Consider the following 144,179-nt stretch of genomic DNA (forward strand, 5'->3'; position numbering starts at 1 on the left):
GATGTCCTACCCGCAGACAGTGCTTTCAAGGAGCAAGAAGCTTCAGTCACTCCCTTAATCGGGAAATTGAGGCTTCATGTTCAAAGACAAAGAGGACTTCTTTATCTCTCCTCTCAAGCATGAGGATGTAATCCTAGGGGCACCATGGTTTGACCGCCTAGCTGCCAATGTTAATTCCCTGAAAGGAGAATCTCCTTTAAGTTCAGGGAAAAAGACATGTATATAGATGCTAAGGAAATGGGTAACACTATCCCCATTGCACATACACCAGCTTTCAACAAGTCAATAAAGAGCTCTATTTCCGTGTACATGATTTTTGTTAAAGATTCTCAAAATGAACCTAATGCTTTAGCAAAAGAAAATAAAAGCAACCAAAAGGAATTAGAGTTATCCAATTTTCTCAAGGGGTTTCAAGATGTTTTTATTGACGACATCCCTTGTGAGCTACCTCCTAAACGAGGTAATGATGACCATGCAATTGAACTTCTTCCAGGAAGTTCACCGCCTAACAAACCTCCTTATAGAGGTCCTCAAGCTCAACAAGAGGAGATTATGCGGCAAGTGCATGAGTTAGTTGAGAAGGGCATGGTTAGGCCTAGCTCATCTCCATTTTGCTCACCTGTGCTATTAGTGCAAAAGAAAGACGGCACATATCGTATGTGTGTCGACTATAGAGCACTAAATAGGATCACTATCAAGAATAGGTTTCCCGTCCCACGGGTAGAAGACCTATTTGATAATCTACAAGGATCGACCTACTTTAGTAGGATTGACCTAAAAAGTGGCTATCATCAAATAAGGATAGTTGATCAAGACATTGTAAAGAACGCATTTCGCACCGCATTTGGTCTTTACGAATACATTGTCATGCCTTTTGGCTTGACCAATGCACCAGCCACATTCAACTGCTTGATGGAGAAGCTGTTCAGGCCTCATCGAACCTTCACTGGAGTGTTCTTTGATGATATTATCATCTACTCTAGTTCATTAGACGAACACAAGCAACACCTCCAGGTAATATTTCAAGTTTTGAGAGAGAATAAACTTTATGTTAATCGAAAGAAAAGTGAATTTTTCTTGCAAGAGATTCAATATTTAGGTCACATTATCTCTCAAGATGGCATCCAAATAGATCCATCAAAGTTAGAGGTAATAAAAGGATGGCCTAAACCAAGGAATCTTCATGAACTAAGAAGCTTTATAGGTATGTGTGCATACTATAGACGCTTCATAGAAAAGTTCTCACAAATTGCGGGACCATTACATGACCTAACAAAGAAAAGTGTTAGGAATACATGGTCTGCTAAGGAGAACAATGCTTTCGAAAAGCTTAAAGAAAAGCTTATCTCTCAACACTACCGGATCTCTCAAAAACATTTGAGGTCCAATGTGATGCTTGTGGTGATTGCCTTGGAGCTGTTTTGCTCCAAGAAGGGCACACCATAGGCTATGAGAGTCGAAGGCTCGACCCTGTTGAGCAAGCTCTAGGCATATATGAAAAGGAACTCCTTGCAGTTCTACATGCCTTAGACTCATGGAAGCACTATTTATTGGGGACTCCTTTCATTCTGCGAACGGATCACCAAAGTCTTAAGTACTTCATGACGCAGACCAAGCTCTCCCACAAACAAATGAGGTGGGAAAATTTCCTTTCGCAATTTCATTTTCATATTGCTCACATTGCTGGCAAGCATAATCAAGTAGCTGATGCACTCTCAAGACGGCCGAGAGTGAATGCGGTTTCCATAGCAAATCACAATGATCTATCTTCAATGATAGATGAGTATGCTATTGATCCCGATTTTAGAGATGTGATTTCAGCCCTTGCATTAGGGAAGAAAGAAGAACCATTTACTTTACAAGATGGTTATCTTCTCTACGGTAATAGACTATGTGTTACTAACTCACTACGTGAGAAAGTAATGTATGAATCACATGCTCCACCTTATGCGGGGCATAGAGGGAATGTCATAATAATCAATATCTAATTCTCCTAAATGATTTTCTCATGTTAAACTGATAATTTAATATGGGGAAGTGCCAGGGGAGAAAAAGCTAGAATATTGGTTAAGCTAGCAGACTGCCATAGTAGGGATCCAAAGGAGGGAAGATAGGGATCCAAAGGGGGGGCCATCTGCAAAAGATCCATGTGCAACAATGGGCTAAAAAGACCCTAAGGTTCAGCCCATTAAGACTTCCAAAATGCTAAGGTTCCAAAATTCAAAGGTTGTGTCCAAAGGTCAACCTTAAGGGAATTGGATGCTTTGTGTGTGTACAAAAAAGTCTTTGCAATCCCTACTTGGGAGGGGGCGAGCCTTGCATGTAGGGGATGAGAGAGAAAGCCACACACACACACACACACACAAGCTCCCTTTACACAAAGGGAATGAGGGACACATGTCAGCTCCCTAGCCCAGATGCCCACAAGCTGTACCCAATTTCTATTGGATGGCCTTGGAGGTGGACCAATGAGAATTAGGCTAGAGTAAATCTAGTTTAATTAATTTAAAAACACTTAATAAAAGAACCAATGAGAATTAAGTCCTCTAGAAGACTATTGGACAGTCTCCCAAGGGGTCCAATGAGCATTCAGTAGCCCAATGGCTTGCCTGATTCCTATTGGCCAGGAGGCAAAGGGGTCCAATGAGCATTCAGCAGCCCAATGGCTTGCCTGATTCCTATTGGCCAGGAGGCAAAGGGGTCCAATGAGAGTTTAGTTGAATTATTAATTTACCTAAAGCTCTCACAAAAGGGGAAAGGGGGACACATGTTAGAAGGCTATCACTTATACTGCTTAATTACCATTGGCTAGGCTTGGGGAGGTCCAATGAGGGTAGAGGAAGATCAAATAGCAAGAGGGCTCGCCCAAGAGAGAGAGGGGGATGATTCTTGCAAGGCATTATCACACACACACTCTCACACAGTCTATGTGAGAAGTAAAGAAGACTATCTCTTCCCAAGCTTTAATGGAGAGCTCATCACCTACTCCAAGCTTGTGAGATAGAAGCTTACATCGACACACTCTTGGCATGTGGATGCAAATCCAACCAAGAGCCAAGCTTCAATGCATGCTCATCTCCTCTACCATGCTAATTACTAAGCTAATCTATGCTAATATGAGTGATTATGTGAGGAGATGTACATCTTTCTCGTAAGATACTCCTTCTTCCTCTCAATCTACTCTCATACCCTGCTAGCTCTCACCATCTTCGAAGGTGTGTGAGGTCTTGGGTCTGAGACCGGGGATAATTGATGTTGTGTTTGCTAAGTGTTTTGCTTAGTGCATGAAGCTTTCATCTTCATTGCACTAGCTAGTCTTGAAGGAACACAAAGAATTGTATTGTACAATGTCTCTCTTGATGGGAGAAACCATAATACAAAGCCTTTTGGAGGGGGCACCGGCTCCATGCAAATCCGGTCCTCAACTGTTGTCAATAGCTTAATTTCTCTCTCTTTTGAAAGTATTGTTCATGCTATCTAACTAGGTGTTATGCTTTTTGTTGCTCTCTCCACCCAAGCACTCTTGTAATTCTCATTAGGAATCTATTCTAATGAAATGCCCACTATGTTCATGCTAATTTCCGCTACACACAAGTTTTTAGGCCATTAAATGTTACACCCTCAGCAACATCTTGTATCGCAGAAGGATTCTGTACTTGTTGTCTGACATTAGGCACTTCAGCCCTATTATGGACAATTCCATCTTCTTGGAAGATAACTCTCCTGACCTCCACTGTATGCACATGCTTCTTATGCATCTTTTCTTCATTGAAGTATACGTCATTACTGCGAACTTTCTTTTTAGCTTCAGGATCCCATAACCGAAATCCCATCTCGCCAGGATTGCCATAGCCAAGAAATATTCATTCTTTGACTTAGGAGCCAACTTGCTTGAAAACTCCTTTGGAACATGGCAATATGCTTCACATCCAAAGACTCTAAGATGCTTGTAAGAAGGTGGCTTCCCAGACCAAAGCTCTTCAGGTACCTTCTCATCTAAAGCCTTGTTAGGAGATCTATTAATAAGATGGATAGCAGTTGCTAACGCTTCCGCCCAAAATCCATTAGGCAACTCTGCATTAGACAACATGCTATGTAACTTCTCTTGTATGGTACGGTTCATCCTCTCAGCAACACCATTTTGTGGAGGGTTATATGGAGCGGTCAACTCTCTTTTGATGCCTTTGGAGTCACAAAATTTTTGAAAGGCTTTAGTGACATACTCACCACCATTGTCTAACCTTAAGCACTTTACTTTCTTGCCAGACTGATTCTCCACTAATGCCACAAAATTCTGAAATTTTGAAAGAACTTCATCCTTCTTCCTGAGAGGATATACCCACACTTTCCTTGGGAAGTCATCAATGAATGTAACAAAGTACAATGAACCTCCCATGGATACGTTAGGCATAGGTCCACAGACATCACTATGCACTAATTCTAATGGCTCACTTTTTCTAGTGCTTCCCCTTTTGTGTGGTGACTGTGTTTGTTTACCATAAAGACAATGCTCATAAACTGAAAAGTTTGAGAAATTGAAGCCAGGCACATAACCAAAACGAGATAAAATTTTCATTCCCTATTGAGACATATGTCCTAAGCGGCAATGCCACAAAGAAACACTTGGTTGCTCGGTTACACAAAATTACATGGTTTTTAACATCGGATACATGTAGCATGTACAAAGTCCTAGACTTGGAACCATGTGCTACCACTAAAGAACTTTTGGTGATCTTCCACGAACTATCACCAAATGTACAGTAATATCTTGCGTCATCCAATTGTCCTGTACTAATCAAGCTTTTCGTAAGCTTCGGTACATGTCTCACATTCTTGAGCATGAATGAAGAACCATTCTGAAATTTCAACTGCACATCGCTGACACCAACTATGTCGCAAGCAAAATCAATGCCAACACGAACACGTCCTTTACGGGCTGCATCATATGTACTGAACCACTCTCTGTGAGGAGTCACATGAAACAATGCACCTGAGTCAATAACCCAATCTTGTAAAGCATAGTCATCAATGGCAACCAAAAATGCTGAATCCATGGCAGATGTGAGATAAATATCTCCATCAGAATCTTCAACAAACTTCAATCTTTATACTGCTTTCCTTAGTCTTGCTTTCTTGCGACTTCTTGTTTTTACCTTTCTCTTGTTTCCACTTTCGACAGTCTTTCTTCATATGACCCTTTTTGTGACAATGATAGCACTCAATGTCTTTTCAGCAACGTGATTTTCTACGAGATTTTCCTCTCTGATTCTGCTTGCCCTTTTCTTGTGATCGACCACGAACAACGAGAGCATTGCTAGTACCACGAGAAGTATCAAGATTCTTCCTGCTAACCTCTTCAGTAAGCAAACTACCCTCAACATCAGCACATGTTAAACCATCAGGAGGTGTTGAGTTACTTATGGCTGTGCGAAAAGTATCCCAAGTTTTGGCAACATAACTAGCAAGAACATTGCTTTGACCGAATTGTCAAAATTGACTCCCTGCGCGGAAAGCTGATTGAAAATTGTGTTGATCTCATTGAGATGGTTGCACATGGGCATCTTCAAATCAACTAACTTTTTCAGTCAGTAAACCTGTGATGCTGCACTTTGCTTCTCATACAGGTCACATAACTTCTTCCACAGCTCATAACTAGTCTTTTCCATGTTCACATTGAAGTACACATTCTTTGACAAAGTCAGCATGATGGTGGACCTGGCAAGCTCATCCAACTCCTGCCAATCATACTCATCCATATCCTCAGGCTTTATCCCTTTCATCTTTATCGGTTGGATCTGCTTCTTATGTACTAAGACATTGTAACTTTGTTCCTTCCAAAATGGGAAGTTAGTGCCATCTAACTTCTCAATGTTGAACAAAGAGTTCTCCTATGATGAAGCCATCATTCAACAAGGAACAAAAGTGATAGATCCGCTCCACTAAAGAAGATGATAGAAAACCTGAAAAATTTCGGCAGAGTCTCCCCTGCAAAACTGACTTTTGCACCCAAAACGAATGTGTACAATGACTAAAATACTGATCAAAGTGGCTAAACCGGCAAGATAAAATCTCGAAGAACTGTCATTGTCAATGTCAATGTCTCCAACTGTAGAAGAGTGTCTTTGACCAACTGAACACTGTCAAACGCATACGCATAAAGATGACAACAATGCCAACAATGGCGGGTCAGCAGATGCACACCAATACTGCACTAACCGCATAAACATACATCCTATGTCGATGCAGAGAATATGGGGATGTCGGGGGCTCGCTCCAAAACCTGTATCACCAAAAGGATCTCCACATTTGAGAATCCCCCAGCTCAATAAAACCTTACCACGACCCTCAACAATAGGCTTTTCATATTTCCAGCACAATACATAAATCGCATAACATCTTACATCAACCACAGAAACCCTTTGCTGTAACCGCTGTGGTGGTTTGTCTGATATAGTAGACCCTCAAGACCTTACATCAAATATGCATGTGACAGACATTGCAGAAAGAGTCTGCAACGAAAACCTGTACGTAGAAGAACCGACGAGGGTAGACCACCCTGCTGTCTTAACTGAATATCTGTCAAACTGTGCAAAATTTACAGAAACTACCTTCTGTAAAGTTGTAGACCACGCAAAAACGGCCGGGATTCGTGATAATGGACTTGAAATAAGATGTTTTTACAGATCAAAACAGATCTGTAAAAATCTGCAGCTTCTACTTCACGATTCACAGGCAGTCTGAGTGACGTATCTCAAAATTGGTGAAGATTTTGAGAAAACTTTCTTCTGCAAAGTTGAAGAGGACGAAAAACCGGTCCAGCTATCAAAGAACCGGCTTAAATGAAGACGTTTTGGTAGGCCAATATAGATCTACAAAAACGTGCTGCAGTTTTTGCTGCTTCTCCGCTTGCCTCCCCGCTGAGCTCCAATAGTGCTCCAAATCCTTGAGCTCTGATACCAATTGAAGAGCGCGTGCGAGAGCGTGTGTGTGTGTGAGCAATGGAGAAGAGAGGAGACACAGGTTTGGGTGGACTCCAAACACAATAGTGTTAGGGTTATGAGTCCTTATTCTTTTAGGTAGAATGAATGGTCAATGTTAGTCTCCCGGTAGTTGAAGAGGACGAAAAACCGGTCCAGCTATCAAAGAACCGGCTTAAATGAAGACGTTTTGGTAGGCCAATATAGATCTACAAAAACGTGCTGCAGTTTTTGCTGCTTCTCCGCTTGCCTCCCCGCTGAGCTCCAATAGTGCTCCAAATCCTTGAGCTCTGATACCAATTGAAGAGCGCGTGCGAGAGCGTGTGTGTGTGTGAGCAATGGAGAAGAGAGGAGACACAGGTTTGGGTGGACTCCAAACACAATAGTGTTAGGGTTATGAGTCCTTATTCTTTTAGGTAGAATGAATGGTCAATGTTAGTTCCCGGTAGTCTCCGGCCGCCCAACACTTAGACGCGGCACATTGGGCTTTACCACCCCAAAATTCCTCATAGCCAAACACACGTAGTTTTTTATAAACTAGGCTTCTTGCCTATCCACATCATCTTTGCGAAATCTTGTAGTTCAATGGTATACTAGGCAATCTATTGATTATATGCACCACTATCAAAACAACCTCTCTCAAAAACTCTGGAGGTAAATTTTTCATAGATAGCATGGAAGTGAATCTCTCATGAATAGTCCTATTCATGCACACAACAACTCCATTATGAGCAAGTGTGCACGACATAGTTAACTGCATCCAAATGCCTTGTTTGCTATAGAAGTCCTTAAATTCAGTGGAGATGTACTCTTCCCCGTTTGTCAATGCACAAAGCCTTCAACTTCTTGCCTGATTGGTACAAACTTCTGGAAGATGTTAGGAAATAAGACGTAGCTAAATAGATATTTGAGTAGATTACTTAATGGAGAGAGATAGATTTCACACACAAGAGATTATAGAGTAGAGAGAGAGAGAGGGTACACACGAGATAGTGGTTCACCCAATGTGGGCTACGTCCACGGGAAAGCAGCCACTCAATGGCTTTAGTACTTCAAAACAAGAAGTAGGTTACAAAGGGATTATACCCTTTTGGATCTCCTGCCTTGCTTCACTCTCACCCACCTCACACCCACCTTGTATCTTACCCAAAATACAGCCTTCACAAACATGTTTGACAGGTGCTTCGAGAGGCGGCAAAGAAGCAACCATATCAAATTTCTGCAAATGCAGCAAAGTGGCAAAATTCAGATGACCAAAACATGCATGCCAAAGTTTTGCATTTGAAATAGCCTTTGAATCCACAACTGCATTTGCAAAATTTTTCCCACACTTGTCATACAAAGTGAGCTTATACAACCCACAACATAAAATGTCAGATGCAACAATTTCATCACCAAATTAATGTCATGTACTGTATATTTGTCATCCACAAATTTTACTACAAGACCATGTCTAGCAAGTGCAGATACAGAAAAAAGATTCTTCTTGATCACAGGTACATAAAGTGCATCAACAAGTGTGAAAGAATTTTCATTTACAGCAGTTTGCACAATCTTTCCAACTCCTTGAACCGAATAAGAGGCATTGTTGGTACAAGTAACTGAATTCCCACGAGGGACAAACTCAAGAGAGGTGAACAAATCACGATGTGAGGTAATGTGCTTTGTAGCACCACTGTCAAAATACCACACATGTTTATCTGCAATAGCTGACGTGCATGCATCATGGACAACAGGATTATAGGTACACTCTGCACTAAAAGCCCATTCTGCATCAACATCAGCATCACAATCTCCTTTCACAGAAGACTCAACAATAGTTGCATCTGTAGTGGATCCAGCATTTGCAGTGGAATCACCCTCTTTCTTCTTAGCCTCTTTGGCCTTCAACTTAGGGCACTGGTTGATCAACTGATCATTAGTGCATCTTCTTTTTGCCCTTATCACCAAAACTTCGAGACGAATTGCTGTCAGCAAAAGAAATAGGAACATGTGATTTTTCGCTCGCAAAAGAACCATAAGAAGTGGCTGCATTGTTGTTAACACCCTTTCTTTGAGCAACAATAAAAGCTTGTTCAACTGCACGTTGTCTAGTCCTTTTTTTTCTGGAAAGCGACTCTTGCAATAGCAATGTGCATAATGCATCAAACTTGACAACTCCAAGATTTCCTTGGGTCATAAGTCTCCAAGTACTAGCAAAAGTCCGGTAAGAATCTGGGAAGGCATCAAGAATAGTCTGCACAAGGGAACTGTCTAAAATGAACTGTGCGCTTCACAGACAATGCAATCAATGCATGAGCCTGCGCATCTTTTACACCCCAATGAGCTTGATCATCTGTAGGCAAAACATCTCTAACAACATCAATCCTTGCAGCAAGACGTACAACATCCTCAACATCGCCTATATCCTCAACAACAATCCTTGCAGCAAGACCTACAACATCCTCAATATCCCCTAAATCCTCAGAACCAGGATATCCATCAATGCCCTACACAATATTCTAGACGCCCTTCGACACAAGAACATGTTGCATCATATAAGCCCACATAGGATAATTGTCCCCATCCAATCTCTCCTCAGCAGCAAACATCTTGAACACATATGTGTTGTTGTCAGCCATGGTAAATGCTGCACCTGATGTGAAAATTGCCTGAAAAGAGGAGAAGCAAAGTGGGAACAACATGGGCTATATAGCACAAACCGTAGAAGACTATAAGGGACCTGTTATGCAAAAAACGGCACTGACAAAAATTCTGCACAAAATGACAAAATAGCCTATGCAGTACTACCTGTAGTGAAAACGGAGACTGAAACGAGCCCAAATTAGAAATATGAGCAGATTGAGATCTTAGAGTTCTCCCAAAAATTTTGTCAAACTTTGAACGCTTGCCAAAGCTCATTGAAATCAAAGAAAGTGAGTAGGCGTGTGTTGGAGCTACTGGCAACTAAGTTTGGGAGGACGCAAACTGGTCTGATAACAATTGTCAAAATTAGGGTTGCAGGAAAACACATACACAACGTTAACTTAGAGAAGATGAAGGAAGCTCAAGGCACACAACAGAAAGTGTATTACTTGGTGTGCAATGGAAAGATAGATAGCCTTATAATGATGCGCATATGTACAATGCACGGGGGAAAAAACCTCCTAGTGAGGGAAAAAATGCCCCGGCGGTCCTAAGTGTGTTCACACACATCACTACCACATGTATATGGTAACAGGTTAGTGGTAAATGATACTTTTTAAGCCTACGTCCACTAATCCAATTAAGCATTTCTTCCCCATTGAATGTAGCAAGCTTGAAAGCCCCACTCGGTGAAAGATCTTTGATCACAAAGGGTCCCATCCCTCGCTTTTTAAGTTTTTTGGCATGTTGTTTTAATGTATAAGCCAGGAAATAATCACCAGATTTAAATTCTTTGGACAATGCATGCTTATCAAAAAATTCCTTTTGCCTTCTTTTCTGAGCATAGATGGAAGCTAGAACTTTTAGGCGGAGCTCATCTAGCTTTTCAAGTTCATCTAGTCTTGAAGAAAATTCATGGCTAGTCCATTCGAGGTGTTTAGCTACCCTTAGTGTTGGGATCAAGAACTCCATAGGCAAGATAGCATTAAGACCAAACACCACAATGGTATTGTTCCAATAGATGTTTTATAAGCTACCCTATAAGCCCACAATGTAGAGTGTAACTGTTGGTCCCAATCTGTCCTTGAATCAGATACTATTTTTGTCAAAACAATGCATAGAGTCTTATTTGTAGCTTCAGCCTGTCCATTAGCATGTGGATGGTATGGAGCAGACTTACTGTGAACTACCATGAATTCATCTAGATGATTTTTAGTAACTTCATTAATAAAGTGTGTGCCACTATCACTGACAAGTTCTATTGGTAGACCATATCTAACAAATACATTTTCATTTAGAAACTGTGCAATGGTCCTTGTATTGACTTTCTGTGTGGATTTAGCTTCAACCCATTTAGTGAGATAGTCCGTAGCCACAATGATAGATTGGGCTTGAGTTCTATAATAAGAGGGGGGTGAAAACGATCCGACAAAATCTATACCCCACTTAGAAAATGCTTTGGCTCCCATCATTGGCCTTAAGAGAATCACATCCCTCTTTATTGGGACCTCGATATGCTAGCAAGAATCACATCTCTTAACATATTCATCAGTTCTCACTGTTAAGACAATTTTTGTTGTCTTATCCCCTAAGAAATGGCCTTCTCTTATTCCTCACGTGCATGCTCTAGGATCGGCAAATACATGCTTTCTGTTTCACATATCTTGAGTTGATGATATTTTCCTCTCTTATAGAGCCGATTTTCAATCACTGTGTGAAGTTTTGAGCCTCTATCTCTATAGATCTTTGACGTGCTCTAGGAGTATTTTTAGAAAATGTTCTCGTTGTCAAATTGTCAGATAATCAATTATATGTTGAATCCATTTTGGTGCAATTATCACTTGAAACAGCGTTGCATCTTCTATTGGTGGTGTACATTGGCATGTAGCACAGTTAGTAACATACTCATGAACATCAACACACATATTTGGCTAATTGACTCCTAATTGTTTTAAGCGTTGATATGTTTTTTATTTGCGAGCAATGAAATGCTACGTCTTGAACATGTGCTTCTGAAAGATAGCAACCGTACTCTTCGGGACTTATGCATAATCATAATATGTTGTCTGAACCTAAATGATAAAAACACCCGTTGATTAACTAAAAATTCTTGGATTGCCAAACCGTCTGTCGTTTAAGCTCTTGTTCATTCCTATCAAATTATCCTCCATAGCACAGAAAGTGGCTATCTCCTGAGACCACTTGGGTATCATTTCAACATTGAAAAGATATGCATTAGGGATGTCATCATCTATGCCTTCTAGACCTTCTCCATTCGGCAATCTGAACAGATGTCTTATATTGATCTTCAAGAGCGATTGCAAGCTGGTTATAGCCAGAGAATCCACATAAGAAAGAATATGCTTGCTTGCATGCCACTCGTTCCAAGACATGGTTAGTGATAGGCAAGGGATAATTATCCCTTTATTGTGGCTGCATTAACCTTCTTTATATTGGTACACACTTAAAGTTTACAATTCTTCTTGGGAACTACCACAATTGGAGATACCTAGTCGGTGTGTTCTATCTCGTAGATGAACTGAACTTCCTTTACTTTGTCAATCTCTTCCTTGATGCGCTTAGAAACGTATCATTGTATGTGTACAATCTCTGTCAGCTAGGCTTCACATCAGGTTTCAATGGGATCGTGTGTAGTATTGGCATATTGTCGGATCTCCCCCTTCAAGTTTTTGTATGACCATGTGAACACGTCCTTGTACCCCTTGAGAAGGTTTATGAGCTTCTCCTCTTCTTTCGGACTCACATCAGTTGCTATGTAGACTGGCCTTGGCTCTTCTCCTAGCTCTACCAAGTCTATCTTCTTCGAGTCTATTGGCCCATCATAAGACTCCTTCTCCTTTCGTTCTCGTAGGGGTTGTGTCATTAGTACTTTTCAGTCTTGGGATAGCTGTAAAGGGAAGGCACACTCATTTTGTCGTCATTTTTCTCACCTCTTCTTCACCACTCTCTATTTTTGTTGTCCACACTTCCCTCAGAGTTTTCTTGAGCTCTCTTTATATCTTCTTTCTCTCAACTTTAGTCCATTTAGTTTCTTTGAGCTCGTCAAGTCCTGGTTCTTTTGTCTTCTTTGGTTTTGTTTCAGTTTCAGACTTTTGAGTTTGTTTTCTCGGGTTTTTTTTGTTGTCTCGTGTTTTTGGTTCCTGAGCTCTAGAGAATCTCCCTGAAACTTGGTCCTTAACAAAATCTTCAGCTTTTGTAAAACTAAAATATTGTGTTTTGCCCCTTATTCTAGGCATCGGATTCTCTCTAACTCTGTGTTCAGCTCTCTTGCGCTTATAGTGTTGTTGACGTCTAGGTTTTTGGTTTGGAAAGTTATAGAACCTAACATCTACTATTGTTTCCTCTGGTTCAATTGGGTTGTCAGAGCATTCGTTATCTGCTTCCTCATCCCACTCAAGATGTTCCGGTGAGTTGTAGAACAACTCCCTTTTGTCCATTTCCACCAGTTTGTCTTTTCTCGGTTGTTCCAAGACCGTTTCCAACTCTTTCCCTTTTACCACTCTCACCATATAGTATGGAACCACGTTGTAGCCATCTTTGTCACAAAACTTTGTCGTGGGACCATCCAAAATAGCACAAACATGTAGGGTAGCTAGGATATGCGTCCATTCTAAAGGTTCTAGAATTTCTTCAGGGAAGGGTTCAGGAATGTATTCTTTATCTTCAATCGCCCTTTCCATAATACACTCTTCTCGTGTTAAGCTTCTGCATTGAGATGATCCACACATCCATAGCTCCCTTGGCTTACCTAACCAAGCTGGAAGCTCAGATCCTGCCAATGTACCTAAATCAAACTCCTCAAATGGGGTTCGGTTCACATCTTTGTAACTATGGTCTTTAAGGTTTATGCGCGTTGTGGCTTCCATGTGCCTGAGGTATGTATGATCATAACCCCAATCTTGGATTATAGATGTCGTCCAGTATTATGTTGTAGTTGTTCTTCCGGCCAAAATCCACTATAGCAAAGGTATGCTCATACTCAATGCCGCAAGAAGTAACAATCACCTTCTTTTAAAGTCCTAAGGGTTTCTCCATATACATGTCTGCTAATTGCAATTTCATCTTGTGGCTCTCAAGGAAGGTTTCCCCCATTTCATGGCCACACCCGCCCCGCTGTTAGCCTATTTCCATGGCTGTAATACCTTGGAAAGCAACCACAAGTGTAGTATTGCCATCCTTGCCTTCACAATACTCCCGTACCTTATTTAAAGGTATTGGTCACATGTTTATGTGAGGCTTTTCCAACTTCTTGATACCTTCGTGTATCTGTGATGTTGGATCTTTTACCCCAAACTTCTCTAAGCATTTTCCAAATATTGCCCACATGTTTGATCGTATTTAAAGAATCTCAGCTGGTGTAATGGTGCAAGTCGTAGGTGTAGACAATATGTCTATCAACCCTTTAGATTCCATCACCTTTTCCAAAGAGAGTCTTTGTGATGGCACTGCCTTCACATCCGACTTCGCTTCATACTCTCCCATGTAAGAGGGTAAGGTTCTCAAAGACTGAGGTTGGCTCTCTAAAGATCTTACAGATACTCTATTCCCCCAATATGACTAAATTTATAGGTCTGCTTGAGATCCTGCCTCGAATTCCTCAATAGGTGGAAGAAAGACATCCCTTCCCTTATTGGTTTGGTTAACTCTCTAGCTCAACTCATTTTCCTTGTTTTCTTCTTGTATTTGTCTCCAAAGCTCGTCTAAGCCCCCGTCTTCTCTGTAGGCCTCATGTATGATAGGATGGAAATCCTCAGATGACTGATCTATGGTATTCATCACTACCCTTGACTTTTTTATTAACCTCGAGGGTTCTAACTCAGCTGAGGGAATTTCAGTGGTCCTTTTGGGCTCGTGTCTTGGTGGGACCACTGATGTTGAAGTTGGAATCTCTTTCCAACCCTTTAGTTTTCTTGCCAATGGTTCTAACAAAGCTTGGGCTGTTTGGATCATCTTCTGACGCATCTTCAGCCTTTGCTTTTCCAACTTAGTGTATGGGTATGTCATCCATATTTGTTCTTGGGCCTGGTTATTTTTAAGCCATGCCTCATATGCTTCCAGAATTGCATCTAGAGGTTCATCCACTCTCTCAACTAGTACAGATCCTCCCGAGCTTGCACCTTTTGGTTCCCCATTTTTCTCCGACTCTACCTTAGTGGTATCCTTTCCTTTGTTTACTTCACCATCTAGTTTTCTCACTTTCTCCTTGGTTTGTTTCAGCTCTTCTGCTAAGGAAGTTTGTTCTTGTTCCTTCCTAGATTTCATGCGTGCTTTCCTAGCCTTCCAAGTGTTGCGATGACTTCTTCGTTCAAGAATGGGTGCATCTGTTCTTGGTTCCTCAATTCGTTGATTCTTCCATTGCTTTTTGAGTTCACGCTCTTGTGACAACTTGTATAGGTATCACCGTTTCATTTTCTGAACCACTATAGAACACACAACACACATTCACTCTAATGATATGAGGACAGTCTTTCATTAGGTGGTTGCCGCCACACTTGTAGCAAGGTTCTAATGGTTGTCGAGGTGTTCTTGGAGCCGCTCTCTGTTGATAGGCAAACCTTTGTCCTGCTAAGACATCGTTGGCTATGAACAACAATGTGTGTCCGTCCAAACTGTATCTACCTTATCCTGCAGCGTGAACTGCTATTGGCGGTCCAACATTTCCAATCATGCTCCAAGGTTCTAGTGCTTTTGGCTCTTTGGGTGAGTAGTATGCTGAAGCAATCATATATCCACTTGGATCTTTGAAATATGCAGGCACATGTACTAAGGCTTGCTCCTCCGATTCTTCTACAGTTGGTGCATACCTAACACCCACCGGTCTTGCTCTTGGCAGAGGTGGTTGTTGCTCCAAAACTGGCTGTGGACATTCAACCCCTATTGGTCCTGACAAATTCCCTGCTGTATACCTAGGCATTGGTGGTACTTGAGGGAGGAGGTACTACCTTGGCTGGCAGGACATACTATTGCTCTCTCACATATCCCTCATTGTAGTAACACTCTTCTATCCCATGATCAATCCATTGTAATTTGATGGCACACCACTTTGGCTGCTTAGCCTGAGCCTTAGCAAATGGGCTTATCCTTTTGAACACTTCTTCAATAAGCTGCTCCTGACTTACAACTGCTTCTCTCTTTTGTGCTGATTTTGTGGACTTTCATTCACTTTGTTGTGATGAGGAATCATCATCTAAATTCTTATAGTCTCCTTTCTTGTAGACATCACAATTTTCTACTAAGTATAGAGCCTCTTTCTCGTTATGCGTTGTGCATGGCAAAATTTTACGAAGCGTTTCAGCCTTAAGGCTGCTCTTTATGATCGATTCTCCTTCTTTTTGCTTGAATTTGTGGATTTGCAAGATCGTATTATGAGCTATCCCTCTTTGAGAGAATTCCTCGATAAACTCGTCAAATACCTTCTCCATGGACTCAAAATCTCTACGTTCAACGAAATCAAACCAGGTGGCGGCATCCTCCTCTAGAGTTAACCCAAATCCTACGAACTGTGTGGGAAAGTCTAGGGCTTTCTCGACTCTAATGACACGCACAAATGCTGCCACAGAATCATACAAAAACAAGTTCAAGATTTTGTCTATGCTTAGTTCATTCACATGGGGTTCCATGCACCGGTAGTGTTATATGACTCTTCCAAGGCCATATATTGTGAAAAATTTCTCATACAAAAACTGTGTTATTGTTATGGCATTGTTATTTTGTGTTGCCTTAAGGGGCCTCCACCCATTTGATCAAATAATATGTGACCACTATAATGTATTGAGCATGCGTTCGATATGTTAGTGGTGAGATAGGCCCATTAAAGTCTATTCCTCATTTGGCAAAAGCTCGTGCTTCCATCATTGGTATGAGCGGCATTCTATCACGTCACATCGATACTTTAGTGCGTTGGTAAGCATCATGTCATTTGACAAAATGCTTTGCATCCATTAGAAGAGTAGTACACCAGATCCCTACAAGGAGTATCGCTTTTGTGGTTTGATCGACCAAAAAGTGGATTCCTACTTTACCAGCATGTGCTTGCTCAAGAATTGGTAGGTACTCATACTTCCACATCGTTTTCTAAATCCTTGCTCCATGAATCATGATATTCATCCTCATCATCATGAGGAATATCCTATACAAAAACTTTGTCCACTATTCGTTCAGAATCTCTTATCTCTACCGTTTCAATCATTTCAAATATGTTTTTGATTTTCTGGACAATAGATACTGTTAGAAAGGGTCTTATGTGGTAACCATCTTTGTCACAAAACGTCGTATTGGTTACCTCATGTACATAGACATCAAGAGTCGCTAGTATTTTCTCCCATCCAAAGGGTTCAAATAACTCCTCTGGAAATGGTTCCTTCATGTAGTAACCGTTTTCTACTGAACGCTCTAGGATGCAATCCTCCTTTCTAAGACTCTCAAATTTGATGCTCCGCACGTCCAAATATGAGCATCAATTTTAGGAATTGGTGTTGATTGTAATGTGGCACTTTCGTCTTTTTTGTTTCTAATTGTTTCTCACAATGATTTTGGCCACGGTTTGTCTACTTGAGGAATTGGCTGCATCTCCAAGGATTCAACCTCATTCGTGGTGTTTGCAACAATGCCTACAGTCCATGATTCCCCCTTACCCTCTTTCACATGTTTGATTTTGTTGTCAAGATTTTTAGCACAATGTATGAGCAGGTGATCCCTCCCACAATGGTCACAGAATCCTTGGATCTTAGGTTGTTCCCATGTGTTAGTTTCTTCACCAGCCCCCGTTTTTACCTATTTGACTCATGCCTTATTGGCTCATGAGTTTTTAAACTTTTTGACTGTAACAGAGCTTGAGCAGCTTCTATGAGTTTTTTGCACATCTCCATCCGTTTAGTTTTGAATTTAGGAAGGGAAAGGTCAGAAGTATTTTCTTCAACGTTTGGTTTATCTTCAACCTCACCTTGTAGGCTTGTAGTATGGCATCTAAATGCTCGTTCACCTTTTCCACTAAGACTGATTCGCCAGAGTCAATCTTCAACTCTTCAAACCCTTCTACGTTTTTCTTGCTCTCTTGCTCACGTCTAAGCTGATATTTTGTTTGATTCAGTTTCGTCTCTAAAGCTGTTTTTTTCTTCAATCTCTTTGTTTGGCTTTTCAAGATTTTCTTTGAGAGCTAATTGTCCCGTTTTCAAAATCGGTTTGTTTGAGAAGTTTCAAATCGTCTCCTACAGGATGATTTTTTGCTGCTTCTTGAGCCTGAGCTCTAGTCACCACTTTGATTGGAACTGTTGGATCAGACTTAGATCCACTCGTGCATGGTAGAATTCCAATGACATTGACATTGCGACCTTTCTTAGATTGTCAGGGTTCTTCACACAGTTTTGAATCAAGTGATCTCTTCCACATGCATTGCAAAATCCAATTTTTTTTGTTTGTTGACCTTGGTCACCTCCACATTTATAAAATGGGCCCTCGGGTTGGGCTACTGGTGGTGCCCCCCGTTGGTTGGCCTGCCCTAGGCGGATATCCCCTGGGCTTGTAGTTCTAGTTTGCTATGAACATGAGTATGTTTTCACCATTGTGAATTGATTTCTAGTTGTTTGAGCCACATATGAAGGTTCAATAGCTTCATCAGCGCTAGCCCAAAATGGACTTTCTTCAAGGGCATAAACTACACCCTCTATTGTGTGTGGAAGTCCACTACTTGTTCCGCTCTTAAGACTTGCTTAAAAATGGAAACATGCATGCATGGATCTCCCAATCCATTGTACTTATGTTGCACATACTTAGCCGCTTGAGAAGGTCACATCCTTTGAGTTTCTGCAACCATTCTCCACATTCTAGGTTCTCCTACGATTACATCTCTCGTCTCATAACTAGTGACAGATGCTCTGGAAGGGGTGCAGTCAGTCGCTCTTCCCTCGGGTCTTACATCTCGGCGTTTGGTTTTGATATCTAGCACCCTCGTGCTGAAAATTGTGTCTGCGATATCACTACCTTGATGTGTAGACATAGGAACCCGGGAATCCAGGGATCCCATTTGTCTCGGCTCAGAAAGGATGCGCTCAACTAAATGAATCCCCCACATGAGATTTTAGAGGACTCACTCTTGAACTTTTTGGTCGTGTTTTTTTGAGACAGTAGGTCTGTGCATGCTGGGGGTGACATAGTATTGATGGAGTGGTCCCCCAAAGTACGTATATCCCTTGAGCTCGTTACGGCTCACTGGAAAATACTTTCGACCGTACTTGTCTAACATTATTATGTGTGTATCTCTCTCAACTTTAAACGTAAATACGTACAAGCATTTTTTCTCTATTAACTCCCTTGCATTGGGATATTCACACCTATAATAGAGAATTTTCTCGCCGTTATCATACTTATATAAGTCCATATGTGTATTATCGATGTTGATGGGAGTAGCTACATTTACTCGTCTAAGGTTGGCATTAGGAATGTCCAGCCTCAGTGGCTTCTCCTTAGGCTCTAGTTCAACCTTCTTCTTCGTGCTTGTTAATCCCCACTTGTCCACAATAAAAGGGCTAGGCACAACTACATACATGTTTCCCTCTTCATCGAAATATCGATGGCCACTATAATCTACGGGCACTACGAGCTTAAGCTTGCTAGGCCTCTCTTCAATTTTAACACAGTAACGATCCATATCATCTTTAAAAATTTGAGCACCCTGCTCATTTTCAAACGGATATTGCAGGTGAAAAAGTTTCAAGTTTGGTGTAGGCTACGATGGTCCCGCTCCCATTTTGGTTTTTTTCTTGAAACTCACACTTTTGGATCCCTCAGCCATATAGGCATATGATCTCTCCGAAGAAGTATCAGAAAGACTTTCCTCCACGATCGGCTCTAAGGTAGGTATGGTCCCTTGATTGACACTACCCTTAGTTCAAATATGGCTTGATTGGTCTTTAATGCTAGGGTTTCTACTTTGATAAAGTTTGTCTGATCGCAAATATATCAGAAAATGGAAGCTTGCAAAACCCTGACGTGTTACCTTTAATGGTGCATTCAATCCTCCAATCAAAAGCAACTTGCTGCACTCTAATCCACAGAACCTGTACAAAACTCACTTGGTAGCCATAGCTTTACAGTTTTTGGGTTAGTCAAAATCTAATGAAATAAAAAATTTATCGAACTTTTGACACAAATTCCTATTTTGCTTCTAATATGCACATTCCAACTCCAAATTGAATTTTGAAAACACCACTATGCTCTCAAGGACTAGTGCTAACTTTGGCATCACTTTGGATAATTTTTGTGAGAGGGGTCATGGATCGCGATCCATGTACCCCAATGTCAGAATCACTTGGCACACAGATCTCTCACGGTCTCTTTATAGCTAATAAGTGAACTTTAGATGGTTTGATTCCCCTTAGGTCTCCCAAAAGGCACTTTGTCAGTCTGTTTTGTGGTTTTTGGTCTCGATTGACTCTGGCCTTGTTTGAGCTTCTTCTTAAAGTTTTTGGGAATCCATGCTTTTGGATAAGTTGTTAGTGTTGGACTCTATTAAAAATCTGTAAGGTCATAGTCCCAAAATCTAGCAGGGGGCCATGGATCACGATCCATGTTCCACCATGTATGAACCCCAAACTTGGTTAGATGGTTACTTGAAGTCTATGGAGTCTACCTATTCAAGATTTGAACACCTTTCTCCTTGCCAAAAGCAAAATTTTGTGGCTAATTGTAGCTTTTGACTTGCAGCTTGTATCTTGGTGTTTTGGCCACTTTTTGTTGTTTTTTGCTATGATGATCTTCATAAAAGTTGCTCCAAATGATGTCAGTTAGTCAACTGCCCAAATCTCAACCCCAAATGCTTCAAGGGGTCATTGATCGCGGTCCCTGTTCCACTTCATCTGGTCATGAAATTTGGTCAGCTGTATGCATAGACCATGTAGAGGTCATATTTTCACTTAATTTTTAGTTTGGACACCAAAAAGTCAAAAAAGTCTCAATATTTGTCTATTTCTAAGGTTTTTGTATGTTTTGCTCAATTTTCTGATTTAAGTGAGGCTTTAGTGTCTATTTTTCACCAAAAGTGTGTATTTAGAGATTTGGAACCCCACAGAACCCTCTAATATCAGTTTCTGCTCAATCTGTCTCAAGGGGTCATGGATCGCGATTCATGTTCCTTCACTTTTTGGCCTAAAACTTTCCAGATCAGCTCTATGTAGATTGATCAACCTCTTTACCCACTTATTTTCGGGTTTGAGTTTGATTTTAAGTTCAAACCATCAGATTTCTAAAATTTCAGAGTACAACCAAAATAAGGTTTTGACAGTTTTTTCCCTGATCCTTTCTACTCAATTTGATGGTTATAGATGTTACTGACCTGCTACTCAACAGAGAATTGAATCCAAGGACTAAACATCAACAAATGGTGCAAAATTGGAAGAAGAATGAAATATGGAACAGGACTTCAAAGCATCAGAGATTATGCAAAAGAAAATGCTTTCGTATATCACTCACATTCCCTAACACCTCTCAAGAGTAGACCTAGCAAGTTGTTGACTTCTAACCTCTACCAAGCACTAAACCCCGTGTCTAGCTGCCTGACTGCTAAAGTGTAAATGAAGGGAAATTAAAATCAAACATCTAAAAGTAAAAAGCTACTATCAGGTCACTCACCACCTAAGGATCGCTAACCCCGACAACGATGCCAATGTTAGCGAGCTACTGCAATAGACGTCTATAGCATTGCTTTTTGGCACTAACATAATGTCAATCCTCAGAGAAGAAATTTGGATGGGGCATGGAGACTCTTTGAGGGCGTCAACCTCAAGAAGTGAACCTACAAAAATGACAACATCTTTAGCACCTGCAAATCTATCAGTTTCCAATCTGGCAACATCCCTATTTCCTATTTCAAATTTGCAAAATATTCGAACTAATTTCTAGTATATTTTATTGCGTTTTTTCTCCTTTTCCATCCTTTGCAACCGGCTAATCTCGATTTTCAAACATCTTTCTCAAACATTGAGGTATTGATAAACGATTCTCTCATTTGAGGGTTTAAAAAAAAACAACACTTCACTAAATTGTTTAATTATTTTCTATGCTTATTTGAAAGCATTAAAATATTCTTTTATTTTGATTTTTAATGTGTCTTTTTATTTTACTTCCTTTTTTATTTTATTTTGTTTCAAAATACTGATGTGCAATGTGCACCATTTACCTTATTATTGGGGTCCCTTTATAATATATAAGCCATCTGCGAGTAGCAGGTATCAACTAGAAGAAAATAAAAAAATGGCCTGATTGAGACTTACCTTAAACGTTATTTAAATTTTATAATATTAAATGGATCTTTTTATTTCAATTGTATATGGACAATACAATTTTATATTAAAACAATACAACTGCAACACTGATTAAGACCTACTTTCAATAAATTTTTCCTCCCCTCTTACCTTCAAAAGGCCATCGTGAGTCCTCACCTTGTTTTATTATTGATTGGACCTATCTTCTAATGTGAATAGTTGAAATCTTCTTTTGTCAATTGGTAGTCTTTTAATTTCACACTCTAGATGATTTGACTTTCTTTCATTTTATATTTGGCTTTCTAAAACAAACCATTGTAATTTATTGATTGATTGATTTTTTATATTTTAATTTAGTAAAAATTCCTTTCATATAAGAGCTTTGTACGGATCCATTTCATTCTATTGTTTTATTATTTCCTTTGACGATTGGACTTACATCTACACTATATATAATGCAACATAAAACTTTCAAGGCCAAAGAACCCCTCCATCTGTCACTCATTGTTCACTCAGAGAAAGCCTTACATAGTGTCTAATCTAAAACACAAGAAGGGTTAGATTTAAAATACAAAAGTGAAGAGTAAGATTGTAGAAAATAAAACCTTTCAATTCAAGGGAAAAGGTTGTCTACTTTATACAAGGTAATCTAAAATACAGGAAGAGTTAGATTTAAAATACAAAAATGAAAGGTAAGATTCTAGAAACCGAAAACCTTTTTGGCAATTGAAGTCAAAAGACTCTCTAGTTTTACATAAGGTAAATGTACAAATCTAAGTGCACCTAACAAAAAAAGATAATTTTGATGGAGATTTTGTTTTTTGTTTTTGATAATTTATATTTGGTTTTATCTTTTCACCAATTTTTTTAAAGGATCAATATTAATCTTTTTCAAATTCTATTTAATTTTTTATTTCAAAATATTGAAAATAAATCTAAACATGCACTTCAATATGCTTTCTTAAAGTGCTAAAAAAATTGTTGAATACTAGGTACCTTTGTTGTTGCTACCCTTCCTCCCCTAAATATTGGTTATTGGGTGAGAGTGTGTAAGCACATACACATGTACAAGAGAGACACTAACAAGAACTTAAACGTTATGTTTCTATGAAGAGAGAGGGGCTCACCTGCTTACAACAAAGATGGACCATCCATGTATCGGCTCTAAATATAGTTCAAGTTTTTTGTGGAGAGAGAGAGAGAGAGAGAGAGAGAGAGAGAGAGAGAGAGTTGGCAAAGAGAGGAGGCTCATGGACAACCCACTGCTAGATTTGATTGGAGTATATTTGCTTGTGTGAATTGCCTTTTGAGATTGTGGAGAGGCTACTACCAGAGAGAGAGAGAGAGAGAGAGAGAGAGAGAGAGAGAGAGAGAGTAGAGGGACACTGATCAACAAGAAGAAGAGTAGAGAGATGTTGTATGTGTATGCATATGTGCATGCACAAGAGAGACACGAACAAAAACTTGAACATTGAGTATGTTTTTATGAAGGGAGAGGGGCTCGCCTACTTACAACACAGCTGGGATGTCCTTAGGGGGTTCACTTTATGGCTATCAAGTATAGCAAGGGCATTCAAGAGGTATTTATAAAACCCCTTATTTTACATTCTCTTATGTATATATGAGCCCCTTATGTACCACCTTTCTTGATAAGAAGATCCCTTATATACCAAAATTTTCACTTTTTAAATTTAAAATACCCTTATGTATGTATCTTTTCTGTAGATTTGTACGAGAAATAGAACCCTTCGTTGAGCTCATGTGCTATCATACTTATTTTGGAGTGACCCCGCGAGAGGCTATCCATGTACCAGCTCTAGATGCACTCAAGTTTGTCGTTTGTCGTTTGTCGTTTGTCATTCGGAGAGAGAGAGAGAGAGAGAGAGAGAGAGAGAGAGAGAGAGAGAGAGAGAGAGATGCCAAAGAGATGAGGTTTGTGGGTAGGCCATTGTCAGATTTGGCTAGAGTGCATTTGCTTTTTTGAATATCCTTTTGGGATCGTGGCTCAAGGGGTTATCCATAAATATATTAATATACCACATGAGTTCAACATAAAGGGGTTTTTTAACCAAATATTTTACCCTTATTTAACATACAGAAGGGTACCAAACCAAGGATTTTAACACAGATGAAATGGGAAAGGATGTGTTCTATTCATGGAAAATCTACAAGGGGTTTTGAAAATAAGCCTTGAATGCACATGGTATGGAGGTTTTACATATAGTGAACCCCTGAGGATTGTGGAGAGGTTACTATCAATGTGGGAGTGTGTATATGTGCACGCACACACACACACACACACACACGTGTGTGTGTGTGTGTGTGTGTGTGTGTGTGTGAGAGAGAGAGAGAGAGAGAGAGAGAGAGAGAGAGAGAGAGAGGTAAGGGTACCAAACAAAGGAGATTACACATATTAAATGGGAAAAGGGTGTGTTCTATTTCTGCAAAATCTACAAGGGGTTTTGAAAATAAGACTTGAACGCACATGATATGGAGGATTTACATATATTGACTCCCCTGAGGATCATAGAGAGGTTGCTATCAATGTAGGAGTGTGTATATGTGTGTGTGTGTGTGTGTGTGTGTGTGTGTGTGTGTGTGAGAGAGAGAGAGAGAGAGAGAGAGAGAGAGATTAGAGGGGTACTGATCAATAAGAAGAAGAGAGTAGAGAGAGTTTGTGTGCGTGAGAGAGAGATTAGGGGGGTTAATTTTTGACAAATGCTCATGTTGAAGAATCCTCACTTTTTGGTAAAAGATGATTAACGGGGTTTTCATAGAGAGAAGAAGAAGAAGATAATTTCTACCTCAAATAAATCTTGGACTCTCTACCTTTTCCTCTAAAGGGTATCCTTGGATCACCATTCTACTACATCTAAGCAATAAACGAAATTTTTAATTGCTCCACTCTCTCTCTCTCTCTCCCCCCCCTCCTCCCCCCAAAAGGTTGATTTGTGTTGGTTGCACAAATCTCTAAGAACGCCCAAATGGTGATGATTTTGAGGGCACTGAGCACCCAAAGTAGAACTATGAGAGCTAAGAACAACTAGCCACAGGGGGAAATTGGAAAAACCAAAAGCCACATGAAAAACCTCTCCTAAAGAGAATAAAATTTGCTCATGGTATGCTAAATGGAGAGAGGATGTCAATAACCTCTGAAAGATATGCACTTAAAAGCACACTTTGCACACTCTCTCTCTCTCTCTCTCTCTCTCTCTCTCTCTCTCTCTCACACACACACACACACACACACACACACACACACACACACACACACACACACATGTATACCTATCTAGCAGTTAAATTATATATATAGAGCAAATTTTTTCCCCTTTTTTCACAACGATCCTTATCTACCTTGTTCATAGCTCTTAGGTTGAAACCTAAACTATCGTACGGGTCGGGTTTTTTTAATAAAAAAAGGGGGGGGGGCAACCCTCTTCCTTCTATCGTCTCATGGGTACCCACCCCTAAGGATATTATGTGAAGATCGTGGCTTTCATTACCCTAAACTTCACGCCCGTGCTCTCTCCGTACTACAACACACAGTAGCCTAGTGCTAACTCCTACAGACACTCTCTCTCCCTCTCAACTCCAGTAAGCGAGTAGGGGTGGCCATAGTGGTGGCTTGGTAACCTGTAGCCACTGAAAACTCAGATCGTGGGGTGTCTTCTCACCTTGAGCAAACTGGATGCGCAATAAAAGGTGAGGGTGCTTTGGCCCCTCACTTAGTTTGTGGGAGTATCTCTCTTTGTGTGCGTATTTCAAAGCAAGGTGTGAGGGCTTTGACACTGTGTAGCTATGGAGGTGGTTGAACTACCGTCGCAGGTTGGTATTCTCCTTGTTAATGGTACCTTGATGACTTAAAATAATGTTGTTGTACATACTGCATGAAAACTTCATGTTACTGCGATGAGCTTAGTTTATTTTCTACATATCGCACAGGTACTACCTACCTTGACCTGGTTTTTTTGTTGGGTATTCTACAGCGACTGCATACTGTGCCTAAACTAGTTCTTTAAGGGATGGATGGTGAAACACTATGGTTTGCAGTACCCGTTTTTTCTGATAAAACTAGAGATGAGTATTGAGGGGATTACTAATTTTCTAACCCATACTAATCACATTGATTGTTCGGTTTTTTTTGGCTTTTTTATGGTAGGATGTTGGTTTTTCATACAATGGGTTATGAACCAAAAGAAAGCAATTGATAACTTGTATATTGCCTTAAAAAAATTATGCTTGAGTTTTTTGGAAACCCATGCATAATCATAGTCATGGTACTTGTGTTTGGACAGAAAAATAATGGAGGATCTTTGGGTACTTGGTACTGACATATGTTTGGGTCCGTCATGATAATAAACAACCTAATGTTTGGGTTTTTTCTATGTATAAAAAGAGGTACATAACTCTGATTCCAATGCGTGGAAAAATATGCATACTATGCGTGGTATAATAGGGTTTTTCTTCCTTATACCATTTTTGGGATTATTATACTTGCTAAAGATCTCGCTTATTGTCTTATATAGCATGACGCTGACATAACTATAAGAAAATATGGGGTTTTTTTATAGACAAGTTGTAAAAAGGTTCTTTTTGCACTAACATCTTGGTTTTGGCTCATTTAGTATCTTTTCTTCTCATTTGGCATACAAACCGAGGTAAGATGGAGCCGTATGCCCAAATGGGCATGAGAAATTTGAGTTTGCTTGATAACATAGCAGAGTTTGATACCTCTAAATGGAATATTTTGTTGTTGAGAGATATCTGAAGCCATTGATTTGGATACTTTATGGCTTCATGGTACTTAAAAAAGCTAGAGAAGTTGGAGCCTGACAAATTTGGCAAAGTAATTCTGATATTGAAAGACTGATTTATGAGATGATATGGGGATTAAGACACTTGGATCAGAAGGGGTGGTGGCCTTTTGATCAGAATGATATGTATGCTAATATCTATTTAAGGTATAAATAAAAAATGGGGATATATAGATAATGATACTTATAAGTAATTTTTCTCTTAAATCTTTAAGGTAACAAAAACCAAAGAATTGAAATACATGAACACTTTGGACAATGGTTTTAAGTTTTGTTTTAGTAAAAAAAAGCTGTAAGTTGGACATGGATAACAACTGATATAGTTCATTGACACCTGTAAAACACATCCAAGGCTAACGTATTTGTTGTATTGTTTGGATGGATGCAGGTGAGGACTCTATCCTTTCTTGGGTTTTTTTTTTTTGGCTTAAAGCTATTGTCTATCTGAGAGTACACTTGCTCCTACCACTTGGGAAGTAATTCTTTATTGGATCATCATCATTTATACTAGAATGTGGCTTCATTCTCATATGCCATGTACAAAGATAATTCTAAAACTGAGTTATTTTTGTACTAATTTTTGCCTTTTCTCTAAAGCCGACTGTATTTTGAATGTACAAGTTCATTAATGTCTTATTATATAAGGTATATAAGTTAAAACAACTACACACACACACACACACACACACATATATATATATATATATATACATACATACATACATACATATATATATATATATATATATATATATATATATATTTGGATACTTTATGGCTTCATGGTACTTAAAAAAGCTAGAGAAGTTGGAGCCTGACAAATTTGGCAAAGTAATTCTGATATTGAAAGACTGATTTATGAGATGATATGGGGATTAAGACACTTGGATCAGAAGGGGTGGTGGCCTTTTGATCAGAATGATATGTATGCTAATATCTATTTAAGGTATAAATAAAAAATGGGGATATATAGATAATGATACTTATAAGTAATTTTTCTCTTAAATCTTTAAGGTAACAAAAACCAAAGAATTGAAATACATGAACACTTTGGACAATGGTTTTAAGTTTTGTTTTAGTAAAAGAAAGCTGTAAGTTGGACATGGATAACAACTGATATAGTTCATTGACACCTGTAAAACACATCCAAGGCTAACGTATTTGTTGTATTGTTTGGATGGATGCAGGTGAGGACTCTATCCTTTCTTGGGTTTTTTTTTTTGGCTTAAAGCTATTGTCTATCTGAGAGTACACTTGCTCCTACCACTTGGGAAGTAATTCTTTATTGGATCATCATCATTTATACTAGAATGTGGCTTCATTCTCATATGCCATGTACAAAGATAATTCTAAAACTGAGTTATTTTTGTACTAATTTTTGCCTTTTCTCTAAAGCCGACTGTATTTTGAATGTACAAGTTCATTAATGTCTTATTATATAAGGTATATAAGTTAAAACAACTACACACACACACACACACACACACATATATATATATACATACATACATACATACATACATACATATATATATATATATATATATATCTGTGTACATATTTATACATATATACATATATATATATGTGTCTCTCTCTCTCTCTCTCTCTCTCTCTCTCTCTCTCACACACACACACACACACACACACACACACACACACACACACACATGAGGAGAATTTTTAGTATACCTCAAAGATCGATTTGACAAGTCAAACACAGTATCTATCTTTTAAATGGGAGAAAGACGAGAGAGATCGATTTGACAAGTCGAACTTAAGATCTGTTACTCAAAACATGAGAGAGAGAGAGAGAGAGAGAGAGAGAGAGAGGGGGGGGGGGGGGGGGGGGCGGGGGGGGGGGTCAAATATGTGCACTACCTAGCCCAACACATAGGTGAACAAAGAGTTAGGTTAGCATGCATCTTCACAGCCAATTACTTTAAAATTGTCAGAGAAAATTTCCATTGGCACTTTATATAGCTATATGTTTTTGTTTGTAAAGAACAATGTAGTATGTGAACATCCCCTTTTAGTTGAGAGAGAGAGAGAGAGAGATGTATCAGCTTTTTGCAAAAAGAAAAGGCATTTTCTTGGCTAATCGAATAGCAAAATTTTAGAAATTATGATTGGAATATTATGTGATTTGCAAGTCTACAAAACGTCATAGAATATTTATTACAACACATATGCCAGAGTTATACTTCTTCTCCATAGTCTAAAGATTCTTTAAAAATTATGATTGGAATATTATGTGATATGCAAGTCTACAAATCATCAAAGATGGTCACTAGAACAATATAGCAACTTAATGCAACCAACAATTAATTTTAAGAAGGTTATATATAAGGGTAAACACATTGATGTGGGTGGATTTTCATTGGATTATCTTTTGAGAGTTTAAAATGTCATCTCCTCCATTTTAAAATGTTATCTTTTGAGATTTTAAAAGTCATCTCCTCCATTTTTCCATACTAGATGTCCCTATTGATAATTAGCTGCATAGAGAATGTTTGCATATGTTTCCACCTTGGGGGGAAGGCGACGGAGGAGACCATCACAAAGTTGAGCCTTGCTTCTGATTAGCCATAGCAATGTGCGGGTCACATACTATTTTTCATAAGAAAGCTTCAAAGTATTCTTGTGTTCTAAGTTTTCAATTGTTCCTTTGCTTTAAGAGAGTATTCTCTTAGTCTTGTTCTCTATGATTCTTACATTTGTCATTCATCATGCTTATTAGTTTGTTCTTCATGCGTAGAATGTTATTCATTCTCTTGCAAATCCTAATTAGGATTTGCTTACTCTTCCTAGGGATCTAGGAGTTAAGATAAAGTGGACAAAGCAATATATCACCAGCATCAACATATATGGACCTTGCTTGGCAAAGTAAAGAGCTAAACTTTGGGAGTAGCTAAAAGGCATCATGTTGAAGGGGAATGGATTCTAGTGGGAGAAATCAATATGGTGGAGAAGAGAAGAGACAAAACTAGTGTATCCAACTTGTTGGCTAGATTTGAAAGATCCAAATGGCTAAGTCTTTGTGAGAAATGGGCATTTCCTCGGTTCATCTACATCAGCCTGCAATATGTTGGTACGACTTCTCGGTTGGACCGTTGCTACTATTGTCATAAAAGTTGATTGGCTATCCCCATGGTTTGAAATGAAGGCGGTTACTTCACAGTGTTTGTCGGATCACATGCCATTAAGCATAAAATTTAAAAGAACCAAAGACGAATATCATCACCCCACCAAGGATGTAAGAGGTTGCTCTTGTCACGAGATGCAAAAGCCAACTCCACTATTTGCTAACACTCAAATATTTGTACTTCACCATAGTAGGTGAAGCTACTGCTAAAGGCTTATGGGACAAGCTATGCAATACATATGAGAGAAAAAGTGCAAGTAACAAGGTGTAATGATGACAAAGATTTTTGAGCTTTGTAAGAAAGAAGGTGACACAAATTTTTAGCACTTAAATTTGTTCAATGCACCTTTTTATCAATTGGCATCATAGGAATTGGATTTTGACGACAACAAAGTATGATCCATCTTCTATTTGTGCTCTTTACCCTCTTCATGGAACATATGTTGCACAACAATTAGAAACTATGTGTATGAGAGAAACCCGGCCTATGATGTTGTAGTTTCCAATGAAGAGGTACACAGGAAGTCTATGGGGCCTGCAAAGCAAGGTGATGCATATATTGCCAATGGCAAAGGTTAGAGAGGTCGCACTATAACCATGCCAACAGTAAGGAACATGTAAATTCTTGAAGCAAATGTAGAGGTTCCTATCTCAAGTATTATCATTGTTATAAGAAAGGGTATTTAAAGAAAGATTTTTGTGCATGGCAAAGAGACAAGAAATGTCTCAAGACAGTAAGAAGTCTAACAATGGCACCAAGGGCAAAGCTAAGATCGAGGAGCTCAATGTGTTAGAGTCTCCTAAGATTGAAAATGTTCTTGAGGTTCAAACTACCTCATATGTTCTAATCTTTACAAGACATCTTATTCTAGATGCTCTTCTTGCACAAGACACTAGCTTGGATCATAATTGCGTTACAGATTCTAAAGTCAGTTTCCATGTGACACCTCATAGAGAATACTTCTCTATGTATTCATACACACTCGTGGTAAAATGAAGTGCGGTGATGCCTATGATCTTGAGATACAAGGTGTTGAAGACATCAAGTTAGTTATGCATAATGGCACATAATTCATTGTCAAGAATGTCAGACATGTCCCCAAGTTAGTGAACAGTTTGATATGTGTTGGCCATCTTGATGACTTGGGTTACATAACCATCTTTGGGAATGGTTCATGGTCAATCAACAAAGAACATATAGTGATTCTTATATATCAAAAGCATGGAAGGCTTTAATCTATGTTTGTCTTGTGTGTAAAGGAGGATTGTATATCCATAGCTGAGCTACCATCTACTGAGTCGTGCCATAGTTGACTAATCTATATGAGCCAAAACAAAATGAAAACACTATCTTGTTTTGGTTGCTTGCCTAGGTTAAGATATTCCAATTTTTCTATGTGTGAGCATTGCATCTATGGTAAACAAACTAGGAACACCTCATCGCCATTGAAAAAGAAACATTTGCAGCCATTAGAACTTTTCCATAGCAATGTTTGTAGTTCTACGCCGACCAAGTCTCTAAGGGAAGCTAGTTATTTTGTGACTTTCATAAGAAGGTGTGGGCTTATCCTTTGTGATGCAAGGATCAAGTCTTCCTTACTTTCTAGAAATTCTTAGCACTAGTAGAGAATCGGTTTGGTGAGAAGTTTAAAATTTGAAGGATTGATAATGGTGGAGAATACGTCTCCAAGGAGTTTGAAAATTTCTATAGCAAGAGAGGTATTAAGAGGCAGGTTACTGCACCTACACACCTTATTATAATAGAGTTGTAGAAAGGATGGATCAAACAAATCAATAGCAAGTCACATCTGTGCTTTCTATGGACAATCTGACTCAAGGTTTTTGGGCAAAGTCAGTACTAACAGTGGTACATATCATCAACAGGTCACCTAGTATGCCATTGAATTACCAATTCCAAAGGAGTTGTGGTCCGCAAGAAGCCACATTATGAGATGTGAGGCATATGCACCTGTTCCCAAAGAGCTTCGAAAAAAGCTAGACCCTAAGTCACACAAGTGCATTTTTGTGATATATCCTATTGTGAGGGACACGTGCAGGCTACACTGTGAGCTACAATGTCATGGCCTTGTGTGAGCCTCATGTTAAAGATTTAAAGAAAAAAAGAGAGAGGGTAAGAAGGCCAAGTGTCAACTAAGGGCGCACTAGCCAGGATGGAGGACGGGGCCTTCACAAGCCCATGAGGGGGAAGTGGTGGAATAGCTGTGTGTGTGTGTGTGTGTGTGTGTGTGTGTGTGTGTGAGAGAGAGAGAGAGAGAGAGAGAGAGAGAGAGAGAGAGAGAGCTAAGGGAAGCCTGCATTTGCATTTCTAGAGTGCACACCCTATTGGTTAATTATTCATGCTATTTGCATGAGACAACATTCCATTCCTCTTCATTTTTCCCAATCTGTATCTCCTTCCTATGGAGATCCTCTTCATTTACTATTGTCTCAAGGAGATCCTCATCTTTTCCTTCCATTTTTCTCACTTTTCTTTCTTTCTTTTTTTTCTTTTTTTTCTTTTTTTTCTTTTTTTCTTTTTTTTCTTTTTTTCTTTTTTTGTTCTAAGAGTTATTTCAATCTACTAAAACTTTTAAAAAATAATGTAAACCTAAACTTTTAAAGATGTACAAAATGTACAAGACCTCCTTGATTTTGCATGGAATGGAAAAGTTGTAAACCGATTGAAGAACGTCGTCCTTGGTGTCCCTTGCTTAATTGAGTAAGCTTGCTCAATTTATTGAGAAGAGAAAAATAATTCAAGAATCACTAAGGCGAGACACTCCATCCACATCTAGGGATGTTGCCATAGTGCACAAATAAGCAGATTATCCCTTCACAAGATCGTGCTGCTAGGCTAGAGAAAACCTGTTCTAAAGGATATGAAACCCTCCAGTTTAGTGGTGAGAAAAAAGATAGCAACAAAAACTCTATCCGCACTTACCTCTAGAAATGGCAAGACTTACATAGGCTTAAAAACACCCCTTCAGAGTACCAAGTTCTTGAGGCAAGTCTCACCTTAGGCCCCAAATCCTATAAATGATGTGTGAGCCGCAAAGAAATGCATAAATTTCTAGAAGACTAGGCCCAATTGGAAAAGGTCTTTTTGAAAGATTTTCTACCCAAAAAATGAACTAGAAAGAAACTGGGAAGATTAGGATAAGGATTTGCAAAGGGGCATGTCACTCCTCACTTAATGTTGGTAGCCAAACCGACCAAATGGGCACCCTTCGAGTCAGCCCCTTCATTCATGAGCCCTAAATTTTGATGTACCTTCATTATTTTTCCACAAAGCCTTTTTATTAATTAAGAGTCTATGATTGTAGCTGGACAATCTCTAAGTATGTTCATGCAAAAGATGAGTTGTTAAGTATGTAATTGAGTCTGAGTCTTGTAAAGTCGGCCATTGGCCAAGAGAGCCCTAGGTATAAAGTTCATTTTGTAAAGTGGGAAAAGGAACCTTATCATTATCAAAGTTTTGAGTTTTGAAGCATACGACTTAGAGCGGCTACTCTCATGCGCCTTGTAATTCTTGGATCTTGAGCTTTGGTAACCACATTTTGATTCTGAATTTTGCAATGTGTTCCTTGTCCATTGCTCTTTCGTTCAAGTATATTCATTGTTGATTTTGCTGTGATTTTTGAATACATGTTAATAGGATAAATCTGTTGTTTTGAGTGTCTTAATGACTGTTTTTTGACATTCTGACCATAGGAGAGTGTTCCTAGGCCCTAGGGCAACCTTTCTAGTATGTTTTGTTGCAGTTTTTAGGACCTTGATCGTGGTGAATCAAGATTTTTGTACCTCCTCAGATTGCGACCAAACTTGGTAGGTTAGTGTCCATAAGTGTCTTAGACATCCTCCCAGAGTTTCGTAGCATTTGTACTTCGTTCAAGTGCCAAAATGGGTTGTTGATTGAGTGTAGTGATTTTGTATTTGTATAAGGAGGAAACTTGCCGCTTAGACAAAAAGACTTTCTCGAAGACTGCATCATAAGATCAAACTATGAATATTTTGTTTAATGTTTTGATCTCTAAAGTAATTTTCAAGTATGCAGACAAAGTAAATGCTGCGTTGGAGGATAGCTTTCTATTCCAAAGTTTTAGCTTTCTATTCACAAGACTTTTGAATCCCTTAGGGACAGTTGTCTCTCAAAGAAAGTGATGTAAGGAAACAAAAGGGACAACAAAGTTATTTTACAAAGACCCTTGCCATGTGGCTCTCATCCAAACAAATACCAACAGCTTCAGTGTTGCAACAACCTTGCACAACGAACCCTGTGGCCTTCCATAGTCCAAAAGCCAAGGGAAAGAGGCACGAAGGTCTCTTAAGTTAAGGGGGAATGAGATTTTTGGAAAGTAACTTTAAATAAGTGCCTCCAATCACATGAATTTTTTGTTGTATTTTAATATAAATTTATATTATCTATTATACCTATATAGTCATAAATGATTTATATATTAGGAAAGGCCTCACTTAAATAATAAAGTGAAAGATACACATTGTACATTATCATTTGAAAATAAAATAAAATAAAAATATACATTATATTATTCATTATACATACACTATGTAGACATATCTACTTTTCAGCACAATACGCGGATCAACGTGATTAAACTGAATTCATCAGCTATATGCTCAACAACACTACCACAATACTACAGCTCATTGGATGTCAAAATCGTGCATAATAAATTTTATAGAGCTACCTCTATCCCTTGTGAATGAAGGGAGAGGTGGAGGAAAGAGTGTGAAGTTTTTGCCACTAGATCTTGTGAATCTAGCTTGGTGGAATTACTCTTCTGAGGGGGGAAGGCTCACAATTTTTTTTTTTTGTGGATCCAATTTCCTTTTGTGCCAATAGAAAACCTCCATGATGGAAGCACGCTCCATGATGGAGGCACGCTCCTTTTTTAATGTCTTTTGTCGACTCTTGTGAACCCAACCATAATCACGAATGGTTTATATATTAGGAAATGTTCCACTTAAATAATAAGGTGAACGGTGTAAAACAAAATAAAATGAAAAAAGAAAGAAAATAAAAGGAATAAAATAAAAAGGCACATTAAAAAACTAAAACAAAAGAATATATTAATGCCTTCATAAAAAAAGATAGATTTAATAAACATAGAGAATAATAGAACATTTAAACAAATTTAATGAAATAAATCTTTGCGAAGTCCTTAAATAAAAGGACTCTTTACGAGTGAAAATAGAAAAAAATAATATTAAATCAGTACTTCACTTCATGGATCAAACTCCTTTAAATACTCATTAATCGTTTGTTCTCTAAAGTCTTTTTAAGCATGCCAAACAAGGTGAAGATTCACAAAGGCCTACCAAAGATAAGACCCATTATCAAGGGGGATGAGAGTTATGGGGAGTGGGTATGAATGGGTGCTTACAACATGTCATTTTTTGTATATTAATAAAAAAAATTATTGTCCATTATACGCACATAATCACAAATGGCTTATATATGTTACGGAGGGCCCCACTTAACCAACAAAGTGAAAGGCTCACATTGGCATTTCTAAAACAAAATAAAATGAAAAGGAAGTAAAATAAATAGAGGGACTCGTTGCCATTTAAAAAAATAAAAATAAAATATTTTCATAGATAAAGGTAGGTCTAATTAAAAGGGTCCCATTGCCAAATTAAAATAAAAGAAAACTTTAACATTTTCAAAGGAAAAGGTAGATCTAATAGGCATAGGATATGATAAAATTAAAAAAATTGGTAAGCCTCACATTTTGTGAAAAAACTATATGTAATAAAAATAATAAAATAGAAAAAAATTTAAATAAAAGAATATTTTAATGTTTTTAATGAAAAAAGATAGATTTAACAGGCACAAAAAATAATAAATAAGATGATTTTTTTTTTTAAAGCCCTTAAATAAAAGGACCCTTATCAATTCCTCACATCACCACAAGAAAATGCCTAAAAATTTGACTTTTCTAACACTCTAAAGGTTGCAAATTGGTAACCAATCTCTGTTCACAGTTGGTAAACATTGAGGAAAATGAAATTGTGATAATGAAATTGGCTTGTCCAAGTGATCTTTATGATCCAAAAGAAAAAAAAAATGTACACTTTTAGTGCATTTTAGTGTATTCTCTAATGTTATAACTCATTTGTAGCATAATTTCATTTCAAGTGGAAAAATATCCATAACACAACAGCTTTCTTTGACAAAACAACACAAAGAAACCCATTTGTTAACAATTTAGTATTGCTACTCTATAAATTTTGTAACTTAGATTGAGCCTCTATAGTTAGTATGCAAAAAACCTACTAATTATGGAGTACTTGCATAATATCTAAAGCATGGATTGATCGATCATTTTGAGGACTGGTTTGCATAGCTTCATTCCTCACAATGAGAGGAATTCTTGGGCTTCACCGCTCCTCCGTGCATCCTTCCATCATTTGATCTCACCCTATTTGGTTCCATCTTAGAGCTTCAAATTACTAGACAATGAGGGATCACAAAATTGTGTCCATAGCATATCCTTATAGAGATCAAGAAGAGAAATTGAATACATTCTCCAACATGCCTTATCATATTGTGGATGTGCAAAATCCATGGACCCCACATAGTAGCCACAAAAATGCCATTGAATTTAAAAAATTTGAATGCAAAATCCATGGATAAGGTCCAACCTTATGCTATTCCACATAGTTACCTTAGGGATTGTTTGTGATATGGATGCCTTTGTGCAAATTTTTTTCCATATTAGTTGGCCCCCACCCAAATACATATCAAAATTATTTCCTTGAATTTGGTCGAGCTACCGAAGAACAATTGGAGGCTTAGAAAATTCCTATCAAAACAATCACAATAAGCTTTGAATCATTTTCTTTTTGGCATGGAAAGATGCTTAAAAGACATGTTTGTGATCACTGACATTGTAGCTATTTAAGTTACCCAAGTTCTCTACCATCTCTTCAACATCACACACTAATGGTAGGTGACGTGGTGTTTTGGTGACATTCATGCCTTGATACAAAGAATAATAAGAAAATGTGAAAGTATTAATGCTATCATTATTAACAAACAAGTATACAATATAAAACTGTGAAAAAGGCGTTCAAAATCTCTCACTTAAAACCCTCCTCCTACATGTGCTCTGTGTATACTTTGCTTGCGGCATGCCTATGAGAAGAGTCCACCTCAACATGTGATTAAGAGTCATGGTGAGACTACTCTTTGCTCTCCTCCCAATCTGCCTCTTCCTTGGTTTCCTCCGGCTCCACCTGAGCTCTTCGCTTCTTGGTTCCACATGCTTTTTTTCCTTTTTGATCATAGGTATCTCTACATGCTTTGGCATCTGTGACCCTCCATTGCAAGCTTTTCCCTTTCTTTCTTTTTGTTGCAGCACCACTTCCTTCTCCCTCCACTACTTTTTCTTTGGCCCGTAATCTTGATTTTATTTGTGATAATGAAGAGCTAGTACTTTTTTGAGCCAATAGAGTAGAAACATATATAACTCAAAGAAAAATACCTCTCTTTATGCTAATCTCATTTGGTGGACACTTTTCTTTGGAATAGTCAATGAACCTAGGGCAAAACATTTACCAATATTTGATTTATTTGGTTGTGTATATGTCGGCCTCCTCTTGCTTGCGATGGATCCATGTTTCCCTAGGATGCTCATGGTACCATTAGGGCACCTTGAGACCATTACCCCCACCACATGCAAATCATTAGTCCAAATGCTTTAGGCAATCAATAACCATACATAATTAAGCACTACCCCTAGCAACCATAACCTAATTTTTATCTCGTTTATCTATATGCAATTGGTGTGCCATGCAGTCTATGTAAAGTTGCTCTTTTGTAGTCTTGTTGCTTTCCATTTTAGCTACCCCATGATGAATGCATCCTCGAAGTGATCAACATGAGATCGAGCAAAAACCTCCTCCAACTCACATCATCTTTACCCACCCTCTCATGGACATTTACCCAAGTTGAATTGCTACTCTCAATGTCTATCTTAATCGATATTCAAAAGACAATAACCCCTACATATGATCTCCAATTTGAGAGGACTTTATAGATCTACAATATATGCATTGAGCTCTTTTCATAGATATGCTACATGATATGGTTTTACCTGCTACATTTTAAATTCAATTTTGAGGGGGAAATTTGAATTCAAATAAACTAGCCATTTTGCTTGTTTAAATTCAAAAGCGGTCCTTTGATTACTTTTTAATTACTAAAGGCTAGACTCCTTTAAACTACCAAAAAAAGAGGCCCTCCTAGACCCCATTCTCTTCCTAATGCATTGTGAATACTCTTACTTTCTAATCTCTTCTCATTAAGCCTAATTGCTTCTTGTGGCACCATGTGCTAGCACGTGGTGGTACACATAGCATTGGGGGAGCTTTTTCTCCCATGTATTATTGCTCCTTGTAGCGCCACATGCAGAGCTTCTCCTTATAAATTGAAGCCGCCATGGAATTGCTTCTTGTAGCACCACATGACAACACATGGTGTTACAAGTAGCTTCAAAGGAGCTTATTTTTTCCACTTCTCTAGAGGACCCCTCACCACGTGACAATGCTTGGTCATTTTTTGTACTCTTACATCCTAAACTCTCCCCATGGAATATGTACCTCATCCTTGATATATATTTTCGTACTCTTACTTGCTAAGCTCTCCCCATGGAATATGTACCTAGTCCTTGAAAACTTTTCAAGGCCCTAAAATCCTCTTCTTTGAAGCATCTTAACCATGGCGGCAACCGAATGCACATGACATAGTTTTGGCATTTAAAATGAAGACAAGTGTGACTCAATTTTTCTTTCCATGCAAATGTTTACTTTTCCACGTAATACAATTTTCAAGAATCTCTCATTTAGATAAACGATGTAATGTTACGTTTAGGCTACGATAAGACTTATAGAGTAAAATGCTGCATTGAATTTCTACTTAGTTCTAAGTTAATAAGCAAGGCATCATATGGCTTATAAATTCATGAAGCACAAAACAAGGAATTGCAATCTGCCAAGGGATACAAAAAAATTGCTCATTGTACTCTATTCTTCACCATGGGCTTTTATCATTCTATTGGTAAGTCAAAGGAGAAAAATCAAACCATGTGTAGATGATATTTATGATGCAAAATCATCACTTAATACATTGATTATTTGACCTTGATGGAGAAAAATATTTTCAAAATAGCTCACATTAAGGCATCATCAAGTAATGATAAATTTTGTGATATGAGGTTTCTAAGACTTCTTTCAAGGAGTGATTCTAAACATTACCAGTTCATAAGGTTAATTAATGTGTCCAAAGGGTTGGGAACAGAGGGGTGATGGGGAGCAGAAGACCAAGGGTAAGAGGGACAGAGTCAACACATATTTGCATGCAAAAGACCAAGAGTAAGAGGGAGAGACTTAACAAAGACTTGCATGCTCAAACAAAGAGTTGTATTAGAAGAACATTCCATGTATAAACATTTTCATGCTTGGGTTCGAAGATGCATGCAAATGTAACCTAAGCAAGAAGTATTAATCCTAACATTCCCCCCCTTAAGACCAAGTCTCACAAGCCATCTAAAACAAGAATAGGAGCCTCGCTTTGGCAACAACATTGTGTGTGTGTGTGTGTGTGTGTGTGTGTGTGTGTTTTCTTTGTGTAGGCAATCAAAATAGGACAACAGACAACAACTCAACCACAAACATAGACAACCGCATTGGGCTTACCTTATGCACATGAGTAGTGTTTACACTCTTTCCAACATGAAGACAAAATATTTTTGACTTTTTCATAAAGTTGGACAAACATTATTGCTTACTGAGGCTAATCCATCGTAATTCTCTAGCTTTCTTTATGGTCCACTTCTTGGTGCAAGTATTAACTTGGCTATATGCTCTTAATGAATATGAGAATCCAAACATTTTCTAGAATTATTGTCATGTATAACAATAACTATGATTGAATTTTTTATACCTTGAAAATCATTGATGTCAATTTTATGAGATAAAAATTTCAAACTATTCAATTGTGTACTAAAATTGGATCACATGAAAATTTGGACATTTGATAAAGTTTATAACTTGAACTACGAGAACTTGGATGTGAAACGGTTCTAAGCTAATGCCAAATGTCAAAAATATGGAGGCAAAAGCTAAAAGTAATATGAACTTTAAAAAAAAACTTTGAAACACTGAGTAGATGATCTGCACCATGTCAAATGGAACGTGTGCGGACTGTAGAAGTAGAAATGGAGTTTGATGTAGTGTTGCATGCCCACATTGGTAATAGCTTTGTGAGGTTTCATGCAGGTTGATTTCTTCCCCTTCCCCTTCACAAGAAGCTATTCCCACAACCTCCTCCAATTTAAACCAAGTGTGTCAAAGATATGGAGGGTGAAATACAGAAGGCTTTGGTACCATGTTGGGAATAGAGGGGAGATGGGAGGATAAGAACACGAGCAAGAGGAAGAGACTTGCATGCTCACAAGGAGAGATTTATGGAAAAATTACATATATAAATCTTTGAATGCTTTGGTTCTTATGCATTAAAACTCAACCTACCTCTAAAGCAAAATCACAAGCAAGAAGAATTAATTCTACCACAATGTGCCAAAAACATTATGATGACTATAGATAACATCTTACATCCATCTTAAGGAGAAGTTTTAATATTTTTCTTTAACAAAAAATTCTTTACTATAGCGTCACAAAATCCACACCGTGGCACATGCAATTAGCATTGAGAATAGTTGTGTATGCATACTATTTTTGAGCAGGCAAAGTGTGATTTTCTTGTCATGAAAGAAGTTTGCTATTTGGAACAGAGTATACTAATGAAGCCAATTTGGATGGAACACGAGAAAGTGTAGCTTACTTTGAAAGAACTTGGGCTAAAAAATTGAAGAAACTCCATGTTGTCAAGGTTTTGTTGGCAATGCATTATGAACCACACAAACATTGTAAAGACTTTAATGTTGGTAGTATAGTAAATCTAATGGCCATTAGATGTCCCTACAAAGAGAAATAAAGATAACACATAGAGAATATGATATATTAAGTTGAATATGGCATCAAATTGGGTATTGTTTAAGGGAGAAAATAAGTAGGTGTTAATGTAAAAGCATATTGCACACTTGGAAATGGAAGCTAGTAATCAAGGAAAGGTATTATGTATTAGCTAGGGCTACCAAATTGAATTGCAATATATATCAGTTGCCCACATACTTATATATGCTTCTCCTCAGCCACAGATCTAACACACACCAACCCCTCCTCCAAAATCACAACATACTACTTTTATTTTTGACATGCAAGATTCTAACTACAAATACCTTATTACTGAGGGCTCAAGCTAACCTTAACCCCTCCACTCTCATCTTCCCAACAACTATGGAGTTCACAACATTATTGCAATGATTATTCTAGAGAGCTCTCCCCATACTACCTATACCCCTGACTATTGGTATCGGGAATATGCAATAATATTTGTGGTGTGATGAGGAGTGTTGACATCTATATAGGTGTTTTGATACAAAAAATATGGGGATCAGTTTCACACCATCCAGCTAGAAGAGTATTGTGAGAAATCATACGAGGAGGCACAATGGATATTGCTTGCATGATTATGAGCAGCGATGTATTTGTATCCCGACACAATCTTTGAGAACACAAAGCCCTCTCTCACCCAACCACAATTGCATGGTTTGGCATGACCATATCACATACTAGACCAACTACCCATAACACACCCCACAATGTGCCATGAACTACTCCCCAAATCTTTGTAGAGGAGCTACTGCAAGGGGATCAAACCTTCAATCCTCATATTTTTGACAAACCTATGATAAAGGGTTTTCCTCACTTGTGAATTTTGAAAATATAGTGGCACTTTAGAGATTGGGGATTGGATGGAGCCGACTAACTTTAGGACTATCATGATTGACCACATGTTGACCAAGACGTATGAGTTAATTCTAAAGTGGTTGTTGAGCCCCTATGTAAAGAGTGAGGGCCTCATAGCTCCAAGAAATGCAGATTGTAGATGTGACTTCTTTATGCTTTTACACAGGGTTGCATCATAGAGTAGGCAAAGGGTAGAGGTTGGCACCTTTGTTTTTGCATTTTCGACTACTACAAATAATTTCCCTTGGGGTGCTATGAGAGGCTATAGGGAAGATACATGCTTTGTATGAGATAGCTACATGTGACATTCTTTGCCAAAGTAGATTATTGACAACATTGTATAAGTGGGAGATTATGGCCAAAGTAGAGGGGGATCTAGGCTTGAGATCTCTTGCACACATGTACACAATATGATTTATGTTGTGATTTAATTTTGATTATTAGTCATTGGAGCCCCCCATCAACACTTATATGTGCTAGAGCTCCTCTGTAAGAGCAAGAGTTTGGGTTTGGGGATGGTCTGTCTTCACTTCTTAAAACAACCCGATAAAAGTATCCAATTCATATGTACATGGATATCACTTTCACAAGCCAACCAAGGACATGTTGCATGTTCTCATCGTGACCATGTGACATGAGCATATGCCATATTAACAAGGCTAGAGAGACTATGTCATGAGGCACACTTTCTAGAGAGCCACTTTCACTTCTATAGAGGGGAGTATCACTCAAAAGCACTTCTTTAATGGAGAGGAGAATCACATTTTCCTCCTTTTTCAACATGAAATTTCTTAAAATCTAATTTTGATAGCCCATGGCCCTTGAGACTCGCATTGTACTGCACTAGGCTATAATACCAAAATTGTATTTGCACCTTTACAATTGGGCTATGCCATAAAAATACAGGGACTAATGGTTACCACCTAATTGCAAAAGGCTAAAATGAAAGCATAATAAGAATGAAAATGGCCACATGTAGAAGAGGCTCTACAGATTTGTATTGGTGTACATAGGGAGAACAAGAACAAGGATTTTCTAATTTCACATTGATCTTAGTACTAGCTTGAAACCCATAAGAAGTGAAGAGCATAACTTTGTGATAACAAGCCAATATTTGATTGGACAATCTAGCCTTGGAGGAAAATTGTGAAGTTTTGTTGGATATAAAGTAACAAGTGAATGTCATATTTTATCGTGCAATATTTTATGGCAAAATTCCTCTAAATAAAGCCTTTGTTTTATCTATAATTTTATTTTTCCAACACTTTTGAATTCATGTTATATAAATTGGGTCTATTACTAAAATCTCAATTTAATTGTTCTTAGCGACATTATTGTTGTGGATAGTTTTTTTGTGAGCCACCCTTTTGGTAGGAGGCCAAAAAATGAATGTTAGGTACCATATGCAATATTGAACTAGTCAATTGCTATAAATAACAGTAGGTTGTGTGGGCCACTTGCTTTTTTAGGCAAAATTCCCAAAAGTTTGGGTGATGTGTAATGTCATAATTATTTTCTTCTATCATAGCTTTCGTTTCTATTGACTTATCATTCTTAAGTCATGTTATTTTGTAAGCTTGTGATCAAATTCTATTGTTGCTATAGAAGGACCTCTTAATATAAATGGCATCTTGATCCATCACTATCTGATATGTAAAATGAAACAGGAAGGATATGGAAATTTTGATACAATATAAAACTTCCTCCTAGTTGTTGTATCATCGATGTTCCTTTATCTTGGTCCATTCTTTCCTTAATGAGGGTGATTCTTAAACACTAGCAAAAGAAGGAAACCTTTATGTTCCTTTATCCTGGTCCATTCTTTCCTTAATGAGGGTGATTCTTAAACACTGGAAAAAGAAGGCAACCTTTATGTTTTACAAGTTATTGTAGTGGCGTTCATTAAGGAATTTTCAACAAATGATCCTATGCGTTACCGATAGTGGATATGGTTTGTGTACTCTTTTGTGCCTTTTTAATGCTTTCTCTCCTTTGTTTGTTTATAGCTTGTTCAAAGTTATGACCACATGAATGGTATTTGTTGGGTATGTTTCATCACATGATACCAACTACCATTTTTGAACCCTACCTTCTCTCTTGTGAGACTCTTCATGTGTGAAATTTTGTGTCCATCCAAATCCTATGTGGAAACAAGTCATGTGAGAGCCATGTGTGGTTGATGCATTGTATGTGGATCAAAATAAGTGTACATCATGCCCAAGGATCATCCTACCTTCATGGGTCAACCCCTCTTTGTAGGTATACATTTGGGAGGTACATTGTATCCTTTTGTAGTTGTACTATCTAGTTACTAGCCCATCTGAGCTCTAGTTAAGGGTGGTTCTTGTAACAACTTTCAATTTATCATGTGTTAATAGAGTAGTTTTGCATTATTTTTGTATGCCGTTTCCCTCATTTGTTGTTTTTTTGCATTAAACATTATTCTCTCCTCTAATAACCTTTTGATCACATTGGTCATGTGAATGAAGAGCTCTCTCCATGAGATTTTAGAGGTGCCCCTTAAGCCTAGGCTTTGGAGAGAATTAGGCTTGCTCATTAATCTCCTAATCTTCACTATTGTTCAGTGTTTTTTAGTGTACCTAGCATACAGAATGATATCCTTTTCTTTTTGTCACCTCACACATTGAGCCCACGAGGGTGACTTGGATAGTGGGTGTATCCGAAATTTGGCAAAAGAGGTCATCAACTCAGCCTCACATCCTACTTTTCAGCAGGGAGTGTGGACGGACGTCAATCAGGTTGTAAATTGTGGCTTTTTGGGTCCATAATGGAATGTGCCCACACACACGGTGAATCTAACCCATTGGCCAAATCTACATTAGCTACTGTTGCCCTTGAGGAAATACGAAGCCAAAAGTCCTTTTGAGGGGGGTTGACCGCATGAAATTCATTGGGTGCGGGTAGATAATTAAAATCTAACCTATTGGTTGAATCGGGTCCGTAAGAAGGAAATGTCCATCAATTAAAAAGCGCTAGAGCACTCATTTGGCTAGGGACGCTTCCCACTCTCATTTGGTGTCAACTTTGTGTCTGTAGAAGAGAGCAGTCATGCATACAAGTAGTGTGGTGTCTTTGCTTGGTATGAGTTCTTTCTCACAATTGAGAGCTAAAAATATGTCCATCAATTAAAAAGCGCTAGAGCACTCATTTGGCTAGGGACGCTTCCCACTCTCATTTGGTGTCAACTTTGTGTCTGTAGAAGAGAGCAGTCATGCATACAAGTAGTGTGGTGTCTTTGCTTGGTATGAGTTCTTTCTCACAATTGAGAGCTAAAAATTCCCACAATTTGAAGGAAGTTAAGATACCAAGGTATTAAAGGAGCGAAGTTTTTTAAGGCCTTGAGTAGCTACCAAAGGGAAATCTATCTCTCTCTCTCTCTCTCTCTCTCTCTCTCTCTCTCCCCCCCCCCCCTCCCGGCCCAAAAGTTTGCCTTGAAAGTAATCCATTCAAGCACAACATCTTATGGTTGGCATGCAATATTTTTCGTGCTATTGTGAGGAGCTAGACACTAGCCTTGGAGAGTCTCCAAGTGCCAAGACTACTCCATAGGCACAATGGAAGAGAAGAGGAACACACCGTCAAGCGACGAAGAAAAAACCATTTCATCTAACCATACAATTGCATCCAATAAAGCTCTAAAGAAGTGCTAGGAATGTAGGAAACATGGGTAGTAGCTAAGGACTGGTGGAATATCAGACATGTACACATTGTGGCAAAAACGACATCCCTCTTCAAATGTCAAAGGGACAAAAACACCAAGAAAGCAACCCACAAGAGAGAAGGATGAAGAGAAAGAAAGATGACGGTAACTTGATGGTAACAATGATAGCTTCTAAACAATATGGGTGATTGTCGGTCTCATTATTGGCGCCTTTTTGGGATAGCCCGGATGGCTTTGTCCTATGGAATTCTTTTGTTTGACGGGAGGGATCCTCACCCTATCAAGCACTATAGTCCATTGAGACACTTGTGTGTCATGTATGGTATGTGTGACTTGATTAGCATGTGTGGCAACATTGTCTCTATGCTATTGGTCATTGGTCCAAACCCAAAGAATAGGTTTGGGTATGTGGACTTTGTTCCATGACACGAACTACTCTATGAGAACCCTATCTTGTACCTCGTCTCTTTATGGGCAACACCTCTTTTCAAATGAGATCCTATGTGGCAACGAGTCATTTGGTACTCATGTGTACTTGATCGAATAAGAACCCTATCTTGTATCTTGTGTCTTTATGGGTAGCACCTCTTGCCCGATGAGATCCTATGTGGTAGCTAGTCATTTGGTAGTCATGTGTACTTGATCTCTACCTTCCGTTCTTGATCCAAGTCTTTCTATTTAGAATGTGAGCTTTGAATTGAGCAACTTGATACAATTCAATGGGCAAGTATGCAAGTAGGTGCCACGATTTATTTTTTTAAAAGAAAGAGGAGAATCAAGCGAGATTCTCTTAAGTCAACAGTTGATCGACAATTCAACGAGGGAACCTCTTGAGTCAGGAGAGGCAGTGCGCATGCGGCGCATGCACTCTGCAGTTGATCGGCACTTGCACGAATGGAGGTGTTCTCTGCATGCATGTACCCACCAAGGTTTTCGGCTACGACACATACGCACGCATGTGCAACATCTAGGCAACGGCGGCTCTTGCAAATGTTGATGAGGCGAATCGGCACAGATGTGTGTGTGTGTGTGTGTGAGAGAGAGAGAGAGAGAGAGAGAGAGGGATTTGTTTGTCATGTGTGGGCTAGGAGCCGGGGGGACGTGCGTGCACAGGTGGCACGAGAACGAAGGGGGAGGGGTGGGTGTTTGATTCAAAGTGAGTGTGAAAGATGTGAGTGTTTTTTTGGGTGGAGCTCAGCTCAGCACAGTATCATCGAGGGACAAAAGCTGCCGCGGTCATCGCGATAGCAAGACCAGGGGTGGTGTGTAGCATCAGTAGCGTCCAGACCCCGGATGCAGCAGTACAGTCCTCTCTCTCTCTCTCTCTCTCTCTCTCTCTCCCTCTACAGGCAGGGCACCCATAAGCAACCGAGATGGGATGGAGCCTAACACGGACGCAACGCCAGCATTTGCAATGTCTTTCTTGGTGAGGTCCAGGTTGTCACATGCGCCGCAGACGAAAAGCTGGAGACAAAGCAAGTAAAGAAGGAAATCCATGAGAGCTGGAATGTGGGTATTTGTGATGGTGCTAGCGACCAGAGCTTGATCTTTTTGGCCTTGTTCTCTGAGTCGACAGGCAATGCGAAGCGCTGTGGGGTGGATTCCCCTGCACCATCGTTGCTCACAGTGAAGGAAAAGGTGGGCTCATGGCCAATCACACCATGTAATGAGTTGCTGGCTGTGCCAACAAAGTCGGTACCGATGTTAGATTGCCATGGCCAGGAATAAGCTAGGGTTAATGTGCATTCCGACAGGAGAGAGCAAGGGAGGATTGATGTGCTCTGTAACTAGAGCAAAACTCTTAGGTTTAGATAATGTCTCTCGTTGAATCAAGAACATTTCCCTACAAAATGAGCTTCATTTCACACTGAGGATCTTCCATAACCCTGGTTCCAATTCTTTAGCTGTATTTAATGAACCCTTACCATTCATTGTTGGCAAGATCAGAAACGCGCAATTGAACATATTCAATATTCCCTCATATGGTGAAACAACCTTAAAACCTGTCCTTGAAGTAAAATCAAACGTAGACAAGCTACGTGGTTGCACAGAGTTTTGATCCATTGCGTGGCTAGAGGTGGTGCCCTGAATTCACATCATCTGGAACTTTCTCCTACCCTAATTTCCAACGCATCGTTTATCAATAATGTCAATAGATTTTATGAGTGCTTTGCATGGTTAAAAACATTCATTCCTTTATGAAAGAGGCTTTTGGGCAATCTATATATAGGTGTACAACATAAAATTAGAAACTAGATGCTATAAGAGAAGACAGGCATGAGCCCTCCGTAAATTTTTTCTCAATGTAAGAACAACTTGAATCTCTAGAACCTGAATTGTCCAATCAGATTACAGTGAAACTGTTGGTGTTGACTCAATTGAGGGAAAGAATGGATAATTTGTGCATCTGCCATATTTGTAATTGCAGGTGACACAACATTAAGTAAAATACAAGAGACAGAAGCCAGGTGGTGTGTACAACGCAGACCAAGCTTTGTTGCTTGAGGCCATTTCCTTCATGCCGGGTGCCTCACATTCCGCTTTCTCACTTGGCCATGGCAGACTTTCTCTGGAAGACTTGTACAGCAATCCCTTTCCTCACAATGAACCAGCTGAAGTAAAGACTGGAGCAATGCCAGAGTCCTTGAATAGGTATAGGATTGGTCTCATACCAAATAGCTTCCATATAAACTTTTTTCACTTATTTCCAATAGTTTCACATAGTGCTTTCCAGATTGGAATCAACATTCTGAGAGGGGGCCGCACTTCCTGCATGAAGCTAAGGCAAGTTTAGTCCAAGTCCAAACAAACCCACCAAACTGGCTAGTCACACCACTTACCTTGAAAGCAAGAACAAGCTTTGAGTCATCTCGCAGCAACAAAGCCAAATAATAATAGCAAGATGTCGGAGTCACGGCCTCATTAATGACTGCTGCCAGAATACGTTTCAATGGCACAAATTGACGATGCACTTGTCCGCTGATTTCAAAATTTACCAATACAAAGACTAAAGATTGTTATCAAAAAAAAAAAACTTATTGCACATGCACATGATTAGATCACATATAATTTCAAGAAAATAAGAGCATGGTCACACCTAGTCTCAAAAAACAATTCCTTGTATTAAAATATAATCCCCACATCACCAGTACATTTACTGCATCCTCTCTATAGGAACTCTCTGTTCAATTTCCAAGAAGGATGTAGCTCTCCTGGATTTTATCAATAAAAATGTGGAAGAAGAAGACACTCCAATCATCCTCAAAAAGAAAAACCATATGCACATGCAAAGCCTTTGACCGCACTAGCCTCCCCATCGCATCATCAAACTTTTATGTCTATGTAGTTGATATGTATAAGGTACTCATCTCGAGTAAGGAGCCCAATGTAAATCCAAATCTGGTGCCGCAAGGCCTTCACAACCATGGAGACCTCCTTGAGTCATGTGCTCTCTCAGACACAAAACTATGCACGGGGCCCAGCTCACACGATGGAATACCGGATCATGCCTCTGAGAATAAGACATGAAGAAACAATAAATCTGCAGGAGGCCATCTCTGGGCTGCACCGCTAGATATCTCCATGGGCCAGGTAAAACATTGAGCAGAGGCAGGCAATATGGAACATCCACAAAAAGCGAAGCGCTTGGAAACTCCCTCTCCTCTTCCTTTCCACAAGCTAAAGTATCCACTCCTGGAAGTGGGACATGTGAGCCTGTACACACATGGACAGAATGGGAGATAAGTGTCTGATTGTGTGGAACCATAAATTGTCGTATGAGGCATAGCTAATCTTGAAAGAAAGTAATCGTCCGCAATTACGGCATATCCGCAAAACAACTCCAAGTTAGCCCAAAAGTTTTCGAAGGTCATTCCGAGGGACAATCAGTTTTCTCATTCCAAATCGAAGCTCTTGATTTCCTCGGTCATTGGCTTCCCAGAAGAATCTCATCCAATAAGGAGTCTCATTCCAAATTGGAGCTCTTGATATCCTGGGTCGTTGGTTTCCCAGAAGTATCTCATCCAATAAGGAGTCTCATTCCAGATCGGAACTGTTGATATCATGGGTCGTTGGTTTCTAGAAGTATCTCATCCAATAAGGAATATTCAGTGATTGGCACATCACAATTGAACACGAATGCTCACATATGCATGTTACAATACATAGAAACATAAAGCCACTGATAAACACTCCCCCCCGTAAATAACCATCCAGATCCAGGCCATGAGCTGTTCAACGACTCCCTCATCACTCCCCCCGCATAACCTAAAAAGGTCCAGGTCGGGAGATATAGAGGCCTTCTACAACCAAACGCTTGCGTATATAGGTCGTAATCAAAAATTAGACAAGATGTCACAAAGTGATGACGTGGCGGACAGCAAAAACCCTAATTTGTAGCAAACCCTAATTTCTGCTGGGATGCCACGTGGTAGCAGCTGGTACCGATTTCCGTGATTTGCGGCAAGAATTGCAGGCTGCTTTTCTGGGCGACGCCATTTGCTAATGCTTTCTCTACGCAATAAGAAAGAGAGAGAGAGGAGCTGCTTTTGCTTTTTTTTGGTTGACTCTCTGTGAGAGAGAGAAAAGCTTTTAGGCTTTTGATTTTGAAGCTTTTGGGCATCCCTTGTAAACATTTAAATACGTGGTTTGGGCCTTCACTTCTCAGAGCATCTGGACGCAGAGTCTGAGAGTGAACCCCGAGTCACTCCCTTGTACTCTGAACTGATTAATATAAAACGAAATACCGAAAGGGGCGCCAGTCTTTGGGGCCAATATCTCTAGGCACGGAGCTCCGCCGGGCCAGTGCAAATTTATGGTGATCTGTGAATTGTTTGAAGTGGTTATTTGGTGTTGTCGCGATTGATTCTTGACTTGAGTGTCCAAGTCTGTTACAATGGTATCAGAGCACGGCCGATTTCTCTTCTACGAGAAATCCGATCCCCAATTTTTTTTTCCACGGCACCTATGGCTTCACACAAGGATCAGTCGACTCCCTCTGCATCTGGAGATGCGCGCAGGGATCACAACAAAGATTTCGGCAGAGAGTATGGCCCGCCTCGGCCTACTCAGGCGGAGCGGCGAGAAATGGAGCGTCGCCAGTTGATCGGCGATGCAACAAAGATGATACTCAATTTTGCGAAGGACCCAAAATTTGCAAAATATATGAGCGAGACTTCTTTTCAAGAGAGCTCTCAACAAAATCACCATCAAGAACAAATTTCCGATTCCTAGGATCGATGATATACTCGACAGGTTATAGGGATCCTCGTGCTTTAGCAGGATTGACTTGAAGAGTGGATATCATCAGATCCGAATCGCACTGCGAGACGTCTACAAGACAGCCTTTCGGACTACTTTTGGGTTATTCGAGTTTTTGGTGATGCCTTTTGGCTTAACCAATGCTCCTGCGACATTTAACCATATGATGGACATGATTTTTCGAGAGTACAGACTATTTGTTGGCACTTTCTTTGACGACATTATTGTTTTCTCCAAGAATGAGGCAGAGCACAGAGATCATCTGCTTAAGGTCTTTCAAGCATTACGAGATCACAAGTTAGTGATTAATGCAAAGAAAAGCGAATTTTTCCTACCAGAGATACACTCTTTGGGACACATTGTCTCAGCAGCTGGAGTGCAAATGGACCCGGCCAAGATAGAGACTATCCGTGATTGGCCCGATTTGAAGAAGGTCCATGAAGTTAGAAGCTTCTTAGGACTGTGTTCGTACTACAGGCGGTTCATACGGAAGTTTGCAGAGGTTACTTCCCTTTGCATATCTTGACACAGAAAGGAGTCCCTTTCTCGTGGGGATCCACAAAGGTGACTGCCTTTCGGATCTTGAAAGAGAAATTGACTACGGGACCAGTTTTGACTTTGCCGGACTTGCAGAAGTCATTTGAAGTATATTGTGATGCTTGTGGTTGTACTCTCGGTGCGGTCTTGATGCAAGAAGGCCATGTCATTGCTTACGAGAGCTGATTGTTCTCTAGGCCGGAGATGACAACACAGATATATGAGAAAGAGCTTTTGGCGGTTATCCATGCTCTTACTCAGTGGCGGCATTACCTACTCGGAGCGGATTTTACTGTCTTTACAGACCATCAAAGTTTGCGCTATTTCTTGTCACAAAAGCAGCTTTCGGAAAAGCAGATGCGGTGGGCAAACATCTTGTCACACTTTCACTTCCAGACTGTCCATGTGCAGGGACAGAAGACTGTGGTGGCAGATGCTTTGTCTCGGAAGCCGTTAGCATAGTTACATGGGACGGCGGGTCGGGGTCAGGAACGGGAACGGGGACGGGACGGCAAAACTCAGGAAACGGGGACGGGGGTCGGGACGGCAAAAAAAAAAAAAGAGTTTTTTTGGCATTTTTTGACCTATACACATGCCACACACATAGAGCATCACTTTGACCACAAATTTACACTAAATAGACCAAAGAACATGAGTCATATAGACGCAAATGTGCTAATAAAACATCGAGAAATAAGGACCCAAAGGGTGGCTTTTATAGCCATTGGGGTGCTTCAAAGTTCAAACATGTCTATTAGAGAGAAACTAGCCTCTAGAAATGATCAGTTTTATAAATTTTTTAAAAAGTCCCCTCTCATCCTCTGCCGTCCCTTGCCGTCCCCTCCGTCCCCTGCCGTCCCCGGGACGTTTTGCCTGCGTTCCCACTTGGCAACCATTTTTCCGTTCGTCCCCTGCCGTCCCCATCCGTCCCCGTCCCAGAAATGGGCGTCCCCCGTCCCTAGGGTCCGTCCCCTCCGTCCCCTATAACTATGGCCGTTAGTTCTGGCTATTTCCGCGATACATCATAGGAGCTTCGAGGATATGGTCGATCAGTATGCCACAGATACAGATTTTACAGATATTTTCACACGGATACAGGATGGGGAGACAGTAGCTGGATACTCCCTTCGGGAAGGCTACTTGATGAAAAAGACTATGTTGTGCGTTACACAGCCGTTGAGGGAAAAGGTTATGACTGAATGCTACTGTCCACCTTTTACGGGTCACCGTGGCATTGCTACCACCATGAAAGGGGTAGAGAGATACTTCTTGTGCCGAGACTCAAAAAGGATGTGGAAGAGTTTATGCGCAGTTGCTTAGTATGCCAGAAGGTCAAGTTTGACAGGCATAAGGCACAGGGATTGTTACAGCCTTTACCCATACCCACCCACCCCTGGGAAAGTATTGCGATGGATTTCATTTTTGATCTCTTGAGGACACAAAGTGGTCACGATGGTATCTAAACTGTTATTGACAGATTTAGCAAACAGGCTCATTTCATTCCAGTGAAGAAAACAGTCAAGCCGGATCACTTAGCGAGACTGTTTGAGGCCCAGATCTTCAGATTACATAGCATGCCTGAGACGATTGTCTCCGACAGAGACCCCAGATTTACAAGTTTGTTTTGGAAGGCAATTTGAGAGAACATTGGCACGCGGTTGCAGTTCTCGTCATCGTTCCACCCGCAGACTGATGGGCAATTTGAGATTGCAAATTCAGTGGTTCTAGATTTACTGAAGTCTTATATCTCATATTAGAAGACTCAATGGAAAAGATACTTACCTTTGGTGGAATTTGCCTACAATAACACGATACACTCTTCGACGGGGAAGGCGCCATTTGAGATTGTTGAAGGTGCTACGAAGGTTCCACCCTTCCTGAGCACGAAAGATAAGATCTTTGAAGCGGATGAATGTACGCGAGATTTGGATACGGCTTTTGCCAAGGTTCGCGAGACTTTGCAAAAGTCTCAAGAACGACAGAAAAAGGCAACGGATCGCCATCGTCGTGACATGAAATTGAAGGAGGATGATTGGGTGCTCTTACGTTTTGAGAAGGCACGCCTACGAAAGAAAAAGGGAAAGGAGAGGCTTTTTCCAAAGCTTAGTATGAGATACTACGGACTTTTCCAGATTACTGAAAAGATAAATGATGTCTCCTTCCGATTGAAACTGCCAGATACTTGGAGGATTCACAATGCATTCCATGTGAGTCTCTTGAAACCTTTTAAAGGTGATGTGCCTGATGATGGGGAGCCTAATGAGCAACCCAAAGTGGAAGAAAACGAGGAGATCCTTGTTCATGAACAGATTTTGGCACATAAAGATACGAAGACAAAAGGTAAAGTCCGAAGGTGGTTCTTGGTTAAGTTCAAGAACTATCCTGCACTAGATTGGAAGTGGATGGAGGAGGAGGACCTAGCAGATACTCCTCAGATTGTGAAACTTTACCTAGATGCTTTTGTTTTAGCATAGTCTACTCCAAATGGAACCCAGAATTCAGCTTGGCCGGAGATCTGGTGCAGTGGGATGCACAAGAGGGGAGTCGCTCCGCTCCTTTGTCAACAGATGCTTTGATTTAGATACTAGAGTCACTGATGTCTCTTTGAGCTTCAGGGATACTGAGAGCTGACAGTATTCTGCTATATGACTTTATGAAATGGAATTCCTGATAATGATACTGATTTGTTTCTTCACTTCTTTTGAGTGTAGGAACTGATAGACGAAATGACTGCAGCATTTTGGTCTAAGTGATCTCGAATAGACATGGTTGCAATAGGGGTTAGTCAATCGGACATAGATGAGGTTCCAATTGGACCTAGACGTGATTGCTAGCTACATTGCCGATAAATCATGCTCTAAGATCCGAATGAATGTTGAATGTCATGTGGTGTGACTGTTGATTTGGTACATGTGCTAGATGTGTGTTCCTATTACGTAGGTATTAAAAGTCAATGTCTGCTAAGACGGTTTATGGCTTTTGTCGGTTTTGCAGGCGTAATCGCGGTCGATTAAAATGCTTTCAAGAGGGGGGTATGTCACAAAGCGATGACATAGCGGACAGCAAAAACCCTAATTTGCAGCAAACCCTAATTTCTGGCGCCATGTCACGTGGCAGCAGCTGGTACGGATTTTCGTGATTTGCGGCGGGAATTGCGGGCTGCTTTTCTGGGCGACGCCATTTGCTGATGCTTTCTCTACGCAATGAGAAAGAGAGAGAGAGAGGAGATGCTTTTGCTTTTTTTTTGTTGACTCTCCGTGAGAGAGAGAGAAACGCTTTTAGGCTTTTGATTTTGAAGCTTTTGGGGCTCTGCTTTTGGGCATCCCTTGTAAACATTGAAATACGTGGTTTGGGCCTTCACTTCTCAGAGCATTTGGATGCAGAGTCCGAGAGTGAACCCCGAGTCACTCCCTTGTACTCTTTACTAATTAATATAAAAAGAAATACCGAAAGGGGCGCCAGTCTTTGGGGCCAATATCTCTAGGCACGGAACTCCGTCGGGCCAATGCAAATCTATTGTGATATGTGAATTGTTTGAAGTGGTTATTTGGTGCTGTCGCGATTGATTCTTGACTTGGAGTGTCCAAGTCTGTTACACAAGCAGAGTAAGAGATATAAGAGGCGACGATATCGAGCAAATGTGCGTGCTAGGATAAATGAAAAGAAATCTACCGCAGAATGGCTTAATTATATAGGGGAATGTGATGCTCATCGGAAGCTGGTAGATAACTGGGGTGAATACCTTCAAAGCGTTATGTGTTGCAGTCCACAACCCATTGACATTGCACAGTTAGAGTCTACAGAGAAGCTAAAGTTGAGCCGTACTATGAGGAGACGACAAAATCGCGAGTTAGCTCAACAACAAAAGGAAGCGGAAGACAAATCACAGTCCACAAAACAACAAGACCCCACAGACTTACACCCTGCACCTGATCATTTCAAATCCTACACCACAAAGGAACGTAAGGTTATGAAACCGGCCCGTGGAGCGGTAGGATTTAGCTTTCACCCGAAATTCTTTACTTTAGACACACACAGAGAGAACGAGCAAAGGAAACCTGCAACGGGAATTAACACTTAAGCACACACAGCTCAGAAGCTAGAATGCTCCGAGCAGACGCCGACAACATGTAGGCCCCAAAATTGGCGCCCCTTTCGGTATTTCTTTATACTTTGAGAGGGTAAATTACAAAGTAGAGTCCCAAGAATTCTTTACCTGTATCCAGCTAGATACCACCTGTTTTGGCCAAATTTCGACAGCATTACAACCCCAAAACTTGCGCGAAACCTATTCCCCTGATAGAACTCACTTCTACTGGCATAAACCCTCTGATTCCTGCCCAAAAACAGTAAATACAGCACGCTGTATTTACTAGTTTTTGACCTGCTTTCAACCCTAAACAGTCCCCGAACTGTCCTTTGTCAATGGGGCACTGTTCCCAATGGATCTGGCGTCCGTATGGCTGAAAAACAGTCAATATACAGCGCATAACCAGCGCTGAAAATGCACCTATTCGGTGAGGTTATGACCCTCGCTGGTGCCTGCTTTGAAGTAGCAATTAGCGACGTTCCTGCTCAAGGAGACTCTTGCCTCAGCACAAAGGCATGAAACCACACAACTGTACATCAGTCAAATGAAGAGCCCTCTTGTGGGGCATCACATAACTACACATAGGGGAGAGAGAGAGAGAGAGAGCAGTGTGTAGTGTGTAGTGGGACGCCCTTTTTTGGGCTTCCCATCCCCACTTGCCGTTCCACCCACTTTTTTACACTAAAAATCCATTTGAGCCCCGTCCCCTGTTCCCCATCCCGGAATGCGTCCCTTGTGATATGGTGTGCAGGTCATCACTCCTAGCACTACACTGTACATAGAGTGGAAAGGAAGCACTCCATAGCTCTTAACCTGTGACAGATTCTCAATGAAGCATCCCCCTAGCATAAATCGAGCGCCCCCTCTTCTGCGCTTGACCTGTAATGCATCTGTGAACAAATAGATGCAAAAGGGGAAGATTTGCATGGCTGCCAAAACCTGCGTATCACTGAAAACGTAGCAAAACAACCCTGTAAACACGCATCTGATGCCTTCCCATGCTGAAAATGAGCTCCTTGGTCCTGGGTAAAGTCATGGGAAGCTCAAAAATGGCTGAAAATTAGAGTTATCAACCTCCAAAACTGCTCCAAAAAGGCAGTTACGAGTTTTGTCCTCCCAAACTTGGTAAATTGGCCCAAAAGTGCCACTTGGTACTTATGCATGCAATTTCCCCGCATTGGACTTCCTGCTTAAAAATCTCTCAACTGGTGCATCATTTGACTTTGAAGCAGAGTAATAAAATGTTCCCCTTGTCATTTTGAAGCTAATGACGCAAAACAGATTTCGTGGCCCAAAATAGCAGTTCCCTAAATTTTAGGAGATGCTTCCATTGGACTGTCACTGGTCATCCGACCATCAATCCCCACTAGGACCGCATTCAAAAATGCAATGTAGCCCAGCTGTCGAGTACTTTCCTTTGGTGACCCCACCTTGACATTGTGCCTTTATTGAGTTCACTTCCTAGTATCCACCAATTTGCTAAGTGCGACGGGGGGAGCTACATGATCTTGAACTGAGTCTAGACATCCTCTTACTATACAAATTCCAATGCTGACCAACTTCTCGTCTGCGGGTATAACTACCGTTCACATTGGCCAAACAATGTCCGACCATTTGCAACTTCAAAAAGAGGGTCTCAAAAATTAAACAAAAATCATTGGAAGGAAACCAACAACTAAGGTTAGCAGTTGCCACGTCCTCGTGACATACCCCCTCTTAAAATCGCAAACGTCCTCGATACATACCATAAATACATGCCACTGATGATCTTGTGTTGTTAGCACTCTTTTATCATCGCATGTATCCGCAAGAAAGGTCATAACACATAGATACAAATGACTTAATGATACCTTCATACTTTTGTGATTTCCATATATTACACTGAATTCATATGTACATATGATGTGCTAGCTCTAACATTATCTCTCCTTCGCACACGTTGGGTTGGGACATAAGTAGGCTGTAACCCAAAGACCTCAAGGTAAAGCTGCAATACATTTGGTGACTGTGACACTTCATGCTCTGCCATTCACTTTCCATCCATAGGTGGATAGTTCTTGAACCTCACCACATAGCATCTTGCAACCTGTCCCTTAGCTTTTTACCTATGCAAGAGGCTCTTGCCTCTGCAAACGAGCATAATTCCACAACACTATAGCGTACTACCACCAAGTAAGCTCAAATTTCAAGATGATTTACCAATGCGTCAAAGAATCCAAGCAATCGCCTCAGAGAATCGGCGAACAGCGTGCCACTTGGCAAACCCCCATCACTCCTGTAGGAGATCAAGTGGCCAATCTACCACCATGAGACCTCTCCCTATCTCATCTTGGTTCATACTTGCAAACCCTAAAAACGCAGCAGAAGACCAATCCTAATTTGACCACTTTTTGGCTGGGCGAACATGCGGAATTTCCAATCTGTACTGTGAAGAGGAGCCCTCTTCCATAATGCCCTTCCCTTTGTCGGCCATAGTGTAATCCCGTGTTCCTGTACTCTGTGTCTTTACCCAAAACAATCGAGGCTCACTTCTTCTGAAAAAAGTGATTGATGTCCCGGCAACGAAACGTTGAAACCGGCCTGTGGCGTGGTAGGCTCTGGCTTTCACCCAAAATTCTTTACTTTAGACACACACAGAGAGAACGAGCAAAGGAAACTTGCAACGGGAATTAACACTTAAGCACACACACGGCTCGGAAGCTAGAATGCTCCGAGCAGACGCCGACAACCTGTAGGCCCCAAAATTGGCGCCCCTTCCGGTATTTCTTTATACTTTGAGAGGGTAAATTACAGAGTAGAGTCCCAAAATTCTTCACCTGTATCCAGCTAGATACCACCTGTTTTGGCCAAATTTCGGCAACATTATAACCCCAAAACTTGCGCGAAACCTATTCCCCTGCTGGAACTCGCTTCTACTGGCATAAACCCTTTGATTCCTGCCCAAAACCAGTAAATTCAGCACGCTGTATTTACTGGTTTTTGCCCTGTTTTCAGCCCTAAACAGTCCACGAACTGTCCTCTGTCAGTGGGACATTGTTCCCAATGGATCTGGAGTCTGTATGGCTGAAAAACAGTCAATATACAGTGCATAACCAGTGCTGAAAATGCACCTCTTTGGTGAGGTTATGACCCTCGCCGGTGCCTGCTTTGAAGTAGCAATTAACTACTCCCGTTCCTGCTCAAGGAGGCTCTTGCCTCAACACAAAAGCATAAAACCACACAATTGTACATCAGTCAAATGAAGAGCCCTCTTGTGGGGCATCACATAACTACACGTAGGGGGGAGAGAGAGCAGTGTGTAGTGTGCAGGTCATCACTCGTAGCACCACTGTACACGGAGTGGAAAGGAAGCACTCCATAGCTCTTAACCTGTGACAGGTTCTCAATGAAGCATCCCTCCAGCATAAATCCAACGCCCCCTCTTCTGCGCTTGACCTGTAATGCATCTGTGAACAAATAGATGCAAAAGGGGAAGATTGGCCAAACAATGTCCGACCATTTGCAACTTCAAAAAGAGGGTCTCAAAAACTAAAGAAAAATCATTGGAAAGAAACCAACAACTAAGGTTAGCAGTTGCCACGTCCTCGTGACAGGTTGTATATACAAAGGCCCAAAGAAAACCTATCAATGGAAGTAATGGAGTCTATAATGGTCTAGTGATAGTTAAGGAAATAGTAGCAGACCTTGGTGAGGAGTCGAAACCTGTTTTCATTGCCCAAGATCTGACAGAGGCTGAGGAACATGTACTCAAAGAGCTTATCAAGGAATTCAAGGATATATTTGCTTGGACATATCATGATATGAAAGGTGTTCCACCTTCTGTGGTGCAACACACGATTCCCATGAATAGCATGGCTAAACCTATCCAGCAACGACCCTATCCAATGAATCCTAAGTATGCAAAGATTGTTCAAGAAGAGATGGAAAAGCTTGTCAAATGTGGATTCATATACCCTATTGAGCACTCAAAATGGGTCTCTCCAATAGTTGTTTTGCCGAAAAAGAATGAGGAACTCAAAGTGTGCGTGAATCTTAAGAAGGTCAATGTCGCCACTAGGAGGGACCATTATCCCTTGCCATATTCACAACATGTGCTTGAAAGGGTTGCAGAAAAGAAAGCTTATAGCTTTTGAGATGGGTACTCTGGATACAATCAAATCACAATTGCACTAGAGGACCAAGCTAAAACGGCTTTCATAACCGAATTCGGAGTGTTCGCATTTCGTGTTATAGCTTTTGGTTTTACAAATGCTCCTGCTACCTTCCAAAGATTAATAAATACTACTTTTAGAGAATATTTGAGGAAGTTTTGCGAAGCTTTCTTAGATGATCTTCTTCTTGGAAAGAACATCTATCATGTTTACGAAAAGTGTTTGAGAAGTGCAGATTGTATCGCATCTCCTTAAACCCTTTCAAAGGCCAATTTTGGGTTAAACATGGAGTCATTTTAGGGCATTTAGTGTCCAAAAATGGGATTTCCACAGATGAGAGCAAAATTAAAGCCATTGCTGAATTACCACCACCTACAAATTCTAAAGGAGTTCAAAGGTTCATAGGCCATGTTGGTTATTATCGGCGGTTTATTTTAAACTTTGCCGAGATAGCTCGTCCGTTGTACAAACTTCTTATTAAATTCCACTGGACCGCGAGGTGTGACCATGCTTATGAGTCATTGAAAAAGACCTTGACAAGCGCTCCCTTTCTACGAGTGCCCGATTGGAATGTAATTTTCCATGTACATATTGATGCATCGAACTTTGCTATTGGGTGTGTTCTAGCTCAACCAGGAGAACATAAATTGGACTACCCCATTAGCTTTGCAAGTCGTCAATAAAATGATACTAAGAGAAACTACACTACAGAGAGGAAAGGTTTAGCTATGATTTACACAGTGAAGAAATTTCACTACTCCCTTCTTGCCACCAAGTTTGTTTTCTATGTTGATCATCAAGCATTGTTGTATCTAGTAAATAAACCTTGTTCCACACGAAGAATTACACGATGGTTGTTAATTCTTCTTAAGTTTGATTTTACCGTTGTGGTGAGACCCTGTAAAAGACATGTCATGGCAGATCATTTGTCTCGCATGCCCAATGGTGAAGCCCCTATTGGAGTTGATGGTGAATTACCTGGTACTTCTCTATTCCTAGTCGAGACCATGCCTGAATGGAGTGAGAAGATTGTGAGTTAATAGTTTCCACCCAAGGAGCTTCGTAAGGATATAGCTCGAAAATTGTTAAAAGAATGTGAACATTATTCACTAATTGCAAAAACTCTCTACAAGCTAGGGAAGGACAATATTCTTAGACGTTGTGCTCGTGAGGATGAGTATTTATACATACTGCAAGAAGCCCACATGGGTATAGCCGGAGGACATTTCTCAAGGAAACTAACTGCTAGAACAGTGTTGCAATCAGGCTATTGATAGCCTACCTTATTCAAAGATGTATCACTTTTTGCAAAAGGGTGTGATGAATCCCAACATTACAAGATCACACAACGAAAGGATAAGATGCCCTTACATACTATTAAAGTGACTCAAACCATTTGAAAAATGGGGTTTAGACTTTGTAGGCCCAATTAATCCGACAGCTCGTAACACTCAATCTCGATATATTATTGTTGCCACTGACTATGTGACAGTGGACGGAAGCCAGGGCGACACGCAAGGCTGATGCAAGGTCAGCGGCCAAGTTTCTCTTTGAAAACATTATTACGCGATTTGGTTGTCTCTTTGAGATTCTGAGTGACAATGGTACTCATTTTATAAATGGAGTGATAAAGGAACTCACGACAAACTTCATGATAGCCCACCATAAGTCCACGCTTTATTATCCACAAGCAAATGGCCAAGTTGAGAGCACTAACAAGACCTTAATTTCTATCTTGACCAAAACAGTGGAAGCTCATCGCACACATTGGGATTTGAAGCTGACATCAGCTCTATGGGCTTATTATATTTCTTACAAAGTGGCTATTAATTGTACACCATTCAAAATGATATATGGCCAAGAAGCAGTTATGCCATGGGAGTTTGTAATTCCTAGTATGTGCGTCGCTTCTCAAGAAGGTTGGGATGGTAACCCTTTAGTTGAGCGTTTATATATCCTTCAGAGGTTAGACAAAGAAAGACAATTGGCTGTGCAAAATGCACTTGTGGAGAAAGATAGGAGAAAGAAATGGTTTGACCGTCATCTAAAGGACAAAGATATCAAGGTTGAGAATAAAGCCCTTATGTATAGAGTACGTAACGAAAAAAAAAGTTGAAATATGCGAAAAAAGGACCATATAGAGTATGTGAAATCATCCCACAAGGTACTATTCGTGTGGAAACTCTTGATGGTGTTGAAACCATTGGATTCCTCAATGGGAGCAAATTTAAAAGATATTATGATCCTTTAAATCAAGAGGAGCTACGTCTCATTTAACAAAAAAAGATAGCCAAGGCTCAAGCAGAATTAAAGAAGATACAAGCTCAAGCTGAGGCTAAAGAGCGACGACAACGCATAAGATGCCAACGAGAGGCCAACCTTGGAGTTACACATGCATTTCACGTTGAAACAGAGGATGATTCGTTGGACTTTGACACACCTCTGCGATACCCTATTGAGCTAAGTAGCGTCTATGAGAAAGTGTCATATGGAGTGTGATGTCAGTTGAGAAAGCAGTCTCTATCTGAGAGCACTATCCAAGTCAAGGATGTCAACAAGAAACAAACTACGGTTTTTGGAATCTAGCAGACTTCTGTCAGTTATGACAACGGGGTTATAGCTCAAGACTTTTTGGTCATGCCTGCTAGAACTATGTAAGGCAATATAAACCTAGGACGCACGTGGATGATAGCGACCAAATACACTATTCATTGGGAGACTTGGAGTGTCACAACGCAGAAACCAACTATTAGCCCTACCACTCAAGCCATAGTCCCTGAAAATATAAAACCCATTACAGTGCATGTCCACAAGGTTGAACCATATGTCCCTATAGCCCAACTCTCTAGAGCTTCAACTTCTGTGGTTGAAACAAAGCTTGAGACACACAAGACCCATCCTAATATATCGAAGAAAACGTATAAATGGGTCCATAAATCTTCTTTAGCGTCAATTTTTTATGCTAAAAAACAGGAACCTTGTAAGAAACACCCCGCTCGCTCCAAAAAATGTAAGAAAACGTTGCGTTGGATTCCTAAATGACTATCGGAAGCCCAAGGCTACTATCAAGAAAATGATCAAATCTGGGTGTCAAAACGTAAATTGTGTTCTTACATGTCACGTGACCCATGTGAGACAAATCTTGTAACGATAAAGCCGATTGAAGATCGTGGAAAGAGAAAGATCACAGAACACTGTACACCTAATCTGGAGCTAGTTTGGGTACCCAAGCGAAAAAGGCTTCTTTCGCTCAGCTCAAAAATAGAAAAAACGAATGAAGCTTCTTGCTCTTCATGTAGTTCATATACAGAAATAGAAGCTTCGACACAACCTCCACCTACCATTGTATATATCCATACAAACAAGAAAGAATTTGCATCTCCCATTGTAAATTCACCACCTACAACAATGTTGCAAATAAAATCATGAGAGAGTACCTTATCACCCTTGCAACTAGATGAAACGCCTAGGGCAGTCAAAAACCATTGGTCAAAGTCTTCATCTATAACAACTTGGAACAATTGGTTTCAAAGGGTGACGACATCGTTCCAAAAGGTATGATCTATCAAAGGAAGGGGGGAGTGTTTGCTAACATCCATCATTCACTTGCTCCCCTCTTAATCTTTCTCCCTGACCTCTCAATCTTCCAATCTTAGAAAATGTATATATATAGCCCTATACTCCAAAAAAACAAAAAGTAAAAGAGTAAGAGCCACCAAACAAAATCTACAAACCTAAAAATTCATAAAAACACATTATGCACAAGGACACAACCTTTTAACATGACCCTTATACTATTTGAACTCTAATTATCATCTATCTGTGTATACAAATATGGCTAGTACGCTAGAGTCATCCACTCTTACCTTGGGTGACATTCAATCTTGGATGCTCTTCCACCTCGACGAACGGGCTTCATCTCCATAGCTTTCGAGAACGGAATATACATCAGGAAGGGAGGCATGTTAACCCTGACGGATACCCTATCACCTTTGACAGACGCCTTATTATTTATTTAATTGAGTCATTGACTGGTTTGGTCGGTCCAATAGGTGTGTAGGTGATCGCAAATAAGAGACGCACCACTTCCTCACGGATACCCTATCACCTTCGACGGACGCCTTATTATTTATTTAATTAAATCATGGACCGGGTTTGTCGGTCCAATAGGTGTGTAGGTGTCGCAAATAAGAGGCGCACCACTTATCTTATTTTTAAGTAGTTTTGCAACGAGCGGCCACTATGGACGCCCATGTGTGAATGGGTCAAACTCTTATAAAAAGTCCATTTGACCTAAAAACCCTCATTCTTGGAGCTGCAAGCTTAGAAATGCTCTTGCTCCATCTCTGTCTTCTTCTTCTTCGTGTGCTCATGTGTGTATGCGAGTGTGTATGTTTAAGAGAGAGAGAGAGAGAGAGAGAGAGAGAGAGAGAGAGAGAGAATGTGTGTGGTCAAGCATTGCAACGACATCGACGGCGGTGAGGCGGTTGAGCGCGGAATCACGGCAGCTTCTTCTTTTTCGCAGCACAGGATCCTTCACAATGGAAGCATTGAGCAATGAGTGACACACCATTGTTTCTTTGAGCTTGCTAGGATTGTCTAGTTGTGTGCTTACAGCCTTTCGAAGCTCGCACACAGTGCATAGGCAAGTTCCTAGCCTCCGACACGTGCGCAAAGCACACACTTGAAGCTATGATACCACTGTCACGAGACAAGCACCACGTGCCAACGGAAAAGAACAGACTAAGCAACTTTAAGCACTTCAAATAACAATTGAACTAAAGGAGATAGACGACACGAGACGAGGAGTGACGGAGTTCCACGCCAAGAGAACACTTCAACACTGGCTACAAAGGTTGGCGCCCCTTTCGGTATTTCTTTATATTGCTTGAACTCAGTACAACGCTGGTACTCCAAACTCTACACCTTCTCCCGGAAGCATGTCAAAGAATGAGCCCTTGGCTCATATTTAAAGGCCCTTGGCCATGAAAAGCTGCAAACTCAAAAGCATCAGGCCCGAAAAAGCGTATGCAGCTGAAAATGAGGAAATCCGTACACCTGCCATGTCATCAACAACAGCACAAAACGTGGAAGTCCGTACATACTACCACGTGCCACTGTCAGCTCAATATGCAAAATTCGGTACAGGTCTGCCACATCGTCAACAGTAGCACAAAACGCGAAAGTCCGTACATCCTGCCACGTGGCACTGCCAACGCAATATGCGAAATTTTGTACATGCCGGCCACGTCATCAAGCCTTTACGCAAGGGATTTTGGTGTGGGTCCTGCTTTATTTAGATCACATGGGCCCCATCGAACACGGTTCCATGAGTTGGTGGAAACTCTTCTTTAAAGATAGGCCACTCGGTAAGACTTTGCAAGTTGGTAAAATTTCTTCTACTGCTTCTAGGGTTCAAGTTCCTCGGCCAGGATCTGCATGTTGGCTCCCTTCTTCAGTGGCTTAACACGTCAAGACTTGGGACACTTGTCCACTCTTTTTGACCATTGAAAGAACAAATTGTGGCAAAGCTTTGGGACACTTGTCCTCCCTTTTTGACACGTGGTTGAACAATTATCACAAGGCTCTTCTTTTCTCTTTTTCTCTTGAGGCCACTTCACCTATAAAGACAATCCCTTTTCCCTCACTTGTGCATGATCCCCTCTGCTGAATTTTTTTGTCCAACATCATCCCAGGAAGCCTCTACACCACTCCTACCATTTCCCACTACATCTCCCTTCCCTCTTTCTTGAAGGAACCCATTCCCTCTCTCTTGACCTTGCTGGTTTTACTACAACAAACCCAAAAATCTGAATTTTCAGCCCTAGTTTTTAAGTTACAAGCTCTTCCCTTCGCCATGGATGCAACCAAGAAAATGCCCTACTACCTTCTCCTCAAATGAGCTAAAATTCCCTCGTGTATATATGTATATGTTGGCAAGTTTCCTCTTATGTTTGGTTTATGTTTATGCATGTGCACACATGACATATGACATCTTGCATGATCTACGATTGTGAGTTACTTTAACTCACTATCGGATTGAGTGTGATTGACTTCAATCCTAAGGTACTTGGATTGATCATAAATACATTTTCCTTCGCAGGTTCTCGCTCTACTCGCTCTCTCTCTCTCTCTTTGGTATATGTAGTATATGTGTGTGTGTGTGTGTGTGTGTGTGTTTTATGGCACCTTTGTGAGCCAAGCACTATAGATTAGTCGCATATCCTCTGATTGCACATGAGCACCGCCAGTGGCTACTAGGTGTAGGCACCGGGGACTAGCGGGGAGTGTTCCCATTACAGTTTATAGTACCCGGCTTATGTACTTATCTACATACGAAGCACCTCTTATGTCACGAGACTGTGACAAACACTAACTTTATTTGTTAATTTCCTTCCTTTGATTTTCATTTGATTTTTGGTAACCTCTTGTTGAGATCACAAATGTCACCAGTAGGAGTCAAGGCCAGGCAGCCACGAGATGGTTTGGCCGAGTAGCACTGGAATCCGACTAGTAAAGATGTGGCTAGGCTCAGTTAAAGTCATTTAGGCCTCTCGACAAGACTTCATAAGACGGTGGGTACTAGGAAATAAACCAAAAGGAGCAAAGTGGACACATAGTAGTAGGAGAGCAACCTGCAAGCCAACACACTCTCCAAAAACTCTCATCCCAAGAGGGGGCGCCCAAATTTGAGGGAAGGGCTGATTTTTACTCATTGTGCTCTACAGTGTGTGTGTGTGAATAGCGACTGCAGGTGATAACAGCTTTAATAGAAAGCTTGCCTTCTCTCTTGTCTCATATAGCACGCTGATCTGCACTCGTACATCTCTCTCCCCCCTTCGCACATATCGTGATGCCCCTTTAGTTGGGCTTCTCAGATGACCATGTACAGTTCTATGGGTTATATGTGTGTGGGCCAAGGCAAAAGCCTTTTGAACAAGAACAAATCTCCCTCAGGTACGCAAAGTTCCATCGCAAAGAATTGCAAAAACAGAGAGTTTTCTCACGTGAAAACTCGTCCAATTCAAATGGGAACTGTCCCATGCATGCAGAAGCTCTTGAGACACACGCAGACGTATTTGCTCCGCTCAAAACGATCCAAAACAGAATATAACCGCTTGCTGTGTTTATTTGCAAGTTTAGGATTTTGCACCTAAACTGCAAGATAACACCAAGGGAGGCTCAGATAAGCCTTGGGGTGCTTGTACAAAGCTTTAGGCACTTAACAGTGACCAAAACAGAAAATTACAGCATGCTGGAATTGACCTGCAGCTCACCGGAAAGCTTCTAAAGTGCAAGGGAAACCATTCTAGACGTGTACTTTTGACCTACAGAGGTTGTGGCGTTGTTATGCTGCTGACAATAGGTTTGGACAGCTTAGTGAGAGTTAGGTGAAAGTGTTCTGGTCGTCTACTTGCAATTGAATAAAGAAATACCAAAAGGAGGGCCAGTCTTTGGGGCCTACAGGATGTCACTGTCTACTTGGGAGCGCTCTAACTACCAAGTCGTGGATTGTTTTGAAGTGGTGAATTTGTCTAGTTACTTTCTGTCGTACAGTACAGGGAAAGACGGTTTAATTCAGGTGAAAGCTAAAGTTTACCGCGCTTAAGTAAGGCTACAGGCCAGTTTTGTGGTTCCATCGTCGGGACGGTGTCACTTTTTCCTAAAGAATTGAGTCTTGGTCTGTTTTGCACGAAGACACACAGCACAAGTAATTGGAATTCCACTATGGCAGAAAGGACAAATGACACTAGAGAAGAGGGTTCCTCTTCACAAGACAAACAGGCTATTCTTCAGTGCATGAGGTTGGCGCGTGCTCACAGCCACCACTGTTTGTACCTTTTATTGATGTGAATGCGCCACAAGCTCAAGGGAAAATGATTGGGCAACTAGACGAGGATGTGTTCAGGACAGTTGGTTGCTGATGTGAATGTGTTTACCTCATTGATGAAGAATCTGAACTTTATTGAGTTTTTGCAAGCTCCACCAGTGCCACACCAAGCAAGGCAACATTCTCATCCAGATGAGCATGTTGAGGCTCAAGGACAGGTCCCAAATGTGACCCAACAGAACATGAAACATTCGCATGTTGCGGAGTCACTTGAGGCTCCAAGGCGAACTGTCATAAATATCTAATATCTAACCAACCCAAATGATTTTCTCATAATAAACTGATCACTTAATGTGGGAGAAGAAACGGGAACAAGGGTTAAGATATAGACATGTGCTTATAGATCTATCTCAACACGGGGCCAATGGTAAAGGGGCCCAAATGAGAGATGGTCTATCAAAGAGCAAGTCTCACCAATGGAGCATAAGACCTTAGGGTCAGCTTCATTGAAGACCTCCAATAATGTGTGTAAAAGTCCTTGACCTTAGGTAAGCTAGGGTTGAGCTTGAGGCGGGAACCCGACCTTGCTCGAGGTGCTTGTCCTGCTTGTCATGCTTGATGACTAAGGTGCTTGAGGTGCTTGATGATTGAGATGCTTGAGGTGCTTGATGATTGAGATGCTTGAGGTGCTTAACATGCTTGAGATGCTAGGGTTGCACTTGAGGTGAGAACCCAGCCCAAGCTTAAAGTGCTTAAGGGCCAAGTTTGTGGTGGGAACTGGACCTATACATGAGGGGCTTGAGGTGTCAAAAAGTCAAATATTCAATCCCTACAAGGAGGGGGTGAGCCCTACATGAGGGGGGATGAGAGAGAACACCCACACACTCACACAAGGCATGCATGGTACAACGAAAGCAGAAGGGACACTTGTCAAGTTCCTCCTCATGTTGCCCTCATGGTGTCTGAAGCCTATTGGTTGGCCACCCAAGGGGTCCAATGATAATTTAGGAGATTTATAAATTGATTTTGCATTTATCAAGTCCTCTCTCTCAAAGGGGAAAGGGGGACACCTGTCCGAAGGCTACCCTTGCTACTTGTAATGCCTCCTGCTTGTGATTGGCTAGGCCTGGAGGGGTCCAATGAGCTTCAAGCATGAGCTACAAGGGGGGGTCGACCCAAGCAAGCTAGGGGGTTGCTTAGGGGGTATACTCACCCACAAACACTCACAAACACTCTCATTGTGTGCTATGCAAAGTGCAAGAGCTCCCTCTCCTTCTCCAAGCAAGTAGAGGTTGAGAGCCTACACCAACACTCTTGGCTATGGAGTGCAAATCCAATCAAGAGCCATGCTTCAATGCTTAAGCTTGCCATCTCCTTCTTCTTCATTACTATGCTAATATGTATGCTAGCAAGAAGAGTTATGATAAGTGAGGAACTAATTCTTTCTCCTATGAAATGTTTCTTCTTCCTCTTCCCTACCCTCATTCCCTGCTAGCTTTCTCCACCTTCGAAGGTGTTTGAGGTCTTGGGATTGAGGCTTGGGATAGTTAAAGCTTTCTTCAAGTTTATGTTATGCTTGTGATGCATAAAGCTTTCCATCTTCATTGCATCACCTAGGTTACAAAGAACACAAAGATTGTATTGTAACAAGTCTCTCTTAATGGGAGAAATCATAATACAAATGCCTATTGGAGGGGGGGACCGGCTCCACATAAATCCGGTCCTCAATTGTTGTCATGTTCTCTAAATTCTCTCTCTTGCAAAAGTATTGTTCATGCCAAGTTAACTGATTGCTATGAATATGTTGCTATCTTCAATTATGTTCACCCGCTATGCTCACAAAGTCATTTCTCAAAAGTACTCTCATTAATTTCCGCTACTCTCAAGTTAAATAGGCCAATTTGATTACACGAACTCTTTCTGTCCATGAACAGGTGGATAGGACGCCAATTCCTCAAGCTATACCAATTCAGCCAGCCACCTTTGAGCGTCCAAGTGTTGGTCTAAATGGACAAGGAATGATGTAAACAGACCATTATTTGCAAGTTTAGCAAATAGGCCCATTTTATTTCTATCAAAAAAAAGATAAAATCAGATCAGATGGAACGATTTTTTATGTACAATGTGTTTAAGTACCATGGTATGCCACTATCAATTGTGAGTGATCGTGATCGTCGCATGATAAGTTTGTTTTGGAGAGGCTTGTTTGAAAACATGGGCACTACGCTTAAGTTTTCATCCTCATTTCATCCACAAACTGATGGACAATCAGAAGAGGCTAATTCTATTGTCTTAGATCTGCTTAAATGCTATATGTCAAACAATAAGGGCAAGTGAGAACATTATTTACCCATGCTTGAGTATGCATACAACAATACGGTGCATTCGTCAACAGGTAAGGCACCCTTTGAGGTTGTTGAGGGTGGCAAAAAGGTTATCCCATTTTGCACACAAAAGATAAGATTTTGGAAGTAGATCGATATATACAGAATATGTATAGGAAAATTAAGCTTGCCTTCGAGAAGACTTAGGCAAAGCAGAAAAAGGTTGTTGATCGTCACCGACATCAACTGTAACGAGAAGGGCACCACGTGCCAACAAAAAAGAACAGACTGAACAACTTTAAGCACTTCAAATAACAACTAAATTGAAAGAGATGCTGGACACACGAGACGGAGAGTGGCGGAGTTCAACCCCGAGAGAGCATTGGCCCCAAACCCAGACCACTCGATGAGACTTTGCAAGTTGGTAAAACTTCGTCTACTGCTTCTGCTTCTTCTACTGCTTTTGTTCCTTCTATTGCTTCTACTTCTTCTAGGGTTTAGGCTCCTCGGCTAGGATTTGCAAGTTGGCTCCGTTCTTCAGTGGCTTGACAAGTCAGCAATTTGTGACATCCCCCCTTCTTGAAAGAAAGTAATCATCCGTGATTATCATATATCTGCAAAACAACTCAAGTTACTCAAGTTACCTTAAAAATTTCCGAGGGTCATTCCGAGGGACAATTAGTTTTCTCATTCCAAATTGGAGCTCTTGATATCATGGGTCGTTGGCTTCCCACAAAAAGTCTCATCCAATAAGGAGCATATTCTCATTCCAGCTCGAAGCTCTTGATATTCTGGCGTAGTAAAATTAGCCATCACACCCAGACCACGCTAATCTCCAACAGGTGTCTTGATGCACTGAATTACATACCAATGCAATCTCACCCAATAAGGAATATTCAGTGGTTGGCACATCACAATGCAACACAAATGCTCACATATGCATGTTACAAAACACAACGAACAGCGCCGCTAAGGACTCTCCCAAGACAAACGGTCTGCGGTATGAAGCTACTCAATGACTACCTCGTTACTCTCCCTGCAAATAACCTAAAAATCTCCGGGCCATGAGCTCAGAGGACTGCTACAACCAAACGCTCCCCAGACCGCAGCCTGCGTCACTTGGAGGTTCAAGCATACAACCAAAAACTCCCTAGACATCCCATCTCCATCGTTCAAAGGTTTCCTAGCATACAAAGAAACGCTCGCCAGACATCCCGTTTGCGTCGTTCCAAGGTTTTAAAGAATACAACGAGATGCTCCCCAGACATCCCGTTTGCATCGTTCCGAGGTTCAGACAATACCAAAAGAGCATTTCTCACTACTACACCCGAGAGTTCACCAATCATTGAAACCAGTATGAAAACTGGAGTCAAACGATTCACCAAGACAGGTTCAAAACAGATACCATCCATTTCAAACAAATTCCAAACAGTATTTCAAACAATTTCCCAAACAGATTCTCATACAAAGTTTAATCTTAAAAAGCAATCTCGACATCAATCGAGCTCAAAAACACGATTGGCTTTCCATCCTGAAACCTGCACCAAAATTATGGTTAGATTTCTTCCATAAGGTTGTGGCCGACCACAGTATTATCCATAAGCTCTCGAATAGTCAAAAAAGGCCTAGACAGACAGTGTTCTTGTGGCAGTGATGGTAGCCCCAAGATATAGAAATCACCCTAGGCCTCCAAGGTTATCAGCTCGAGAAGAGACACCTATTGCGAGATGTCTAAGAATTTCAAGTCGTAATTTTCTAGGGTTTCGGTGGCAAGCAAAAGTTGCACTCCAAAGAAAAATGTCTAATGTCATGTAGCTTCATGCAAAAGTTTTCTTGAAAGCTTGCCAAGTCCTTGGAGTGAGCGGCTTGGTAGTTATAGACATCCACCACTACATAGCACTACCTCTAAGAAAAAAACAGCGACTCAAGAGATCTTTGATTCTTCTGAGTAATTGTCACGAGGCTGTGGCAACCGCTAACGTTAGTTGCTGTTTCTTTCTCTTGACTTTTATTTAATTTTTGGGACCCTCTTTTTGAAGTCACAAATGGCCAGACATTGTATGGCCAATGTGAAACGAACGACGACCGAGAGTTTCACCCGCAACAGTGTAGGACACGTCGCCACGAGATGGTCAGGCCAATCAGCATTGAAATCCGAGTAGTAAAAGTATGTCTAGGCTGAGTTCAAAGTTGTTTAGGCCCCTCGCGACACTTACAAGTTGGTGGGTAATAAGAAATTAACTCAAAAGAGGCATAAGGACACATGGCGGCTCCAGGTGAAATTGCCAGACTCATCCCAAGAGGAGGCGCCCAATTTGAGGGTGGAGGCTGATTTTTGGAATTCATTGTGACTACAGTGTGTGTGAGTAGTGAGTGCAGGTGATCACAACTCTAATGGAAAGCTTGCCTTCCCCCTTGTCTCAAATAGCACGATGATTTGCTCTAGTGCATCTCTCTCTCCCTTTGCACATATGGTAATTCCCCACTAGATGGGCTTCTCAAATGACCATGTACAATTCTGGGGGTTTTGTGCGCATTTGCCAAGGAAAGAGCCTTCTGTACAGGAATTGGATTAGCTAATTGCTAATCCCCCACAGGTACGCATAGTTCCATCTCAAAGGATTGCGAAATCGGAGAGTTTTCTCGCGTAAAAACTCGTCCGATTCAAAGGGGAACTGTCCCATTGCAGGCGGAAGCCCCTGAAACACATGTAGACGTGTTCGTTCCGCCCAAAACGACCCAAAACAGAAAATTACAGCCTGCTGTGTTTTTCTGCACGCTTAGGGTTTCGCACCTAAACAGCAGGACATCGCAGGGCAGCCTCGGGGAAGCCTTGGGATGCTTAAACAGGGCTTTGGGCACCTAACAGTGACAAAACAGGGAATTACAGCATGCTGAAATTGACCTGCAGCTCACTGGAAAGCTTCCAAATTGCAAGGGAAAGTGTCCTTGACATGTACTTTTGACGTGCGGGGGTTTTTGCGTCGTTATGCTGACAAAATTGTCAGGTGCAACGGAAGTGTTTAAGGATTTAGCTCGGATCTAGTACTCCACACAAACACAAGGTTACCTTACTTCACTTGAAAGAACTGAACTGAACTGAATGAAAGAGAGAAACACACACACACACAGAGGACACCGCATGTCGGGTCCCAACCACCCTCAAGCGCCCCCTTGCTCTATTGCCATAGCAAGTACTTGCTTCATTTCTTGCACAAAAATGCTGATACAATGACTAAATACTGAGATGCTAATGGGTACTTGATGGAAATGCTTGGTACTGTTGAGGAACTGAAGGGTATTGCGTAAATGCTTGATACTGCGAGGCTAAGGACTGGGTATTGCGGATATTTGGTGCTTGATACTACGAGTACTTGGTACTGCGGGTACTTGGGCATTGAAGGTACTTGGGTGCTAAGGGCACGGAGGTCGTGATGATCCCTACGCTGAGCTAGACAGAAGCCAAGCCAATACGCAAGGGATGCTACTCTCACTAATCCTCCCTAGCTAGTGATTATTACTCTCTCTACTTACTTGTGAACTAGTCTAGTTTGGATATGTTCTTGGTAGCCACTACCCTTCTTGACTAGCTAGCTAGTGATTAGAAGAGACTAGGATTGCATAAGTGCATTTAGGATTCTATCAGTCTCTTTCTTAATTCTCTCATTTCTTCTCTCCATAAGCTCTTTGATTAGAGCACTAGATTAGTGAATCTCACTATTGTGTGTAAAGAGCTTCTATACTTGCATTAAGAGATTGCATTGTGTAGTTAGGATTCAACAAATCTCTGGGTGCTGGTACCCTAATCAATAATCTTCTTGAACCTTTGGTCGGGAAAGATACCTAATTAGTGACATAGAAAGCTGAATAGAGGATTCAAATCTGCTTGCAATTTTGTTTGTGTATGTTGCTCTGTACAAGGCCCTTCAAGTTGAGCCTTTTCTCTTTTTGTTGTGTGTGTGAAACCCCACCTAAATAAGGCATTAATCATCTTGAAGAACCAACATCACAACCAATAGGCATACTGTTGGTGTACCACTTATTGCAGACAATCAGTGGAAGGTCCACGTACTTTCAATACTGCAGTCAGCTTGCATCCCTAGCAGAATCGGGAATATATTCAGGGGGAACTGAGTCCACAACCTCAAGCTTGACATCGTAGAAAGCTCCAGCCCACTTGGCAAGCACACCTTAAGAGCCATTAACTCATAGCTGCTGCTTGATCAGAACTCGGCAATAGCATAGCACACCGACAAAGCCACCTGGTACGAGCCTTAACGAGGCAATCAGTAGAAGACGTCTAGTCGGCCACCTACTATTCCTGGCTCAAGTAGCGTGCAGTAATCCAATAACCTCTTGGAAGCTGAATTTGACAGCACTCTCAATGCAACGAGCATATCTGTGCACTTGTTGGCGAAACAGGAAAATAGTTATTAATATATCACCTTGCTATTTTGGCTGCTTGCAGCATTAAAGTCGACCAATTCTACTGCTGCAAATTTTATCTTGGCGGCAAGTCACCAGTCTGGATATTTTTAATATCAACCGCACTCACTGGCAGCCAGCTCTTGGCACGTTGCAGACTTAGGGCAACCCTGACAGGTGCAACATCAGCTATTGACTCCATAAGTCTTTGGATTCCAAGCCGGAAAAGAATCGACACTTTCTTTTGAAAGGAAAGGAAACTTTTAAAGTTTCAATACATTATTATGTAAGAAGCCGTTCAAATCTTAGTTCAAATATTTTGGTGATTTAATATTTGGCCAGCCAAGGGTGTAACAAACTGCTGACGTGTCAACCCTAAAGAATGGAGCCAACTTGCAAATGCTGGCTGAGGGGCCTAAACGCTAAGAAGAACAAGTAACAAAAGAAGAAGTCCTACCAACCTACGGGACCCCGTCCGATGGAGCCCCAAGTGACATAAAGAATTAAAATAAAGCAGGATCCACACACAGGAAAAACTGATGACGTGGCAGATTTCCAAAAATTGCGCTGGCATGATGACGTGGCAGGCTATACGGATTTCCGCGTTTTGCATTGGCTGATGACGTGGCAACTGTACGGATTTCTGTAAATTACGCTGGCAGCTTTTTGGCATTGCTTTTGGACAAGAAGCTTTTGAGTTTTAAAGGCTTTTTATTGTAACTGCTTTTCAGGCCAAGGGTCTTTAAATATGAGGTTAGGGCTCATTCTCTGGCATGCTTCCTGGAGAAGGTGCAGAGTCTGGAGTACCGGCTTGTATTGTGTTGATGCAATATAAAGAATACCGAATGGGGCGCCAAGGTTTGGGGCCAATACTCTCTACGGTGGAATTCCGCCACTCCGTGTCGTCTCTCTCTCTCAGTTCATTTGTTATTGAAATGCTAAAAGTCTGTTCAGTCTGTTCTTTTCTACTGGCACGTGGTGCCCGTCTTGTGACTAAGGGCCTCTTCACACACAAGCACATTTTTGTCTTTAAGGGGAGGGGAGGCTTAACAGCAAAGCAAGAAATCATCGAACATCAATGTATTATTCATGTGTTATGGCGCTTTTATGCACACACATGAGCTCAATGTATAGAGGTGATACAAATCATCATCAAGGGGAGAAATTAAAGAAGCCAATGGCGGCGTATATTGTCGTGGCAAAGATCAAGAGTAGAAGAAGAAACAACAAATGTTAGCCACAACGACCATGTTTAGTGAGATAATGACAATGAAGTGACGTTTTCTATAGTACCCAAGGGGAGGTGTTTTGTAGTTGGTCTCTTGGATTAGAAATGTATAGATTTGTCTCTTGGATTTGTTATTGTCTTCTAAATTGCAAATGTGTAGCAGTGTCTCCCAAACCTAGCGCCCCTTTTGGTATTTCTTTATATTGCATCAACAAGGTACAACTCCCATGGCTCTACTCTGCATTTCCTGCAAGTAGACTGTCAGAGTGAGCCCATGGGTCATATTTAAAGGCCCTTGGCCTCTAAAAGCAGTTTACATGAAAAGCTTCAAGTTCTATAAGCATATGGTTCCAAACACTAACGCCCAAAGATGCCACCGCATTTCACTGAAATCCATACAGCTGCCATGTCATCAACGTAAAACACAAAATTCCGTACAGTATGCCACGTCAGCAAGTCAGTGCGTTTTGCGGCGTCCCTACAAAGTGTCAACGTAAATCTCAAAGAAAGTCCGTACAATCTTGCCACGTCAGCAATTGATTTCGCAAGTCCTTTGTGTGTGGAGGTGCTTTATTTTCATTAGCTCTAGACACTTGGGCCCCATTGGACAGGGTCCCATCAGTTGGCAAGACTTTACTAAGTTGCCCAAACTTCTCCTACCTCTACTGCTTCTAGGGTTTAGGCCCCTCAGCCGGGTATCTGCAGGTTGGCTCCCTTCTTCAATGGCTTGACACGTTAGCAATTGGTGACAAAGCGTGTGTTGTCAATTTGTCACTAGTTATAGGCCGAACTCCCAAGGGAAGATTGTCGCAACTTGTGGGACGTCCCATGTTTTGTGCCTTTTTTGTGTGTACCCTTCTCTAGGCTACTAGGATACCAATGTGGCATGAGTTATGTGATAGACCAAGTGATAGCATGTGCATTGCGACTACTTTCCACCTAGGATGTTGATGTGTATGGTGAGGTTTCACCCCATGATGTAACCTCTTACCCTCTTTGTATGCACATATAAGAGGCTTGGAATCTCTCTTTTCTAATGCATAATTGAGAGTTCTATTATAGTTTACATTCAGCTTTTGTATCAGCTCCTACACATTATATCCCCACACACCCACATTGTGTTGTATTAGCCCTCATTCACTACATCCACCCCCTACTCATATCCTACACAATTCCAATTAGCTGCTTAGTTCACATCTAGCAGTTTAGGATTCTAGAGTAGCCTTTTTTCAACACCTTTTTATTTTTGGTACTCAGACATTGTATCAGATTCGGCATGTTGTAACTCTTTGGTCTCATACGTCATTTTGGCCTTTTGAAGACGTTAACATAACATTTCATTTCATTTCCCCTCTCTCTCTCTCTCTCTCTCTCTCTCTCTCTCTCTCTCTCTCTCTCTCTCTCTCTCTCTCTCTCTCTCTCTCTCTCTCTCTCGGGTCTCTCACTATTTTTAGGGTGTCGTCACTTCTTCTTTGTTGTTTTGAGGGTTTCGAAATTGCTTTTTAACTGTTTTCGGAGTTCCGTCACTGTTTTTTGTTGTTTTTAGGGTTTCGAAACTGTTTTTTTACTATTTTTTAGGCTTGTGATTGTTTCTTGCTGTTTTTTAGGGTTTCAAATCTGCGTTTTGCTGTTCTTTAAGGTTTCACAAGCGTTTCTTGTTGTTTTCTAGGGTTTCTTGTATTAATTTGTTGTTTTAGACTCTCTATCTCTCTCTCTCTCATGGGAAGCATCGAAGAAGTGCCAACGGCTTCCCCCACGTGTAAGAGGACGCATCCCTCGCCGGCAGCCCACAAAGCCCTTTTCATGCGGACAGGGAAGAGGATGTCGGCAATAGAGAAGGAAATGAGAGAATGAAGAAACGAAGTGAAAGAGTGGAGGAAGGAGAGAAGCACTATTCTTCAAAGATGGACCGAAGAAAGAGATGGCATGCGTAGGAGGATCGCTTCGCTCGAGGAGAAAGTGGTCATCCAAGATTCCATCATCCGAAATCTACAAGTTGAGCTTCTTGAAGTCAAAAGTGGGCACTTGAAGAAGTGGAATTTCAGCATCTCATGATGGAGGAGTTGAACACAATCAAGAAACAAATGCGGGTCATCAAGGACGAGGAGGAAAAGAAGTCATCTTGGGTCGAGGTCATCACCAAGACACAAAAAAAAGTGGAGGCAGCAGAGAAATGGATCCAGGTCGCCCAGAAAGGGAAAGGTAAAGAGGCTTCTTCTACACCTACCATCATTAACATGACCCTCAAAGAACAGCAAAGAAGGCGGCTACGTGCCTTACATGTGAGGGTCACCGGCCTCAAGGATGTCAACAATGTTGAAAAAGAGGTCACAAGCCTCATGTCCATGATGGGAATGGAGAAGCCTTTACATACAAAGGCATGGAGGGTGGGCAAGAGGAGTGAAGGCCCGGGAGAGTCCTCAAAGCAAAGAGCACTCATACTACATTTCCCCTCCTTGGAGGAGGAGGAGTTCTTGAAGAAGAGGCCAACCCTCAAGAAGACCGGTATTTTTCTCGGTGATGATCTCACCCTCTCGCAACTAGCTCACACGAGAGAGGTGATGCCAGAGATTACAACAGCAAGGGAGAAGGGAAAGACTGCCTTCTAAAGAGATGGTCGGGTAGTGATTGTAGAGCGACGCTCTACATGACGGTGAAAGACCTATGGGACCATACTGAAGATGGCACCCTGGAATTGTAATGGATCTTAAAGGTTGGATGTGGGCGCCTTTGAGGATAGCTTTCGGGACAGGGACATTATATTCTTCTCAGAGACTCATCACGCCCCTGGACAGATGATGCCACATGTGATATGATATAGATGGGAGACAGCTTGCCGGACTGACACACGATCTAAGCATGGGAGCAAAGGATCGGGGGAAGTAGCAGTATTATTCAGAGAGGAGCTACAGCCACTCCTACACATTCTACGAAGAGACGATCATGCTAGATACATGTGGGTGAGGCTGAGGGCCAACACAGGCCGATTTTTATACATTGCCATATGCTACTTTCCCCCTAGTACATCAGTCTATGCTGGGCCTAGAGGTCAGTCACCTTTCTCAATCCTAGACAATGACATATGGGAGCTTTCCAAGGATGGTGACATCCTCCTCCTAGGGGACTTCAATGCCCGGACGGGCAATGCTCAGACAGTCTTCGATGACACTTCAGTGGAGATGCTTAGAGAACTCGATGTAGGAGATTTGGGGCTTGATAAACATTCACAAGATAGAGAGCAGACAGAGTATGGGAGACATCTCACGGAGATGGCGACTACACATGGTCTGGAGATACTTAATGGCCTACAACGTTTTCCTGGTTTCACATGCTTCCCACACAGACATGGGGCCAGCACAATGAATATGTCATGGCACATCAGAGCTTCATTCCCTGCATTCATCATTAGACAGTAGGACCAAGACAAGTGGGTGTAACAGTGGATCATGCTCTCGACACTTTCCATCTCCTTTCAATACGGTACAGCCCTGGTGTCAGGAGGGAGGACACATACCCGCTATACATGTACACAAGAGATTGATTGTGTTTATACACACAAGATCTATAGTCGTCTATGTACAGCAGCTAGGCCAAGACTTTCAATGGAGGAGATCACCACTTTACTGACTGAGACATTGCATAATGCAGCAGCATAGGCATACCCAGACACTCAGCCTAATCAGAGACGCCGTTCTAGGACCATGCCTCAGAACAGTTGGTATGACAAGGAGTGTAGAGAGACGAGAGCACAACTTCAGAGAGATCTTCTCCTAGGGGTCATCAATCACAGACAGTCTCGGATAGCCTTCAGGAGCCTTGTGCGACGGAAGAACCGAGTATTCCTAGCCCAAATGGAACGAGACTTATACGAGTTGTTCTTAAGTAGAGACTCAGGAGAGGCATGGCGTTTCTTTCATGAGCACTCCCCTCCCCCAGTGATTACTTCTCTTGATGTGTGGGGTCAGTATGCAACATCCTTATATACGGTCCCTCGACAGACACTCCTTCCAGATCCTCCTGAGCCATGCCCATCTACAAGTACTTTCTTTACCACTGAGATGGTAAAGACAGCCATTGACAGGATGAGTACCAAGAGGGCATATGATCATGATGGTCTAGTAGCAGAGCACTTTATACATGCTAGAGATATGCTGGCAGAGGTTCTTGCAGTTCCGTACAATCGTGTCATGTGCGAGGGTCTACCTGAGACTTGGAGACTATCTACTAATGTGCCTATCTTCAAGGCAGGTGATCCTATGGAGCTTGGAAACTACGTTACTATTATGATTGGACACACATTGGCACGGTTGTATGCATCTATCCTTGAGCAGCAGCAATTGAGCAGATGGGCAGAGAGCGAAGGCATACGAGCAGCAGGACAGGCCAGTTTTAGGAGAGGCTTCTCCACTCTTGACCATATTCTGACACTCAGAGCCATCATTGAGGAGGGTAGGGCACGTGGGAGACGGATTTATAGTAGCTTTGTGGATTTCCACAAAGCATTTGACATGGTGCCCAGAGCCAGATTGATGCACAAACTACAGGAGATGGGAGTGCCCATGAGTTGATTTTGGGGATCATGGCTCTATGCAAATCAGTGGTGGGACATGTACGCACTCCAGAGGGGATATCTAATTTAGTTCACTCCACTATTGGAGTGAAACAAGGCTGTCCATAGACTCCTACTCTATTTGGTATGTATATAGATGAGGTTTCTAACTACATTGACAGAGAGGGTGACAGAGGTGCCCAGCTGGCAAGGACATGGATTCCATTGTTGTTATATGCTGATGATATTGTGTTGATCTCTGACACACTGGAGGGTATGCAGCGACACTTGGATGCAGCTCAACATAAGCCAGTTTCTATACAACGGTGTAGTACAACAGATTGCCAGAGCCAAGTCCAAAAATCTGTTCAAGGCTTGGTATGTTTGGCAATTTGTATATTAGGCGGATTTAATTCCAGTTCATCCGACTGTTCAGATAATTTGGAATCGGGTCACTAAATCCAGGGCGCCCAATAGTCATTAATATTAAAGGTAGTTGATAGGGCATACACACCGCTGAACAGGGAAATAATTAACAAACTAGCTTCATAGTTTCCATAGACCTACGCACATGTAACAATGCCTTAACATGTACGAATGTGTCCATGATATTTAGATCCTACATTTACATGTATATAGACCTTAACTCCATTATCACACATTTGTACTTTTATTTTTGGTGTGGAGGTCTATGGAACAAAATCTGATGTAAGTGAGATTAAAAGGAAGGCAAAGAAGAAGAGAATGCCAAGAAAAGTCAAACTTAAGGTCCCTCTTCTATCCTTGAGAATCAACCACTCAGCTTGTTTCCACGATCGTGAACTTCAATAAACATAAGCTTCCTTGAATGCAACAAAACACCTACCAAGCAAAGACCTCCCAAATTTACTCACATAGCAAGCACTCAGGGTAGCTACTAACGTTTATAAAGTCTAGAATTTGAGCCTGTGACTAAGAACACATAAACAGAGTAGACATTAATTAAGAAAAAGATAAACTCTTGAAAAGAGGCAAACCTGAAATACGACGTCTCTAACTGTATTCCAAATGTTGGCATTATAACCACCACCTCTACACACATCCCATGTACAATAACAGAGATATTAATGACAGAATATAGTTTAGCACAAAAGCTACTGCAAAAAAAAAAAACTCACAGAACATAGTCCATATTATGGGAATGTTTACTAACGTGCTTAGGTCTAACTACGCATTTCTTCTCTAGAGGAGCAATAAAATATAAACAGGGGTTTATTAAAGGTATTATGTTGGCAGCTTATATATTCCTCAATGAACCCAGCATATGCCCCTATTCCTCCTCTAACAAACCTCATAAATAATAAATTAACAAAAAGCTTCAAATTGCTGTTGATAAGAAAACTCCAAAATGGATAAAAAGATACAACATGTACATGCTGCAGGCATGCAAATGTATCATTGTAGTCTCACAAATTTAGTTCCTTAATTGAGCTATCTGCATGCGCATGTGGCCACGGATACAAAAACATGTATATGAGTATGTGCACTTGCCCACATGTCTATGGATGTGACCATCGCTTTGTGTGCACCTGTGCACAGAGAGAGAGAGAGAGAGAGAGAGAGAGAGAGAGAGAGAGAGATGTGTGAACATTGAGTCAATTCACATTGTTGTCTCTAATCAGACCCAGAGGTGACAATCGTTTACTTAGTGTCGAGTCACTACATGTATTGATGTACATCATCTATTGTACATTTTATTGTCAGATGCAGAGATTAGACAAAATCGAGCGATAGTGGGGGCATTCTCTTACAAGTCTCACACTTCTCGCAATACGAAGAGCTATTGACCTATCTTTTCATCAGTGCATATTGGTGTTGATTCTCTCTTTCCTGTGGTTAGAACATCTCTCTTGGGAACATTGTATTGAACAATGTGCAACATGTGCCTAAGCTTTCATCAAACCTCTTCTCCATCCCAAACGCAACCCCTAAAGGTCTTAAGAGTATATGTTGATGATGAAGTTATTAAAGTGATTGATAGAAGAAACCTCTTTTTGTGGCTCATGGTTATTATGAAGGTTGCTTGTATCATATACAGTGATTCTCTTCCAGTTTGCAGCCGTACGACTCACACTTGAATCAATTGTTATTGTTCATCTGAAGTCTATCTCAAAAAGGGGTGATGTCACAAACTGCTGACTGAGGAACGGAGCCAACCTACAGATCCCGGCCGAGGAGCCTAAACCCTAAGAAGAAGCAGCCGAAGAAGAAGAAGCAGTCCTACCAACTTATGGGACCCCGTCCGATGGGGCCCAAGTGACATAAAGGCATTAAAAATAAAGCAGGCCCACACAGACCCACGCACGAAAAACCTGATGATGTGGCAGTTGTACAAACGTTCGCAATTCGCGCTGACATGCTGACGCGGCAACTGTACAGATTTCCGCACAACGTGCTGGCAGCTTTTGGCGCTAGTGCTTTTGGGACCGGTTGCTTTTGAGTTTGACTGCTTTTCATGTAACTACTTTTCAAGGCCCAGGGCCTTTAAATTTGTACGGAGGGCTCATTCTATGGCATGCTTCAGTATGGCATGCCTCAGTGTGAAGGTGCAGAGATTGGAGTATCGGCATTGTACTGAGTTGAAGCAATATAAAGAAATACCGAAGGGGCGCCAAGGTTTGGGGCCACTACTCTCTAGGGTAGAATTATGCCACTCCGTGTTGCGTGTGCTCTCTCTCTCTTTCAGTTCAGTTGTTATTGAAGTGCTAAAAGGCTGTTCAATCTGCTCTTTTTCGTTGGCACGTGGTGCCCGTCTTGTGGCAGTGGTATCAAAGCTTCACGCGTGTGCTTTTCTGAAAGCATACCGGTCCCACCAAAGAAAGAGCAAACACAGCAAACCGGCGCTTCCAAAGTCTACTGAAAATTTATTTGAAGAATCTTCATGGCCCTACCCCGGACTTATTAGGCAATCCCACCCTTACTTCATCGCGCATCGGGCGCGCTCCCGTCTTCACCGCTCTGTCTTGCAGGGCATAACCATAAAGAACCCAAGACATGGCGTTCATGGATTCGGCAAAATACTTGCAATTTCTCCTCGACGAGCTTTGCGACATTCTTTCGCGGCCCCCTCAACAGAATCTTCCAATGCTACAAAGTTTTCAACAGTTTTTCAATTACATGTTACCCCCGTTGATGCCCCAGGAGGTACCTCCTCCTCTGGCACCAGAAAGTAGGAGAGCTTCCAACCGGCAACCTTCCCATCGTCTCTTCCGATTGGGGGAGTCTTTAGGAATACGGTGCATCCATCTGACCTTGACCCTCTGCAACCGCCTTTGCCACTGTCATTGCCCCCACATCCCCCACCACCACCGCCACCAGGCTACAATGGTTGGAGCCCATATGGTGTCACGTGCACATCTAACCCTATGTGCCTGTGGACAAGCTACTTCATGGCAAGGGTTTAGTTAGCTTAGGAAGTGTTCTGGCACCTTTGTGAGTCTGTTCGCAAACCGTGCATGTCCAGACACTTAGAGTAGTTGCATGTCCTCTGGTTGCACACAGCATGATCATCAACATTACCATTAGGAGCAATTTACAGTGCCCAGAACCTATTTTTCCTATTTTAGTCATTTCTCACTTATTATTAATAAGTGACTTTGTTGGGAAACTGGGTAGGGCAACTTTGGCAAGTCGGTATATAAGAAAAGCTAGCGCTAGCTTTCTGGCAGAAGAGGCAGCAGGTACCAAGTGTCTAGCAATGCACCTTCTCAACAAGACCCCCGAAGGAACCTAGCGTTTTCAGTCATCAAGAACAGCCTAGCCTTTTCAGCATTTGCAGATCAGCCCCAACGTTTTGCAAGTTGCAGATCAGCCTGGCGACAGCACATTCCATAGCGTTTTTGCAGCAGATGACTCATCAGACCTAGCGTTTTTGGAACAACAAATCAGCCTAGCGTTTTGCATTTCCTTAGCGACAGTTCGGCCCACATCATCAGCGTTTTACATTTTCAGCGATTAGACTCCGTACTGCAGCCCCCAAACCTCGCAGATCTCACCTTCCCGTAGCAGATCCTCGCCGCACGGTCAGATCAGCCAACGTTTGCAGATTCAGGCCGCTATTCGCAGATTTCAGCATCTGCATTTTCAGCGCGTTGTCGTCGCATCATCGTCACCGACATAGAGTCAGAATTCAGCAGATACAAGATTTGCAGATTTTCGCCCTAGCGTTTTCAGTTTTTAGCTCGTCTTGTCATCGTTATCATCGTCGTCGACATCGTCCTCAAGACCATTGCATTTAGAACATTCTACGAGATTTGTGCAATCAATAGCATAGACCTCTCTCGCCATACAGAGTGGGGCCCTTGGAGGAGGGTTTGACAACATTCTGGTGTCGTATACTTCTCTCTCTATCTCTCATTCTCAGCACCTTCATTCACAGTGTTTATCCACTTTGATTGTGATCATTTGCACTCTGTCACTAAAGAAACGGAAGGCTCTCCCTTCCGTAAGCAAAAGGAACCCTTGAGCACAGTTAAGAGCACTCATCTTGAGCAAAGTTCAACATCCACTTCCGTTGCACCTTACATTGGTATCAGAGCTTTGGCAGTGTTCTATACCACTGAAGAAAATAACCACAAGAATTTTTTTTGCTTGTTGCGGTCGCAAGTAACCCAAGTCCACTTGGCCGTGTCGATTCCTAATCGTGTATTTGAAAAGTGACAGAAAACCCAAGAAAGAAGGGCTTGTCAACCCTCCCCTTGTTTCTCTTTTCACTCATTGAGAGCAGACCGTGCACTTAGCGGCCGGCCAATCGACGTGAGGTGGGAAAAAGCAACGTTGGTGTGAGGGCAAGGCCGACAAGGGTACGCCCACGGGAAAGAGAAGAGCTCGGGTAAGAGAAGATCCTTCTCTAACACAGATTGCAGCTAAAGAAGAACCTCAAGAACTCAAGACCCTCAAGAACCCAAGAACCCAAGTTCCTCATGAACTTAAGAACCCAAGACTTCATGTATGGTCATCACCCGAAGCAGAATGGATACTTCGCATGGAGGTGATGAGCATGGAAGTGGTGAAGAAGAATTTTCCCCACCGGGAGGTTTTTCTGACCCTCCCTCCTCCCCATCTACGCCAAGGATTGCACCAAATCCTATGGAGGCTTTGGTCAAGACGATGATGGACATGATGTTACAACAAGAAGCGCAACGCGCTGCCTTGGGGCGCGAGCGCGAAGAAAGAAAGCTATCCTTGGATCGCGAATGCGAAGAAAGACGAGCATCCTTGGATTGCGAGCGTGAACAAGCGCGCTTGGCGGCCGAGGAAAGAAAGGCAATCTTGGATCGCGAACGCGAAGAAAGAAAGGTAAAATTGGATCGCGAGCGCAAAGAAAGAAAGGCAGACTTGAAGCGTGAGCGCCAGCAAGCGCACTTGGTAGCCGAAGAGAAAAGGGTAGCCTTGGAGCGTAAGCGTGAGCAAGCGCGCTTGGCGGCCGACGAAAGAAAGACAACTATTGAGCTTGAGCGTGAGCAAACACGCGAAGCCATCGAGTAGCGGCCGAAGACAGATGAGCAGCCTTTGAGTTAGAGCTTGGTGGTTCATCAAGTGGCGCAAGCCGAGATTCGGACTCCAACAATCCCGTCACCCAGAAGTTGACATTCAGTAAGTATGACGATAAGATGGATGCTAGTGTTATTCATCTTAGTTGCATCAATTTAATGCTTATTTTGCGACAACTAAGAAGACAGGAAATAGCAAGGTTTTAACGGCAGCCATGTACCTTGCCGGTGAAGCCATTAATTGGTATCACGCATGGCAAGAGGCACAGTTGACCTCGCACCTAGAGAAAGCTGACGAATACGTGCCCCTTTCCTTCAATTGGGCCAACTTCCAAGACAAGCTCAAGGCGCGGTTTATGCCTCCTCAGTACCTAGCGCAATAGAAAGAAGATTGGCGCAATCTCAAGCAGAATGGTATGCCAGTCATGTCTTTTTCTAACCGTGTTTTGCAGCTCGGCACCCAATTACGCAAATCGGATGATGAGCCCATAGAGGCTTTCCCTCTTGGGTTGGACGAATATATCAAGTTTAATGTAGAAGTCTTCGAACCCGTGGATCTCAACAAGGCGGTAACAATTGCTATCTCCCAAGAGATGAAGCACAACAAGGGAAAGCCTAAGGAGAACCAGTCGTCTCAAAGTACCTCCCAGACTTCTCAGAACCCTCAGAATGGTAAGAATGGTAAGAACGGTAACTCTTCTAGCCAATCTTCCTCTAATCCTTCGGAAAAGAACTCACAAAATGAATCTAAGGGTAAAGCTAAAACGCCTACTAAACCTAAGCTAACCCCGGATGAAAAAGCTGCAAAAGGAATTATAGGAGGATACATAACAACAGCAGAACAAGTCATTTATGCTAAGGAAGGTTGTTGTTATCAATGTCACGTCAAAGGTCACATTAAGGCGGCTTGTCCTAACACAGCCCCACCTAAAGAACCTAAGGCACCCGCAGTTGTTAGGTTCAAGCCCTGTATCGTCTACCCGTGGGAACATATCCCTATAACATGCAACTGCAACTCCACTTCGTTTAGAAGTTTTGCATGGCTACAACATCTGATATATTGTAAGAATTTTGTCAAAGTTAATACAAAAAAAACTTGTGTTGTGTCGAAGCTGCTCTCTCTCTCCATCTCGTTCATCCCCTCTGTGTTTTGCACGCTCAAGGAGCCATGGACCCTCACCGTCGCCAGCCACCATAGCCGCTGCACCCAACACTGATATCAGAGCCTAGGCGGGCCAAAGCAAGGAGGCGTTGGCAAAGAAGCCTTCTAAAACGCTACAAGAAAGCCAAGGGTGGCGCTGTTGAGCGAGGTGGTCGTCTTCTAGGCAACATATCAAAACGCCTACAAAACGAAGGCAAAGAAGACCTCTGCGACTTACATCTCAAAACGCTGTTGTTCCTAGGCAATGAAACCCCACAGTGGTTCTCCAGCTTGCCTCTCAAAATGCCCTCAAAACTCCCAAAGGCAGTTGCCAACACCTCGGCAGCATCTCAAAAGGCATTGAAGGATTGTAGGCAATTTTTCGAGCATATCAAGATGTTGTCTGTCCGGTTGTGGTAGAGGTGGTCTTTCTTTATCTAGCATATCAAAATGTTGTTGCAAATCATTGAGCCACCGAGAATGCATTTCAAAATGCTACTATAATTTGGTAGTCTGTATTGCAATCCAGCATAGTTTTGGTCAAACTTTTTGGCAGTTTTGCGAGCATATCAAAAGGCTGCTAGTTACACGGTCCCTTGTTAGTGACACACACGAAGGTAAAAATAAATGGTAGCGTCAAGAGCTTGAGATCGGCAAGAAACCAGGTGAAGCGCGAAGATACATGGATTGCCAATTGCAGGGAGACACACAATCCTTGTGCAAACCATTTGCTTCGAGCACTCAATACATCAACAAAAAGTACAAAAATTGTTTTCTCTCTCAGATACATAGATTTGTTATGTTTTGTCCTTTGTCAACACAATTATGTTTTTCAGTCAAAGCCTCTTTTACCTTATCTATTGTCAATCATGCCATGATACACATTTGTATGGGTTATAAACATTGCCACACATAGGTGGTAAGACCTCCAAAAACATTTGTTCTCAACCCATTTTTGTTGCACTTCTCGTGAGGTTACTGGGTACACCTTAAACCCAAGGTTTGGTAGTAAACCAAAAACTCCATTTGTTGGTAGCTAATTTTTCAACCTACACCCTATCTGTTCAAGGGGGGGTTCAATATCATAGCACTAGGTTATGGATACACCAAAATCTTTGGTTGTGAGAGAACCTAAAACTCACGGGTATCGAGTACACCAAAAACTTGAGATATTATGAGAATGATGTAGTTCGGGCTTGAGGGGGGGATTGTTGGGTTTAAGCCCTGTATCAGCTACCCGTGGGAACATATCCCTGTAACATGCAACTGCAACTCCACTTCGTTTAGAAGTTTTGCATGGCTACAACATCTGATATATTGTAAGGATTTTTACAAAGTTAATACAAAAACAAAGCGTGCTTTTGTGTTGTGTCGAAGCTGCTCTCTCTCTCCATCTCGTTCATCCCCTCTTTGTTCTGCATGGTCAAGGAGCCATGGACCCTCACCGTCGCCATGCACCATAGCCGTTGCACCCAACAGCAGAAACCACAAGCACTTTAATGAACCAAACTGAATCTTCTCATGTCTCTGACACCCACATTGATGAGTCTCTCATGAAGTGTTATGGTCATGTGAAGGGTCAACGTTTTGTCATATTGTTTGATCCAGGCAGTATGCATGATGTGATTAGTACCTCTCTTGTACAGAGAGCCCGCCTAGAGGTTAGTCAGACATCTCCTCTCGAGGTGTTTGGCTTTGCTCCCGGTATGGACTCTCTCATCACGCAAGAGTGCCTTGATGTGTTGTTTACAGTTCAACAAGCTGCCTTCCGTAGAAAATTTGTCGTGTCTCCTCTCTCAAGATATAACATGCTTTTGGGCATTGGATGGTTTTGTGAGCATAACCCTCTCATTGATTGAGAGGACAACACTCTCACATTAAATGCCAAGAGTGACTCTCCCATGATCATTCATGCTGAGGAGGGTCTGCATTCTTTGCCTCTCATTTCTCATGTGCAAGTAAAGTGTGAATTACGACGAAGAGCACAAGCGGGATTCATCTATGCCTCTCCAAATACCCAGAGCATTCATGCTCCAAACAGGTATTCAGCTTTGTTTACCAAGTTTAAGCATCTCTTTTTGCAAGATGATCTTCCACCCCGTCTCCCACCCAAGCGGCCGAAGAACCATTGCATCGAGCTTACGGAGGGGGCACAGCCTATCAATAAGGCTCCCTACCGTTTGAACAAGACACAGGAAGAAGAGTTAGAGCGGCAACTCACGGAGATGGTGGCTAGAAGATTTATATATCCTAGTGTAAGTCCTTTTGCTGCTCCTATTTTGTTTGTCCGCAAGAAGGATGGTTCGTCTCGTTTGTGTGTTGATTACAGGGCATTGAACAAGATGACCGTCAAGAACAAGTTTCCGATGCCTCGCATTGAGTATATCCTTGATAGGCTCAACGGGGCAAAGGTTTTCAGTAAGGTCGATCTCAAAAGTGGATACCATCAGGTAAGGTTATTCAAAGGCGACATCTACAAGACCGCCTTTCGCACAGAGCGAGGGCAATGGGAGTATGTTGTTATGCCTTTTGGATTGACAAGTGTCGTGGGTACATTTAATCGTCTCATGGTAAGTCATTTTGGCGATATGATTGATGTATGTGTGTTCATCTTTCTTGATTATATTCTCATTTATTCTGCATCGTGGGAACAACATGAAAAGGATGTAGAAAGGGTACTGACCCGTTTGGATGAGTGTCAATTGTACATTGCAGCTAAGAAATCTGAGTTTTTCTCATTGAAGTTACTTATCTGGGTTATATCATTCCTGTAGAAGGAGTCAAGCTAGACCCCGCAAAGGTGGAACAGGTACGTAATTGGGATTTGCCCAAAACTACATATGATGTGCGTTCTTTTCTTGGTTTATATCAAGCATCTAGTTCGCACATAGAGAATTTTGCACACATTGCCGCACCTATGACAGATGTTTTAAAAGGAGTAAAGGCTCGCCAACAGCGCGTGGATTTACCCGAGGCAGCCATTGAGGATTTTGCAGCTCTCAAGGTTGCGATGACAGAAGCCCAGTGTCTTATCCTTGCCTCTTGGGATGACCCCTTTGAGATATGGAAGGATGCTAGCAATGTCGCCATAGGCGCTGTGCTTTAGCAGCACGGTCGTCCAGTAGCTTTCCTTAGTCGGAAGCTCAATAGTGCAGAAAAGAACTATTCAGTTTTGATAAAGAACTTTTGGATGTCATTCACTCTCTTAAGCATTAGAAGCATTTTCTTTATGGTAGAGAGTTTACAGTTCGCACAGATCACCAAGGCCTCAAGTGGCTCCAGTTTATGCTTAGTGCACATTGGAGTGATCGCAAAGCACGGTGGTCACAATTTTTTGAGCAATTTGGAGGTTTGATTGAGTATGTGCCTCGAAAAGCTAACCATGTCACAAATGCGTTAAGTCGCAAAGGATAGATCCTGGCTCTTAAGTCAAGATCCACAGTTTCTCTTCACGGTGTGTTTCGACAGCATGAAGAACAAGTATGCGGATTCCGAGTTTGGTAAGCAATGGTTGCAGGCTCTTGCTTCCCAAGGGCCAAGCAACTATCTCATTCATGATGGTTTGTTATATTTTCGTCACCGTCTATGTGTGTTTCCCTCTCTCAGGACAATGATATTGCATGATGCACATGACTCTCTCATGGGTGGACACAGGGGAATGAACACAACTCTGGAAAAAATAAAACAATTCTTTTATTGGCCTAAAATGCGAAAAGATGTGTTTCGTTATGTCACACAGTGCACTATTTGTCAAAAGGTAAACGCTCCTCGAGGTAAGCAGCAAGGTCTCTTGCTTCTGCTGCCTATTCCCGATGGACCTTTTCAAGATATTTCCATGGATTTTGTGACTAACCTTCCATCTAGTTTGCATTCAAGAAACACTCAATGTTTGACAATTGTTGATCGTTTCAGCAAGTTTTGCATGTTCATTCCTTGTAAGGCCACAGTCACCGCACAAGATGTAGCACGGTTGTTCATTAAGCATCGGTACCCCCTCATTGGTTTGCCAAAATCGATTGTCTCATATAGGGATGTTAAGTTCACGTCTAATTTTTAGCGCGCACTCTTTAAAAATTTTGGCACTAAGTTAAATTTTTCATCGGCTTTTCATCCACAGTCAGATGGTCAGACAGAGATTTACAATCGGTTGGCTTTTGATATTTTAAAGTCATGTGCATAATCAGCACTCTCATTGAGAGCTCTATCGCCCATTGGTTCAGGCTATTTTGGATGACTCTTTTTCCTCTACCATTGGTCGAACTCCGTATGAGGGAGCTTTTGGTCGTCCGTTCCAGTCACTTTTCACTCGCTCGGTCAGTCAAATGCCGGATGCCAATGCTGAAAGTTAGTCGTTGGATGAGATTTCTGAGAGTGATAAGCTTCGGCTAAGCAAGGCTTAGGAGTCTTACTCATGCCAAGCTAACAAGCATTGTCAGGATGTTTCAATCAAGGAAGGAGATTGGGTGTATTTAAGAATCATGAAGCGACATCTTAACCAAGTTGGAAAGAAGTATCCAAAGTTGTCTTTTAGAATGTATGGTCCATTTTATCATTAAAAAGATAAATGAGGTTTCAATGAAATTGCAATTGCCTAACTCATGGTCAATGCATAACGTTTTCCATGTTTCTTGGTTGAAAGTGTTTCAGGGAACACCTCCATAGGACATTTCAAAAGAAGAAGAACCGGAGATCATCGATGAAGCAGAAGTCATAGAACCGGAGCAAGTGTTGTTGAATCGGTTTCGCCATGGCTCAAAGAAACAAGTCTGGCAGTACTTTTTGAAGTTCAAGGATCGAGGAACCCACGAAGCAGTGTGGGTCGATGAAGAGTTTTTCAAAGATTATCCCGAATTATTGCCAGCCTACAAGGACGCCATGCAGATCGGTACCAGTACCACACTTTAAAAAGGAGGGGATGTCACGTGCACATCTAACCCTATGTGCATGTGGTGGACAAGCTACTTCATGATAAGGGTTCAGTTAGCTTAGAGAGTATTCTGGCACCTTTGTGAGTCTGTTCCCAGACCGTGCATGTCCAGAAACTTGAGTTAGATGCATTTCCTCTGGTTATACACAGCATGATCATCAGCATTACCATCAGAATCCATCAGGAGCAGTTTACAGTGCACAAAACCTATTTTCCCTATTTTAGCCATTTTTCACTTTCTATTAATAAGTGACTTTGTTGGGAAACTGGGTAGGGCAACTTTGGCAAGTCAGTATATAAGAAAAGCTAGCGCTAGCACTTTCTAGCAGAAGAGGCAGCAGGTACCAAGTGTCTGCCAGTGCACCTTCTCAGCGAGACCCCCGACGGAACAACCTAGCGTTTTCAGCCATCAAGAACAGCCTAGCCTTTTCAGCATTTGCAGATCAGCCCCAGCGTTTTGCAAGTTGCAGATCAGCCTGGCGACAACAGATTCCATAGCATTTTTGCAGCAGGTGACTCATCAGCCCTAGCGTTTTTGGAGCAGCAAATCAGCCTAGCGTTTTGCAGTTCCTTAGCGACAGTTCAGCCCACATCATCAGCATTTTGCCTTTTCAATGATTAGACTCCGTACCGCAGCCCCCAAACCTCGCAGATCTCACCTTCCCGTAGCAGATCCTCGCCGCACGGTCAAATCAGTCAGTGTTTGCAGATTCAGCACACTATTCGCAGATTTCAACATCTACGTTTTCAACACGTCGTCATCGCATCGTCGTTACCGCCATCGTCACCGATATAGAGTCAGAAATCAACAAATACAAGATTTGCAGATTTCACCATAGCGTTTTCAGTTTTCAGCCCATCTCGTCGTCGTCATCATCGTCATCGACATCGTCCGCAAGACCATTGTACGAGATCTGTGCAATCAATAGCATAGACCTCTCTCGCCATAGAGAGTGGGGCCCTTGGAGGAGGGTTTGACATACATATTGTCTAATTGCTGTAGGAACTGCAATGCTTTCTTTTTATCTTTCACCCCAGAAAAGGTGAAAAATTTAACTGTCTTGCCGCAATCCTTGAAATCTTTCGGTTGGTTAGACATGTATCCCAAGTACGGATAATAAGGGTATCCATATGTAAGGTGCAACGGAAGTGGATGTTGAACTTTTCTCAAGATGAGTGCTCCGAACTGTGCTCAAGGGTTCCTTTTGCTTACGGAAGGGAGAGCCTTCCGTTTCTTTAGTGAGAGAGTGCAAATGATCACAAACAAAGTGGATAAACACTATGAATGACGGTGTTGAGACACACTATGAATGACGGTGTTGAGACTGAGAGATAGAGAGAGAAGAATATACAAAAGAATCCAAGATTTCTCGAGCAACAGAATTTCTTAAAGATAATGCAATGCAATGGTGGAGTTCAATCGCGACACAACAGCATGCTCCAAGGACCTGGCAAGCTTTCAAGACAGTCTTTGCACGTAGTTATATAACTTCTTTCTTTGAAGTCCGGATTTTGGCAAAGTGGGACAACTTGAAAATGCTTTCCATAGAAACCACGGACGACTATAACCAAAGGTTTCTCGACGTGTACCTTCCGGTTTTCTCTCTCTAAGTTCATTCCCTTGGAGACCCAATGCGAGCGCTACACCATTGGACTACCATCACCATTGCAGGAATATTGTCTCTCCAAGCAAGGCTCCACCATGCAAGACCTTATGGACCATGCCACAGTTGGCTACAAAGTGATGAAGGAAAAGTTGGAGTTTACCACAAAAGAACCTCCGACCACTAACCACAACTCTCAGCAACAACGAACAAATTCTCCAAAGTCTCGTGAAAGTCAACCGCAAAGGCCTCGTTCGACGCCTCAACAACAAGACACCTTATCACAAGAAGGGCGATGCTTTGGATGCTTTCAAACGCATAACCATTCTAGTTGTCCCCATCGCAATGATAGACCAACGGAGCCGACAGTCGATAGAACCTCAGCGCCACCTCCAGCTAAGAGAGCTAGACCCGCTATTGGACTAGTACCTGATATCTATGGCATACGCCTTGAAAGTACAAATGAATTATGTCGAGCCAATGGCAAAGTTAATGGCTTCAAAGCGCTAATTTTCTTTAACCCAAGAGTTACAAAGAACTTCATCCATCCAGAATTCTTGAAGCAGATGCACTTTGATTATGATGCAGAGGGTGGAGAAATTGAAGCCGAGCTAGCCACGGGGCAAACTCAGAAAGTGTTACCGCTCATTGATGCTCTTCCATTGAGTATCCAAGATTATCATGGAAAAGTCGATTTCCACATTATGAAGTTGGGCAATTGTGACATTCTCTTGGACATGCCTTGGCACGACAAGAATGATGCGACTCTCCACATTTGAAACCGAACTATTACCCTAATGCAAAAGGACAAGCCAGTCGTCCTCAAAGTTCGGTTGTCCAAACAAAAACCTATATACCTTCATAAGTTCAGAATAGTCTCAACTCACGAATTATAAGAGAGAACAAAGCACTCATAAAACCATAAAAGCAAGGGACACAAGAAAAGAAAAGAAAAAATGAAAACAAACAAACAAACAAACTAAATCACTTTGTTTGCTATGAAACAAAGCTAGATAAAACAAAACACTATTAACTTAAAAATGTTTTTAGAAAAGTCATGCATAAAATAAGTTAAATAAGTTGACACAACTTACTTGGCTTAAAACAACTACTCAACTTTAAGCAAAAAAGGATAAGACATCTTAAAAATTTAATCCTAGAAATCAAATTTCACACAACTTCTAAAGGAACACATTCTTAAGTCCTCAGGTAAGCCAAATACGACATCGAAAAATGAATACTACTACAAACCTACGAAGAGCAAAGATCCAAACTTGACAATATGTGACCTCAACTTCGCTACTTGTCCAAACAGGAAGAATAAGATTATCACCTTTATCATGCATAGCTTGGACAACAGCTATGACATCCCTACTCACGTCGTCAGTGCCCAAGAGTAGGTGCAGATTTGTAAAGAGGTCATTCATGCTTTGAACGTACTCTACGAAACCAACGAGCTGAGTTTCTATCACCCTTCGAAGGTGATGGGCATACTCAGCCATGATAAAGGCTAGCATTTGTCAAGCTATAGTAAAAAAACTAGAAGCGCTAGAGATCAAAACAACAACATAAGGTGTTATTAAGTCAAACAATAAGTGGGCTTTTTAGCTCCTCACTTCTATTGAATTTACTACTGATTATCTTGAACATTCCAAAGGAAGAAACATTAAAAATAAACTTACTACGATGCAAAAATGAATGAACGTTTTTCATGATTCTTTTGAATGAGTATCCTTTTTGAACTAGTAAAGAAATAAGATGGCAAGATTGAACAACAAAAGCAGATTTACTAAAACAAAGACGAGAAAATCTAAATAGTCGAGAGAAAATGACACCATACTTAGCTAAAAGAGAAATGTTCGAAGAACTGTGAGGCATACAGATGATATTTAGATTGGCATATTCTGAAAAATCTTAAGATCTAAAAAGGCACAACAATCACTATTTGTGGTATAGTTAAGTTCACAAAACTCCTTAGGATGAATTCCTCCACCTACAGAACTCGAATTCAAGTACATAAAATCTTGAAAAGAAGGAACGTCAAGAACAAAAAGACCATCTACAAAGCGTCTTACATTGCATAACTTGTGCAAAAATATTGGGCAAGTGTTAGCAAGGACAAGACGCTCCATAAATAAAAAGATAGAAATTAGCAAGAAAAACAGCACAACTAGTGGAGCATTACCATATGTGCAAAGGGGAGAGAGAGATGCGTGAGAGCAAATCGTCGCGCTACATAGAGCAAGGGAGAAGGCAAGCTTTCCATTAAAGCTGTGAGCACTTGCACCCACCTCTCACACACACTGTAGCACACACTTATGGGCTGAAATCAGTCCCCCTCTCTTGAAATGGGCGCCCCCTCTTCATGCAAATCTGGCAAATGCATCTGGAGCCGCCATGTGTCCAGCTTGCCTCTTTTGAGTTAATTCCCTAGTACCCACCAACTTATAAGTGTCGCGAGGGGCCTAAATGACTTTGAACTGAGCCTAGACAACCTTTTACTGCTCGGATTCTAGTGCCGATGAGCCCAACCAGCTCCTGGTGACCTGCCCTTCCCGACTGCCGGTGAAACTCTCGGCCGTCGGCCGTTTCCCACTGGCCACGCAATGTCCGGTCATTTGCAACTTCAAAAAGAAAGTCCCAAAAATTAAACAAAAATCATCGGAAAGAAACCAACAACTCAAGTTAGCAATTGCCACGTCCTTGTGACATACCACCCTCTTAAAATCGCAAACGTCCTCGATTGCGTGCCATACATACATGCCATTGATAATCTTGTGTTGTTAGCACTCTTTTATCATCGCATGTATCCACAAGAAAGACTGTCAAAAGATGTGTACAAATACTGTACACTGCTATTGCACTGAATCCATGAGTACATTTGATGTGCTAGCTCTATCATTACCCCTCCGTTGCAGACGTTGGGTTGGGACATACGTAGGCTGTAACCCAAAGACCTCAAGGTAAAGTTGCAATACATTTGGTGACTTGACAGTTCATGCTCTTCCATCCACTTTCCATCCATAGGCGGATAGTTCTTGAACTTCACCAAGTAGCGTCTTGCAACCTATCCTTTAACTTTTTACTGTGCAAGAGGCTCTTGCCTCTGCAAACGAGCATAATTTCAATACACTGTAACGTACTACCCATGACCAAGTAAGCTCAAATTTCAAGATGATTTACCGATGCGTCAAAGAATCCAAGCAATCGCCTCAGAGAATCGGCAAGCAGCGTGTCACCTGGCAGACCCACATCACTCCCGCAGGAGATCTAGTGACCAATCTACCACCATGAGACCTCTCCCTATCTCATCTTGGTTCATACTTGCAAACCCTAACACGCAGCAGAAAATCAGCCCTAATTTGACCACTTTTTGGCAGGGCAAACATGCGGAATTTCCTATCTGTCCTGTGAAGAGGAACCCTCTTCCCTGGTGTCATCTGTCCTGTCAGTCATACTGTAATTTCAAGTTCATGTACTCTGTGTCTTTACCCAAGACAAACGAGGCTCGCTTCTTGAGGAAAAAGTGATTGATGTCCCGGCAATGGAACCTTGAAACCGGCCCGTGGTGGGGCGGTAGGCGTTGGCTTCCACCCGAAATTCTTTACTTTACTTTAGACACACAGAGGAACTTCACGAATAAGCCTGTGAATGGAATTCAACACTTCAAGACAAACCACAGCCTGGCAGCTAGAGCGCTACCAAGCAGACAACGACACCCTGTTGGCCCCAAAGATTGGCGCCCCTTTCGGAATTTCTTTATTCTTATTATACTTGAGAAAAATCTGTAAACTTCCACAAGATGTCCCACTTTTATCGGGCTGAAATTCCTCTACTCCAACCCGATTTCGGCAACATAACCACAGTAGAAGTCTCCATGGACAAAATCCCAAGCAAACATTGACTTTCCACGCACTTTAGAGCTCTTTGCAAAACCTGGCGAGAAATTGCAGCTCGCTGAATTCTCTGTTTTTGCGCTCCGATCTGCATGCCGATCACTTTTCTGGGTAGCCCTCGAGCTCTCGCACCTGTAGGGTCACTTGCCCCTTGAATTAGACGAGATTCCTCGCGGGAAATCTCTCCAAAATGGCTTGTACAAGCACCCAATGCTTTCCCGAGGCTCCCCTGACAAATAAACGATCCAAACCCTTGCACCTAGTCCTCACCAAGCTGTCCAAACCTGTCCATGGCAATAATTGCACATTTTTTACCCAATTTCGCCAACATAACGGCGCAAATATCCCTGTAGGTCAAAAGTACACGTCAAAGACACTTTCCCTTGCGGTAAGGAAGCTTTCCAGAGAGCTGCAGGTCAATTTCAGCATGCTGTAATTTTCTGTTTTGCCACCTTTAGGTGCCTACTGCCCTGTACACGCATCCCAAGACCTTTCTAAGGCTCCCCTGGCGATTCCCTGCAGTTTAGGTGCGAAACCCTAAACCTGCAGAAAAACACAGCAGGCTGTAATTCTCTGTTTTGGACCGTTTCGAGCGGAGCGAGCACGCCTACGCGTGTTCAGGTGCTCCCACGTGCAATGGGACAGTTCCCTTGTAAATCAGACAAGTTTTCACACGAGAAAACTCTCCGTTTTCCCATTCCTTCGCGATGGAACTGTGCGTACTTGAAGGGGATTAGCAATTAGTTAATCCGGTTCCTGTACAGAAGGCTCTTGCCTTGGCAAACGCGCATAAAACCCCCAGAACTATACATGGTCATCTGAGTAGTCCAACTAGTGGGGCATTACCATATGTGCAAAGGGGAGAGAGAGATGCGCGAGAGCAAATCGTCGCGCTACATAGAGCAAGGGAGAAGGCAAGCTTTCCATTAAAGCTGTGAGCACCTGCACCCACCTCTCACAAACACTGTAGCACACACTTATGGGCTGAAATCAGCCCCCTCTCTTGAAATGGGCGCCCCCTCTTCATGCAAATCTGGCAAATGCATCTGGAGCCGCCATGTGTCCAGTTTGCCTCTTTTGAGTTAACTCCCTAGTACCCACCAACTTATAAGTGTCGCGAGGGGCCTAAATGACTTTAAATTGAGCCTAGACACCCTTTTACTGCTCGGATTCCAGTGCCGATTAGCCCAATCAGCTCGTGGTGACCTGCCCTTCCCGACTGCGGGTGAAACTCTCAGTCATCGGCCATTTCACACTGGCCACGCAATGTCCGGTCATTTGCAACTTCAAAAAGAGGGTCCCAAAAATTAAACAAAAATCATCGGAAAGAAACCAACAACTCAAGTTAGCAATTGCCACGTCCTCGTGACAATCTCTCTCGGCCCGGACCTTGTTAGGTTATGTGGGAGGAGTGTTCATCGGCGACTTAATGTTTCTATGTCTTGTACCATACATATGTGAGCATTTGTGTTGCATTGTGATGTGCCAACCACTGAATATTCCTTATTGGATGAGATACTTATGGGAAGTCAACGACCCAAGATACCAAGAGTTTCGATCTGGAATGAGACTCCTTATTGGATGAGATTCTTCTACGAAGCCAACGACCCAGGAAATCAAGACCTCCAATTTGCCGATTGTCCCTCGGAATGACCCTCGAAAATTTTTGAGCTAACTTGAGTTGTTTTGCAGATATACGACAATCGCGGACTATTACTTTCTTTCGAGAAGGAGGGATGTCACAATGTCACAAGACGAGCACCACGTGCCAATAGAAAAGAACAGACTGAACAGACTTTTAGCACTTCAATAACAACTGAACTGAAAGAGAGAGAGTGCACGCGACACAGTGGCGGAATTCCACCCCATAGAGTATTGGCCCCAAACCTTGGCGCCCCTTTCGGTATTCTTTATATTGAATCAAGATTCAACACAATACAAGCCAATACTCCACGCTCTGCACCTTCTCTCGGAAGAGTGTCAGAGAATGAGTCCTAGCCTCATATTTAAAGGCCCTATGCCCAAAAGCAGTTTACATGAAAAGTATTCAAACTCAAAAGCAAATGGCCCAAAAGCTGGAGCTGAAAAATTAGCCAACGCAAATCACGGAAATCCGCACAGACTGACAGCGTGAAACACGAAAATCCGTACAGGTTGCCACGTCAACAATCAATGCAAAATCTGGGATGTCCGTACAACTGCCACGTCATCAGTTTCTGCACAAGTCTTTGAGTGTGTGGGTCCTGCTTTATTTTATTCTCTTGTGTCACTTGGGCCCCATGGAACGGGGTCCCATAAGTTGGTAGGAACTTCTTCTTCGTCTGCTTATTCTTAAGGTTTAAACCCCTCGACCGCGATCTGCAAGTGAGCTCCGTTCTTCAATGGCTTGACACGTCAGCAATTTGTGACATCCCCCCTTCTTGAAAGAAAGTAATCGTCCCCGATTACAACATATCTGCAAAACAACTCAAGTTAGCTCAAAAATTTCTGAGGGTCATTCCGAGGGACAATCAGTTTGCTCTATTTTTTGTTAAGGAGTTGGCTTCTAGCTTCTCCTTTCGTCTATATCGGAACTCTTGATATTCCGCCGTAGTAAAATTAGCCGTCACACCCAGACCGCACTCATCTGCCACTGATGTCTTGATGCACTAAAATTACATACCCATGCAATCTCATCCAATTAGGAATATTCAGTGGTTGGCACATCACAATGCAACACAAATGCTCAAATATGCATGTTACAAGACATAGAAACATAAAGTCGCCAATGAACACTCCCCCCCGTAAATAACCATCCAGGTCCAGGCCATGAGCTGTTCAACGACTCCCTCATCACTCCTCCCGCAAATAATTTAAAAAGGTCCGGGCTATGAGATATAGAGGCCTTTTACAACCAAACGCCCCCCAAACCGCAGCCTGTGTCATTTGGAGGGGTTGAGAGTAACCACTGCTCAGACTTCTTAATACTCCTATAAATAACCATCCAGGTCCGGGCATGAGTAAAAACAACACTTTTCAATCATTCAATACTCCCCCCGCAAATAACCACAAGGGTCCGAGCCATGAGTAAAAACAACACTTTTTCAATCATTCAATACTCCCCCCGCAAATAACCACAAGGGGTCGGGCCATGAGTATGAACAAGCATTCTCAAACATCATTTCTCACTACTCCACCTGGGAGTAAAATCTTAAAACCAAAGTCAAACAATTCAAATCGACACCAAGACAGGTTTAAAACAGATACCATCCATTTCAAACAAATTTCAAACAATACTTTCTCAAACAGAGTTCAAAAGTATCTAACTATAAGCACCATATTCCTAAAGACTCCCCCGATCGGGACAGACGCCTAGGAAGGTTGCCGGTTAGAAGCCCTCGTACTAAGAGGTACCACCTGAGACATCAGAGGGGGTAACATGTAATTAAAAAAATTGTTGAAAACTTTGCAGCATCGGAAGATTCTGTTGAGAATGCCGCGAAAGAATGTCGTGAAGCTCATCGAGAAGAAACTGCAAATATTTTGTTGAATCTATGAACGCCATGTCTTGGGTTCTTTATGACTTATGCCCTGTAAGACAGAGCGGTGAAGACGGGAGCGCGCCCATTGCACGATGAAGTAAGTGTGGGAGCGACTAATAAGTCCGGGGTCGGGACCCGAAGATACCAGTTGCCTCTAGTTTGCTTTGTCTGCTCTTTTGTAGGACCGGTATGCTTTCAGAAAAGCACACGCCTGATGCTCTGATACCACTGTCACAAGACGGACACCACGTGCCAATAGAAAAGAACAGACTAAACAAACTTTTAGCACTTCAATAACAATTGAACTGAAAGAGAGAGAGCACACGCGACACGGAGTGGCGGAATTCCCACCCAGAGAGTATTGGCCCCAAACCTTGGGACCCCTTTCGATATTTCTTTATATTGCATCAAGATTCAACACAGTACAAGCCCGTACTCCACGCTCTGCACCTTCTCCCAAAAGAGTGACAGAGAATGAGTCCTAGCCTCATATTTAAAGGCCCTAGGCCCAAAAGCAGTTTACACGAAAAGTATTCAAACTCAAAAGCTATTGGCCCAAAAGCTAGTGCTAAAAAATCAGCCAGCACAAATCACGGAAATTCGCACAAGCTGTCAGTATGAAACGCAGAAATCCGTGCAGGCTGCCACGTCAACAGTCATCGCAAAATCTGGGTTGTCCGTACAACTGCCACGTCATCCGTTTCTACGCAAGTCTTTGTGTGTGTGTGTGGGTTTTGCTTTATTTTATTCTCTTGTGTCATTTGGGCCCCATCAGACGGGGTCCCATAAGTTGGTAGGAACTTCTTCTTCTTCGTCAGCTTATTCTTAGGGTTTAGACCCCTCGGCCGGGATATGCAAGTCAGCTCCGTTCTTCAGTTGCTTGACACATTAGTAATTTGTGACACACAAACTACTAATGTGTCAAGCCACTGAAGAACGAGCCGACCTACAGATCCCGGTCGAGGGGCCTAAACCCTAAGAATAAGCAGACGAAGAAGAAGAAGTTCCTACCAACTTATGGGACCCCATCCGATGGGGCCCAAGTGACATAAAAGGCATATAAAATAAAGCGAGCCCCCACACACACATGCGGAAAACCTGATGATGTGGCAGTTGAACGTACGTCCGCAATTTGCACTCACATGCTGACGCGGCAGCTATACCGATTTCCACAAAACGCACTGACAACTTTTGGCGCTAGTGCTTTTGGGACCACCTGCTTTTGAGTTTGACTGTTTCTGATGTAACTGCTTTTCAAGGCCAAGTGCCTTTATATTTGTGTAGAGGGCTCATTCTTTGACATGCTTCAATGTGAAGGTGCAAGGATTGGAGTATCGGCATTGTACTCACTTGAAGCAAAATAAAGAAATAGCGAAAGGGGCGCCAAGGTTTGGGGTCAAATTCCAATACTCTCTGGGGTGGAATTCCACCACTCCGTGTCGCGTGTGCTCTCTCTTTCAGCTCAGTTGTTATTGAAGTGGTATAAGTCTATTCAATTTGTTCTTTTTCGTTGGCACGTGGTGCCCGTCCCGTAATAGGTGACTTGGCATTATTGCACACAATTAGACAGAATAGACCTAATCTAGAGTTGAACCAAATTTCCTAGAGTCTGACATTGCTTCTTTCAAAAAGACGCCATGATTCGCGGGAGACTATCAAACAGGTTGACATGGCATGGCATGCATACATTTTACAAGCTGACATGGTTGATTTTTACATTGGAATATGCTCTCCGGCACCAAATTATTACAAAGAAAAATGTCTTTTGGTGCTTTATCTGAACCAGCTAGTATCACGTGCACATTTAACCCTATGTGCATGTGGACAAAGTAACTCCTATTTATGGGGCTTAGGACAGTCTAGGAAGTGTTCCGGCACCCTTGTGAGCCTGTACGCAAGACATGCATGTCCAGGCACTTTAGATTAGTTGCATACCCTCTGATTGCACATGAGCATAGCCAGTGTTTGCTACCTGTAGGCATTGGGGAGTGTTTCCATACATTTGCATTAGTACTTAGCCTAGGTATTTATTTGCATGTGAATCACCTCTTATAAGTGAGTTTATAACCCATTAATAAGTGACATTTAGAATCGTGGGGTTCTATTTGGCATTGCCCGAACCAGCTTTAAGTTCATATATAAGTGACCCTAGGGGTCACTTCTCAACCATAAGTCAGTACCCCCCGTACCAGCATCAAGTACCCGCAGTACCTCAGCCTCTCCCGCGTTCTTCCATCAGCATTTTCAGCCACCAATAGCAGATCGCATCGCCATCAATTTTCAACTCAAGCATCAGATCAGCCAGCATATTCAGTTTTCAGGCCAAGACAATAGATCAGCCAGCATTTTTCACTTTTCAGCCCATCGCCGACATGGCGATAGCAAATCAGCCCATATAGCCTCAGCACCATTGCAGATCCCATACAAAATCCCTAGTGTTTTGCATTTTCAGCCTTTAGCCTCGCAGAGCCAAGCATCTACCACAAGATCCCATCAGCATCTCAACATCTAGGATCATTGTATTAGCATTTGTGCAATCTAAAGCAAATACCTCTCTAGCGATAGAGAGGGGGGCCATTGGAAGAGGGTCTCTCTCTCTCTCTCTCTCTCTCTCTCTCTCTCTCTCTCTCTCTCTCAACCTTCATTCACAGTATCACTCTCTTCTCTCTCTAGTCTCTGCACATCTCCCACAAAGTAAAAGGAACTCTCTTATTCAGTAAAGGGAACCTTGGGTACACACTGAGCACGCATCTTGAGCATTCACCATCAATCACTTCCACTGCACATTACAGCTAGTGATATATCAGACGATTCATATGCTTTTGAGCACTTTGTAAAAATAACAAGTGCTCTTTAAGTTACTTTTGGGGCCATATACGTCAAAAGAGAGGCCAGAGTACCATTAGTTCCTAGATTTGTGAATCTGACTCTATCAGATTGTGAGTGTGAGCCCTCAGAACGGTTGTAACCGCAACAGTTCATCAATCAAGTAAATAAATAGTGCTAGGGAAGCCTAGTTGAGGGGCCAATGCTTCTTAGAGTAGAACTCTACCACTAATCTCTTGTCTACAGTGTTAGTTCACATTGAGCTTGATGTTGTTGCCGTGGTCAGGAGACTTTCTGCTTGCATGAGGAAAGTATTCTCTAGCACTCTTAACTTTGGTCGAGTCCCCATTCCAACTTTGCACCATCTTGTTTCCAAATTCCACGGAATCACGAATAAAGTGTTGGCTTGCTCAAGCTTCGTAAGCCTCATCGTGTTTGCTCTTCATGTGCGAAAGTGTCACGTACACATCTAACCCTATGTGCAGGTGGACAAGCTAACTCCTACTTCTAGGGTTTAGAACATTCAACAACCTAGGAAGTGTTCTCGCACCTTTGTGAGCTTGTACGCAAGACATGCATGTCTAAGCACTTAAGATTAGTTGCATACTCTCTAATTGCACAAGAGCATCGTCAGTGTCTGCTAAGTGTAGGCACTAGGGAGTTTCCATTACAGTTTATAATACTTGGCCTAGGTCATATGAAGCACCTCTTACTAGTGAGTTGCAAGCTTATTAATAAGTGACATATAGCAACATTATAGAGTTTTTATCAGCATGGTCCCACCCGGCTTTAATTCCATATATAAGTGACCTTAGGGGTCATGTCTCAAGCATAAGTCTAGTACCCACAGTAGAAGCACCAACAGCACCATGCCCTGGCGTTTTCCCCAGAATTTTAGCAAGTCGTGAGTTTTTAATGGCATTGCCCAACCCAGCTTTAGTTCCATATATAAGTGACCCTAGGGGTCATGCCTCAAGCATAAGTCCAGTACCCGCACTACAAGCATCAGCCGCACCATGCCCCGGCATTTTCCCCAGCAATACCATCAGCATCTCTAGAGTTTATGCCACCATCAGCCCACAATCCCAGATCAGCCCTAGCCTTAGCAATTCCAGCCCTTCAACAGCCTTCAACAGCAAACTTCAGCCAGCGTTTCTAGATTCACCCCCAAGGCCATCAGCCCTAGCGTTAGCAATTCCTTCAACAGTAGATTCAGTCAACGTTTCTAGATTCAGCCCCAAGGCCATCAAAATTCAGCCCAAGACCATCAGATCCGCCATCATTTTTCAGAATCATCATCGTCATTATCAGCACCCTCAACATCAATCATATCAGATCAGCCCATAGCCTCGTCGTCACTTGAGATCCCATCAGAACCACTAGTGTTTTGCATTTTCAACCCTAAGCCTCGCAAATCCCATCAACATCTCAGCATCTAGGACCGTTGTATCAGCATTTGTGCAATCTGAAGCAAATACCTCTCTAGCGATAGAGAGGGGGGCCCCTTGGAAGGGGGTTTTAGAGTTTGGATCCCATTCGGTGTTTTCTCTCTCTCTCTCTCTCTCTCTCTCTCTCTCTCTCTCTCTCTCTCTCTCTCTCTCTCTCTCTCTCCACAAAACCTTCACGCACAGGTTTCATTCTCTCTTCTCTCTCTAGTCTATTGCATATCTCTCTCATGAAGTAAAAGGAACCTTGAGTACGCACTAAGCACTCATCTTGAGTTATCACCATAAATCACTTCTGCTGCCAGTACAGATAGACAAACAATATCACTGGTTTGGCCCATAGTCATGAACAAGGCTAATATCTGCAATTATTGAATGCAATTGTGACAATTGCTGAATTTTGCAGGGTGCCTAGGAGAGAGGGACTTGAGAAGATGGTCACATTGGTGCCATGGAAGACGTCCGGAAGCAAGGAGGCCTTCATAGACTAGTAAAGAATGTAGAAAAAGGGGCAAGACTACCGATGCCTAGCAACTAGCAGAGCATGCAAGGCAAGTGGACACTTGGAAGGCCCATGCATGGCTGCTTTTAGCACACAAGCTATAAAAGCGTGGCCTTTGAGCCAATTGAACGAAGATTTTAAGAGTGGTCTCACCAAGAAGAGAGCATTTCAATTGTTTTCAACTATCAATATACTAGAGAAAAAACTCTAGTGGTGCCTACCTTAGGGGCCAACACACCATTGAGAGGAACTCCACCTGTTGTCTCTTGCAGGCATTGTCTTTGAAGTGAAGTGTTATCGATTAAAGGAGTTTTGAAGTTTACTACATGTCTTTGAGGTATTAGCCTGTTGCAACAATAGACACACACAAGCTTCTTCTTTTGTCACACCCAATTGAGCTAAACTGCCTCCTCCAACTGTGGATCGCATTGCAAAGTCTTCGAATAGTTTGCTCTCCAAAAGCTCTACTAGGATGAGTTACCTCTATCCAAGCTCACAGTTAAACATGAGTAGCATTTTCTCTCTTTACAACATTCTCGACATTTCTTATACATATTTGGTTTGATAACATCTACTAGACTCACTAAAACGACGATATATTGCATCTAAAGAAAGTTACCTCCAACCATGCGCGCTTTATATATTTTTAAACAAAAGACAATTTGTAGGGTGCAGCGGAATGAATGTTTGAACTTTGCTCAAGATGAGTGCTCCGAACTGTGCTCAAGGTTCCTTTTGTTCTTATGGAAGGGAGAGCCTTCCGTTCTTAATGAGAGAGTGCAATGGACACAAACAAAGTGAATGGACACTGTGCGTGAAAGTGTATGAGACTGAGAGATAGAGAAGAGAATACGACACCAGAGACGTAAAACCCTTCGAGAAGGCCCCACTCTCTATGGCGAGAGCGGTTCCTGAAACCATTTCCAACACAAAACCATGAACTTACCCATTTCATATAAAGTGAGTGAAAAAAATCTTGTCTTCCTCAAAGACTGTGCATGCAATGTAGATGAACAAAGAGACGGAGTGCCAAACCGTTCACCACACACACGCAAACAATGAGATCGAATCTCTCTCTTCTGATCTAAAGCAATCAAATGTGGCAATTCACAATGGAAATGCCCATGCTTGGTGCTCATACTTTCATGTGCTCTTTCTACAACTGTGTCATGCCAAGGAAGAGACATGGAATGTGACTTCCTTACATGCACACTTTTCAGCTTTTCATAAATAATCTGCATACATCCGTGCTCATTCATGAGTGAATCGTGCTCAACGTACAATATGTCATGCCTAGGAAAAGGGATCACATAAAGACTCTGACGAAAATACAGGAAACGATCACGAATGAAACACTCGTACAATGCGTGCGTACTAATCATGCGAGAACACATAATACTTCCTGTGAGGGTTCTCTGGACCGAGGCTCAAGAGCCAAGATCGGTTCTTCATGAAGGGGGTCTTTGAACCTAGGCTCAAGAGCCAAGATCGATCCTTCGTGATTGATCGAATCTGCAACGAGGTTAGCTGCGCTAGAAAAAGCATCAACTAACTCATCATCCTTGTGAACAATCACGCCATCTTCATGCAAATCATCATGCTTGTGAGAAATCACATCTTGATCATGCAAATCATCATGCTTATCATTGTCAACCAAATCATCATGCAAATCATTGTCATTCAATTCATCATGCTTCTCATTATCATTCAAATCCTGTGTGTGATGCTTTGGAGAAGAAGAGACTAAGAGAGTCTCCTTTTCCCGAATCTCTTGCATCTGTGCCTGCACTTGAGAAAAGAGTCGCAAGAACTCTTTCATGTGTTGGTCGCTCTTTTCTTTTATGGCTTTGTTCTTGCGATCAAATTCTGCTTGTCTTGCTTTGTTCTCGCGATCAAATTTGGCTCGCCTTTCTTTGTCTTCCAAGTCGTACTTACGCTCTATGGCTGCCTTGCTTTCTTCGTATTCACGATCTGTCTACCATTTCTTCTTCGTAGGCCTTTCTGTCTGCTTCTCTTTTTGCTTTTCGTGCTTCGCGTTCGAACTTTATGTCCATCACCATCTTGTCGAAAGACTCCATAGGAGTTAGTGCAATCCTTGACGTAGATGGGGAAGGGGGAGGGTCGGAAAAACCTCCTTGTGGGGAAAATTCTTCTTCACCTCTCTCATGCTCATCACCTCCAAGCGAAGTATCCATTCCGCTTCGAGTGATGACCATTCTGAAGTCGTCGGTTCTTGTGGGTTCTTGTGGTCTTGGGTTCTTAAGTTCACAAGGAACTTGGGTTCTTCCGGGTCTTAGGTTCTTAAGTTCACAAGGAACTTGGGTTCTTGGGAGTCTTGAGTTCTTGAGGGTCTTGAGGTTCTTGAGGTTCTTTTTCTCGCTTCAATCTATGTTCGAGAAGGATCTTCTCTTCACCCGAGTTCTGCTCTTTTCCACGGGCGCACCCTTTGGCGGCCTTGCGCTCACACCAAGGTTGCTTTTTCCCACCTCACGTCGATTGGCCGGCCGCTAAGTGCACGGTCCGCTCTCAATGAGTGAAAAGAGGCACAAGGGGAGGCTGGACAAGCCCTTCTTTCTTCGGTTTCCTGTCACTCTTCAAAAACACGATTAGGAATCAACACGCCCAAGCGAACTTGGGTTCGTGCTACCGCAACGAGCAAAAAAATTCTTGTGATTCTTGTGGTTCTTTCCTTGAGTGATACAGAACACTGTCAAAGCTCTGATACCAATGTAAGGTGCAGCGGAATGAATGTTTGAACTTTGCTCAAGATGAGTTCTCCAAACTGTGCTCAAGGTTTCTTTTGTTCTTATGGAAGGAAGAGCCTTCCGTTCTTAATGAGAGAGTGCAATGGACACAAACAAAGTGAATGGACACTGTGCGTGAAAGTGTATGAGACCGAGATAGAGAAGAGAATACGACACCAAAGACATAAAACCCTCCTCCGAAGGCCCCACTCTCTATGGCGAGAGCGGTCTACTTATGATTCCACAAATCTCTAGAATGCTTGCACTTGCCGACGATGAGGACGACACAGAGACGAGCTGAAATCTGAAAACGCTAAGGCTGAAATCTGCAAATCTTTATCTGCTGAATTCTGACTCTATGTCAGTGACGATGTCGATGACGACGGTACGACGATGACGCGCTGAAAACGCAGATGTTGAAATCTGCATTTTCCGAGCTGAAACTATAAACCTTGCGGAAACTGACGTGCGGCAAGGAACTGCTACGGGAAGGTGAGATCTGCAAGGTTCGGGACTTGATTTGCAGTGTCTAAGGCTGATTCCGTCGCGAAGATCTGCAAAAACGCTGAGGTTGGTCTGTAGTCAAAAACACTAGGACTGAATTCAGTGCTTCTGCAAAAACACTAGGCTTCTGTTGTGTCTTGCTATCGCCGGGTTGGTTTGCAATGCAAAACGCTCGGGCTGATCTGCAATGGAGAAAAACATTGGCTGTCCTTGGCTGAAAACGCTAAGTCTCTTACCGGGGGAGGTCTTGCTAAGAAGTTGCATGTTGAGCAAGGTGCTCCTACTGCCTCTTCTGCCATTTAGTTCTAATCTAGGTTTGCTTATATACAAACTTACTCAATTTGCCCTACCTACTTTCCAACAAAAGTCACTTAAAAATAATAAGTGAAAAATATCAAAAATAGGTAAAATAGGCTAAATGCATTGGAAAATTCCCCTGAAGGATTCTGATGGGAATGCTTATGATCATGCTGTGTGCAACCAGAGGATATGCATCTACACTAAGTGACTGGCCATGCACGGTCTACGAATAGACTCACAAAAGTGCCAGATCACTTCTAATCTAAACTGACTTGACTGAACTGAACCCTGATCATGTTGTAGCTTGTCCACGGACACATAGGGTTGGATGTGTCACGTGACACAATTTTCTACTATTAAAAAAAAAAGACTCGGGACAAAATTGTGTAACTTTTTTATTGCAAGCATTGCAAGGCAGATTGACACCCAAAATGTAGCGACTTCATTAGGGTGGATCCAATTCAATAACCGCAAGAAGTAACAACTTTACCCTCTTCCCCAACAAAAAGCTATTTCCAAGCCTCCACACCACTTACTTTCACTATTCGCAACCTGCTTAGCTATCCTTGCACAACTTCTTTTGTGCTGACAGAGATTTTAAAAATTCCTGTAAGAGCCCTTACACATCCTACAAATAAAATAGTACCATCTTTTCTTAGTGTTTTCAATTGAATAGAACCTCTTTCAAAACTATGCCATGGATCAAAACCAGCCTTATTGCTAATATGACAGTGTATGTATTCACAAACCCTTGTGGTCCCTTTGTAGTTAACTCCTCAAAACGTAACTTTCCTCCCTTCAACAATAACTCTTGACATCCTTACGGGCTACTTCATACTTTTGATCAAACAATGGATCCCTTACCATTCTCTGATGCCCCTATATCTGTAATCTATTGCCCTCTATCTCTTAGCTTCTTCTTTCATTATTTTCATACCACATACTGCATGCAACCTCCTCCTCTCATTCTTGATCTTGAAACTTCTCACCAAATTTGAGAATGCATCTTTGCTCTTACATCAAACAAACTAAAAAATTGATGTATGAGAAAAACCCATTTCTTCACCACTCCCAAAAAGAATCTCTTAGCTCTTTGTAAAGCAATTTCTTCTGTTGTTCTTCTGGATCACTTTCATTCAAATTGCCTAAAAACCGAACTTTCTTGATCTCTGTTGTCACTTTCCCTCTCTCTCTTCTTGTTCTAGATCATTTAATTCAAATTGCCAAAATACCGGCCTTTTTTTATCTCCGTTGTCCCTTTCTCTCTCTCTCTTTCTTGAACTTTTTGCTTATTTGCTTCCATTTTTGTGCATTTTACAGCACGTTCTACATGCATGATCCATATTTCCCTCACTTTTAACATTGATTTTCTCAAGTTCTTTGAGAGTCAACTTTTTCTGCATGAAAAAATGCCTACGACAACCGGATAATAAAATTGTCAAAATGTGCAACAAAAAGCATAAAGACAACTGCACATGAGAGAAGCAGCAAAAGACCATCCACATAATTCATCAAGCAGAAGCGATGATAAGCCTGCACGGCATCGTGTTTGTTCACTGTTAAATGAAAAAGAATGAAAGCTTGATTTGGGATCAGGTTTTCCTTAACACTTCACTAAGTGATTAGTGTCTCTTACAGGCATTTCAAGGTGAGGCCCATTGTAGCCCACAAGCAGTAGAAGACTTTAAATTAAGGTCAAAATTAAGTTCCTATGTGGGATGCATTCAAAGGTATTGTTCCCTGAGGAGGCTGTATAAGACTATAAGGATGTGTAGATGACACCACCTGGAAGCTGGTACATCTCAGTAGTAATTTCAAAGATCTTACTGACAACTGCTATCACATTATCTACGGAACTAATACAATCAAGCTCAAGGAGGTTACCTTCTTCCACACAATTTCTTTGGAGCACAAGGCTGACAAGTCCGTATGCTAGGACCAACCACTGAAGGCCAACAGCTACAGGGAACTGGCAAGACAAAGTGGAGAAGGCATGATGAGAACCTGATGAAAATGAAGACCAATACACGTGCCTAAGCATGAACGGTGACGAAAACGGCACTTACCACAGACAAAAGAAGAGAGTATGCCACAGCAAGAACCAAGCAGAGGGAGAAGAGATGCCAAAGACGGGCCTGCAGCTTGCCGCTCCTCTTTACGATGATGCGGTGGGTGTTGACACCGCGCTCCTCTGCCTGCTCGCACAGGTACGAATATCGCTCCATCCGCCCATCGCCCACAGTTGAGGTATGCACACTCCAACTACGATGCACGACACTTTTGCATCAAACTATCGTTGGTAGCTCACCCTTTTGAATTCCATCTCCCTCGCCTGGCACGATCTAATTTCTGAATTGAGTTCGAACATCAGGTGTGCCGTCGTCTTTTGTTGTTGATGTATGAGAGAGAGAGAGAGAGAGAGAGAGAGAGAGAAAGAGACTGAATCATCGTCCACGGAGGTCAGATATGACCCATGGGACCATACAAAACATAACAATGTTCCCTTCCAAGTGAAGGGGTATCGGTTGGATACATATCAGTTCAGGATTGAGGGTCCGCTAGGAGGATAAAAGAGAAAACTTGAGTTGATTTGTGGTAAGTTCCTCAGTGATCCATACATTAGTTCCTTGAGGAGGTGCAATTGGTGAAGCGGCTTAATTCGTTCCTCCTTATCCTTGACAGCGAGAACACAATGTTCAGGTGGCACATGCCTATGTGTATCATTGAGCCAAGAGATGGTTCCTGGCTTAACTTTAACTGGTTGAATAATGTCGTTGAGCTTAATAAGTGCTTCTTCGAAGGTATCCTCAGTGGTGCACCATGGTGAGGGTAGCCCACCGATCCGAACCTTGAGGTCGTTATCTTCCTGTAGTCGTTGTTCCCAAAGCCCGGTTGTCACACAAGTCTGCACTTTGGCAATGGTCTTCAAGTGAGCTTGGGACACCTTCACTTCCACTTGCTTAACCTTGTTGTTGGTAACATCGACCATGGAATCAACGCGTTGACTCTAGCTCGCTTAGACAAGTTTGGAGGTCACAGTTTTCTTCCATGACTCGAACGAGTGCCGCTTGAAGTTGAGTGATGTGATTAAGTTTACTAGGGACTGCTAGCAGTGTGGCAAAAGTCGATCGTGCTCTTAGAGGGGTCCTCGGGGAATTTGTCATCCTTAAACTCGAATAGATCTGTGAGTGTAAACTCTGCTTTGGGTATGCCATGCAAATGCCTCCATCCTCTACTCTAAGTAGACTACTCCAAGTATCTCCATACTCTATTCTGCTATAAATGTGTTCCCAAACTCTGTCCTCTTTAAGAACACCTTGAACCTCTAATTGAGAGTTGAATCTAAGAATAAATTTGGAAAGCCCAGACGAGCCTGACCAACTCTTACCAGCTGATAAGCCTTGACAAGCTGAGAACCTGCACCTGACGAGCTTGAATCTGACGTGCTCACCACTTGAGCAAATGATCACATTTTGCGAACCTACACATAAGCGAAGTCTCTTGTTGGTGCAGACCTAGGCATTAACGCTTATCCTACATAGTCTCCCCTCACACTGAGGAAGGCACGCAAGAGAGAGAGAGAGAGAGAGAGAGAGAGAGAGAAGGAGGGAGGGAGAGAGATTTTATTATCATTTTTGGAGGTCCATGTAATGTATTATACATGGATAATGGAGCTGGTAAGTGATTCTCAATCCTCCAGGATCGTGGTAATGAGAATTGTAATGAAGACCCCATACCATGGTTGTGAGACCAAAGTGTGTAGGTTTAAGTTATGGCTGAAAATGTGAGAGAAGCAAGTTCGGCATGTGAGCAAAAGCTGAGCACTCGAGTAGGTTGTGGTACTCAGACTCTCGAAGTTGCAATGAGCAAGATGTGCATAGTCATTTTGACTCTCCCCCATTGCCTCAACACCCTATCTCACATCAAAGGGAGTGGGAGCTAAGCCGAACGGCTATGATAGTGTGTATCGTCAACCAGGGGATAGGCTCAAGCATATAATACATCTCCCAAACCGCTTCTTTATCTCTTGCATCCGTCATGTGCTCAATATCTTGCTTTTATGCGTCTTTTAAAGTTTTTTCCTTGCTTCCTATGCAATTATAGGAAGTCGATGTGAGGGGTTCTGATGCATCTTTTTCATGTACTCAACTAACCCATAACCTCAATTGGAACAATTCCCAACTCAAGACATAGGACCATATATGGTGTTTGTGTCTTAACTTGGAGAAAATTTGTAAGAAAACGCTTTAGGACATTCCCAAACTCTTTCCCAGTAGACTTTGAGATGCTCCCACCCCACACTCCAACTCCATAAAGAATAATTTGTGTCATTAATGTGTCAAAAAGGTACTTCTTGAGAAGCCAACATTTGACATGCCCCGCGTTACACCTGTTCTCAGATGCATATAGTACACACTCTTCCTGGCTTCCAAACGACGCATAGCACATTCACGCCACTTGTGATTGGTCGAAACCTCAAGGCCAAGGTACTAAAGCTCTCAACAAGTTCAAGTGTCTCGTTGTTGTACACAATGCATGGCTTCTCCTTATTGTTGGTTTTCGCAAGCATAACTTTTGTTTTGGATACATTCACAATCAAACCAGTATGGAAAAAAAGTTACCGAGGACAATCATAAGCTTTTGTGCATCCTGTGAAGTATGCAATAGAAGCACTACATCATCTGCAGACAACAAAATCATGATTACCGTAGTAACCTCTTCAATGCCTCCTTGTTGCATAAAGTCAAGTACCATTGTTTCTAGTTGATCAATGCATAGATCAAAGAGAGTTTGTGACAGTGGATATCCTTGTTTAACCCCAATAATGCTTACAAAAAATTATGAAATTACTCTTCCCATGTGCAATTGGCATATCACCTTCTCATAGATTCGAGAAACCACAAGCATAAACTCACCTGGTGTACTTGGAGTTCTTTCATCCTTTTCCACAAATTGTTCAATGGAATCATTTCAAAAGCTTTCTTGCAGTCCACAAAGCTACAATACAATCCTAGTTCCTCAAGACTTGTTTTTTAAGAGGGAACTAGGACAACCACTCTACCACACTTGGATGATAGAAAGATTTACAAAAATGTGGTTGCATTTGATCTATGAAGGTGGACATTGTGTAACCAAGAAGACAAAAATGATAGAGAGTTTGATAGATTGGGTTTTTTTCCTCGACAAGAGTTACAGGCGAGCATATGGTGACTAGCAATGCCTTGATTGATATGCAAGCTAAATGTGAAGCTCTTACAAAAGCATGAATGATTCTTGAAGGGCTTCCCATACGGATTGTCATTACTTGGAACACATCGAGGATATTTCAAACATAGTTGTGGCCAGAAGCTTTATACTATTTTAACCGGATCCGAAGGGAAGGGATTTCTCTAAATGCTTTCATCTATGCTAGCACCTTGAAGACTAGTAGTCTTGTGCAAAACATTGACATGGTTGAAAGAAATTATGATGAAATTGTTGGTCGGGGAGTTGTCAGCCAAATGTGGAGAACTTTGAATGAGATATTGGCCGCCCATAACAGAATCTAGGTCAATGGCTGCCCAAATAATGGGGATGGGGGGGTTAAGGATTGTGAAACAGGGAAAAAAAACCATGGCGAGCTGGGAGCGACAGCGAGTGGGCAACGAGGAAGGATGGAGGGGAGGATCGTGTAGTTGAGGAGGGGTTGAGCATAGCTAGGATGAGGTTGGGCATGAAGAGAAAAATTGTTTTGTGATAGGGATAATAAAAACAAAGAATTGGAAGTACCTACTGGTTTCCAACATCAATTATGTGTTGTTTGCTTGTTTGTTATTTCTTTTGTCCATAAATTGTGTTCCCAATGGTGATCATATCTCTCAAATTCTCTCTAATCTTCACTATTTACTCTTATCAACCCTAAATTGTCCCTACCTGCACTTGTTTCCCTTTGTTTGAGCCTCCATTGAGTTCCTGTTCAACCAAAATTCGGATGCTTTCCTCGTCGACCCTGGAGAACAACACACTCTGACAACATCCAAAAAAAAGAGATAACTCGACAGGAGGTCATGTCCTTATTCCAATTCAAAAGAGGGTTTGAGGGCTAAGCAAAGGAAAAACTACATTCTCCTAACAATACAAGGGTTTTAAGGCTAAAGTTTTCGACTTCGGGTTGGAGGAATGCACACACGATGTTAGGGCTATGGGGGCATGGATGAGTAGAGATAGCAATGACACCATGCTAAAGGTGTTAACCAATAGAAATAACTCCATTATGAAATGAACTAGCAACATTAGAATGTGTAGATGCTACTTATGTAGTAGTAGCATGGCAAGTACAAGTGGGAGGAACTCCCTCATACAAAGTTGACACCAAATGAGAGTGGGAAGCCACCTTAGCCAACAGAGTGCTTTGATGTTTTCAATTCCGTGGATATTTCTCGTGTGAATCTTTGCTTACGGTGCCGATTCAACCAATAGGTTATATTTAATTGTCTAGTTGCACGTGACCCACCTCCAAAATCACCATGCTTGTAGGCACTATCCCTTGTACCCAAAAGTCATTGAAGGCCACGATTTGCCACTTGATTGATGTTCATACATACTCCCTCCTCAATATAGGAGGTGAGGTTGAGTCGATGACTTCTTTTGCCAAAGTCAGGATACACCCACTGTCCAAGTAACCCTCGTGCTCATTGTGTGAGGTGACAAAAAGAAAAGGATTTCATGCTTGATTTTACAAGGGTGGATCTACTCAAACACACTTAAAAAGGGTGAGGATTAGGAGGCAAATGAGCAAGCCTAATTCTCTCCAAAGTCTAGGCTTAAGGGGCTCCTCTAAAAGCTCTCAAGCAGATCTCTTCACCCACATGACCAATGCAATCAAAGGTTAAGAGGAGAGAATAATATCTAATGCAAAAACACAAAAAATGAGGGAAATCCCATACAAAAATAATGCAAAAATACTTTAACGCAACTCAATGGGAACCAAGGAAATCCATCCAATCGTGTTTATTATCATAGGATTAAGAGGATGGTCAAAAGTATTTTTATTGAAAAGGAAAGAGAGTAGAATTGATGCCTAAATGCTCTAGGAACACCTAGATCTCTCCTAATCGGTCCAAATTATCCAAATAAGGGTAGCAACTCACAGGATTTGTCTAAAACTTGTCCAAATGTAGGTAATTAGGAATTGATTAGTAGACTAATCATATAATTTAATAATTAAGAGAACATTTTCAAGCTCTAACACCACTTGTTGGTGTTAGAGCAATGAAGGATTCGTGATAAAAAATACACGATAACAAATAATCAGACACATGCTAGAATTGCATTTATTGAAATTTGTTACAAGAAGTGCACATAAGTAGAGCTCAGATGGGCTAGTAACTAGGTAGTACAACAAAAGGATAGAATGCATCTCCCAACTGTATCCCTACAAAGAGGGGTTGACCCATGAAGGTAGGGGGACTCCTTTGGCACGATGTATGCCTCGTTTGGACCCACATACAATGTATCAACCACTCATGGCTCTTATATGACTAGTTTCTGCATAGGTTCTGACCGGACACAAGGTGCCCCACATGATTACTCTCACATGATAAATGTAGGATTCAAAAATAGTAGTTGGGTGTCATGTGACAAATCCCACAAACCCAGCAAACAGAATTTATGTGGTCATAACTACAAACAAGTTGTAAACAAATATGAGAGAGAAAGCATAAGAAAGGCACAAAGGAGTACATGGTCTATATCTACTATTGGTAATGCATAGGATCATTAGTTGGAAAAATATGTAATGACCCTCACTAGAATAACATATAAAACATAAGGTTGCCTTCTTTTGATAGTGTTTAAAAATCATCCTCATCAAGGAAATATTGGACCAAGATAAAGGAATATTGATGATACAACAACTAGGAGGAAAGTTTATATTGTATCAAAATTTTCATACCCTTCATGGTTTCACTTTACATATCAACTAGCAATGGATCAATATGTCATTTATATAAAGAGGTCTTGCAATAGCAAGAATAATAGAGTTTGATCATGAGTACAAGAAACATGATTTCAATATAACAACTCGTTAAAAGCCAAAGCTATGTAGAAGAAAATAATTATGACACACACATCCCCCAGTCAATTGCAATAAATAATAGTAGGTTGTGTGCACCACACTTTCTTTTTTTGGCAAACGTTGTAGTTCAATATTGCATATGGTAACTAATGTTCATGTTTTGGCCTCCCGCCTCCTACCAAGAGGGTGGCTCACAACAAATGTATGAACACACTATTGTCACTAAGAACAATCACATTGAGACTTTAGTAACACACTCAAAACTCTATAGCTTTAATTCAAAAGTGTTAGAAGAATAAAATTAGAAATAACAAGATTTTATTTAGAGTATTTCTACCATAAAATATTTCATGATTGTAAAAGGTGGAAACCAGTCCTTAGAGATGCCTTTGACAACTGGTCATCCTTTAGTATTTAACTGGAAGGCGTTCGAGTTACCTGTCCGAGTTATCACTAGTTACCCCACATAGTATGGTTGTTTTGATCAGCTAAATTTACCACCAATTACTCCACACTGTATGGCCTCACTTATCCTATTTTGGGGTTGCTACTCCCATGTCCTTGATCTTTGCTTCTTGTAGAGCTTAGTGGGCTTAAGAGCATTCAATATTGTACTTTGTGCCAATTGTACTTCCAAGTTAATCTTTCTAAAGTTTTGATATATGAACCTTATTCTAAAACCAAATCTATTCCCAATTGTCGTGTTCCATGTTTGTAATCTGTCTTTTATTTTAGTTCAATTCATGTGTTCATCTAATTTGATCACATCATCTGAAGTTTGAAATTGTCCTCTAGTCATTTGAAGTCAAAAGTCCTCATCTAGTCATCTAAGAGTCTGAACTCATTTAGTATTGTGACTGTAACTTTGGAATATCTATCATAGCAATCCCAACTCATTCCATTTTGGCGATCATGGTGGTGAGCTAAAGCTCTTCACGAGAACCAATCTCCTAGTTAGAACTCAAAATAAGTCAATAATCCATAATACCTGTACGATGATCAACATGAGGGAGGAGAGTTGCCACATCATTTATTGAAAATCAAAACCACATTAGTACAATGACAGAGGAATCAAACCAAGGATACGATGATAATAAGTAGATACACTCTCAGTGTGAGGAAACCGAAGGAGATCTAGGTGTCAAAGGTGGTGAGGAACGTCAAACCTCCAAATACTCATTGCATTCCCATAGACAACATTCACAAAGAGATGAAATACTCTCTCAATCATGTGGTTCCCATCATTCAGCTAGAAAGGGTAAATCCAAAGATCATATTGACACTAGTGATGCAGCTAGATGCAAGCATAGGTGATTCAAATCTCTGACAAAACTTGGCCGAGGAAAATAAGTTGAAACAATTAAAAAACTTGACGATGATTATTGCAAGACAAACCGAAGAGATGGAAAGAAAACACATGTTAGAAAAGCCCATAAGAAGAGAGCAGGAAATGGAGCATCATGCAAAACCCATACGACCAAGATGGGAATCAGATCATCATGAAAAATCCAGACATGAGGAGAGGTCTAGTGATCTAAAAATAGCATTTTATACTTTCAAAGGTAGTCAAGATGACATGGACGTTTATATTTAGGAATTTGAGTTATATGCTAAGGTGAAGGATATAGATGAAGATGACTGGGTTGAGTATTTTTCTCAAACTTTGAAAGATGCCGCATGCAAATGGTATTATTATTATCTAGCTTGCAAGCTAAGGACATTTCACAAGCTGAAGAAAACCTTCTTGGTAGAATACAGTGAGAATTGAGGGGATGAGGATATCCTATATGAGCTGGATAAATCAAGCAATGTAAGCTTTAACTTAGGAGCTATGTGGAGAAGATTAAAGAGCTGACCAAACAACCAAACGAGCAGTATATATGCGCTTTGTCCCTAAGTCGGTTTAGAAGCAAGAAGCTCAGAGATTAGGAGTGCCAACACCTACTAGAAAATTTAACAATTTGGTGTAACACGCTCTAAAAATGGAGCAACAAACAAAGAAGGAGAAGGACTAGAGAGGAAAAGCAAGTTCTAGCTCCAATGAGTCTAGATGGGATAGTCATCAACCAACTCTAGTTCTTTGGATGACAAGGAGTCCGAAGACACATCCAAGAGCAAGAAGAAGGGGGTGTGGAGTAGAAAGATCAAGGAATTGTCCAAACAGATCTTTAAGATCTCTAGGACCATACCTCCAATGGGAAAAGTAGAGACCTAGTGTAAAAAATGTAAATCCAAAGAACATCAATCTGATGAGGGTTGCGAGTGTATGTATTGCAAAGCTTTTGGGAACTTGTGAAATAACTTTTAGATTAGAATTCATCACTTCAAGGAGGGGGAAGATGTCTTCATGATAGCATTGGCCAATCCAGAGTAGGGGAAGACATCTGAAAATGCAGAGAACAAAGCCAATACTAGTAGTATGGCTAGTAGAGGTATGTACCAAAATTATATGGTCAAGGACGTGGTAGGATTAAATTTTCTATGTGAAATTTTAGTTGCTACACATATGGAAAGTACAAACACTTTGTAGAGAAACATCTAACAATGTAAGAGCTGAAGTGGCTGTTAGGTAAGTGGTAGAGCTAGTACAGGTGTGCGTGATCACTAGGAGCACTGGCGTTGTCATAAAAAAGATTCCAAATGATCCAATTAATCAAACGAAGCAAAGTGAAGAGGCTCAAAAGTGGAAAAAAAAGGGTCGTCTCAAAGGCTAAGTGAAAGGCCAAGGACGTGGGTAAGTGGTAAGAGCAAGGACTGTTGGCAACTCATATGAGTAAGGATTTGGAGCATAGAAGGCCAGAGAGACCAGAGTGCTCAAATGTTTGATCCATTCAGATGCTTTTGTCAATAGCTTCAAAAGCTCAGAGAGTAGAAATCCGAGCTTCTGGATTTAGTATGGAGAGTGCTGAGAATTCACCAAGAGGGTTTGATGAGAACCCTAAGAAGAGGTACAACAAGTCAAGGTTGACTTGGCTGTGGCTGTTAGAAAGTATATGGGGACAAAAAAATGTTTAGAAGAGACAGAGAAGGTGAATCGAGGCATGGCACTATTGGGAGAGCTTTGTGAAGGTCATCCAATTCAAATAGTAGTTTTGGAAACAAGCAAGATGAGATTTATGTCAAAGTATGTGAAAGGATCCAAAAGATGACTTTTGAGCTGGATGACATCAAAAGGACATTACATGAGGCTTCTAAGATTATAAGGAAGTAGAGAGAAAAGGAATCAAAAGTGATGACAACAACATGGTCTCATGAAAATAGAGTTTATAACGAAGTAGAGACAAAAGGAATCGGAAGTGATGACAACAACATGATCTAATATTAAGGACAATGACGTACAAGTCATTCATATTGACTACAAGGTGAGAAAACAATCATTTTGTATGGGGTGCTAGAGTGAATATACTAGGCGAGCATATCAAGAAATTGAGAATCATTGAAATGAAATATGCACCTTTCAAAATAAGGATGGCCTACGAGAGAATAGTACAAGCTAGTGACTTAATTGGAAATTTGCAAATCAAAGTAGGGTATGAGAATCTTAAATCTAGCTTTTTGGTAATGGAAAAACAGGGTGCCTACATCATGTTGCTGGACAGACCTTGGCTCAGAAATGCAGGGGCCATACGAGGGCCATACATGAGTATGCTAGCCATACACTAACTATACAAGGACCAAATAGAAGGATCCGAGTTATGATAAACAACACCAGAAGCTAAGAAAGATCCATGAAATGAGAGCCTCAATGAACATATTCCCTATTGCAAAAACATATTTGAACGTTGTTCTGCTAGATCAAAAGAAGGCACGGGAACTACAAGAACAATACCCAAACAACTTCACAAATCAAACCAAGGGGACAAAACAATTAATTTGGATAGTAGATCTTTGGTTGAGGGAGAAGATCAAATACTTGGGGAAACCTCATAAGATAATACAACATGGAGGAACATATTGGATAGAGGTAACATGGGCTTTGAGCATCATAGTACGGGAATACTAGATGGTGCAAGTCATATAGTATCTAAAGGAGAACAATCACATAGTAGTTTAAATAACCTAAAATTACCATATGATCAAGAGATAGAAGAATGAAACATGGGCTCAGAGTTAGATCCAAAGATGATTAAGATTAACAAAAACCTAAGGCCGTAGATTAAGGAAAAGGTGAGACAGATGTTTTAGAAATATTAAGATGTCTTTGCGTAGGAGCACACATATTTGAAAGTTATCAATCGTGAGGTTTGTCCGCATACAATGCCACTTAAGCCTGATGCTAGACAAGTTAGATTGCAAAGATATAAAATGAATCCAAATTGCACTAAAAAATTCAAAGAAGAGATAGACAACCTTCAGAAGGTGGGGTTCATGATAGAGATGGTGAGCAACGATTGGCTATTTTCCATAGTGGTGGTCCCAAAGAAAAAGTACTCCAGGATTGGCTCCAAGTTTGGGTTCAGAGCCTCAAAACATATTGGAAATTCTAGGCTTGAGAAGGATGGATTGTGGACTATATCTATAAGGAATTCAATCACTAACTACCACATTCGATTTGTAATTGACATAGCTCTACTATTATTTAAAGTAAATTTGGTATGGTGGGGGTTTGGAATTAGAGCATAGAACACCATTCTTCAAAGACAAATATGATTGCAAAAAAAAAAAAGTTCCAATTTTCTACCATTACAACACTATAAGGCTTTGTATTTGGGCATCGCATGTTGTCAAGTAATAAGCAACGAGCTTATCTATAAATATAAGCGATAGTTGTACATAGATTTATAACTTAATCACCATGTCTCATCTTATAGATTCCAAAACACTCAAAACAGTGTGTAGAGGAAAAGAAGAGTGCTTCTTGTGGGCAAATCAAATAAATTTTGGTATGAAGACTCTCAAGAAGATCACATTTGGAAGGCTCTCTTTTTACTAAAGATGCAAGAACAACAAGCTTCCTCATCTCAATAGTTTCAATCACAACTACAAGCAACATAGTTTTTGAAGAAACTGATGCAAGCGATTAAGGAAAAACAACAAAGACAATTCATGCATTGCTTACAATCTCAAGGAATAATCACAAAGTGTTGAAAATCAGTCTTAGAGTCAAGTAACGTAACTACACTCATCAAGAAAAGAAGAAGATGCTTTCTCAACTACTTCTATCCACCGTTTTGGATTGTTCAAAAGCTTTGCATATTCACTAGAGGTCTTCTTGATTTTTTTTTTGGCTTGTTCAACATACACAAATATCATCTTATTCACTTCCTTATGATCTTTTTTTTTTGCCATTTAACTCTCGCATATATTTTGGATTTACATCGGTATTTTAACTTCTTCTTTTTGCTTGAGTTAACCAACAATGACCACTCAAGATTCTCTTGTTATGGATCAAAAGATTGATGTTCTTTTTGAAGAGCTTAAAAAGCATTGTGATGCATATACTCTCCTTCAACAAAAGCTTGAGAAGTTACAAAAGTAGATTTCTATGACAATGAAGAAAAGAGGCTTATCAAAGTTATTAAACCAAGACAAAACAAAAGAAGATCTCTAAAAAGGCATTTACTCGTATAAAGTATGATGGAAAAAATGATGCACGTATACTTCTCTCTTAGTTATCATTCTTGGATGACAACTTTTAAGAAGAAAAGTTCAGTGAACGAGACAAAATCAAGTGTGCAGGAAACCAAATGATGGAATATGCTTCTATTTGGTGGATTATGACTCGCAAACAACACAAACAACCATAATCTTGGAAGAATTTTCAAAGAATGGTAATGAAGTACTTTCACCCTTCTCAATATAAGGAGAAAGCTACATTTACGGCCTTTTTGAGGACCTACCTCCACACCCTGTGTACGAGGATCCACTTTCACTTGTGGACCGTTTCCTATGTGCAAGAGACCCAAATGCTTACATCTGGTCGATTTGATCTTTTGGTGAATCAAACAAGATTAAACATATTTCTTAATATCATTTTTTATAGTTGGACAATAAAAAATACGATATAAAATTTGAGAAGTGATTGTGAATCTTCTATGTCTAGCATAAGGTGGTTTGAGCAACTCTTTAAATCCATTAAATAATGCTTCCAAATCTTTGAAACATGAACTACAACAATTAATTCTTTGCCATACATACTCAATTTTGATTCATAAGGTTTGAATTTATGGCTTTCAAATGCTCATGGATGATTATCTTGCATAAGAATATTATCTATATCTTTTCGACTAGCATCAATAACAACAACAAAGAATGGTCTAGCAAAATCAAACAATTATAAAATAGGTGCATTAGTTAGAGTATTATTTAGTGCATTAAACAAGCTTTCTTGCAAATCAATCCATTCTTTGGGAGTGCTTTTGGACAACATAAGGAGTCCTTAGTAAAGCATTGGACTTTTGGTGCAATTGTGTACCATTGGATAAAGCTTGCAGATTAGTGCCACATGGCAAAAAAAAAAAAAATCAAAATTTATTCTAGGTTTTTGTGAGAGATGTTGACATTTGTGTACCTCTCTCTTTAAAGAGGGCCATGGAATATTGGTTTAGTCATTATTTTTAATGCTTTTGGAATATTGTACTCTAAATAATTCATTGTTACACTTGTTTCCAAAAAGTGTAATACTCTATTGTAACAAGAAAAATTTTAAATCCTAGTGTCACTTTCTCGTTTTTCCTCTCACAAAGAACCCTCTTATTATTAAAATTCTCTCAATAGCATTATGTAGGCCATAGTGAACTTTCACCTTGTTCTTCAACAAGATAGTAAAAAATAATGAGATTGTAAGCAAAGACCAATAAATGAACATAGCTCATGCAAATTTTTAGGTCTAAGCCATGATTGAATAGCCTCAATTTTTTGTTGGGCAATGTGAATTCCCTTCCTTGAAACAACCAGTCTCAAATATTCAATTTTAGACTGAAAGAATGAGCTTTTCTTGGGGTTCAGATACAAATGGTCTTGATTAAGTAAGTCAAATTACACACGTTAAGAATTATTTATATTCTTTTTTGAACTTACTAAATGCCAAGATATCGTTTAAAAGACAATTATAAAATTTTAAGTATTGATAAAAAATCTTGTTCATAATACGTATGAAAGTGGTAGGTGCATTTGTAAGACCAACGGCATAACAAGAAACTTATAGTACCCAATTCGTGTCCTAAATACAACTTTATAGACATCTTCTTCAAACATTTTGAGTTGATGCTACCCAGACTTAAGACCCATTTTATTGAAAGTATTTACCCCTTTTAGTTTGTTTAATAGATCATCCACTCTAAGGATAAGAAACATATTCTTGATGGTGATATCGTTCAAAGCACTATAGTCTATACACATATGGAAGGTTCCATTTGTTTTCTTGTGACAAGAAGTGTTGGAGCTCCATATGGTGAACTAATAGCTTCTTATGAGTCCTCACTCAACTAAGTCTTTGATTTGGTTTTGTATTTCTTTGTGTGCAATAGGGTTTACTCAATAAAGTGCTCTAAAAAGTGGGTTCACTACCCAAAATAAGGTTTATTTTATGGTCTTTAGGGAGCGAAGGTGGAATTCCAAGAGGCAAATCATGCATAAAACAATCCTTAGACTACAAAAGAAATGCATCATGTCAACAGTGGGGTGAAATTTTAGACTTAGAAGACACTTCATTTACAAGCACTAAATATGTTTTACCTTGTTTTACTATAACTCTTTTTCCTTGTGTAATAGAAAGAAGTGGAATTTTTTATGCTCAACGTTGCTTGAATGGAGAAGTTTTGTTATTATATGTGAGAGTCAATGCGTGTGTTTTCTATCAATCAGTGGGTCAAATTTATGACATAAAAGCATACCCAAAATTATCTTAATATCATACATTGGTGATACAAAAAATATACGTATTTGTGACAATTTGCTAATATAAATTTCAATTTTTACTTGATTTATACAATCAAAGCATTGATTATTAAAGAGAGTCTTGACTTCAAGCGTGAAGACAATTCAAGAAGAGAGAGATGATATGCCAATTGTGCAAAGATCAAATCATGACTACTTTCATCATCCAATATCCTTATCCTTAATTGTGCCCTTTACTTTAAGTAAAGCATAAGAATATTTAGAGATACCTAGAGAATGATTGTCACTAGTGTCATAGTGAAGATCATAGCCCTCAACATAGTTTGGTTCAACTTTGTTATCATCAGAAGAAACATCTTCTATAAGGTTGACGGTTGCACCATTTTTATGATTGTTGTTAAAGGGTTTTCAGTTGTGGTTGCATTTTGCTCCGTTGGATTGGCCATTTTCATTACCACTATTATTTGGACACTTGTTCACATGGAATGCATTATGAATATGCCAATGTGGTGGTAACTCTAAATGAAATGAAACATCATTAATGACATAAAAAATTGTGAAAGAACCATTAAAACGTGAAGTAATTTTTACAAAAATATTGGTGTCAATACTTTTAATCCTCAATTTGAAGCATAGCATAATCATCTTCCTTGAACACGTAGGGCTTCCAATGCTTATTTTCTTAAATAGTGTAAAGTTTTTGTGAACGCTTGATAGCAGAATGAACACTTGCATAAATATCATGAAAGTTGAGAGTGAAATTATTAGAATCAAGCACAACGTTGGAAAGACGTGAAGCAGGAGCATGAAGAAAATGACCATACAAAATCTCAAATGGAGATTTACCTATAGGCAGAGAGTGGTATTGGTATAAGAAAATTGTAAAAATATGTGGGTAATCATCCCATTTCTTTGGTTGAGAATAAACATAAGCTTCAAGTAAATCAATAATTATACATGGTCACTTTTGTTTGACCATTCGATTAAGGATGAAATGCAAAAGTAAAATCAAGTGCGGTAAAAAAGCTTCTTAAAGACTATACTTCCAAAAGCACTACAAAATTTGGAATCTCAATCAAATATGAAGACCTCTGATAAATTGTGATGCAGAATGATAGTTTTGAGAAATAGAAGTGCAGCTTGATGTGCTATGAGAGTTTTCTTATAGGGTATGAAATATGCTTATTTAGAGAAGCAATCGATGATAGTCCAAATTAATCATGCTTGTGAGCAATGAGTGAAAAGCCAGTTTCAAAATCCATGGAATGTTCTCCCAAGATTGCAAGCCAAGTGAGGGGCTTTGGAGAAGACACACATAAAATTGACAAATTGCATGACTTAGAATTCATTGATTATACATGGCATATATTCCAATGCTAGGAAGCTCTTTATTGTTTTTACCAATCGTGGAGCAAGGCTTTTATTCAAATGCAGTCACCTTTAGGTGCATTCTGAAGATGTTGACATGGACAAATAGGTTCACCATGAGATTGCTAGTTAGCAGCTTGAGAAAGGTTACCATGGATTGATTACGGGACATGCTCAACGTGCACCAAGGCCAAGGATCTAAAGTGTGAGTCATCATACGACTGACAATCCTTGCTGCAAATGCTCCCACTGTAGCTGCGTATATCGGGCCTCAACACTAGTAGGTCGTACATGAGACACCCGAACGTTGATGAAATTTGTGCAAACCTGGTTGTCCTAATATCCCCTATGCTATCTGCATATACTGCATCATCAAGACTACCCATCGAGTATGGATGTGTCAACACCGACACTGGGATGGCTACATCCCTCTCACCCATAGGCAGAATTGTATGTCTTGGCACCAACTCATTAGCCTCTAGCATGAGCACATCAAAGAATTCCATGTCCGTCATCTCTGCATGTGTCTCTAAGAAGCAGACCCGCTCTATCTCTGCCTGCACAGAGCCTAACAACACATTTTGTGTCTCACTAGAGCACTGTCACTCTACCTGTATATCTACAGAGTCTACTGGCACATCCTATGTTGGGGTGGTAAAGCCCAATGTGCCGCGCCTAAGTGTTGGGTGGCCGGATATTAACAGGGAACTAACACTAACCATTCATTCTACATAAAAGAATAAGGACTAATAACCCTAATACTATTTGTGTTTTAAGTCCACCCAAACCTGTGTCTCATCTCTTCTTCTTTCTTCTCCATTGTTGCACACACACACACACACACACACACACACACACACACGCTCTCGCACGCACACTTCAACTGGTATCAGAGCTCAGGGATTGGGAGCACCATTGGAGCAGGCGAGAAGCAACAAAAACTGCAACACGTTTTTGCAGATCTGTTTTGGCCTATCAAAACTTCTTCATTGAAGCCGATTCTCACTCGAACTGATTGATTTTTTGTCCTCTTCAACTTTGTAGAAGAAAGTTTTCTCAAAATCTTCACCAATTTTGAGATACGTCACTCGGACTGCCTTCAAGTCGTGAAGTACAAGGTGCATATTTTTATAGATCTATTTTGACCTGTAAAAATAGCTTATTTTATGTCCATTCTCACAAGTCCCAACCGTTTTCGCGTGGTCTAAAACTTTATAGAAGGAAGTTTTTGCAAATTTTGTACGGTTTGAGAGATATTCAGTTTAGACAGCAGGGTGGTCTACCTTCGTCGGTTCTTCTGCGTACATGTTTTCGTTACAGACTCTTTCTACAATCTCTATCACATGCATATTTGATGTAAGTTCTTGAGGGTCTGTTAAATCAGACAAACCGCCGCAACGGTTATAGAAAAGGGTTTCTGTGGTTGATGTAATATCTTATGCAGTTTATTGTGATGGGAATATGCAAAGCCTATTGTTGAGGGTCATGGTAAGGTTTTATTGAGCTGGGGGATTCTCAAATATAGAGATCCTTTTGGTGATACAGGTTTTGGAGCGAGCCCCCAACATCCCCATAGTTTCGACATCGACATAGGATGTATGTTAGTGCATCTCCTGACCTGCCATTGTTGGCATTGCTGTCATCTTTATGCATATGCGTTTGACAGTGGTCAGTTGGTCAGAGACACTCTTCTAGAGTTGGAGACACTGACAGTGAAAATTGTTTGAGATTCTATCTTGCCAATTTAGCCACTTTGATCAACATTTGAGTCATTGTACACATTTGTTTTGGGTTCAGAAGTCAGTTTTACAGGGGAGAGTCTGTCGAAATTTTTCAGGTTTTCTATCATCTTCTTTTGTGAAGCGGATCTATCACTTTTTTTCCTTGTCAAGTGATGGCTTCATCATCAGAGAACTCTTTGTTCAACATTGAGAAGTTAGATGGCACTAACTTCCCATTTTGGAAGGAACAAATTTACAATGTCTTAGAACAGAAGAAGTGAATCCATCCTATAAAGATGAAGGGGATAAAGCCTGAGAATATGGATGAGTATGATTGGCAGGACTTGGATGAGCTTGCCAGGTCCGCCATCATGCTGACTTTGTCAAAGAATGTGTACTTCAATGTGAACATGGAAAAGACTAGCTATAAGCTGTGGAAGAAGTTATGTGACCTGTATGAGAAGCAAAGTGCAACATCACAGGTTTATTGACTGAAAAAGTTAGTCGATTTGAAGATGGATGAGGGCACACCCATGTGCAACCATCTCAATGAGTTCAATACAATTTTTAGTCAGCTTTCTACACAAGGAGTCAATTTTGACGATTCAGTCAAAGCAATGTTCTTGATAGTTACATTGCTAGAAAGTTGGGATATTTTTTGCACATCCATAAGTAAATCAACACCTCCTAATGGTTTAACATGTGTTGATGTTGAGGACAGTTTGCTTATTGAAGAAGTTAGCAGGAAGAATCTTGATGCTTCTCGTGGTACTAGCAATGCTCTCATTGTTTGTGGTTGATTACAAGAAAAGGGCAAACATAATCAAAGAGGAAAATCTCGTAACAAATCACGTGGCCGAAAAGACATTGAGTGCTATCATTGTTGCAAAAAGGGTCATATGAAGAAAGACTGTCGAAAGTGGAAACAAGAGAAAGGTAAAGACAAGAAGTCGGAAGAAGGCAAGACAAAGGAAAGCAGTATAAAGATTGAAGAGATCAACAATGTTTTTGTTGAAGATTCCGATGGAGACATTTATCTCACATCTGCCATGGATTCATCATTTTTTGTTGCCATTGATGACTATTCTTTACAGGATTGGGTTCTTGACTCGGGTGCATCGTTTCATGTGACTCCTCACTGTAGTGGTTCAGTACATATGATGCAGCCCGTAACGGTCGTGTTCATCTTGACATGATTTTGCTTGCGACATAGTTGGTGTTGGCGATGTGCAGCTGAAATTTCAGAATAGTTCTTCATTCATGCTCAAGAATGTGAGACATGTACCAAAGCTTACCAAAATCTTGATTAGTACATGACAATTGGATGATGCAGGATATTACTGCACATTTGGTGATAGTTCATGGAAGATTATTAAAGGGTCTTTAGTGGTAGCACATGGTTCAAAGTCTTGGACTTTGTACATGCTACATGTATCCAATGTTAAAAACCATGTAATTTGTGTAACCGAGCAACCAAGTGTTTCTTTGTGGCATTGACGATTAGGACATATGTCTCAAAAGGGAATGAAAATCTTGTCTCATTTTGGTTATGTTCCTTGCTTCAATTTCTCAAACTTTTCAGTTTGTGAGCATTGCCTTTATGGTAAACAGACACAGTCACCTCACAAAAGGGAAAGCACTTAAAAAAGTGAGCCATTAGAGTTAGTGCATAGTGATGTGTGTGGACCTATGCCTAACGTATCCATGGGAGTTTCATTGTACTTTGTTACATTCATTGATGATTTCTCAAGGAAAGTATAGGTATATCCTCTCAAGAAGAAGGATGAAGTTCTTTCAAAATTTCAAAATTTTGTGGCATTAGTGGAGAATCAGTTTGGCAAGAAAGTCAAGTGCTTAAGGTTAGACAATGGTGGTGAGGATGTCACTAAAACCTTTCAAAATTTTTGTGATTCCAAAGGCATCAAAAGAGAGTTGATTGCTCCATATAACTCTCCACAAAATGGTGTTGCTGAGAGGATGAACCGTACCATACAAGAGAAGTTACGTAGCATGTTGTCTAATGTAGAGTTGCCTAATGGATTTTGGGTGGAAGCATTAGCAACTGTTGTCCATCTTATTAATAGATCTCCTAACAAGGCTTTAGATGAGAAGGTACCTGAAGAGCTTTGGTCTGGGGAGCCACCTTCTTACAAGCATATTAGAGTCTTTGGTTGTGAAGCGTATTGCCATGTTCCAAAGGAGTTTCGAAGCAAGTTGGATCCTAAGTCAAAGAAATGCATATTTCTTGGCTATGGCAATCGTGGCGAGATGGGATTTTGGTTATGGGATCTTGAAGCTAAAAAGATAGCTCACAACAATGCGTATACTTCAATGAAGCAAAGATGCATAACAAGCCTGTGTATACAGTGGAAGTCAGGAGAGTTATCTTTTAAGAGGATGGAGTTGTCCACAATAGGGTTGAATTGCCTAATGTCAGACAACAAGGACAAAATCCTCTTGTAGTACAAGATGTTGTTGAGGGACAACCGGCTCAAGCACTTATTAGAAGGTCTACAAGAGTTTCAAGGCCTCCTAATAGATTTACTCCCTCACTGGACTACATTACGTTGACAGATTGCGGAGAGCCTTCTTGCTATAAGGAAGCCATGTCAATTGATGACAAGGCAAAGTGGGTGAAAGCTATGTAATCAGAAATGGACTCGTTGCATAAGAATCAGACTTGAAATTTGGTTCGATTGCCTAAAGGTAAAAAGGCATTACCATGCAAATGGGTGTATAAGCAAAAAATTACACCTTATGATAATAAACCCAAGTACAAGGCACGACTTGTTGCTAAAGGATTTCAGCAGCAACAGGGTATTGACTTTGATGAGATCTTTTCTCCGGCTATAGACGGCATGGAACTTGACCAGATGGATGTCAAGATGGGATTCTTGCATGATGATCTTCAAGAAGAAGTTTATATGTAGTAGCCACTGAAGGTTTTGTTGAGAAGGGCAATAAAGACTCGGTGTGTCAGTTAGAAAAGACTCTTTATGGTCTAAAACAATCATCAAGGGAGTGCTATCGTATATACTACTTGTTCATGATCTCTCAAGGCTACAAACATAGCGATATGGACCATTGCCTCTACACAAAGTGAGCTAAAGATGGTAGTTTTCTGATTTTGGTCCTTTATGTGGATGATATGTTAATTGCCGAGAAATACAAGGATGAGATTTCAGCTTTGAATTCAGAGTTACATGCAAACTTTGAAATGAAAGACATGGGTGAAGCAAGCCATATCCTTGGCATGCGCATTAGGCAAGACAAATGCAAGAAATTGGTCTATTTGTCTCAATCTGAGTACATTGCTAAAGTGCTCAAGTGTTTCAATATGGAGAGGGGAAAGGCATTGAGTACTCCATTGCCTCCATATGTGAAACTTTGTAAAAATGATTGCCCTAAGTCTAAAGAGGAAAAGGCTGAAATGGCACAAGTGCCTTATTCATCTGTAGTTGTGAGTTTGATGTATGCTATGATTGCTACACGTCCTGATATTGCTTTTGTAGTGGGAGTTGTTAGCACATATATGTCAAATCCAGGCAAGAAAAAAAATGGGAGGCAGTGAAAGGGGTTATGCGATATTTGAATGGTACAAAAGACATGTGCATTTGGTTTGGAAGAAAGGAAGCATGTGTATTGGATAACATGGATGCAGATTATGTAGGAGACTTGGACAAGAGAAGGTCCACCTCAAGCTATGTTTTTGAATTCACTGGAGGTGCAGTTTCATGGCAGTCTCGTTTGCAAAATTGTGTTACCTTGTAAGGAAGCTATATGGCTTGGTCAGCTGGTGGGAGACTTGGGGATCAATGTGGAGATGCGACTGTTACATTGTGATAGCCAAAGTGCTATAAAATTGGCAAAGAATCCAGTGTTTCATGCAAAGACAAGCATGTGGATGTGAAGTATCACTTCATTCGTGAGGTGCTTGAGGACAAGCGATTGAAGCTTGCCAAGATTCACACCACTTAGAATCCTGTTGATCTTCTAACAAAGGGCTTACCTTCAGAGAGGTTTGCACATTGTTGGGCACTCATGGTCATTGTCTACCTGTATTGTATGTATATATACATTGTCACCCCAGCTTAAAGGCACATTGCCCTTTAAGTGGGAGGTTGTTGGGGTGGTAAAGCCCAATGTGCCGCGCCTAAGGGTTGGGCGGCCGGATACTAACCGGGAACTAACACTGACCATTCATTCTACATAAAAGAATAAGGACTCATAACCCTAATACTATTTGTGCTTGGAGTGTTGAAATTAGGGTTGCAAAGAAACGCACACATCTTGGAGAGTTGGAATTAGGGTTGCAGAGAAACGCACACTTCTTGGAGAAGACGAAGGAAGCTTAGGGCACACAACTGAGAGTATATTACTTAGTGTGCAACAAAAAGATAGATAACCCTAGAGTGATGGGCGTTTACGGGGGGAAAAAACTCCTTAAGAGTGAAAAAATGCCCCAACGGTCCTAGTGTGTTCACACATCACTACCACGTGTATATGGTAACAAATCCCCCCTGAAGTGATGCGGTGAACGAGAGCTGGCACATGAGTAAAGGGAAGTGCCAAGCTCTGAAGACACGATCAATCCACAAAGGGGAGTAAGCCCAAAGCTTTGCGAAAAGCTTTAAGCTTCTCACAAGACAATGCCTTTGTGAAAAGATCTACAAGGTTATCCTGTGTTGGCACATAAGCCAAGCTGATCTCTCCTGCTGAGAGCCTCTCCCTGACATAGTGGTAATCCACCTCAATGTCCTTTGTGCGAGCATGAAAAACTAGGTTCCTCGCAAATGCCAATGCGCTCTGACTGTTAATGTAGATAGTGTTGCCAGTGTCCTGTCCAACACCCAAATCAACCATAAGGCGTATGAGCCATACAAACTCAACCGTAATTGTGAAGACTATCCTGTACTCAACCTCGCAACTCGAAGTGGCCACAATAGGTTGCTTCTTGCTCAACCATGATATACATGAACTGGCAAGCATGAAACAAAAACCACTTTTGGACACTCGTGTGTCAAAACAACCAGCCCAAACTGAGCCCGAAAAAGCATGTAAGTCTGGCGGCAATGATCCCCCCTTGGGATAAAACAAGCCAAGATGTAAAGTGCCACTAAGGTAGTGGAAAATCCGCTTGACAGCCTGCCAATGCTTAGACCCTGGGATATGCATAAATCTACTGACCGGTGAGATTTGAAAACTGAATATCTGGCCTCGTGTTGCATACATAAATGAGGCAACCAACAACAATTTGGTACAAAGTGACATTAGCAGGATCATCAGCATCATGTAGACTGAACTTCAGACGTGTTTCCATGGGAATGGCAATAGGTTTGCAATCCTCAAGTCCAAATTTACATAGCAATGTCTCTATGTAACTTTTCTAACACAAGGCAATACCACCATCACACTGCTTAAACTGTATGCCCAAATAATGATGCATCAACCCCAAATCTTTCATCTTGAAAGTAGCATTCAAATCAGCCTTAAATTCAGCATTATGTCTCTCATTTGGTCCAGTGATCAACAAATCATCTACATAAAGAACCACAATGAGAAGTACATCACCCTCACGCTTTACATACAATGTGCTTTCTGTTAGACTGTTACAAAAGCCTCATTTGACCAAATGAGTGTCAGCTTTCTCATACCAAGCACGAGGAGATTGCTCTAACCCATACAAAGCCTTCTTACATCTGCACCTTTGTCCTCTTGTCCTTTCATGAGAAAACCGCGAGGCTATGTTACATAAACTTCCTCAAATATGTCACCATTCAAGAAAGCAGTAATAATGTCGTATTGATGTACATCCCAACCAATAGGACAAGTGGGAGCAAAAGTCTCTTCATAATCTATGCGCAGCAAAGCCTTTTGCAACAAGTTGAGCCTTATGGCGATCAACCTCACCATCTGGCTTGCGTTTCGATTTGTAAACCCACTTTGTACCAATGGCCTTTTTGCAAGGAGGCAAATCACTTGAATTCCATGTGTCATTTTCTATAAGTGCATCATATTTTGATTGCATGGCAGCCATCCAATTTAAATACCGTGCTTCATCAAAAGAGAGAGGTTCCTCAACATCATGTAAGCTAGACACAGCCAAAGCATAAAAATCTGATGCATAAGATGCATGGCAAGAGCCTGAACAAGTACGACTAGACAAAGGTGCATCCAATTTACTGTCATGCAATGTATGCACCAACCATTTTGGCATACCTCTAGCCTGCTCATTTTCAACCCTTCCTCATCAAGTACATCATGTACATTTGCATCAGTACTAGGCTGATCTGTAACATTTTTGGAAACCCCCATAGGCCTTACATTTGCCTCATTGGAATTTACATTTGAACTTCCATCATTGAAAAGAGGCAAAAAAGTGTCATAAATGTCCTACGAGCTTACATTACTGTCTCTAGTACATGACAACAAGGGCTAAACAGAATCTTCCACAAACACTACATCCCGTGAAACCAGAATACGTTTTGTTTGCAGATGATACAACCTATAACCTTTGCTTTCAGCACTATAACCAACAAAAATACATTTGACAGCCTTATCAACCAATTTTCTGCGCTGTGTTTGTGGCACCAAAGCATATACCAAACAGCCAAAAACACACATGTGCTCAATAGAAGGCTTTCTATCATGCCATGCTTCATATGGAGTAATAGTCTGCAAAGCTTTTGTAGGACACCTGTTTAGTACATAAGTGGCACACATGATGGCCTCAAGCCAAAAAGAATGCAGCAAAGCTTGACTTTTGACCATACATCATGACATTTCCGTAAGTGACCTGTTTTCTTCTTAGCTACACCATTTTGCTAAGGCGTTTAAGGCACCGTACATTGGTGTTTTATCACGACTAGCCAGAAATGCATTAAATTCATGAAACATATACTCCCCCTCCTCGATTGAAACGGGGGGTGCCCATAGTACATTTTGAGACATTTTCAGCCATAGCCAGAAATTGTTTGAAGCACATAAAAACTTCAGACTTCGCTTTAAGCAAAAGTACCCATGCATGCCTGGAGTAATCATCAATGAAAGTCACGAAGTATAGGTAATTGCCCAAGGATGGAGTTTGCATGGGCCCACAAACATCACTATGCACAAGCTGCAACCTGCATGTGGCCCTAAGTGAACCATCCTTTGGAAACTTAGAACGTTGCCTTTTACCCAAAATACAGCCTTCACAAACATGTTTGACAAGTGCTTCAAGAGGCAGCAAAGAAGCAACCATATCAGATTTTTGCAAACGCAGGAAACTGGGAAAATTCAGATGCCCAAAACGTGCATGCCACAGTTTTGCATCTGCAACAGCCCTTGAATTTATAACTGCATTTGCAAAATTTTGTCCACACTTGTCATACAAAGTGAGCTTATACAGCCCATGGCACAAAAGGCCAGACGCAACAATTTCATCACCAAAACAGAGATCATGAACTGTACATCTGTCATCCACAAATTTAACTACAAGTCCAAGTCTTGCAAGTGCAAATATAGACAAAAGATTCTTCTTGATCCCAGGTACATAAAGTGCATCAACAAGTGTGAAAGAACTGCCATTTGCAGTAGTACGCATAATCTTTCCAACTCCTTGAACATGATAAGAGGCATTATTGGCACAAGTGACTGAATTCCCATGAGGGACAAACTCAAGAGAGGTGAATAATTCACGATGTGAGGTAATGTGCTTTGTAACTCGAAATACCACACATGTTAATCTGCAGCAACTGACATGCATGCATCATGGACAACAGGATTGTAAGTGCACTCTGCACTAAAAGTCCATTCTACATCAATATTAGCATCAAGTCTCCTTTCACTAAAGACTCAACAATGGCTGCATTTGTAGTGGAACCAGTATTTGCGATGGAACCACCCTCTTTCTTCTTAGCCTCTTTGGCCTTCAACTTAGGACACTGCTTGATCAAGTGATCATTAGCTTTACAATAATGGCAATGCATCTTCTTTTTGCCCTTATCACCATAATTTTTAGATGAATTGATGCCAGCACAAGCATTAGGAACAGAAGTCTTGCCACTCACAAGCAAAACCATAAGAAGCGGTTGTATTGTTGTTACCACCCTTTCTTTGAAAAGCAATAAAAGCCTGTTCAACTGCACATTGCCTAGTCCTATTTTTTTTGGAAAGTGACTCTTGCAACAGCAATGTGCATAATGCATCAAACTTGACAACTTTAGGATTTCCTTGGGTCATAAGTCTCCAAGTACTAGCAAAAGTCTAGTAAGAATCTGGTAAGGCATCAAGAACAGTCTGCACAAGGGAATTGTCTAAAATGATTTCACATGCAAAAATAAGTTGCTTATTGATATCCTTTACACCAGCAAGGAAAGTTTCCATATTATCTTCCTCATGCATAATTTTTGATTCTAACTCTTTACGCAGCAAAGCAATTTTAGCCTCATTGCGGCTTGCATAAAGACCTGCTAAAATATCCCAAGCCTGTTTTGCTGGTTTCATTGAACGAATCTGAGGAGTAATGGTGCGCTTCACAGACAATGCAATCAACGCACGAGCCTGCGCATCCTTTACATCCCAACGAGCTTGTTCTGCCATAGGCAAAACAACTCTAATAGCAGCAATCCTTGCAGCAAGACCTGCAACATCCTCAACATCGCCTACATCCTCAGAACTAGGACGTACATCAATGCCCTGCACAATATTCCAGACGCCCTTTGACACAAGAACATGTTGCATCATGTAGCCCACATAGGGTAATTGTCCCCATCCAACCTGTCCTCAACAGCAAACATCTTGAACACATTTGTGTTGTTGTCATCCATGGAAAATCTCAGCACATGATGTGAAAACTACCCGAAATGAGGAGAAATTGAGTGAGACTAGCATGTGCTAAACGGAGGCCGAAATGAGCCCGAATCAGAAATCTGAGCAGACTAAGCTCTAAGAGCTCTCCCAGAATTTTTGTCGACCTGCCGAACGCTCGCCCAAGCTCACTAAAATTGGAGAAAGCAAGTAGGCGTGTGCTGGAGCTATTGGCAACTAAGCCAGGGAGGACACAACCTACTATGATACCAATTGTTGGAATTATGGTTGCAGAGAAACACACAGCTTGGAGAAGATGAAGGAAGCTCAAGGCACACAACTGAGAGTATATTACTTAGGGTGCAATGGAAAGATAGATAGCCCTAGAGTGATGGGCGTATATTCAACGCACGAGGGGAAAAAACCTCCTAAAGAGGGAAAAAATGCCCCGACGGTCCTAGTGTGTTCACACACATCACTACCACATGTATATGGTAACATGGAGTCCACCCAAACCTGTGTCTCATCTCTTCTTCTCTCTTCTCCATTGTTGCACACACACACACACATGCTCTCGCATGCGCACTTCATCCTACACAGCTGAATGCTCTCTCGTGAGCATGGTGGAGCTCACCCATGAAGGAGACACGACTCATCCCTCGCTCAAAGCATGCCAACAACAAAACCAAGACCATGTTTTGTGGAATTTCATATACAGGCATAGGATATACCAAGCCGTTACGGGTTCCTCTAGCAATCACTAATGATCCACAATGCATCTAGAAAGAGTGCTCTCTAAGCAATGTCTGACACCCACAATTTGCTAACTGTCTCCCCGAGATCAAGCTTTGTCTCAGCTGAGGAACATAACGTACATGTCATAGCGTATACGATGCACCAGTGGGCAATGACAAGCAAACATCTCGTGCACTTGCAATGTCAAATGCCAAACTATTGGCCAAGTGTAGACAACCAAAGCTCCCACTAGAGAAGGTGCTAAACCACTCACGATACGGTGTGACATGGATAATTGTATCCTCTCATCTAGTAACCAATGGGAAGAAGTGTCACCTCTCAAAGACATGTAATCAAGAGGAACGCTAAAGGCAAACGTGAACTCACTGTCACTGTCATATAAAGCCACTGCTCTAGCATGTGTCAAAATCTCATGTGTATCATGCTAAGATAGCCATGGCAAAGGATGTACAATGTTAAGATAGATTGGAAGTATGATCTAGTACAAACTCAACATGAATCGAAGAGGCAAAAATGGAGATCTATGTCCAAAAGCAAAGCCAAAAAAGCTGCCAGCGTAAATCATGGAAATCCGCACAGACTGTCATGTCATTAGCCAGTGCCAAACACAGAAATGCGTACAACCTACCATATCATCGTGCCAGCGTAATTTTTGGAAATCTCTCTATTGTCCTTAGGCTTAGGGTTAGGGTTAGGGTTTTTGAAGTTTTAGGGTTTTTGGCATTAGAATTAGTGTTAGCTGGTTTTAGGATTAGGGTTTACAAGTTTTAGGGTTATGGTTTCCAAAATTAGGGTTTGTAGGTTTTAGGGTTAGGATTTCCAGAAGTGTTTCAGCAGTTAGGGTTTTTGGCAAAAATTAGGGTTAGGGTTTTTGCTATCGGGCAGCCACGTCATCACTTTGTGACAGTTTAGGCCCCTCGGCCACATCTGTAAGTTGGCTCCATTCTTTAGGCTTTGACACATAGCAGTTTGTTACAGAGCACACGTGACACGAAGTGGCCAAATTCCACCCCAGAGAGTGTTACCATATAGATGTGGTAGTGATGTGTGTGAACACACTAGGACCGCCGGGGCATTTTTTCCCTCTTTAGGAGGTTTTTTCCCCCGTGCATTGTATATACGCCCATCACTCTAGGGCTATCTATCTTTCCATTGCACACTAAGTAACACACTCTCCATTGTGTGCCTTGAGCTTCCTTCGTCTTCTCCAAGCTGTGTGTGTTTCTTTGCAACCCTAATTCCAACAATTGGTATCAGAGTAGGTCATGTCCTCCCGTGCTTAGTCGCCAGCTGCTCCAGCACACGCCTGCTCACTTTCTCCGATTTCAATGAGCTTCGGCGAGCGTTCGCAGGTCGACAATTTTTTGGGAGAGCTCAAAGAGCTTGGTCTGCTCAAAATTTTGATTTGGGCTCATTTCGGCCTCCGTTTCCACTACAGGCAGTACTGCACATGCTATTTCGCCATTTTGTGCAGAATTTCTGTCAGTGCCGCTTTCTCCATAATAGGTGCCTTATAGTCTTCTACGGTTTGTGCTATATAGCACAAGTTGTTCCCGCTCCGTTTCTCCTATTTTCGGGCAGTTTTCACATCAGGTGCAACATTTACAATGGCTGACAACAACAACACAGATGTGTTCAAGATGTTTGCTGCTGAGGACAAGTTGGATGGGGACAACTACCCTATGTGGGCTTATATGATGCAACACGTTCTTGTGTCAAAGGGTGTCTGGAACATTGTGCAGGGCATTGATGTACGTCCTGGTTCTGAGGATGTAGGCGATGTTGAGGATGTTGCAGGTCTTGCTGCAAGGATTGCAGCTGTAAGAGTTGTTTTGCCTACGGCAGAACAAGCTCGTTGGGATGTTAAGGATGCGCAGGCTCATGCATTGATTGCGTTGTCTGTGAAGCGCACCATTGTTCCTCACATCCGTTCAGCAAAATCTGCAAAACAGGCTTGGGATATTTTAGCAGGTCTTTATGCAAGCCGCAATGAGGCTAAAATTGCTTTGCTGTGTAAAGAGCTCGAGTCGAAGATTATGCATGAGGAAGATGATATGGACACTTTCCTTGCTAGTGTCAAGGATATCAATGAGCAGCTTATTTCTGTAGGTGAAGTCATTTCTGACAGTTCCCTTGTGCAGACTGTTCTTGATGCCTTACCAGATTCCTACCAGACTTTTGCTAGTACTTGGAGACTGATGACCCAAGGAAATCCTGAAGTTGTCAAGTTTGATGCATTATGCACATTGCTGTTGCAAGAGTCACTTTCTAGAAAAAACAGGACTAGGCAGCGTGCAGTTGAACAGGCTTTTATTGCTTCTCAAAGAAAGGGTGGTAACAGTAATGCAGCCACTTCTTATGGTTCTGCTGCGAGTGGCAAAAATTCTGTTCCTTATGCTTCTGCTGGCAGTACTTCGTCTGGCAATTCTGGTGATAAGGGCAAAAAGAAGATGCGTTGCCATTATTGTAAAGCCAATGATCACTTGATCAAGTCGTGTCCTAAGTTGAAGGCCAAAGAGGCTAAGAAGAAAGAGGGTGGTTCCACTGCAAATGCTGGTTCCACTACAAATGCAGCCATTGTTGAGTCTTCTGTGAAAGGAGATTGTGTTGCTGATGTTGATGCAGAATGGGCTTTTAGCGCAGAGTGCACTTACAATCCTGCTATCCATGATGCATGCTTGTCAGTTGCTGCAGATTCACATGCGTGGTATTTCAACAGTGGTGCTACAAAGCACATTACCTCACATCGTGAATTGTTTACCTCTCTCGAGTCTATCTCTCATGGGAATTCTGTCACTTGTGCCAACAACGCCTCTTATCCAGTTCAGGGAGTCGGAAAAATTGTGCTTACTGCTGCTAATGGCAGTTCTTTCACACTTGTTGATGCACTTTATGTACCTGGGATCAAGAAGAATCTCTTGTCTGTATCCGCACTTGCTAGACTTGGACTTGTAGTAAAATTTGTGGATGATAGATGTACAGTTCATGATCTCAGTTTTGGTGATGAAATTGTTGCATCTGGGCTTTTGTGTCGTGGGCTGTATAAGCTCACTTTGTATGACAAGTGTGGACAAAATTTTGCAAATGCTGTTGCAGATTCAAGGGCTATTTCAGATGCAAAACTTTGGCATGCACGTTTTGGTCATCTGAATTTTGCCAGTCTGCTGCGTTTGCAGAAATCTGACATGGTTGCTGCTTTGCCACCTCTTGAAGCACCTGTCAAACATGTTTGTGAAGGCTGTATTTTGGGTAAGATGCAACGTTCTAAGTTTCCAAAGGATGGTTCAGTTCGGGCCACAAGCAGGTTGTAGCTTGTGCATAGTGATGTTTGTGGGCCCATGCAAACTCCTTCCTTGGGCAATTACCTGTACTTCGTGACTTTCAATGATGACTACTCCAGGCATGCATGGGTATTTCCGCTTAAAGCGAAGTCCGAAGTTTTTATGTGCTTCAAACAATTTCTCGCTATGGCTGAAAATGTCTCGAAATGTACTATGGGCACCCTCCGTTCCGATCGAGGGGGGGAGTATATGTTTCATGAATTTAATGCATTTTTGGCTAGTCATGGGATAAAACACCAATGTACAGTGCTTTATACGCCTCAGCAAAATGGTGTTGCTGGGAGGACAAACAGTTCACTGAAGGAAATGGCACGATGTATGGTCAAAAGTCAAGCTTTACCGCATTCTTTTTGGCTTGAGGCCATCATGTGTGCCACTTATGTACTTAACAGGTGTGCCATCATGTGTGCCACTTATGTACTTAACAGGTGTCCTACGAAAGCTTTGCAATCTATTACTCCATATGAAGCATGGCATGATAGAAAGCCTTCTATTGAGCACATGCATGTTTTTGGCTGTTTGGCATATGCTTTGGTGCCACAAGTGCAGCGCAAAAAATTGGATGATAAGGCTGTCAAATGTATTTTTGTTGGTTATAGTGCTGAAAGCAAAGGTTACAGGTTGTATCATCCGCAAACAAAACGTTGTCGTACAGTGACACGTACATAGTGGGAACGCATGCTACAAGATCTATCTTGTAACTTTTTACATACATAATTATCTTTCCTATAATGTACATATGCATATTTAAGTATAATAATAAGCCTTCTATCTCATCCTATTATTTTTCTCAAGGGTAACCTATCCTTACTTTACCATCAGAAAATACTATGGGAAAAGCTCAATAGCTCCGCCTCTTTAACTTGGGGCAAAAAGCATTGATTCTTTATTTCTACTATCTCATTCTCATCTCACACCCTAGCTAGATTCTATATCTAGGGTAAACTCCAATATATATATATTCTATGTATTTTTTATACTTTTCTTATATTTCTTTTTAAATAGCTACTATGAGGGAATCAAATCCTAGTGGGACACTAGGTGGCATGATTTCAAAGATACACTTATTTTAATGCATTATTGCAAGCATGATTACAAAAATTTGTCAAGGAGCAATGTCATGCTTTCATATGGCATGAGGTGTCCTTTGGAATTAAATGAAAGTCTAGGCTAAGGGGACCACGGGAAGACTTTTGCTGCCAGAAATGGGCCCTATTTTGATGAATTTTTTACACAAGGTTCCAATCCGAATTGGAAAATGAATTTAAAATGAAAATCGTAGCTAATGAGCTGGAGTTTCTGCCCATATTTTTACTTTTTTATTTTGAGCCACGGTTGAGGAGATATGATTAAAATACTGGACCCCACTCTGCCCACATCATGCAGGGACAACTCATTTCCAACTTTTCCAATTCCTATTCACACTGGCTCCTCTCTTCTTGTGTAAACCCTTGGGGGTTCCCTTCACCTATAAAAGGGGACCTCTTCTTCCTTGAAAAGAAACTCAAGCATTCAAGCCATTGATGAGAGGAATTCTTGAGGGAGTGAGTAGTAATGTCTAATTGTACTTAGCCCCATTAACATAAGCCCAAGCCTACACTTTCTCCTAGAGGAAGACTAGCCATTCTTGTACGCTATCCTTGGAAGATCAACTCTAATCAAAGAAGGTGTTGTACTTGGCGTATCAATCAAAGTGGAGTGCTCCCCTCTTCTTCTCTCTCCATCAATAATGGTGCCGAAGGGTTTGTCAAGTAAGATGTGTTCTACATTGATGTTTTCTTGATTTCTTGTTGTTTTCTTTTTCATCTCTAATCCGACATATATATATATATATGTATCTAATCTCATCTCCTTAACCAAACCTATCTCTCTCATTCTTAGTAATTCATCCTCTCTACAAATTCTAGGTTCTCTTTTCTACAGGTACATCTCTCCCCGCAATATCCTTATTGCCTACGGGCAAGAATAGGGCTTGGGAGCGAAACTTCTCATCTCTTCACTTCTCTCATATCTACATTTCTCACATACTATCCTAGATGAATAACCCACATGATGATCATTTCTATCGCTTTCACTCTGTACGATCTATTAGAATTAACGTATGGATTAGCCGAAAAATACACTTACAACAACGTATAGTGTTTCTCTTTGGACCAGAAAGGCTTAATGAAATACTTCTATCACCGAATCCTATCATACTACCTCTCATAGACTATAACTTTTCTTTTGACGTAAGCGTAGTTATCTTGTTATGAACCAAGAGGATTTGTACACACAATTAATCCCAATCACTAGACAAAATATATATATTATGGTAAGCACAAAACTACAATTCCAAAGAACAATTCGTAGCCTATTTGGTCAGTCAAGATTGAATGCCATTAACTCATCTATTAACCCTTTCATATTACCCATGAGATGATATGACCATAGCCTTGATGTTTTCATTTTCGTATTGTTTTGACATTCTCTTTTGTGTTCTTTCTTTGTGTGTGTGAGTGCAAGAGAGAAAGAGTGAGTCTTCTTTTATTGCACTTCTTTCCAAACCCTAGTCTTCATGGCATCTATGGTTTAACTCCTTCATATAGTTTTTGTTGAGTTCTCTCACAAACTCTCACCGCCATAAGCCTGGTGCTTTCCTGGCAAGACCGCAAATTTCTCGACATATTTTTGGTGAACCCGACGCGAAACTGCCTGGTGAGATTTTGTGGATAACCATGGGTGATCATGTTGAGCAACAGGGTATGCATTTTGACCCAGCAACAACGCAAATGTTTCAAGCATTTGCAATGTTCATGCAACAACAACATGCCATTGAAAGAAGGGAGATTTCAGCAACGAAGGCCATACAAGCAGTCGTCAATAGAATGGATCAGTTCAATGGCAAAGATGTAACCAAGTACTTACGCGAGTATGTGAAGGAGATGGAGTTGCATCGCGTGTCAGAAGGTGAGATGATTCAAAGCTTTGAGCTAGTTATTGCTCCAGAAATTAGAGAGCATGTTAGGGTAATTACAGATGGGCATGGGAGAAATTGGGAAGAACTCAAAGTAGCTTTAAAGGAGGAATATTTCATGGAGGACTCTGAGAGAGTGACCAAAAGGACATTCTTAGAATGGGTAGTTAAGCCAAAGCAAGGACTATCAATAACAGAGCTACTTAGGGAATTTGAGCGGCGCTATGCACAACTCACTAGGACAGAAAGGGCCACACTAGATGCAGAGAAGACAGATCTTTTCTTACAAGCTGTAAGTAAAGAGTTTCAAGAAAATTTGGAGCTTCTTCTTGAAGATAAAGATGTTGAGCAAGGACTAAAGACCGACTGGAATGAGGTTGAAGGTGCTGTCTCACTGCTTGCCAAACGACAAAGAAGAAGGGACAAGATGGTAGTAAACACTACAAGTCCTTCCACCTCAACTTCTGACAAAATGGTAAAGCCTACTTTTATCGCTACTAAGTTTGATGAGTCCATGCTAGATGAGCTTGTGAAGGGAATGCATGACTTGAAGGTGAAGTTTGCAAAGCTTGAAGAAAAAGGCCAACCATCAGGGCCA

The 144,179-nt window shown here is 41.3% G+C and overlaps 1 protein-coding gene across 3 annotated transcripts; it reads right to left on the bottom strand.

Moving 5' to 3' along the window:
- Positions 1–47,681: 47,681 nt before the first annotated feature.
- Positions 47,682–111,153, bottom strand: LOC147448199 (phosphatidylinositolglycan-like protein). 3 transcript variants are annotated; one of them, XM_086524079.1, is made up of 5 exons: positions 110,821–111,147; positions 110,639–110,723; positions 80,830–80,884; positions 48,260–48,398; positions 47,682–48,198 (listed from the first exon to the last, which is right to left on the bottom strand). In XM_086524079.1, the coding sequence occupies exons 1-5, from the start codon at positions 110,977–110,979 to the stop codon at positions 48,136–48,138; spliced, it is 501 nt and encodes a 166-aa protein (XP_086380205.1). In that variant the 5' UTR covers positions 110,980–111,147; the 3' UTR covers positions 47,682–48,135. The 3 variants fall into 3 exon arrangements, with proteins under 3 accessions (XP_086380205.1, XP_086380203.1, XP_086380204.1); XM_086524077.1 differs by having other exon boundaries at positions 47,682–48,188; positions 110,821–111,144; XM_086524078.1 differs by lacking the exons at positions 47,682–48,198; positions 48,260–48,398 and adding an exon at positions 48,444–49,133 and having other exon boundaries at positions 110,821–111,153.
- Between the last annotated feature and the right edge of the window lie 33,026 nt (positions 111,154–144,179).

Source organism: Adiantum capillus-veneris, chromosome 11, assembly GCF_014529385.1.
Source record: "Adiantum capillus-veneris isolate H3 chromosome 11, ASM1452938v2, whole genome shotgun sequence".
NCBI classification, from domain to species: Eukaryota; Viridiplantae; Streptophyta; class Polypodiopsida; order Polypodiales; family Pteridaceae; genus Adiantum; species Adiantum capillus-veneris.

Coding starts and splice junctions, on each gene's coding strand:
- LOC147448199 (XM_086524077.1), bottom strand. CDS start 110,979: ATGGAGCGATATTCGTACCTGTGCGAGCAGGCAGAGGAGCGCGGTGTC. Junction 80,885..110,638: donor AAGAAATTGTGTGGAAGAAG/GTAACCTCCTTG, acceptor GGATGTGTGTAG/AGGTGGTGGTTATAATGCCA. Junction 48,399..80,829: donor TTAGAGACGTCGTATTTCAG/GTTTGCCTCTTT, acceptor TTTTGAAATCAG/CGGACAAGTGCATCGTCAAT.